Genomic DNA, 144,179 nt, shown 5'->3' with positions numbered 1-144,179 from the left:
GTCTGGCTTCCACAGCCACCTGTGACAAACTGTCCACCATCCATTTCCCTCCACAGAGTTCCTCTGGCAGCTTGTTAGTTGTTCCACCATAGTGCTATTGTTCAGCATAGGTATTGGGAGTAAGAAACACCCAGAGATCAGAATTTAGTTATATCTCTGATTGAAGGACCAGGAAAGATCGCAGGATATTATAAATCAACCAATTAGCAGTTCACAACATTATAGATGAGTTAAACTTAGGTACAGATTACTGATATTGGAGTTATGGATGTGAATCTGTGCTGACTTAATTTCAATATTGGTGTAAAGGGTCAACACACGGTAAAGGGTGGTAACGGTCACTGTCAAGAGAGCTCGCATAACATGCCGTGGGGCCCAACATTAACAGCCTAGCGGTTGCCATGACCATCCTGGCAGGCTGCCAAGAACAAAGATGGATTGTGGGTTGCCTGGTTCGCCACTGCGGAGAAGGACGCGGTGGGCCACTGCCTATAGAGGAAATCAGCAGGCCACCATGCTCATCCCCGAAGACCAGTGAGTCAAGATGGAGGGAGCTGCTGGCGACGACGGATGCAAGCAGTGGGCCGGTAAGAGAGGGACCAGGTTATTGCCTCCAGTGCCTTCAAAGTCAGCTCCAGAGGTGTCCCCTGGGACACAGAGGTAGTCGGGCAAGGAGAGAGAAATTGGTTGGTGGGCCGAGCTGGTCAAGGGCGATGGACGAGGTCCTGCAGCAGCTTTGAGCTTACCTGGATCGGGGATGAAAGAGGTGGCCAAACCACTGTGTTTTTTCAAGTTCATCTCGAGGGCTAAAGGAATATCATAGCTGTAAGAAAAATTTAAAAATGGATGCACTCAGGCAATATTTGTGTATAGACACAGTTACTGTTTAAAGACATTGACCTTTTGTCTGATCAGATTATCAATACTACCCATCATCACACTTAGCTTGAGAATGCTTTAAGGTAGAAAAGGGAGTTAGTGTACACCATTTGAACAATGCTGAATAATTCTCAATAATTAGGAAGGAATTAGATAACTGGAAGTTGTGCATGTAGTTCGACAGCATAGCAACAACAATAGTTACTAGGCTGGCAATGAAGATATAAATTGGGTGTTGTCAGCATATGCATATGTTGTCAGCATCCAGAAGTACAATTATGGGCTGTTAAACCACTGTGAACAGGTTAGGTGGGTTGGGAAATTAAGCAGCGACACATTCTTCTGCTTCTAACCATTTGACACAACCTCTGGGTATTTTATGCCTGTTGGGTGTATAATGCATTTGAGAAAATTACAGGATTTTGTTATGCAAAGCTTTAGGTTCGGCATATTTGTAAGGTAAATTAGGCTAGGGAATGTATGATCAAATATACCAGTGTGGTTTTTGTTTTCATTTCTCAGGATAGGTCCTAGTCTTTATCATCTTCACATGAAGATTGGAGTCTTGAAGTATATGATCCATCCTCATGCACACTCAAGATGTTGTTCTGTCCATTCTGGGCCATTTTGCTCAAAGTTGTTTTAACCTATGATCATCACTCGACATCTTGAAGGCAAAAGTGCTCCTGCAGCTGACTCTAGTTCCACACAAATCACTATCACAGAACAAACCCTGGAGACAGTTAGGCATTGTTACCTCTCCCAGTATGCTATGACCGTGACATTTGACATTCAGTGTTTAAGTGCTTCCTCTGAGAAAATGCTTTTTCTTCACCTTCCATCACAGTGAGGAATGTGGAGGAGTCACTGTTTATGTTAAAATGTATTTTGTGTGTTTTGTTGCTTTTTATTGGTATGACTGTATGGCAAATCAAAATCCTCGTATGTTGCCAAACATACTTGGCTAATAAAGTATGATTATGATTATGATTATGAAAAGAATGGGGAGCAGACAAGAGAGTTTGGTGATGGGGTGGACTGGAGTGTCCTGAAGAAAATAGTTGGTATATGAAATGCAGAGAAGGCACAATCACCACTGGCAAAGGTAGGGGTAAACAATGGCTAGAGTTATGGAATGGATGGGATGGAAGAAAGTGTTTGGAGGATTGAAAGAGGCTTAAAGGTATGAAGGGTTGCAACCATGAGGAGACAAACATTAAACTGAAATGATAACATTAAAATGATAGCATGTGATATTTAGATCAATATTTTCCCTCAAATAGTATTCCTAAAGCATTTTATTAATTCTTCTCATAGCTGTCAGTTAGATCTTATGGTGGATAAAATAGTGCTGTTTTGCTCATGAGACGTGATACAATACTAAATACTTGATTGATTTTATTTCGGTCTTCTCTTAGCTAGGAAAGAGAATGTTATTGAAGATCTCATCTCTGAATTTCTAATTCTAGTTGCTGGGAAGTGTGTTTGATTGATTTAAGACAAGAGCATTCTTAACAATGAAATATCCTCTAACTGTTAATACCTTGGTGCACATGAATGGTGAAATAATGAATGATCCATATATCAATTGAACTGATCCTAGAAAGATTCAATATACACGTTGATTTGCCCTACATATAGTCAGTAATCCAGATCTGCAATGAATCAATTATTTAGATTTCTTCAAATCACATTAATTGTAGTTGGCCTTGATACAATTACACTTTGTTCTTTTTTCACCCAATACAGAAATAAAATTATGAATTAGACATATTGTATCTTATTTCCCAAGGTTTTGGAAATGTAACTGCGACTGAAAATCACAGAGCACAAGATTCTACAGTTTCAATGTATAATCTGCAGTAAAGGCTAGGGTTCTCATCTGCAATAGTAACTGCACTTAGAACCCATACTGGTTATTGGTGATGAAAATTTGAAATATTAGAGTGTCCTATTCTGATCAATATTTTCCATTAAGCAATATGCCACAAATATTCTATTCTTTCTTGTAATTGCTATTTGTAGCATAGAATTTAGAATACGCCAAAGTAATTTATTGAAAAGTATTTAGAGTCATTTTCAAGAGGTGTGATACAATGTAAAATGCACAAATGATTTTTTGGGGAGGTTTTCTTTCCTAGAGAGGAGAATATCAATGAAGGTCACATCTCTGGATCATTAGTTAATCCTGGTTGAAGTAAAGTTTGAGCCAGAGATCAATAGACAACGATGAAAATTATTTATCTCCACTTGTCTCTTTTGGCAATTCACACTTTGAAAAAAATCTTTCTTCACTTTGGTCGGGTAAACAATATGATTACATCTCCAATCCATAGTCTCTGGTGGCTGATAGGGCTTGCACTGAACATCTACAGTGCCCTCCATAATGTTTGGGACAAAGGCCCATCATTTATTTATTTGCCTCTGTACTCCACCATTTGAGATTTATAATAGAAAAAAATCACATGCGGTTACAAATCTCAAATTGTGGAGAACAGAGGCAAATAAATAAATGTTTGTCCCAAACATTGTGGTGGGTTGTAGCATTGTAGATGTGCTAGTGTGCCAGTCAGCTTCTGATTGACCAAGGAAAAGTGTGTTCAAAGAGCCATACCGCAGGCCCAGCACAAAAGTAATGGCCTATTGAGCTGAAGTGATTTCCCGTGACCTGCATGGATTTTCTCCGAAGAGGGAGTTAGTTAGTTAGTTAGTTAGTTAGTTAGTTAGTTAGTTAGTTAGTTAGTTAGTTAGTTAGTTAGTTGGTTGGTTAGTTGGTTGGTTGGTTGGTTGGTTGGTTGGTTGGTTGGTTGGTTGGTTGGTTGGTTGGTTAGTTAGTTGGTTAGTTAGTTAGTTAGTTAGTTAGTTAGTTAGTTAGTTAGTTAGTTAGTTAGTTAGTTAGTTAGTTAGTTAGTTAGTTAGTTAGTTAGTTAGTTAGTTAGTTAGTTGGTTAGTTAGTTGGTTAGTTAGTTAGCTGTGCACATCTCAAAAACTTTAGTAGATCAGTCCATCACACAGACCAGTCTCCCCACCATCGACTATCTACACTTCACACTGCCTCGGGAAAGCAGCCAACATAATCAGGGACTTAATCCTAGTCATTCCCTCTTTACCCTTCTCCTAATCGACAGAAGATACAAAAGTTTGAAAGCACATACACACTAGATTTAGGAAACATAGAAACATAGAATATAGGTGCAGTACAGTGACGTGTGGTGAGGTACATGGCTGGGGAGGCACTGGCTAGTATCAGTGGCCCGGCCCTCCCTGCATTGATCACCACATCTCCCCGAGGAGAGAGAAGGGTGGAGCCGTGGCTGGGAGGGAGGGATAGAGAAGAGAAGGGAGGGAGAGAGAGAGAAGGGAGAGAGAGAGAGAGAGAGAGAAGGGAGGGGGAAAGAGAGAGAGAGGAGAGTGAGAGAGGAGGGAAAGAGAGAGAAGGGAAGGAGAGAGAGAGAAGGGAGGGAGAGAGAGGAAAGGAGAGGGAGAATGGGGAGAGAGGAGAGAGAGAGAAAATTAGAGAGAGAGAGAATGGGGGGAGAGAGAAGGGAGAGAAATAGAAGGGAGAGAGAGAGAAATGAGAGAGAGGGGGGGAGAGAGGGAGAGAAGGAGAGAGAGAGAGTGGGAGGGAGAGAGAGCGGGGAGAGAGAGAGAGAGAGAGAGAGAGAGAGAATGGGGAGAGAGAGAGAATGGGGAGAGACAGCGAAGGGAGAGAGGAACAATGGCACATTATAACCCGTAGCCGTCCCATTCTGACTTCCGCCGAACCCCCCCACCGCACCATTGCACCCTTCTTCACTGCGGCCCAGTGATGTCTCGGCTCTGACAATTCGAGGGATCTAACAACACTAAGAGCAGCCCCGGGCCGCCGCGCTCCCCGACTTGAATCTGAGCTTGAAAAATCAGGTGGTGGGCCTGATGTGTCCCGCGGGCCATATTTTGGAGATTCCTGCCTTACATGAACAAAAACAAAAATGTACAGAAGTACAAAAATTGATGACCTTATTATTGTGATAAGTATAGATCTATTTTTAAAAAATCTAATAACTTTCGAATGTACTGACAAAGTCTATCTTCCCAAGTGGCGTATCTTGCTCCGCTCCATGATCTTTGGTCTGCGCCGCCGCTGCTAAAGCTAGCTAACGTGGAGGGAGAGTGAGGTAGCGTCAATTATGTGAGCTGAGCCGACGTAATTGATGCACGATCTTCCTCCACTGGGCTCAAGACACGCCCCCTTGTGAGGCAGACGTGATCGCTGCCTCCCCTGGAGCTTTTTCAATGCAGTTTTATGTGAGACCAACGAGCACAAATTCAATATCTTTATATGTGAAATAATTTACCTGGACTATGGAAGGTAAGGACATGTAATGAAGGGGTTTACACACATTACTTTGGTGACATACATAGAGATGGTAACAGGCACACGCTTATTGCCCGCGCTCCATGCAGTTTCTAAGGGGTTGCATAATCAGAGGGGAGGCTCAGCTCGCCGCTGTCTCGCCTCTCATCTTTCCATGTATTTGCAGCGGTTGCGAAAATGTTGCAATTTTTGCTATAAAAAATTATTAGATTCATATAGAAATGACATTTATAACACAGATCAGTGGAAAATCTTTATATTTATTTTATTTTACTTTACTTTTCTTAACAGCAATTTTAATTGGGAGTATGACAGGTGAGGCTCTGCCTCCCCTGACCGCACGTCCCTGGTGTAGTAGTAGGGCATTCATCCTTAAAGCCAGCACCACCATTCAATATGATCACAGCTGAGCATCCAAAATCAGCACCATATTCCTGCTTTTTCCCCATATCCCTTGATTCCGTTAGTCCTATGAGCGAAATATCCCTTGATTCTGTTAGCCCTAACAGCTTCTTCCCCACTGAAATCAGACCACTGAATAGTCTTCCCATAAGCTAAAGTGTAGTCCCAATCTTCCAACCTACCTCATTCCAGACTTTGGACTTTTACTCTGTAACTGTAACATTTTCAAAATTCACTTTTTTAAATTAAACAAGCACTACCTGTTGGACATGTACAAGGCATGACTGTACTTAAGTGCAGAATGATTTGATTTGATTGGATAGTACATAAACAAATACCTTTCACGTTATCTCAGTACACATGACAATAATAAACCAGCACCGATACCAAACCAATACAGCCTTCACAATATCCACCAAATTGATTGGCAAGCATAGGCAAACCAATGACAGTGGCTCATTGACTCAACCACCACTGATGGTGGGTCATATAGTTTGCATGCCTGAGACCAGACTCCAAAAATTAAGCCCTCTACTTCAAGCTTCACCCCAGAAGAGATTTCCATGAGAATGGAGAAAATGCTCCAAGGATATTCTCAAAGCTTCCTTGAAAAATGTAACATTCCCAACAACTCAGATTAGTTCCTAGACTATGACTGCTCAAAATGGGCAAAGAGTAGATGGGAAGGTTCTGAGTTCATCCAGTTTCTATGACTGAAGCTCGCAATGGAAGAAGAACCTAAGGGGATGAATATTCTGCAGCGTGACTTTAGAGAGCTCGGAAAAATGCTGAAAAGCAGGACCTCCAGAGTTGTTATCTCCGGTTTGCTTCCAGTTCCTCGTGCTGGCGAGAGCAGGAACAGGGAGATACGGGACCTGAACGTGTGGCTGAGGAACTGGTGCACGGGGCAGGGATTTAGATTCTTAGATCACTGGGATCTGTTTTGGGGTAAGGGGGAACTGTACAAAAGGGACGGATTGCATCTTAACAGGTGTGGGACCAGCATTCTGGCAGGCAGTTTGCCACTGCTACACGGGTGGTTTTAAACTGAATAAGGGGGGTGGGGTATCGAATGGGATAGTGGAGGATGGAGTTAAAGAGAAAGGGTTTCTTAAATGTGTGAGCGTAGAGACAGAGGGGTGTAAAATGAGGGTAGAAGCAATAGGTAGCAAGGTGAAAAGTAAAAGTGGCAGGCAGACAAAACCAGGGCAAAAATCAAAAAGGGCCACTTTTCAACATAATTGTATAAAGGGTAAGAGTGTTGTAAAAACAAGCCAGAAGGCTTTGTGTCTCAATGCAAGGAGCATTCGTAATAAGGTGGATGAGTTGAATGTGCAGATAGCTATTAATGACTATGATATAGTTGGGATCACGGAGACATGGCTCCAGGGTGACCAAGGCTGGGGGCTGAACATCCAGGGATATTCAATATTCAGGAGGGATAGAGAGAAAGGAAAAGGAGGTGGGGCAGCGTTGCTGATTAGAGAGGAGATTAATGCAATGGAAAGGAAGGACATTAGTTTGGAGGATGTGGAATCGGTATGGGTAGAGCTGCGAAATACTAAGGGGCAGAAAACGCTGGTGGGTGTTGTGTACAGGCCACCTAACAGTAGTAGTGAAGTTGGAGATGGTATCAAACAGGAAATTAGAAATGCGTGCGACAAAGGCAAAACCGTTATAATGGGTGACTTCAATCTACATATAGATTGGGTGAATCAAATTGGCAGGGGTGCTGAGGAAGAGGATTTCTGGGAATGTATGCGGGATAGTTATCTAAATCAACATGTAGAGGAACCAACGAGAGAGCAGGCTATTTTAGACTGGGTATTGAGTAATGAGGAAGGGTTAGTTAGCAGTCTTGTTGTACGTGCCCCCTTGGGCAAGAGTGACCATAATATGGTTGAGTTCTTCATTAGGATGGAGAGTGACATTGTTAATTCAGAAACAATGGTTATGAACTTAAAGAAAGGTAACTTTGAGGGTATGAGACGTGAATTGGCCAAGATTGACTGGCAATTAATTCTAAAAGGGTTGACGGTGGATATGCAATGGAAGACATTTAAAGACTGCATGGATGAACTACAAAAATTGTTCATCCCAGTTTGGCAAAAGAATAAATCAGGGAAGGTAGTACATCCGTGGATAACAAGGGAAATCAGGGATAGTATCAAAGCGAAGGATGATGCGTACAAATTAGCCAGAAAAAGCAGCATACTGGGAGAAATTCAGAACCAGCAGAGGAGGACAAAGGGCTTAATTATGAAAGGAAAAATAGATTATGAAAGAAAACTGGCAGGGAACATAAAAACTGACTGCAAAAGTTTTTATAGATATGTGAAAAGAAAGAGATTAGTTAAAACAAATGTAGGTCCCTTGCAGTCAGAAACAGGTGAGTTGATCATGGGGAACAAGGATATGGCGGACCAATTGAATAACTACTTTGGTTCCGTCTTCACTAAGGAAGACATAAATAATCTGCCGGAAATAGCAGGGGACCGCGGGTCAAAGGAGTTGGAGGAATTGAGTGAAATCCAGGTTAGCCGGGAAGTGGTGTTGGGTAAATTGAATGGATTAAAGGCCGATAAATCCCCAGGGCAAGATAGGCTGCATCCCAGAGTACTTAAGGAAGTAGCTCCAGAAATAGTGGATGCATTAGTAATAATCTTTCAAAACTCTTTAGATTCTGGAGTAGATCCTGAGGATTGGCGGGTAGCAAACGTAACCCCACTTTTTAAGAAGGGAGGGAGAGAGAAAACGGGGAATTACAGACCAGTTAGTCTAACATCGGTAGTGGGGAAACTACTAGAGTCAGTTATTAAAGATGGGATAGCAGCACATTTGGAAAGTGGTGAAATCATTGGACAAAGTCAGCATGGATTTACAAAATGTAAATCATGTCTGACGAATCTTATAGAATTTTTCGAGGATGTAACTAGTAGCGTGGATAGGGGAGAACCAGTGGATGTGGTGTATCTGGACTTCCAGAAGGCTTTCGACAAGGTCCCACATAAGAGATTAGTATACAAACTTAAAGCACACGGCATTGGGGGTTCAGTATTGATGTGGATAGAGAACTGGCTGGCAAACAGGAAGCAAAGAGTAGGAGTAAACGGGTCCTTTTCACAATGGCAGGCAGTGACTAGTGGGGTACCGCAAGGCTCAGTGCTGGGACCCCAGCTATTTACAATATATATTAATGATCTGGATGAGGGAATTGAAGGCAATATCTCCAAGTTTGCGGATGACACTAAGCTGGGGGGCAGTGTTAGCTGTGAGGAGGATGCTAGGAGACTGCAAGGTGACTTGGATAGGCTGGGTGAGTGGGCAAATGTTTGGCAGATGCAGTATAATGTGGATAAATGTGAGGTTATCCATTTTGGCGGCAAAAACAGGAAAGCAGACTATTATCTAAATGGTGGCCGACTAGGAAAAGGGGAGATGCAGCGAGACCTGGGTGTCATGGTACACCAGTCATTGAAAGTAGGCATGCAGGTGCAGCAGGCAGTGAAGAAAGCGAATGGGATGTTAGCTTTCATAGCAAAAGGATTTGAGTATAGGAGTAGGGAGGTTCTACTGCAGTTGTACAGGGTCTTGGTGAGACCACACCTGGAGTATTGCGTACAGTTTTGGTCTCCAAATCTGAGGAAGGACATTATTGCCCTAGAGGGAGTGCAGAGAAGGTTCACCAGACTGATTCCTGGGATGTCAGGACTGTCTTATGAAGAAAGACTGGATAGACTTGGTTTATATTCTCTAGAATTTAGGAGATTGAGAGGGGATCTTATAGAAACTTATAAAATTCTTAAGGGGTTGGACAGGCTAGATGCAGGAAGATTGCTCCCGATGTTGGGGAAGTCCAGGACAAGGGGTCACTGCTTAAGGATAAGGGGGAAATCCTTTAAAACCGAGATGAGAAGAACTTTTTTCACACAGAGAGTGGTGAATCTCTGGAACTCTCTGCCACAGGGGGTAGTCGAGGCCAGTTCATTGGCTATATTTAAGAGGGAGTTAGATGTGGCCCTTGTGGCTAAGGGGATCAGAGGGTATGGAGAGAAGGCAGGTACGGGATACTGAGTTGGATGATCAGCCATGATCATATTGAATGGCGGTGCAGGCTCGAAGGGCCGAATGGCCTACTCCTGCACCTAATTTCTATGTTTCTATGTTTCTAATGCCACATCATCAGTTGTGATTACTCACAATATTATTGGCCTTTGGTTTGGTTTGGTTTGGTTTGGTGGTCCTTTCTGAGGGTGTTAAGATGACTGAAGAGGCCGATCCTGGATCCACAGACATTATTGCAGGTAGTGTGTCTCTCCAGGTTGATACTTATATATGACATATTTTAACATGGGGAGACTGGTGCATGGACTGCCACCACACAGTCATTGACAGAGACAGGCCCAGATCCAATGGCATGGACTCAATGAAGGTTGGGAGTCTCTCCCTGCTGCAGCCTTCTTTCATCATCTCAGCTGTTGTTGGAGTCCACCGGCTGGCCAGCCACCATCCTCCACCTGTTTCACCGCTGAAAAGTACCACTGCGACAATTTAATCAGTTTCCCTCTACTTACACTCCCTTCTGCCTGGTGGAATTGATCCTCACTCTCAACAACTTCTCTTTCAATTCCTCTTACTTTCTTCAAGTTAAAGCTGTAGCCATGGGTACTTTCCTGGAGCTCAGCTATACCTCTAATTTTCTTGGTTATATCGAATAATCCTTGTTCCAAATGTAAATTGGTACCATCCCCCAACTCTTTTACAATCATTCATTAATGATTGTATTGGGGGTGCCTCCTGTACCCATGCACAATCTGTTGATTTCATTAACTTTACCATTAACTTCCACCCTGCCCTCATATGCATTTAGACTATCTATGACACCTCTCTCCCCTTTCTTGATGTCTGTGTCTCTCTGTACCCATCACAGGGGCAGACTAACGACTAACATCTACTGCAAACCCACTGACTCCCACACTTATCCGGACTACACCTCCTCCCATCCTGCCTCTTGCAAAGATACTATCCCTTACTCTCTATTTCTCTGTCTCTGACACTTTGGCCTCAAAGATGAGGCTTTTGAGACATTTGAGATGTCCTCTTTCTTTAGTAAACATGATATTCCCCCTGCAGTCACAGATGAATCCCTCATAGGTGTCTTCTCTGTGTCCCATAGTTCTGCTCTCGGTCCCCCTTCCCCCAAATATAACAAGGATTGAGCTCCCCTGATCATGTTCATTCATCCCTTCCCACCCAAACCACTCCCTCCCCAATATTTTCCTTTGCAACTGCAGGAGTCATAGCACCTGTTCCTATACCTCATCCCTCACATCCATCCAGATGAGACAGAGGCTCATGTACATCATCTAACCTCATCTACTGCATTCAGTGTTCCCGATACAGCCTGATACATCGGTGAGATCCAGCGTAGACTCGGCAACTGTTCCACGCTACACTTGCGCTCTGTCTATCGAGGCATACTGGATCTCTTGGTCGCTATTTTAACTCCTTCCCATTCCCACACTGACCATTCTGTCTTCGGCCTCCTCTAGTGCCAGAGTGAGGCCACATGCAAACTGGAGGAATAGCACATCATGTTCTGTATCTCCCCCTTCCCCCACCCATTCTACATATTTCTTCCTCTTGATTGATTAGTAGGGTGTCAGAGATGAGAAGGCAGGAGAATGGGGTTAGGAAGGAGCGATAGATCAGCCATGATTGAATGGCGTAGACTTGATAGGCCAAATTGCCTAATTCTGCTCCTACCACATAATCTTATAATCTCTGACTTCACAATTCACTCCTCTTCTATCTTTATCTCACACCTTTCGGTTTTTCATCTCTGCCGTTAGTGCAACCATCTGCCTATTTAAAACCACCCTTGACTGTATCCACCTATCACTCTTTCCCCACCCCCTATCAGTCTGAAGAAGGGTTTCGGCCCGAAACGTCGCCTATTTCCTTCGCTCCATAGATGCTGCTGCACCCGCTGAGTTTCCCCAGCAATTTGGTGTACCTTCCACCTATCACTCATCAGCTTTGTCCCATCCCTCCTCTCTTCCAGTTTTCCTGCCCTCACCCTCCAACACAATCAGTCTGAACAAGAGTCCCGACTTATAATGTCACCTATCCATGTTCCCCAGAGAAGCTGCATGACCTGCTGAGTTACTGTTACTACAGCACTTTGTGTCTTTTTTGGAATACTAGCATCTGCAGTGCATTGTCCCAACCTGTAAATCACCATCTTCCACCTTTGGATGAGTCTACAGGTTTGTCAGCCTCACCAAACACCTGAGAACCCACACAGCAGGAATGGAAACAGGAAGGATCCCGAGGTCTTGACCCAAAACGTCACCCATTCCTTATCTCCAGAGATACTACCTGTCCCGCTGAGTTACTCCAGTTTTTTGTGTGTCTATCTTCGGTATAAACCAGCATCCGCAGTTCCTTCTTACACATCACCTATCCATGTTCTCCAGCGATGCTGCCGGACCTGCTGAGTTACTCCAGCGCTTGGTGTGTGTTTTTTTGTGTGGAAACAAATCATCCTGGATCCTGCGACTGTATCTCAGGTGTAGCAATTGAGAGCTGAGAGAAGGTGGCGCTACATTATGGGCAAACCTCCTCTGCATGAGTGGCGGCGGCAGCGGCAGCGGCTCTGGTCTCCACCCACGGGTGATTGACAGTTGCGGCTGCACTGGGGGAAACTAGAAGAAGTTTGTTCGGCTTCTAAGCGACAAGAAACTTAACGTTTTAAACCGCTTGGCTCTATTTCCACCTGGCAGCAGGAACACGTTTAATAACCGTAAATGTGACAGGCGGAGTAACAGACTTCTCTTACTCGGTGGGTGTACTTATGTTTCTCTACTTGCACATAAGTTTATTAATTGTTAATGCAAGCAGTTTTTTTTATTGGTGTTTATTTTCTTGTTGCAGCAGGTGCTGCGGTTGATTAATTTGCGGGCTTTAAGCAAGTCCGCTGGGGTAATGAGTCGTTTCTCGATTACGTACTCTTGAAAAGTTGGGAGGGTATTCTTAAGTTAGCATAAGTGGCAGAATATCTCGTGAATTTGGGCTGGAAGTACCGAGTCAGGCAGCCCCTCTTCCCGAGACATCAGCTGCCCTCAATAACCCGGCATTGCTGTTTATCATTTTCTGTGGCTGAACTTTTGGATTTCCTTGGGTGTGTTGAGAGAAATATCTCAGAAAACGTTTTTATCGCAGTATATTTCTTTCTGAATTAACAGTGTATTTTGTGCATATTTATTATATTTAATTTTAACTAAATACCCCCTCGAACATCATTTTCTCAGGTCAAGTAATGCTTCACTGGTAGTAAGGTAGCAGTTGTGAAACAAGCACTTATGTTGCAATTATATGAAGTGATGGGGAAATAACCACATTTGATTTTGTTGCGAATAATGGGGTCTAACATTCTGCGGTCGTTCCATCTGTCCCAGTAACTTTATGCCCTTTTTCAAAGTTTCAGTGACTTTTTCTCGGTTACGATGGACCTGGGAGAGGTCTACCACTCTGAAGTAGCTGGATCTTCTGGCTTTGCCAACTTAAGGATCTAGTAGATGGGCATATGCAATGTTATTATTCCATTAACTCGGCATGCCAGTTAAATATGTTTATGAACAGCTTGTTCTCTATACCATATATGAACTTGATGTGATAGCCTCGATATCTGTGATACTGGCTCAAATAATCATTTGTAATGAACCAAAACAACATTAATTTATTTATGAAAGAATAAGTAGGAGTAAAAAACACGAATTATGAAGTTATTATAGAAATTAGCTTCCCGTATAATCAATAATACCCATCAACCAAAAATTATTTAAAATATATTAAACTTTCCCTAGCTGGGTTATGCATTCCTTCAAATAAGTGTTGTCACATAAGGACACAATTTATAAGAAAATTATTACATTTGCTTTGCAAAAACAGTTTACTTAAAATGTGTCCAAATGATCAGTTCTGTCTAAGCGGCCTTGAACATGAGTTTGTTACAACAGCTGCAAGTGAAAGATTCACAGAAGTGATTGCAAATGCCAACATTCCATAGTCTGCAGTATGGACAACATTCTGAGTGTGGTTCAGTGAAAAAACTATGCTGAATTGCCCGTGTAGCCTGCTGCCAGAGATTCATGTTTCCCTTCCACACAATATCAATATCAAAATTGATTTGGGGTAAACAGTCAGAAAAGACTATTACAGGAGCATAGCAGCTAGATTGTCTGCTAAAAGTCCTAGTGCTTCCCACGGTGTTGTGCTTCACAATTAAAATATACTAAGAACAAATACTCTAGTTTTAGCAAAGATGAAAACTTCTCAATATTTCTTCATGGTGACTTCCCTGAAAATAAATGTTGATTGTATTAAAAAGTTCATTTGCAAAGTGCAAGTAACAAAGAATCTTAAACAATCTGCATCCAAAAGGGGAATATTAATACTTCCTGTATATTTTTGAATATATTATGAGTTTTCAGAAACAATTTTTCATAAATGTAGCTTTTTTTAAAACACTGCTGTTTATTTATGGAACTTCCAGCAGCAATTAAAACCACTACAAAATGTTAAGGATGCTCTCTTTGAAGGGATTTCTAAATTTTCAATGGACTTCAATCATACACCAGTTAAGGATAGGTATTGGCCACAGTAAAATGCGATACATTGAAATATCTTGCTAGGTGGAGTCAGAGGTAGACCATTTGGCCCTTCAAGGCACATCCATCATTCTATGGGACCATGATAGATCAGTGACCTAACTCCAGTCATACCTTACCCAATACTTCAAAAAAAAGACGTGAATCACAGATTTAGAATTATTATTTTCTGCTCATAGAGTTGCCATATGTTGAATAATGAACTATTTCCCAGCTATGCATCAGAAAAAATCTGAAATTTAAGACAACCACCTACTCTGTGACTTTCCAACCTTATTTTTGGTCTATGTGTCCTGCTGGTTCCCCTTATTACTGAAGTGTTGTTCAATTTTTTAAATGCCAAAAATACAGCCTGACTTTGTGCAAAGTCTTATAACTTAAAGCTTGGTCAAGTGCAGATGTATCATTTCATTCATTGTCACTGGGGTCAAGGAAAGAGCGTTCACGTCGCGGCCCTGTTTCCACCAATCTTTCCACCACCACGCACAAGAAGCACAAGAAGCGACAAGACAGACACCATTGTATGCAGATGCCGAGAGGTGTGTTCAGCTCTGGCTGAACAACTTCTAATCCTGTGTGTGGACTCGATAAGAAGAAGAAGATTCATTGTCACTGAAACTGCAGTGGTTAAATAAAGGTTTCAGTGTTCAGGATAGGACCAGTATTCACAACACTGCAGTTCTGTATAGGAAGGGACTGCAGATGCAGGTTTAAACTGAGGATAGACACAAAAAAGCTGGAGTAACTCAGCAGGACCCTTAGAAGAGTCTTGACCCAAAACGTCACCCATTCCTTCTCCCCAGAGATGCTGCCTGTCCTAGAGTTACTCCAGCCTTTTGTGTCTAGTGTAGTTCTGTAGCTGAGTTTGCTGCATACTGCTGCATATGTAACTTTACACTTCACATGGACCCAGCCTATGCTTTGCAGTTACCTTCCCAAGCATGTAAACCACTGCATCTGCACATCTCCAAAGGACTGAGGTCTCGCATCACAGGTGACTTAAACTCGGATTGTGCTTATGCACCACCCTGATATTCACTGTTTGTGACCAGAGACATTTAAAAACAGTTCAAAAATATTTAAATAATTAAACCATATTCATTTACTTAGCTAATTAACTGACATTGACTGGGTGGGATTGTAGATAGTGAAGATGTTGTCAAAAATTGCAGCAGGATCTTAATCAGTTGGGCAAGTGGGCCGAGGAATGGTTAATGTAATTTAATACAGAGAAATGTGAGGTGTTGCATTTTGGAAGCACGGACATGGGCAGAACCTACATAGTGAATGGTAGGGCTCTGGTGGGTGTTGTAGAGCAGAGAGGTCTAGCGGTACAGGTACATCGTTTGTTGAAAGTGGCATCACTGGTAGATAGGTCACCTGCAGCCTAAAAGGCTTTTGGCACATCAGCTTCATCAGTTGGAACATTGTGTATAGAAGTTGGGAGGTTATGTTGCAGTTATATAAGACATTATTGAGACCGCATTTAGAGTATGGTGTTCAGTTATGGGCACCAAGTTATAGTAAATATGTTACTAAGCTGGAAAGAGTGCAGAGAAGATTTACAAGGATGTTGCCAGGGCTTTCGTGCCAGAGCTGTGGGGAGAGGTTGAACTGGCTAGGACTCTATTCCCTGGAGCGCAGGAGGATGAGGGGTGATCTTATAGAGGTGTAGAAGATCATGAGAGGAATAGATTGGATAGGTGCACAGAGCCTCTTGCCCCGAGTAGGGGAATCAAGAACCAGAGGACATAAGTTTAAAGTGAGGGGGGGGGGAAGATTTAATAGGAAACTGAGGGGCTAACCTTGTCACACAAAGGGTGGTTGGTGCATGGAACAAGCTGCCAGAGGAGGTAGTTGAGGCAGGTACTATCACAATGTTTAAGAAACATTTAGACAGGTAAAGAGGGATATGGGCCATTGCTGATAGGTGGGACTAGTTTAATTGGGACATGTTGGACGGTTTGGGCAAGTTGGGCTGAAGGACCTGTTTCTATGCTATCCGACTCTATGACTCAATTAGTTAAACATTAATATTAATAAAGATAGCCTATTTTTGATGCTGGCTGCAGTGTGTCTGATCCGTCAGGTCATTATAGCTCATCTCTGGATCCTGGTGAGTTTACCAACCGATCTGCAGATAACTCGTGATTCTGAATGGAACCACCAGCAAGTTGTTGACACAATCCTGGTCTTTTAGGATAGTGCCTAATGCTGCCATATGTTCCATCAATTACATTTTTTGATGGGAACAAACTTTTGGCATTGGTTTATTGTTATCATGAGTACCAAGACACCGTGAAAAATTGTGTTATTAACCCATTTAATCATTTGGAACTACTTGGATATGAGAATCCTTTCTGAGCATTACATCCTTCCTTGGGTATGGGAGTGAACACTTCTCACAATACTCCAAATGCAGTCTGTCCAGTGCCTTATCAAGCCTCAGCAATACATTTGTGTTTTTATTATCTAGTCCTCAAAATAAATGCAAAATAAACAAAAAATTGCATTTGCCTTCCTGACTACCAATTTGACTTGCAAATTGACTTTTTGGGAATCCTGCACCAGGACTGCCAAATCCATTTGCACTTCCAATTTCTGACTGCGCTCCCCATTTAGAAAATAGTCTACGCCTTTATTCCTACAACCAAAATACATGATTCCACATTTTGCTACACTATACTCCATCTGCCCACTGCCAAACTGTCCAAGTCCTTCTGCAGAGTCACAACTTCCTCTACACTACCTGCCCTTCAACTATCTTTGTATCACCCACAAACTTGGCCACAAAGCATTCATTTCCCTCATCTAAATCATTGATATACAACAACATGTAGCGGCCCCAGCACCAATTCCTGTGGAACATCGCTAGTCACTGACAGCCAACCAGATAAAGCACCCTTTAGTGCCATGCTTTGCCTTCTGCCATCCAGCCAATCTGCTATCCAGGCTAGTATTATCCCTCTGAAACCATGGGCTTTCAACTTCTTTAGCAGCCTCAACTGTGGCACCTTATCAAAGGCCTTCGGAAAATCCAGGTAAACAATATCCATTGACTCTCTGTTCAAAAGGGAACTGCAGATGCTGGAATATCGAAGGTACACAAAATTGCTGGGGAAACTCAGCGGGTGCAGCAGCATCTATGGAGCGAAGGAAATAGGCGACGTTTCGGGCCGAAACCCTTCTTCAGCCCACCCCCTGTCAGTCTGAGGAAGGGTTTCGGCCCGAAACGTCGCATATTTCCTTCGCTCCATAGATGCTGCTGCACCCGCTGAGTTTCCCCAGCAATTTTGTGTACCTTCCATTGACTCTCTGTTGGCTATCCTGCTCTTTACTGCCTCAAATAATTCCAACAGGTTCACGAGGCAAGATCTCCCCTTCACAAAACCATGATTTTATCATGTGCTTCTAAGTACTCAGAAACCTCATCCTTTATAATGGACTCTAAAAGCTAACTAATCACTGGTCAGGCTAAACAGTTTCCACTCTTTTTGAACAGCGGAGTAATATTTGCAATTTTCAAATTGTCTGGAACCATCTCTGACTAATGATTCATGAAAGATCATGCCTCCACAATCTTTTGATCTGCACCCCTGCCTCCATTTTTACCTATCACACACTTACCTGAGACTTCTAGTGAACCTTGGTGATCAGAATGAAACCTTTCAGGTTTTACAACTGAAAAATTAGCAAGCGGGAAGGTGGGTTGACTAATGGTCCATATTTCCATTCTCTTTGTGTTAAGGTCTGTCGCTGAACCCCCTTCAAATCTGATCTAGCCTGTACATCATTTGGAGCCGAGTCGGGTCTCCGCTGCCGCTGCTGCTGCTGCCGCCGCCACAGCTCCAGGGCCGAGTCGGATCTCCGCTGCCGCTGCCGAGTCGGATCTCCGCTGCCGCTGCTGCTGCCACAGCACCGAGGCCGCCAGCTCCACCATTAGGCCTCGGCGCAGACGGGGACAGGGAATACGACAGAAAAAAAGTCGCATCCCCCGAAGGAAGAGACCAAAACATGTTTCTCCCACCCCACCCACACACATACACAACTTAATAAAACAAAATTAACTAAAACATGACAAAGGAACAAAAAGAAAGAAAAAAAACAGACGGACTGCAGGTGGGCTGCAGCTGTTAAGCCAGTGTAATCTTTCACTATACCATTCCTAGTTGTATACACTGTATTTTACGGATTGCCACTAATTTTTGGTTAATAAAACAACAGATGTTGCAATATTATATTGACATGACATGAATTAAGCAATTTTGAAAGTAGAACTTTTTCAAATGCCAGAACTAATTGCACTGTTAAAATCTAGAATATCACTCTGGTTTGGATCACTCAAGATAGATATCAAATTGACTATGACTGTTTAAAAATAATTCCTAATGATGACAAGATATTTAAGTTGGATAAATTACAAGACTGTTGTACAAATGCCCTAGGGCACTTCTGCGATTAAAATGCCTTTTATATTTCTGGTAAGTCATATATTGCGAGGTGGCATCGAAGGTCACTGACATCAATCCTAAAATCTGTTGGCAAACTTAAATAAACAAACAACTAAAGGGCCTGTCCCACTTGGGCGTCATTTGCGTGCGCTCAAATGGCGCGCCGACGGCATATGGGCGGCGCATGGTTACAGACGTTGACGCACGGTGATGCATAATAAATTAACATAGGCAATGTCCGTGCGTCACTGTGCATAACCATGCATCACCACACGCTAAACGTACGCCGTCAGTACAACAGCGTGCGCAAGGGATACGTCACTCAAGTGGCACGCGAGGTGGCATTCCAAAATCCTGGGGTGTCACGCGTCACTGCATATGCCACCACGCCTCACCATGCGCCAATCAATTTTTAGGATGTCGCGTAAACTGCCCGCAAATGTCGCCCAAGTGGGACAGGCCCTTAAGCCAAAAGAGTTAATCCTAACGAACAGTGAATTACAATTCAAAGATCCAATTTGGAGATTTTTTTTATTGTTTAATAGGCAAAGTACACTACATTTGTTCTACTATGGCATATGCAGGGTTTGCATTACAGTCCAAACGCACATTGTGCACTAATATTTAATGGCAAAAGTCAGTTTATAAAAGTGTATCAGAATCCTAGGTTTTTGAAATGTCACACAATACAAAAAAAGCTGTAGACTTCAATTTGGACATACAGAGCGGAAACAAGCTCTTAGGTCCACCATGTCCACGCCGACCTACGATCACCCCATACATTAGCACTATGCTACACTCTAGGGAATATTTACAATTTTATTTAAGCCAATTAACCTACAAACCTGTACATCTTTGGAATGTGGGAGGAAATGGAGCACCCGGAGACAACCCACGCAGTCACAAGGAGAATGCATAAACTCCGTACAGACAACACCGCGTTGTAAAGCAACAACTCTATCGCTGCACCACTGTGCCGCCCTTTTAATGTTAAAAGTAAGATGAATTATTGAGGTCACATTAAAAAAAATTGCATTAACTTTAGGATGGATTATTTTAAAGATAATACCAAAGCCAAGGACAGTATTGGTGCTTCCATTAATGGTGGGAAAATGTGTGCTAAATATTCTCTGGGACAAAATCACTTTGAGGCAGAGATTAATCGAGGATAGTCAGCATGTCTTTGTTTAGGGGAGGTTCTTCTGACTGGTTTGATTGACATTTTCAAGGAAGAACTAAATATATTAATAAAGTTCATATAGTAGACATGAACGTCAGTAAGGACTTGTGCAAGGGCCCACATTGAAAACTGGTCCGAAGATTTGCGGTGAATACAATGAAAGAGAATTTGGCAAATTTCATCCAACATTAATTTGATGATGGGCAGAAGATGATGCTTGCGGCTTGCTTTTACAATTGGAAGTTTGTGATCAGTGGAGCACTGCAAGAATCATTGCTGGGATACTAAATCAAGCTGGTTGTGAATATAGGATTTACAATTATTGGGTTTGGACATGAGACGAGAACTGGTGGTATCAATACTAAGATTCTTGAATGCATATTGATTTTCATGAATTCATAAGATAAACTAAGAAATGGCAGATCCTGAAAAATATGAGATATATAGGATATATAAAAAGGTGGCATGGGACAACTATATAAAACATTTATTGGAGTACTGAGTGTAGCTCTGATCATCAGGTTATTGGAAGGATGTGATTGCATTTGAGGGATTGCAGAGTGAATAAAAGGGCCAGGATATTGTCAGGGATAAAATGTTTCACCTATGAGGAGAGACTTGGGAGACACAGGGCTTGAGGAAGATATTTTTTTAAACCACCCTGATGCTGCATGAAGACTGGAATGCACGGCCTGAGAAAGTGGTAGGGACAGGTCCTCTCTCAACACTTTATAATAGAGGTGAGCACTTGAAATACTATATAATAGAATATACTATATAATAGAATTGTAAAATTGGATTAGTATGAATAAACGCTTAATGGCTGGCCCAGATAGCCATTAAATGTGTCGAAGATCTACTGATCAAACAGTCCACCAAGGGGAGGGGAGGGGGGTGGTCATTCATACTAATCCAAAATGAGCAAATTAATAATATTAATATATTAATAAGGGGGGTAGTTAGCATGTGTGCGGGGGGGGGGGGGGGGGGGTAGATAGTGTGTGTGTGGGGGTGGTTAATGTGTGTGATGCTGCATGCCGCCCCAGCCCCCCCCCCCCCTCACCACACGTTGGGGGTAACAGACCCAACGGATCTGCACTTGGTCGAGTGTACATTAAAATTAGTACATTGTATCTAAATTAGGAATGACCTGTCTAAAATTGAAGGTAGACAAAAATGCTGGAGAAACTCAGCGGGTGAGGGAGCATCTATGGAGAGAAGGAATAGGCGACATTTTTGGTCATGACCTTTCTTCAGACTGATGTCGGGGAAGGGGGGCGGGAAACAGAAAAGGAAGACACAGAGACAATAGGCTTGTGGGACAGCTGGGAATGGGGAGAGGAAGAAGGGAGAAAGCAAGGACTATCTGAAATTTGAGAAGTCAGTGTTCATACTGCTGAGGTGTAACTACCAATGCAAAATATGAGATTCCTCCAATTTCCACAGGGCCTCATTCTGGCAATGGTGGAGGCCCAGGACAGAAAGGTCGGATTCGAAATGGGAGGGGGTGTTGACGTGCTGAGCCACCGGGAGATCAGGTTGGTTAGTGCGAACTGAGCGGAGGTGTTGGGCGAAGTGATCGCCAAGCCTGCCCTTGGTCTCGCCGATGTAGAGAAGTTGTTCAGAGTTGCCCAACCCAGTCTAAATTTGAAGATAGGCACAAAATGCTGGAATAACCTAGTGGGACAGGCAGTATCTCTGGAGAGAAGTAATGGCTGACGTTTCGGATCGAGACATTTCTTTGGGTCTGAAGTAGGGCTTCGACTTGAAACATCAGCCATTTCTTCTCTCTTGCGATGCTTCCTGTCCTGCTGAGTTACTCCAGCATTTTGTTTCTATCTTCGGTGTAAACCAGCATCTGCAGTTCCTTCCTATACAGTTTTACACATTTTAAAAGCTATAGAACTGAATTCTGTATTTTTGTAAAAGATTGCGAATCATAACAAACAGCTAATAATACATCTCACATATGATGAAAAGCTCAGTTGTGTTTTCATACGTGTGTTACACATAACCAAAACCCGTTATGGTATAACCAAAAAGGTGCAATCAGACATTATGGAAAGCACATTCGGTTCCTTTCCTTCCAGATTTGCACATAATTGTGGCATACACTATTGGTTGGTTCTGAATGGCTTAAAGAGTGTTTAAAGGATCGTTGTTCACTTGGATGTTTGTCGAGGAGTTAGTAGGAGGTAAGATTGGATTTGGGTGCACTGACTTGTTGCGAATGTATGCTTTCCGATGGTTTACGGATGCGGAATGCACACATGATGCTTCGGGGGTCCACCAGCAGCTTCTGGCAATCAACAAAGGTTATTGTTCCCAAACATTTAAGCCTGGATTTTGTGCATGAATTCTTGCAGTGGATCCTGGAGGCATTATCCCCTGCCTTGTGATCTGGGATACTGAATGATAGCGGAGTTTATGAATATCAATTCAATCCGAGCAAATTAAAATTGTAATTAAAAATATTGAAATATACTACGCTCTTAACTGTTGAGGAGAAAAGTTGCAAGTATTGCTGAAATCCACTTCCATAGATTAATTATTCCGATGTTCTTCTGGCAAGCCACATTACTATCACTGTCTTAAACTTGAAGTTTTACAAAACTTTCTAGCCCTTGATATTCCATTCAGATTTTGCTTGCTGTTCTGCATTGACTACTTGTTCAGTATCATCCTAATTTTAAATAATTCTCTTTGTTTATAAATTCCTTCAGAGCTTTGCTCCAGACATGCCCGTATCTTCCTCTAGCCTAGCAATGCTTCATATTCCATGTGCTACTCTAATTCTGGCCTCTTGCACATCCACGATACTTTAAAATTTAAGTTACCATTGGTGGCTACATCCAAACCTGTGAAGCGCCATACTTGAAATATTCCACCTCTGTCTGTTCCTCTTATTAAGATTGTCTATTTAACCAGACTTTTTTGTCCTAACGTTGCTTTCAATTGCTTGATGGCAGGTTTATGAGTTTGTTTTGAAAGGTCTGTGCCAATGGCGGGTATGCTTTGAGTTACATCTTATTTATTATTAACAGGAAATCTTGAGTGACTTGAGATGTTAGCTATAAGGAGAGATTGGACAACCTTGGATTGTTTTTTCTGGAGCATTAGAGGCTGAAAGGAAACATGATATGTTTTTTTTAAATTACGAGAGACATAGATAGGGTAGACCGTTAGAGCTTTTATCTCCAGGGTGAAAAGTCAAAGACTAGAGGGTACATCATTAAGGTCAGAGGGTTATAGGAGATCTGTGGGGCAAGTGGTCCCCCCCCCCCCCTCCATCCCCCACAGAGAGTGATATGTCCCTGGAACACACTGCCAGGGGTGATAGTGGAAACAGATATGACAGTGGTGTTTAAGAGGCTTGCAAATATGTTGTAGATATGCAAGGATTGGACATTTGTGGATCAAGTGGGCAGAAGGGATTCGAGTAATTGGACGGTATATTAAACAGACATTGTGGCTGAAGAAGGGTTTCGGCCCGAAACGTTGCCTATTTCCTTTGCTCCATAGATGCTGCTGCACCCGCTGAGTTTCTCCAGCATTTTTGTGTACCTTGTGGCTGAAGGGCCTGTTCACTGCTGTACTATTCTATGCAATATCTCTTGCTGATAGGTGTGAAATATCTTGGGGCGATTTAAGCATAATATGTCAGTACAATGCTCTACATGTTCTAGATATTTGTTGGATCAATGTAAGCACCTCTTACCATTCTACTGCTTTCAATAGATGGGTTGTCATTTGATGGAGAGAATTGTCTGACTGGTGTATGGCCCATTGGCCATTCATTCTTTAATTCCCAAGTGATGATCACCGGACAGTAGCAAACAAGCCAGTGTTGGATATTTCCTGTGCATGAAACCTAATTTACCATAATATACTTGGCCCCTTATTATTTAAATTGTGTAATGATAGTAACTGCAAAATTAGAACCACTAATACCTTGTCAACATTCCATTGTTCTCACTGATTCCTTTTAATTTGGATTGGCATTGGGCAACCTCTTCCAGTGGAAGGCTCACCACCCCCTCGCTGCTGCTCTCTCTCCTGCTCTTCGCATGTCTATGCTCCGACCTGTTTTCTACGTACGATCCCTGATGCATCTGCAGTCCCTTGTTTCTTCCAATAGAAATCTCAGATGAGCATTTGAAATTCCCTCCCCTGAAGGGCATCGGTGAACCAAATGCTTTTACAACAACCTGGTAGTTTTTGTTTTCACCATAACTAAGTCTAATCATTAACTGAATTTAAATTCCACAGTTGCCATAGCTTGTTAGTCCAGCAACTTGGCCTCTGTTCTTTAGCGTTTAGGTAGGCAGATATACAAAACAATAGGTGCTTTCTTCCTCCAATTTTGATATTTTGGTCATGGCTGTTCGGAAATGGACTGCCTATCAAAAAATATATGCTTGGCAAAAAAAGTGGATGGTGGCAACTCCATTTGAAAGCTTTCCAGAGAGACAACAGCAGTATCTGTAGCATGCAATTATTATTTTTTCAACTAGTTTTTTGTGTTATGAGAATATAAAGCAGCAATTTAAGAATTAAGGTAATGCATCACTTAAATCAACAGTCATCTATTGGTGGAAATATTCAAATATCACTGTGTCACAGCAGCTGTTTATCAGCTGTGCCAACTGCAGTTGGTGTTTGTGTAAAATGACACACGGAACAGCAGGCCATTTCACACTTCCAGCCAAACAAGTTCTTTACCCTCTCAATTCCTCAGGAAATTATTTTCACTGACTTTCCCCCTCCATTTTCTCACAACTGCTATGGATTGCAATAACGACGCATTAAGCAACATTCACCATGCAAAGCCTCCATCTGCACTTTTGATTGGAGGGAGTCCTAAAGTTTTGAGTTGCAAAATGACTACATACCAAGTCTATGTGTCATCTGAACACATTAGAGTACTTGTACAAATGATTTTGCATATGCCTTAATGGTTTAATCACTTAAGTGAATATATTTACGTGGTTACACAAAAATGCTGGAGAAACTCAGCGGGTGCAGCAGCATCTATGGAGCGAAGGAAATAGGTGACGTTTCGGGCCGAAACCCTTCTTCAGTGATGGGGGGTGGGGGGGAGAAGGAAGGAAAAAGGGAGGAGGAGAAGCCTGAGGGCGGGGAGATGGGAGGAGACAGCTCAAGGGTTAAGGAAGGGGAGGAGACAGCAAGGGCTAGCAAAATTGGGAGAATTCAATGTTCATGCAAGCTACCCAGGCGGAATATGAGGTGCTGTTCCTCCAATTTCCGGTGTTGCTCACTCTGGCAATGGAGGCGACCCAGGACAGAGAGGTCGGATTGGGAATGGGAGGGGGAGTTGAAGTGCTGAGCCACCGGGAGTTCAGGTAGGTTATTACGGACTGAGCGGAGGTGTTCGGCGAAATGATCGCCCAACCACCGCTTAGTGAGACTAGTGAGACTGGTGAGACTAAGCGGAGGTTGGGCGATCGTTTCGCCGAACACCTCCGCTCAGTCCACAATAACCTACCTGAACTCCCGGTGGCTCAGCACTTCAACTCCCCCTCCCATTCCCAATCCGACCTCTCTGCCCTGGGTCTCCTCCATTGCCAGAGTGAGCAACACCGGAAATTGGAGGAACAGCACCTCATATTCCGCCTGGGTAGCTGGCGTCCGGATGGCATGAGCATTGAATTCTCCCAATTTTGCTAGCCCTTGCTGTCTCCTCCCCTTCCTTAACCCTCGTGCTGTCTCCTCCCATCCCCCCGCCCTCGGGCTCCTCCTCCTCCCTTTTTCCTTCCTTCTTCCCCCCCACCCCCCATCACTGAAGAAGGGTTTCGGCCCGAAACGTCACCTATTTCTTTCGCTCCATAGATGCTGCTGCACCCGCTGAGTTTCTCCAGCATTTTTGTGTACCTTCGATCTTCCAACATCTGCAGTTCATTCTTGAACATATTTACGTGGTTCTTCATGTCTCATTTCAAAGATCCAGCAGATTACCAATTAGTAGAAGAAATTGTGAAGAAGGAATGGAGGAAAGATGGTAATTGCCAGCCTCACCCCATGTGCTAGCACATCCCCTCTACGTGACTCTCTCTGCTGGTAATTGACAGACATAACAGATGAGAGGCAGCAAAGGGTGGAGGAAAAATGCTGAGCAATTATTTTTTAGGGTGTTGGAAGCAACTCTGGAGAAAAGTTGGGGAAAATGCATAAATTAGTGGCTTTGAGTCTGTAGTGACTTTTAGCTGAAAAGTAGGGCAAACAAAGCAATTCATATTTTTTACTGCTGCTGCATCTACAACTACCAGGAGATACAAGAGCTATGCCAGCTGATATTTGGACAGGGCCATAAATGCTGAATTTCATTTAAAATCCTTTTGTTGTGTGTTGCCATTAACCCACTTATTTTAAATGAGTGTAGACAAAATGCTGGAGCAACTCAGGCAGCATCTCAGGAGAGAAGGAATGGGAGATATTTCGGGTCGAGACCCTTCTTCAGACTGATGTCAGGGGGTGGGCGGGACAGAGATAGAATTTAGTTGGAGACAGTAAGAATGGTGGGAGAACTGGGAAGGGGAGGGGATGGAGAGAGAGGGAAAGCAAGGAAAGTCAATGTTCATACCGCTGGGGTGTAAACTACCCAAGCAAATTATGAGGTGCTGTTCCTCCAATTTGCACTGGGCCTCACTCTGACAATGGAGGAGGCCCAGGCCAGAAAGGTCAGATTGGGAACGGGAGGGGGAGTTAAAGTGCTGAGCAACCGGGAGATCAGGTAGGTTAAGGCGGACTAAGCGGAGGTGTTCAGCGAAACATTCGCCGAGGCTGCGCTTGGTTTCACCGATATGCAGGAGTTGACACCTGGAACAGTGGATACAGTAGATAAGGTTGGAGGAGGTGCAAGTGAACCTCTGCCTTGCCTGAAAAGACTGTTGGGGTCCTTGGATGGAGTTGAGGTGGGAGGTAAAGCAACAGGTGTTGCATCTCCTGCGGTTGCAGGTGAAAGTACCTGGGGAGGGGTGGTTTGGGGTGGGAAGGGACGAGTTGACCGGGGAGTTGTGGAGGGAATGGTCTCTACGGAAAGCAGAAAGGGGTGGAGATGGGAAGATGTGGCCAGTAGTGGGATCCCGTTGGAGGTGGCAAAACTGTTGGAGGATTATATGCTGTATGCGACGGCTGATGGGGTGGGAGGTGAGGACAAGGGCGAATGGGTGTAGGGGGAGCAAGAGTGGAGCTGTGGGGTATCGAGGAGACTCTAGTGAGAACCTCATCTATAATGGAAGAGGGGAACCCTGTTCCCTAACAAATGAGCACATCTCCGATGACCTGGTATCGAAAACCTCATCTTGGGCGCAGTTGCGGCATGGACGGAGGAATTGGGAGTAGGGGATAGAGTCTTTACACAAAGCAGTGTGGGAAGAAGTGTAATCTAGATAGCTATGGGAGTCAGTAGATTTGTAATAGATGTCAGTCATTAGTCTGTCTCCTGTGATGGAGATGGTGAGATCTAGAAACGATCGGGAGATGTCGGAGATGGTCCAAGTGAATTTGAGTGCAGGATGGAAATTAGTCGTAAAGTTAATGAAGTCAGTGAGTTCTGCGTGGGTGCAGGAGGTAGCACCGATTCAGTCGCAAATGTAGTGGAGGTAGAGTTTGTGGATAGGGCAAGTGTACTCCTGGAACAGTGATTGTTCAACCTACCCTACAAAGAGGCAGGCATAGCTGGGGCCCATGCGAGTGCCCATAGCTACGACTTGGATTTGGAGGAAGTGGGAGGAGTCGAAGAAGAAGTTGTTAAGGGTAAGGACCAGCTCTGCTACGCGGAGGAGAGTATTAGTAGACGGACTAACCAGTAATGCTCCTATTAAAGTGACAGAAAAATTATCACTAAGTTTTAACATGTTAGGCTGGTGTAATGACAAATAAAAGGCAATTAAATGTTTGTGCTTTCAGAAGGAAGCCTCATTCTACCTTGCATTCTAATGGTCAGATAATCATGAACTTGGGCTTCCAGAGAAGGAACAGGGTTCATGGGCAGGATTTGCATTGAATCATCATCACTGTCATTAATATTTTGGTTTTAAGATGAGTTCTAATATGTCTAATTGCAGAACTTGTGTCAACAATATAACTTCTGGTGATTTTTAAATCATTGTCAATTGAAGGAAACAGAGGCGGGGGTTAACATTAATCAATGTTGCAGCTATTTGACCTACAGTACAGTCTGTCTGAAAAGAATGGATGCATTTAAAATAATAAATCCTTGGTGTGTAAAAGTAGAACATGAATACATTGCAGTAAAACATGATTCCCATCATAAAATAACACTGAAGGGGCTGGAGAAATATGAATAATTTTCAGATGCCGTAAGGAAGGCTAGTAAATCGGTATTCCTTGTATTGTACTAACAATTTGTATTCAAGATGCTTTGGGAGCTTAGTTCCAGGCTAAGTATGAATAATATGTAAGGTAGTAGTAAAACAAAATTGAAACTGGATTGAGACCTACAGGATCAGACAATAAACTAAACAGCCGTAAAGTAAAGGCTCCATTTCTTTTCAGGCAAAGGTATGCCGGTACCACCTCCGCCGCCACCTCCTCCTCCTCCACCTGGCACTCCTCCACTGCCGTCTTCCTTTGCTGTAAGTCAGAAATATCTTAGTTGCAATATGACAATTAACTTTTAAAGGTTTGAATTTTGATTGTTATTTAGATGTGTCATCAGCAAGAATATAAAACGGTATACTGTATGTAAAGTTATGCCGTTAATTGTGGTTCACACTTCATTTTCCAAACAAGTAATTTTTATTGGTTATAACCAAGCTAAGATGATGGTTATTGACAGTGCCTGCGTGTCAGCACATTCTTTCCCAAAGTTTCACATTAGCTGCAATTTTTTTTACCCATTATTAAATATTCATTATATTTTACTAATTGTGATGTTGGCACAGAAAATCTTGGATTCACCCTGCTACTATAATAAAAGTAGAAAGGGTCCTCTACTGATTGGATTGTTCTCAGTCAGAAATATCATGGATGTTTTTAATAAATCAAATGAGAGTTCAATGCATGTACCTGTTATAGGGTTAGAAGAGCAGTCTTGGGAATGGATGAACCGTGATCTGATGGAGTTCTAAGTGAAACTGCTTAAAACTTCCAAAATTACTTAAGACCTTTTCAGTCACTGTTTAAAAAAACAGCCTTTGAATTTGTATAGTTTTGATCAAACAAGTGAGTATTTTGAACAACTGATAATTAATATCATCTTGAACAAAGAATCAATTCTTAATTAAGCCTGGAAATTGTTGAATTAGGCACTCATTCAAGTAATTAACTTCACTGTATAAAGCTCTTTCCATTTATTTTCAAAGTATTGATTCAGTAATTCTAGTTGGTGAATTCATTAATGATTTATGGTATTCCCAGTAATTTGAGTTTAAATTTGCAGAATGCAGATATTCCTTAAATTGTAACATTTTTCTTGTTTTAATCTGTTTGCCCCTATGATATTACGTATAAATGATTATTTCAGTATTTAGATTAAAATATGCCTACAAAGGAAAAAAGAGCAATTGGTGACGAACACTATGTATACTGTAATCTGTGGCAAATACGGACTGCTGGAAGAATCCAGCGGGCCAGACATTATCATTGAGGCAGTGGGACAGTCAGACATTGCATCAGGACTGAAAGTGTAAAGAGGAAATAGCCTGTATTGGGGGTGTGATACAGGCCCTGGCAGGCGATAGATGGAACCAGATGAGGTTCTCTGATGGAACTCTGAGACTAAATGAGGGGGGGGGGGGGGGGGGGGGGGGGGGGGGATAGATTTCAGAGATGACATCTGATTACTTGGTTTTGAGTCCAGCATCTGCAGCCTATTTTGTTGTCTTTTATCATTCATCGGCCACTCTCTCTTCCACCTTCCTATTGCCCCACTTGGCTCCATCTGATCTTTCTTTCTTCATCTGCCTCTACCAATCATCCACCAGCTGCTGGCCCTGTGTTATACAGCCACCTTTTCTGCACTTTATTTAGTATGCATGCCCTGAAACACCACGTGGAGGTTTAGGTTTATTATGAAAAGCTTTTGTTTGAATACAATCAAACATCGGTACAACAGACAGAGCAAAGAGAAAAACACCAGTGTACAGAATAAGGTTCTCATCTTTGTAGCGTAATAGCTCCAGGAGAAAAGTCCAATGACCACAGTGTAGGAATGTTACAAAACGTACCTTCAGCGGCGCTGCAGTTCTGCCACTGCCCGTGTGTGCGACTTTGGCGCCTTTGAGAGGGGGGCGGGTTTAAAATGCGATTTTTCTGCAGCCTATTCAAATCGATCTCTGTCAGGCTGTTTAGTTGCTAAGGGAAAATCGCTTTGACTGCCGTTTTATTAAGTTTATTAAAATTAGCGCTGGATAATTTAATTGTTGGAGTAAAATTAAAATCATCTTCAAATGCCGTCAATGCCGACTACGGGACGGATCTCACATAGGGGACAAGGCAAGGTATGCCGTTTATTTTTTCATATAAACTTGCTTCTTAGGATGCCTTTAATCAAAATTTCACGTTGTGAAAATGTCATTATGTAAATATACGAACCGGCAGTATTTTTCCTGCCGATATGGGGTTTAAATTCACTGCAACCGCAACGTTCCAAACCAGCGCGTTCCACAAAATCCCACTTGCAAGATGATTTAAATGCCCATTAATTTACAGGAATTAAACACTAAATTCCTTCCATTTGGCCTATAAATTCATGACAATGAGATTTTAAAATCATGTTATATTGTGAATTCTTGTGTAAATGTTATTTGGACACTTAGGCTTTTAAAAAATGTTAACCTTTTCTTAAGAAATGGATAGATGTTTAGATCTAGTAATTAAATTTTGTAATTAGCTACAATTGGGCAACTAACTAATTATATGCTTTAATTTCAGGTCATCCAAGTAAGATTGTTTCATATTTGTTTCAGAATGCTTCAATCTATAATAACTGAAAATTTCATTCAGTTCTCTTAAATTTTAAGAATGTTATGGGCTTTTGACTGTCCTTGATCACAGCTTTTGTGTTAAGTCAATGGAAAAGCAATAGGGAACAAGATGCTAATTTCTAATTGGCCATAACTTTTTTAATACTGAAGATATGAAAGTGAATTAGGTGTCAAATTAAACTTATTTTTATGCTTTATCTGATGGGATAAATTGCAGACTTGATTTTTAAAATCTCAAAATTTTGTAACATTGCTACACAGTGAGGTAGATCGAAAATGTCTGCAGTCTTGGGCAGAGCTGTTCCCTAACCAAGCTATGATGCTTTCTATGGTGTATCTGGAGAGGTTAATAAGTCTTGTTGGAGACATGTTCAATTTTCTCAGCCTCCTGAGGAAGTAAATGCATTGGTGTGTTTGTTCTGGCTGAAGCTTCAATGTAGTTAGTCCAGAAATATTATTAGTAATATTTACATGAAGAAACTTGAGGCTCTCAACTAATTCCTCATCCAGATTGATGCATACTGAGGCTTGTACTCGTCCATGTGTCCTGAATTTGATAACTAACTTCTTTGTCTTGCTGTCATTGAGGAAGAGGTTGTTGTCCATCTTATAGAAACATAGAAATTAGGTATAGGAGTAGGCCATTCGGCCCTTCGAGCCTGCACCGCCATTCAATATGATCATGGCTGATCATCCAACTCAGTATCCCGTACCTGCCTTCTCTCCATACCCTCTGATCCCCTTAGCCACAAGGGCCACATCTAACTCCCTCTTAAATATAGCCAATGAACTGGCCTCGACTACCCTCTGTGGCAGGGAGTTCCAGAGATTCACCACTCTCTGTGTGAAAAAAGTTCTTCTCATCTCGGTTTTAAAGGATTTCCCCCTTATCCTTAAGCTTGAGGTCTGGCCCACCAAAGTAGCATCCTCTGCAAACTGGTAGATGAAATTAGAGCAGATTTTGGCCAAACAGATGTGAGTTTATAAGGCTGTTTATAGAGTTTATAGATGCATTGAGCTAAGAACTCACTCTAAAGGGGCACTGATGTTCAGAATTATTGTGGAGGAAGGGTTGTCTCATATCCTCACTGATTATAGTCTATGGACCAAGAGGTTGAGGATCCAATGGCAAAGACAGGTGCTGACTCCTAGATCCAAGAGTTTAGAAACTAGTTTGGATGAGATTATGATGTCATAGGCAGGTAGTCAATAAATAGGAGTCTGAAGTAGTTGTTCTTGTTATCTAGGTTTACCAGAGATGGGTTTAGGGCCAGTGAGATGGCTTCTACTGTGGACTTGTTGTGATGTTAAGCAAATTCCAAAGGTTCAAAGCACTGGGCGGCTGGAGACAGTTAATGTGCGCAATCAGCAGTCTCTCGAAGCACTTCATGATAGTGGATGTTAGAGCCATGTTACCGTGCTTTTCTTTGTCAATGAGTTGTCTTTATGCAGATGGGGACCTCAGAATTAAGCAGTGAGTGGTTAAAGATGTCCGTGAATAACTCTGCCAGCTAGTCTTAGGACACAGATGGGGTTTTTATGCAGGCCAGTTGCTTTCCACAGATTCACTCCAAGGATGACCGATCTTACATCTGCCCCAGTTACCGATGGTACAGGCGCACCCCAGGCTGATGGGGTGGGTGATGTCTTTTTACCAAGCTTTTGTTCATAGCAAGTGTGAAATGCATTGAGCTCATCAGGGAGGAACATGTTGCCAACAATATTTCACTTAGTATCCCATTATAGCATGCAAGTGTTGCCACAATTGGTAGCTGTCCATGTTGTTGCCTCAGGACACTAGCTTGACACAGAATTCCCTCATTGCATCTTTGATAGCTTTGCAAAGGTTATAGATAATTTTTTTGTACTACAAGTACTATCTTTGTAGATATATATCCTAATCTAGTCTGTGTTTACATCAGATTATTATCAATGATTGTGCTTGTGAAACTGTGTTGGAGTGATGCTGTTTTCTATCACAAGTTCTCCACAAGGACTCCAATGCTGAAGTGCTGGCATCCAAAGATAGCAACTGGCGAGTGGAAGTTCAGGACTTTTGCCTTTGTTCCAGTCCTGAGCCCCTGTGCAGTTCTGTAAATAAAGTTTGAATTCTTCACTCATGGATGTTGGATGACATATAAATAGGTCAATATTTCAAAGTTTGAGGAATTGAACGTTTTGGGGAATTGGCAGAGAAGAGCAGTGGAGGTTCTTATTAGATCACCATGATTGTTGAATGGTGGTATAGGCTCGAGGACCTGATGGCCTGCTCCTATGTTCTTGTGTTCTGAACACCAGCAGTTCAACTGGACCTGCAGCTTTTAATTGGAAGATCTGTGTCATTGCAATTTATCACAAATTGTACTGTTTTTCCCATAACAAATGCAAATAAGACTGCAAATAAAAACATAATTTCTGCAAAGTGTTTTATATAATGTTATTGCGTACCTTTTGCATTTAGAAATTCAACAAATTCAGACCGTCAAGTTTTAACTTGAGTAAGTGTGTAGGCCGCAGATAGGTGTCTGTTTTATCATGCCGGCATTGCATCTGAGTGAATAATTATTCAGTAAAGATAAGAATTAAAGCATGAAACAGAGGATCTTGTACTACTCAGCTGTTCACCGTATAATCTTACCGAATCATTATGATAGCTGTCTGCTCCTATTTCATCCATATTAGATGCATTACACTTACCGTTGCTGGGGGGGGGGGGGGGGGGGGGGGGGGGGGGAGGGGGGGGGGGGGGAGGGAGGAGAAGAAGAAACAGCTGTCTTAGTGGAAGGCATTAAGGGCAGGTTGAAGGAAATAGAGAATCAGACAAGACATGGTATTCTCAGTCTCATAGGATTAAAAGTCTTGAGTGTCAGAGTACTTCAGGGTGGAAGTCAGTCCCATCGACCCAACATATCTATGCCGAACAAGATACCCCATATATGCTAGATACCCCATTTGTCCATGCCTGGCCCATATCCCTCTAAATCTTTCCCAGTCAATTACCTGTCCAAAAGTATGTTACATTTTGTATTGTACCTGCCTCAACTACCTCTACCAAGCAGCTCATTCCATTTACTCACCACCATCCGTGTGAAAAGAAAATTGCCCTACAGGTTCCTATTATATCTTTTCCTTCTCGCCTTAAAACTATGCCCTCTATTTCTTGATTCCCCTACCCTGGGAAAAAGGCTGTGCATTCACCTTATCTATCCACCCTCAAAATCACCCCTCAGCCTCCTGTACCCCAATGAATAATGTCCTAGCCTGCCCAAAGTATCAGGGCCTCAAGTCTTACAATAGCCTTCTTAATATTTTCTGCACTCTTTACAGCTTATTGACATCTTTCCTATAGCACGGTGAACAAAACTGAACACAATACTCCAAATGTGGCTGTAAAGGAGTGATAGCTGACACACTGTAACCTTTACTGGTAGTTTATTAAAGCACATGGCACACACGTCCCAGCACTGACTGCATCCAGCCTTCAGGCGTACTGGGACCTAGTGGGAGGAACAAAGGGAGGATACTACAGTTATACTAATATGATGGGGCGTGGTTAGTGGTGATAAGGTAACTACATTATAGGTTGCATGCATAACCCATCTACATCCTTCCCCTTACAATTTAAACAAGTTACAACAGTGGCAGGTTTATTATACAGAACCTGCAAAGCTAAGCATACTCTCCGTAGCGAGCCGGAGGTTTTACAATCCGACCCGAGCGAGTGCGCACAGCACCTTCACCCTCCCCACCTGAAAGAATAGGAGGAGGGACAGGAACAGAAACAGGAGGGGGAGAGAAGGTGGGTGGAGAACCCAGCTTGGAGGGGGAACGGAGAGGCACAGGTGAGCCAGGTGAAACAGTAGGGGTAGAACGAGTGGAAGTGGGGGAGAGAGAAGACCTTGCAGGGGACAACAGAGCCTGGGGAGCAAACCCGGGAGGAGCAGGGGGGGGTACCCGAGGCAAAAGGATCGACCATGGCATGCAGGGAGCAGAGGGTACGATAGTGGAGGAAGGCTCGACACGCGATGGAGGGGTATACGGAATCGCAGGAGGTGGTTTGGGCTCGTTAACCGGCAACAGGTGCTGGCGGCTGCGTCGGTATACAGTTCCTTCGAAATCCACGAGGTAGGACCGTGGCGCGCTGTCAAACCCGACAACGGTGGCAAGTCGGGAATAGCCGGTGGACGTCTGCAAATGGACGACCTGTCCAGGCATCAGTGGCGAAAGAGGGCGGCAGGATTTGTCATGCGAGCGGCGCTGGATCTCGTGCTTCTGGGCAATACGTTGTTTGACATCAGCAGGCTGCCGGACTTTGGGCATCAGGGACTGCTGGGCAATAGGCATCGGAGGGCGGACAACACGGGACATGAGTCGCTGGGCAGGGGATCCCATGGTACTGTCTCTGGAAATGTTCCGAAGATTCAGAAGACCCTGATAGAAATCCCCGTTCGAGAGGCGGGTCTGTTCAAGCAGGTGCTTTGCGCTGCGGACCGCCCGTTCAGCTAGACCGTTGCTCTGAGGGTACTCCGGGCTGCTGGTGAAATGATTAAAGTTCCGCTTTGCAGCAAACGCTCGAAACTCGGCGCTGGTGAACTAGCGTCCGTTGTCTGTCTGCAGCCGGACAGGGGAACCAAACGTGGCAAAGTGACGGCGAAGCTTGCTGATCACCATCTCAGAGGTGATGGCAGGGAGGAGATCCACCTCGAACCAATTCGAGTAAGAGTCTACTAGCACAAGGTATTGCCTCCCGCGCCAGTCGAAAATATCGGCAGCCAGAGAGGACCAGGGCATGTCAGGGGCAGGCTGCTGCAAAAGCGGCTGTCTTTGCTGATGCGGGGCAAGAGAGTTACAGTCCGGACAGGAATCCACCCTGGCCTGGATGTACTTAGCCATGGCCGGCCAGTAGTACTGTTCCTGGGCATGTGAGATAGTGGCATCTGCCCCGGGATGCCCCATGTGGGCGGCTTCAAAATACAAGCCATGCAGCGAAGCAGGGACTACAACTTTGTGTCCTTTGATAATAATGCCGTCCCGGAGGACCAACTCATCGCGGACTAAAAAATAGGGGTGGACGCTGGCAGGCAACGAATTCTGTTTGGTGGGCCACCCGCGCTTGATGACAGCAGCTGCTGCAGGTCGGGGTCGTTAGCGGTATGTGCAACCAAGCACTGTAGTTGCTGTGAAGGGACGAAGTTAACGTTCAGTACCTGTAAGTCCGACTGCTCGAAGGGGTGCCGGTCGCAGGATGTCCGGGGGGCCCGGGACAGTGCATCAGCCACATGCATCTCGGTGCCCCTCTTATATATGATTTTAAAGTCAAAACGCTGTAGCTGCAGCATCATTCGCTGTAGCCTGGCAGGGGCGCAGTGTATAGGTTTGTTCAGTATCGTTACCAGTGGCTGGTGATCCGTCTCAACGGTGAACCTGGTGCCAAATAGGAAGTCCTTAAACTTCGAACACGCGAAAACCACCGCCAGCAGCTCCTTCTCTATCTGAGCATAGCGCTGCTCTGTGTCCGTCATGGTCCTAGAGGCATAGGAGATGGGCAGCAGCGAGTCATCAGCGTGGGGTTGCAGGCAGGCAGCACCCAGTCCAAATCGAGAGGCGTCGCAAGTGACCACGATCGGGCGCAGTAGATCAAAGAACTTCAGGGTAGGTGTGCTGACCAGCCCCGTCTTTAGCAGGTCGAACGCCTGCTGGTGGTGTGGAAATCATGCCCAGGCAATGTCCTTTTTAGTGAGCTGTCTCAGGGGTGCGCTCAATTCACTGAGGTCGGGGATAAACTTCCCCAGGTAATTCACCATACCCAGGAAACGCTGCAGACTGACAACGTCTGTCGGGGCGGGCAGCTCTGAGATGGCGCTGGTCTTTTGCGGGTCTGGCTTCAACCCTTGGGCCGTGAAAATGTGGCCAACGTATGTGACCTCAGGCACCCGGAACTTGCACTTTGACCGATTAAGCTTCAAATTTATCTGCCGAGCACGGTCCAAAATCCGTCGGAGGTTGCGGTCATGTTCGGCCACATCCCTCCCATAGACCAGTATGTCGTCCACAATGATCGCGCAGGGCAGACCTGCAAACAATTGTTCCATAGAACGCTGAAATACCTCGCTGGCGGAGTTGATGCCGAACGGCATCCGTAAAAACTTAAACCTGCCGAAGGGCGTGCTGAACGTGGTCAGGTCCGTGGAGCGTTTGTCCAGGGGTATCTGCCAGAACGAACTTCTGGCATCGAGGACGGAGAACACTGTGGCTTGTCCCACCTGGGCGGCAACATCTTCGACAGTCCTCATGGGGTAGTGGGGCCGTTTAATCGCCATATTCAAGTCCTTGGGGTTGATGCATACCCGTATCTCATTTTTTCCTTTCTTCAACGTGGCGACCATGGTGGAGACCCATTCGGTTGGATCGCTGACAGCCTCCAGCACTCCCATGTTGACCATGTCTTTCAGCATACTCTCCACCTTGCCCTTCATGGCGAACGACACTCTATGGGGTGGACGGATCACAGGCACCACAGATGGGTCAGTCACGATCTTGTACACCAACGGCAGCTTCCCCAACTTGTTGTCAAACAAGTCTGGGTACTCGGATAGTGGATCCATCACAGCTTGCACCTCGTGGACCGTACGGTCAAACGACACCAGACCAAGATCCTGGCATGCCTGGTTGCTCAGCAATGTCACACAGTCACTGTTCAGAATAAAGAAAGACAGGTCCTGGGAAGATTTCTGCAGCACGCAGTGGAAGGTCGCCCTCCCCACAGGTGTTAGTTCCTCTCCCCCATAGGCACGCAAAACAGAGCGATCTGCAATCAGCAGCTCAGTCTTCCTTATCTGGTGGAACAGCTTTGTTGACATTACGTTCACTTTCGCTCCCGTGTCCAGCTTAGCAGAGAAGGACTTGTTGTTTACAGTTATATTCACAGAAGGATCAGGGAGGCGAGATCGGCTGTGGAGGAGAGTGTAAATACTTACATCTCCCGTGGAATAGCTGAGCTCAGAGTCGGGGGCAGCGTCAACAGAGGACTGAGAATCCATCTCGCTATCAACTTGCAGAAGGTTGTTTAGGAGTTGTCTGGGAGCTGAGGGCACTTTCCCACGGGACCGGCAGGCAGCTGCAAAATGGTTCCGTCTCCCACAGAAATTGCAGGTCTTCCCAAGGGCTGGGCACTGTGATTCTGTGGAGTGCACGTAATTGCAGTTTGGACACTTTTTAGATCTCGGGTCCCGGGATGTACGAACGGGCCGCGGTGGAGGGCGAAAGTTGTCCCTCATACGACGTTGTCCAGCAACACCAGTTAGATTTATGGCTCGGCTGTCAGACCCCCTCTGTCCATGCGGAGGGGTGACCACTTCGGCAATGCGGCACGCATGCATTGCCTGAGTCAGGGTTAGGTCAGGCCGTTGCAGCAGGTCGGCACGTAGCTTCTGATCAATCATGCCAGTGACGAGAATGTCTCTGATGAGCTGGTCGCGCATTATTTCAAATCGGCACCGTTGGGCAAGGTGCCGCAGGTCGGCGATGAAGCACTCAACAGGTTCATCCGGCTGTTGCTTGCGTGAGAAGAACCTGGCCCGCTCCAGTACACGGTTGGAGGGCAGGTCACATATCTCCGCGAACTTGCGCAAAAGACATACCGGGTCGTCGGCCGATTCAGCTGGCTCGACCGGCTGCTCGTTGTCATCCAGGACTGCTGGTTCGTAGACAAAGGCTTGAGCTCTCTTCATTGCGTCGGGACCGGCCAGGTTGAGCAGGAGTGAGGCTTTGACCGTGGCTGGGTCGTTCCGGTGCGCAATATTGACGTAGTGAGTGTAGTCCATCACAAAAGTCGACCATCGCTCCGCAATGTCAGCGTCGAAGACAAGGGGAGATGGCTTTCGGCATGAGGATGCCATGTCAAGGGAAACCCAACACTGGGCACTAACGGGGACAAAATAAATGAAAACCGGTAAACGGGAAACGCGAGTTTTAAACTTCTGACGCCATGTAAAGGAGTGATAGCTGACACACTGTAACCTTTACTGGTAGTTTATTACAGCACATGGCACACACGTCCCAGCACTGACTGCATCCAGCCTTCAGGCGTACTGGGACCTAGTGGGAGGAACAAAGGGAGGATACTACAGTTATACTAATATGATGGGGTGTGGTTAGTGGTGATGAGGTAACTACATTATAGGTTGCATGCATAACCCATCTACAGTGGCTTCACCAGAATCTTGTACAACTGTAACATAATGTTGCGACTTCTATTTAATTCCCTGACTGACTGATGTGCCAAAAAAAACCTTCACCACCCTTTCAACCTGTGACACCACTTTCAGGGATCAGTGTACTTGTACTCTCAGATCCCTCTGCTCTACAACACTCCCCAGAGTCCTACTATTCACTGTAAAGGTACCACCCTAGTTTTACTTCCCAAAACATAACACCTCGCTCTTCTGATGTTCTGTCCTTAATCAATATCCTATGCACAGGGATGCAGAGTTAGAAATGGGGGCAGTGAGGCGATGCATGTATTATAATTTGAGTAGATAGTTCATTGTCGGAGGATGTAGGAACACTTTGTGACGTGTCGCTGTTTTGGTTGAACTTGAATGTATTGTCGAGTTTATTGTCATATGCACAAATACTAAAGGTACATGTGGAGGAGGGGGGGGGGGGGGGGGGGGGGGGGGGGGTGTCCTTTATTATGGGTTGTCCGCAATAACAGAATAAGGTAGTATCGTTATATAAGTAGTCGAAACAAAGAACTGCAGTTTCTGGTTAAAACAAAAAAGGACATATAGTGCTGGAGTAACTCAGCAGGTCAGACAACATTTATGGAGAACATGGATGGGTGACGTTTTGGATCGGAACCCTTCATCAGACTCTTGGTCCAGAACTGGGCCTGGAATCCAGGTAAGTTGAAGGCTCTGGCCTACTGGTGGCTGGGGAAGAGGTGAAGATTGGCGGTCAAGGGTTGTGGACTGCCGGAGTGCAGGCAAGGGTTGGTGTAAAGATGGCGGCAGGCAAGGCCGGCACTATGAGCGGTGGGAGAGGTGCAGACAGGCGGTCCTGCAAGCAGCAGGGGCTGCGGTGCACGCCGGGGGCGGCCAGAGCTCCCAGCTTCCGTGTTGGTGGCACCATCCAGGTGTGGTGCACGCTGACAGCAGGTCAGTCTGCTTTAACCAAAATCCAAAAAGTGTTGTTAAAACGAAAGTATGCTCCAAGGGGAGTAAGGGGTGACCATGGCTGACAAAGGACGTCAGGGACAGCATAAAAATAAAAGAGTAGTTGGACCATTGAAGACCGAAAAAGGTGAATTTATTATGGGGAACAAGGAAATGGCAGATGAGTTGAACAGGTACTTTGGATCCGTCTTCACTAAGGAGGACACAAACAATCTTCCTGATATAGTAGTGGATCTGGGGTGACAGAGGAACTGAAGGAAATCCACATTAGGGGGGGGGGGGGGGGGGTGCTGGATAGACTGATGGGACTGAAGGCTGATAAATCCCCAGGGCCTGATGGTCTGCATCCCATGGCTCTTAAGGAAGTGGCTCTAGAAATCGTGGATGCATTGGTGATAATTTTCCAATGTTCCATAGACTCAGGATCAGTTCCTGTGGATTGGAGGGTAGCTAATGTTATCCCACTTTTTAAGAAAGGCAGGAGAGAGAAAAAAGGGAATTATAGACCAGTTAGCCTGACATCGGTGGTGGGGAAGATGCTGGAGTCAATTATAAAAGATGAAATAACCACACATTTGCCATGGCCGTCCGAAGGGGGGGTGCGGAGGATGCGAACGAACCCCCTTTTTTCCCCCTAGAGTAATAAAAAAATTGTGCCGCCACCCCCCCACCGCCATTCAGCCCCGCCCGCACCCCCCCTCATGCCACACCCCTTTTTGAAAAGCTTCGTACGGGCCTGTTTGCATAGCAGTAACAGGATCAGCATGGATTTACGAAGGGGAAATCATGCTTGACTAATCTTCTGGAATTATTTGAGGATGTAACTAGGAAAAAGGACAAGGGAGAGCCAGTGGATGTAGACTACCTGGACTTTCAGAAAGCATTTGATAAGGTCCCACGTAGGAGATTAGTGGGCAAAATTAGGGCACAGGTTATTGGGGGTAGAGTGCTGACATGGATAGAAAATTGGTTGGCAGAGAGGAAACAAAGAGTAGGGATTAACGGGCCCTTTCAGAATGACAGGCAGTGACTAGTGGGGTACCGCAAGGCTCAGTGCTGGGATGCAGCTATTTACAATATACATCAATGATTTGGATGAAGGGATTCAAAGTAATATTAGCAAATTTGCAGATGACACAAAGCTGGGTGTCAGTGTGAACTGTGAGGAGGATGCTATGAGAATGCAGGGTGACTTGGACAGGTTGGGGGACTGGGCAGATGCATGGCAGATGAAGTTTAATGTGGTTAAATGTGAGGTTATCCACTTTGGTATCAAAAACAGGAAGGCAGATTACTATCTAAATGGCGTCAAGTTGGGAAAAGGGGAAGTACAACGGGATCTGGGGGTCCTTGTTCATCAGTCTATGAAAGTAAGCATGCAGATACAGCAGGCAGTGAAGAAAGCGAATGGCATGTTGGCCTTTATAACAAGAGGAGTCAAGTATAGGAGCAAAGAGGTCCTTCTGCAGTTGTACAGGGCCCTAGTGAGACCACACCTGGAGTATTGTGTGCAGTTTTGGTCCCCTAATTTGAGGAAGGACATTCTTGCTATTGAGGGAGTGCAGCGTAGGTTTATAAGGTTAATTCCCAGGATGGCGGGACTGTCATATGCTGAGGGAATGGGGCGGCTAGGCTTGCACACTCTGGAGTTTAGAAGGATGAGAGGGGATCTTATTGAAACATATAAGATTGTTAAGGGTTTGGACATGCTAGAGGCAGGAAATATGTTGCCGATGTTGGGGGAGTCCAGAACCAGGGGCCACAGTTTAAGAATAAGGGGTAAGCCATTTCGAACGGAGACGAGGAAACACTTTTTCTCACAGAGAGTTGTGAGTCTGTGGAATTCTCTGCCTCAGAGGGCGGTTCTCTGGATACTTTCAAGAGAACTAGATATGGCTCTTAAAGATAGCGGAGTCAGGGGATATGGGTAGAAGGCAGGAACGGGGTACTGATTGGGGATGATCAGCCGTGATCACATTGAATGGCGGTGCTGGCTCGAAGGGCCGAATGGCCTACTCCTGCACCTTTTGTCAATTGTCTGTTATATTACGATGTTGCTCATTTTATGTTGAATATCTGCAAAACCCTTCCAGTTAAATCAAATGGTGGCAATAGACAGGGTGGAATACTAGCATGACCAGCTAGAATGACTGCATTTATAATACGTTACTCTACTTGGGGTTCAAGAGCTTCAGATTAGTAATATTATTTTATAAAATGGGTACAACTAATTGAAAAAAAAGTAGTACTAGTTCATTTTCACCATTTTCATGAACTAGTTGGTTTCTTTTGTATGCATACTAGATTTAAGTCTGGATCAAAATCTAAAATGCTTTTAAATTCTATTGAGGTGTGATTAGTGTTTTTGAAAATTAGCATTATAAAACTTTCTTAAAATGTGCCATAATGACCATTTTGATAGTCACACGCGCTCAATTGATGCAATCCACTGATGCAGCAAAATTAAGAATTCAGATCAAGCATGAGCATAAGTATAAATTTTTTAATTGCTATAATCAGTTATATTTCCTTTGAAATATTAGTGAGCACCAATTTAGACATCCATATTACTGAAGAATGGAGTATTGTAGACCTATTCCAAAAGTCACAGTCATAGAGTGAAACAGGCCTTTGGGCCCAACTTGCCCACACCGGCCAACATGTCCCAGCTACACTGGTCCCACCTTGCCCCATATCCCTCCAAACCTGTCCTATCCATGTACCTGTCTACCAGTTTCTTAAACGTTGGGATATCCCTGCCTCAATTACCTCCTCTGGCAGCTTGATCCACACAAGTCGTGGAAGAATTACAGAAATAACAGGGCGAAAAGGAAATTTTGTAGGACTAATCTTTCCCACCATTTCCACCCTTGGCACCTGTAGCAGCAAGAATTGAGCAACTAGATTAACACTAAGTGTTGATAGCAGGAGCAAAAAAAAGTCAGTGATGAAGACATCTGGTAAGTCAAACCAATAATACCATTAGTTGTGCAACATATGTTCCTATTATTAGTTGACATTCAAGTAAGGCGGCTCTGCCAGCATACTCATCATATAACCTGAAAGCAGCAATGGAGGAGATTATGATCTAGCCACAGAACCTTTGTAAACAATACTTTAAAGGAATGAATGGTATAATTAAGGTGTCATAATGAAGTACTGATCTGCAGTGTGGGATGGAGTTAAACATTGGACGGTTGCAATTAAAATGGTTCTTCATGTACAAATGTTAAATAATTTGTTTTCATTTTATCACACATTATTTATCACTGGCTCATCCCCTTGGATTTGTCCCATATGCATAAATTCTTCTCCGTGACAGACAACTCTTGCAAATCAATCCGAACGCATTCAGCAATTGCACATATAAAGCTTTGTTGCTTTTCGATAGCTCTAACCTTCTCATAGAAAAATAAGTGCAGGAGGAGGCCATTCAGCCCTTCGAGCCAGCACCGCCATTCAATATGATCATGGCTGATCATCTAAAATCAGTACCCTGCTCCTGCTTTTTCCCCGTATCTGTTGATTCCTTTAGCCTTAAGAGCTAAATCTAACTCTCTCTTGAAAACATCCAGTGAATTGGACTCCATTGCCTTCTGTGGCAGAGAATTCCACAGATTCACAACTCTCTGGCTGAAGAAGTTTTTCCTCATCTCCGTCCTAAATGGCCTACCCCTTATTCTTAAACTGTGGCCCCTGGTTCTGGACTCCCGCAACATCGGGAACATTTTTCCTGCGTCTAGCATGTCCAATCCTTTAAGAATTGTATATGTTTCTATAAGACCCCTTATCCTAAATTCCAGTGAATACAAGCCCAGTCGACCCATTCTTTCATCATATGTCAGTCCCGCCATCCCGGGAATTAACCTGGTGAACCGACGCTGCACTCCCTCAATAGCAATAATGTACTTCCTCAAATTAAGAAACCAAAATTGCACACAATATTCCAGGTGCAGTCTCAACTGCAGGATCTCCTTGCTCCTAAACTCAAATCCTCTCACAATGAAAGCCAACATGCCATTATCTTTCTTCACTGCCTGCTTTACCTGCATGCTTACTTTCAGTGACTGATGTACAAACACACCCAGGTTCTGACACCATCTGACACCTTTCAGATAATCTGCCTGTTTTTGCCACCAAAGTGGATAACCTCACAGTCGCAGGCACTTTTAAGTGCACATTTTGATTACTTTCCATTCTACCATAGAGATATAAAGTCTATAATAGACTATTTGTATTTCTATGATTCTACAGACCTTGGTTGGGAACCTGGGGCTCACCAAAATTGTTCCCAATTGGGTTCTGCACCTCCTAAGAACTCCCCGGCGCTAGGACAATCCCTCCACAACCCCCATCCCCCCCCCCCCCCCCCCATCTCTCCCCCCCCCCCCCCCTCCGACTCATCATTATCCACATTAAGGATTAAATGAAAATAATAAATTCTTTAACTTTTTGAATATCTCATAATTACAGATTAATGAACTGAACTAGAACTGGGACTATGTAAGTAATGTGTGAACAGCAGAACAAGAAAGAAAGCTATTGAGTTGACAGAATTCTAGATTAATTCATTGCTAGAATAGTTAACAATCCATACACTACCCCCAATGCCATGTGCTCTAATTTTGCACACTAATCTCTTGTGTGGGAACTTGTCAAAGGCTTTTTGAAAGTCCAGATAAGTTGCAAGTTTAACATTTTACTATGACAACTGAGGAATTTAAATTACATTTGGAATTTGTAAGGGAAAATCTGTAATAATTTGTGATAAAACATATGATTATTGAACTGTTATAAAACCAATTGGGTTCACTAATATCCTCCAGGAAGGGAAATCTGCCATACCTGCCTGCTGTGAACGCATGCTTTCAGATTCCACCAGCTAATTGATGATTTGTGGCAGCACCCGGTGGTTGGGCCACTAGCTACACAAACCCTCAGCAGTCGGTCACGTGACTGGGCAATGGCAGGGAGGAGTTGTCAAAGGGTATAGGGGTGTGTCCTGGTGTATATAACGAACCCCGGGACAACCCTCTCTTCTCTCTCTCTTACTTCGAGCTGACCCCTTCTCTCCAGGGGTGAGTGTCCTTCCACCTCAGCAGGGGCTCAGCTCGAGTTCACGAGGCAACAGCCTTGCAGCAGCAACAACAACTTTATGTGAGAGGACCAACGTGCATGTATAACAAACTTTTTATTCCTGAATAAAGTAACCCATTTGTTCACCACGTTTGTTGCCTCTACAGATTCACTATTCTTAGAGTAGACTGGGGGAGGCGAAGAAAGAAGGGGAACTGGGTGGGGAAATTCCACTACCCATTTAAAAGTGTTCTTTAAGGCAATTTAACTACTGATCAGAGAATATGCAGAAACACAGTAGTTTTAATCAATTTCAGATTCAAGACACTAGGCTTGTTTTGTTTTTGCATTTTCAATGTAGTTAACTTTTATTGTGGGAACATTAAAAGTCATAATGGATTATGTAATTCCTTAGGTTTATGGGGAGTTTCCCAAACACCACAAGGATGAAGAACATGGGCGGCCTGCGTTGTTAGAAGATATCCACACTGGAGTGCGGTTGAAAAAGGTGACACAGATCAATGACAGAAGTGCTCCAATCATTGATAGTAAGTACTGCCAAGTTCGTTCGATGTTATCATACGCAACTCTGCTTTTGTACACTTAAAAGAAAAATCAAATTAAAACTCCCAGGCCTCGTGTAGTTATGTGTAAAATAAAAAGATGATCATGTTTTATACACATGGCTTGATTAATTTGGTATGAAACTTCATTGAGGTATATTTATCTAACGATAAATATTTGCTTTGATTTCAGTCAATGTAAATAATAGTTTTTTATGCTGACAATACCAAAAGAGATGGTAATGTGTTTGATCAGAAATTTCTAAACATAATCTTGTTTTTTAATTCAAATAATTGTTTGGAAATTGTGTAGAATTGTCTCCCTAGATAAATTATGCTCATACTTTGAGAAAATTATTTGTATTTTATCGGAATGTTTCTTTTATAAATGTGGGCTTTTGTTGCAACCATGAAGGCATTTCTGACAGGTGTCTACTATAAAATAATGTAACAAATGTTCTGCATTTATTTGTATTTTCCAATAGAACCAACGAGTAGCAATGGTACAGTGGGTGGAGCAGCAGCATCAACTGCTATGGGTGGCTTGTTTCAGGGAGGGTTTCCTGTGCTCAGACCTACTGGACAGAGAGATACTTCAGGTAGTCCTGTAGAATACTTTGTTTGGGCTAGATTTATGGAATGGTGTGGAAACTCACTTGCGTGGAGCTCATTGAGGTAATTTGTGTGCTTGCCAACATTATGTGTTCCTATGTTAAGCGCCTTGAGTATTAGAAAGGCGCTATATAAATCCCATCCATTATTATTATTATGTCTGCTGGATAGAGTTAAGAGAAATTAATTTTGTTTAAACCAAAGGAGAGACACCAGAGTGTATCCTTGTGTTCACAGGAGATGTATAACTTTTCCATCCATTGATCTCTTTGAAATATTACCTATACTGCCAAAATCAAGGCAGTTTAATGGAATGTCTAAAACAGCCCATATATATTTTATTTAGGAATTTTTAGGAACAATTAGCAAGAGTTATATTTCAACCAATCTGAATTCATCCCACGTTGAGGGGTGTTGTATTTAAAACACTGCAAAAAACACCCTATTCAGTTATTGATTAGGACATGAAACAGAATTGGAATAATCCTGGAATGCACATAATTATTATAATGTATTAAAGTTTTTGGATATAAAAACAGAGCATGCCAACCTTCTTTAAAATTGTCAATGGAGTGTGAATTTCAATTCAGTTTGTATTTTTCTTGGTTTGGAATCTGTTCTTCATTTCAATAGAAATACGAAGTCTTCACAATTGGGTGAAAATCTTTGATATTTTTCATTGTCTTCCATTGCAACATAAAAAGCAATTAATTTTACAGTTAATAAAAATAAAATGGTAATGATTTCAAAACACTCACATGTGATTGTTAATTTCAGAACGAGTTTCCAAGCCAGCTCATCTACATTTTGGACTAAAAACACAAGCGGCAAGATACCCAGTCCAGAATAACAGTGGCAGAAATGTTCGAAGTACATCTAATCAATCTAATTGTCCAGAATCTACTGATGTATCTAAAGTTCAAAAGGCACTTCCAGGGCGACCTGTTGTGTCCACGTTTGCACCTCCTCCCCTTCCTCTCATGCCTCCCTGTCAGGGTAAATCTCCACTGCACTGTACTTCTCCAACACTCTCACATTCTTTCAATAAACCTACAAAATCAACACTAACATCACAAGGTCCTCCACTTCCACCTCAAAGCAGTAAACCATCAAAATTTCAATACATACAGCCACCACCACCACCACCACCACCACCATCACCTCCGCTACCACCACCTCCACCTTCCCATAATTTTCAAGAACAAGCTTCAGATTTCTCATTTCCTGCCCCACCTCCACCTATATTTTGCACAGAAGACTGTACAGATTTCCTTCCCCTCCCTCCACCTCCATTACCTCCATCCCCTTGTAGTGTGTCTCATGGAAAAGCTGAAAGCCCTCTACCACCACCCCCTCCACCACCACTACCACCTTTATTCAGCAATCTAGAAATTCCTCCACCTTTGCCCCCAAAACTGCCAAACTTTTCCAACAGACCAAGTACAAATTCTATGTCTACTCTTCCTCCTCCACTGCCATCAGTGTTTCCTTATGGTCATCCAGGCTCAGCCTCATCATCTGGTCAAATGTCATATACAACCCAAGTATCTGCAAGGGAAGCCACATCTAGATCTGGAGGTAAGAGATGTTAAGGTATACAGCAACCATCCTCTAATGGTCCTGTATCTTATGTCATCATAACGCAATCTGTAATAGCTACAATTCAGTAAATATAATGATCTGATTTACTTCATAAATTAGGTATAGCAGTTAACATCACAAGAGTTTTATGCATGTGGGATAGTAATGTTAAACATGGTGTGGTTGGGAAAAGCAACATTCTGTAATAAAATCAACCTATTTTAAAGAATTCCACGTGAATATGAGAAAGTTTCACAGAACTATCAGTCTGATGTTGAGTCCCGAGCATTAAGCTAGCACTGAAGCAATCTTAAGTGTTCATTACAATAGACAATAGGTGCAGGAGTAGGCCCTTCGAGCCAGCACTGCCATTCAACGTGATCATGACTGATCATCCACAATCAGTACCCCGTTCCTGCCTTCTCACCATATCCCCACAATATCTTTCAGAGCTCTATCTAACTCTCTCTTGGAAGCATCCAGGGAATTGGCCTCCACTGCCTTCTGAGGCAGAGAATTTCACAGATTCACAACTCTCTGGGAAACCATTACTGAATGGTTTCAGCAGATCATCAGGTCCGTTGAGCAAAAAAACAGCCGGTGCAGGGTAGGGTTATATCGTTCTTATCTACCTACAGGATTAGGATAAAACAGCAGAAAAAAAAGGAAGAGCTAGTTAGATAAAATAGTTGCATTAATGGTTTTAAAAGATACTAGACCAAGTGCGGACCCATTGGGTCTGTTCCCCCAACGCGTGTTTGCGAGGGGGGGGGGGCATGGCGGCATGCGCCGTCACACACACTAACTACCCCCCTTGATATTATATTAATATTATTAATTTGCTCCTTTTACCCCATAACTGCCCTATCCACTGACGCATAGCCCCCAACATGCAGGCGCGTCTAGAAAGGGAGGGGGGGGGGGGTAGAGAGTGAGGGCAGAGAGAGAACGTGGAGAGACAGAGAGAGGCAGAGACAGAAGGGCAGGAGACAGAGGGAGAGGGGTGGTGGAGGGAAGGAGGAGAGGGAAGGTGGGTGAGGAGGGGAGGGAGAGGTGGAAGGAGAGGGGAAGAGAGAGAGAGGGGCTGAGAGGGGGGGAGGGGGGAGAGGGGGTGAGAAGGAAGGGGAAGAGGTGGGGGTAAGGGATGGGGGAGGTGAAGGGAAGGTGGTAGGGGATAGATGGAGGGGATGGGGGTTTAGGGGAGGGAGGGTGTGGGAGGGCAGGGGGTTTGGGGAGAGGAAGGGGGGAGAGAGGGAGGGGGTGAGAGGGAGGGGGAGAGAGAGAGAGAGAGAGAGTGAGAGAGAGAGAGGGGGTGAGAGAGAGAGAGAGAGAGAGAGAGGGGGAGAGAGAGGATGAAAGAAAGAGAGAGAGGAGAGGTGCAGGGCGGCAGCCCGAGCCCGAGGCACGGAGCGATCTGAGGACGGTGAAAATCAGCGGGGGGACCGGCCGATCATGGCTTCCGCCAGCGTGACAGAGCCAGGCCGGGGGGACGACAGACGATCGTGTATAGGATCTTTGGTAGAGAGGAGAGAGGGAGGAAGGAGGAGGAGATGAGAAGTGGGGGGGGGGGGGGGAGCCGGGCTGCCAAATGAAGAGAGAGAGAGAGAAGCGGCTTCTGACTCTGGAAACCCACAGCTGGAATGAGCGCGCAGGGCTTCACGAGCTGCGCCAACAATGATGAGAATGTTCAGCACGTGATCCTATAGCGGAACGGAGCTGTAGAATGTTTGTTCTGCAGAACCTATGGGGAGTAGATTCAGCGCGTGAGGAGTCGCTGGCCCGTGATCTGTAGAACAAAGAAGCTATAGCGGAATGGAGCTGTAGAATCTTTGTTCTGCAGAACTTTCTTGATCTTTCTGCGCCTTTAATCCACAGTGGCTGGGGGGTAGGGCCTGGAGGCATGTGGGCCTGGATTGGTGGGCATGTGGGCATTGTGACGTCAGCAGCTGGCAAGCGGCGTTTATATTTTTATATTTAAAAATTGAGTTTTGTGATCAATTTTATTCAAAATCTGGGGAAATAATTGACCAAGGAGTGGATTTCTGAACTCATAAGTTAAATCCCTACCGAAATTGTAAAAATCTCTGCGTTTTTGCGTCTGGTTTTCGAGGAGATACGATTCACATGCAAAATAACACACACACACATCCACACACACACACAGAGTTTTAAACGTATACTAGACCAAGTGCAGACGTGCGTTTGCGGGGGGGGGGGGGGGGGGCAGCATGTGGCGTCACACACACTAACTACCATCCCGCACACATGCTAACTACCCAGCTTGATATTATATTAATATTATTAATTTGTTCCTTTTACCCCATAACCGCCTTATCCACTGACGTATAGCCCCCAACTCGCAGGCGCGTCTAGAGAGAGGGGGGGGGGGGTAAAGAGTGAGGGCAGAGAGAGAATGGGGAGAGACAGAGAGAGAGGCAGAGACAGAAGATCAAGAGACAGAGGGAGATGGGGGTGAGGGGGGGAGGAAGGGAGAGGGAGATGGGGAGAGAGTGGGGAAGGGAGAGAGAGGGGGATTAGGATGGGGGGAGGAGGAGAGCTGGGGGCGGGTGTAGGTGGAGACAGGGGAAGGCGGTGGTAGAGGGGGGAGAGGAGAGGGGAAGAGGGTAATGTGAAAGGGGTGGGGGAGGAGAGGGGAGGGGAGAGGTGGAGAGATAGTGGGGGAGAGAGAGGAGATGCTGCGCGCGTCTCATGAACCAAAGCTGTTGGAGGAGAGGAGCGTGCTTCGTCACACACACTAAGCACCCACCCCCACAAACAGATGAGAGCATCTGCTTGAATGGAGAGAGCGTGCCGGCCCCACAAACAGTCACACACACACGGGCAGGCGGGATTTCGCCCCAGAAGCAGGTCGGTCGGGCACAGTTGCTAGAAGCTGAAAAACTGCGTCTGTGGTTCTGGCAACAGCCGGCGTTCTGCTCTGTCTGGGGGGAGAGGGCGAGTGGGGATGAAGGGGGAGAGGAAGGGGAGAATGGGGGAGAGAGGTGAAGTGGGGGGAGGGGAGGGGGGGGTTTGGAGCGGGCGGGCGGGAGTTGAGCTGTGGGAGGCGTGGCGTGAGCGTACCTGGCATGGTGCGGGCAGCGGGGGGGTGTGGGGGGTGGAGGAGAGCCAGGCTGCCAAATGAAGAGAGAGAGAGAGAGAGAGAGAAGCGGCTTCAGACTCTGTAAACCCACAGCTGGAATGAGCGCGCAAGGCGTCACGAGCTGCGCCAACAGTGATGATAAGGTTCAGCGCGTGAGGAGTCGCTGCCCCGAGATGTGTAGAACAGAGAAGCTACAGCAGAACGGAGCTGTAGAATGTTTGTTCTGCAGAGGTTTCTCGATCTCTCTGCGCCTTTAATCCACAGTGGTGGGGGGGCGGGGCCTGGAGGCAGGTGGGCCTGGATTGGTCGGCATGTGGCATTGTGACGTCAGCAGCTCGTGAGTCCCGTTTAGATTTTAAAATGAGTTAGTGGGGGGAGGAGGATTTTATTTAAAAATGTGTACATAAAAATGTCTAAATGTAATGAGGAGTGAATTAGTGAATGTAAAAGTGAAATCGCTAGCGAAATGGAAAAAATCTCGGAGTTTCAGCGTGTGGTTTTGGCGGACCAAGGAATCAAAGGGCAAAAATCTATTCTGAAAAAATATCTGAAAATCGAATCTGACACACCCACAAACACACACACAGAGTTTTAATATATAGATAGATAGATATATTAGAGTCATCTCTCAGGACCGAAAGTCTTCATTCAAAGTATCAAAATTGAGGAGACTGTTGATGCATGATTTTTCAAAATCCTCATGACTGAGGTGCTTGGAGCATATGTAGGTGGGAACTGCAGATGCTGGAGGAAATGTAGGAATGTGTAAGAAGGAACTGCAGATGCTGGTTTAAATCGCAGATAGACACAAAATGATGGAGTAACTCAGCGGTAAACGGAAAATAAATATCAACTGCTGGAGTAAACCAGCATCTGCAGTTCCTTCTTACACATTTCATCTGCTCCACTGTGAAATCTCCTCAAGGTATGTCTACTTTGAAGAAGTTCTCCTCCTCTCTCCAACGAGAGTTCTGCAACGTCCTCTCTCGCTGCTCCCCTTCTGTGATTCCTCCTGCTCTCCAACTATGTTTTAACCCAGACTCACTACCATAGATCTTTCATTCATTTGTTCTATATCTCTCGTTTCACTTTCCCGTGACTTTCAGTCTGAAGAAGGGTCTCGACCTGAAACGTCACCCATTCCTTCCCTCCAGAGATGCTGCTTGTCCTGCTGAGTTACTCCAGTATTTTGTGTCTATCTTAGATTGGAGGTGATATATTTGTATGGAACTGTAGTTACACCACATCTTAACCACCTCCAGAATTAAGTAAATGTTGCAGGGTTGTGGCAGATATTTAGCTAACATATTTAATTGAAAGCAGATTTCATACATCAGATTTAACCTCAACCTCAATCTAACCAAACAATCAAAGTTATCAATTCCGCAAGAGAAACTAATTGCTTAACTGGGATAGTCTGGATCAAGGATGCATAAAGTTAGAATTATAACTAAGCCATTCAGTGGGAAAGAAGAACACTTTTTTTGAAAACACTGAGACATCTCAAACGCCTGCGAAAAACAGTAGAAACAAGGCAAATTGTAAACTTTAATTTATTGACAGATTTTTGGTTAACTTGAGTTAAATTTAAAATACAGATCTGTCATGATGTGAGCGACCCTCACCTTTTTCTGGTAATTTGCTTTGTGTATTTTTTAATGAATAAAACTGATTCAATTTACCTGTATAAATGTGCTTTACAAATATACTCTTGAAAGCAAGACTAATTTTTCTCCATTTATATAGAGCCCTACTGAAAGCACATCTGGTATTTTGGATAGGGAGGCAGACTTGTGATAGAAAGTGCAGCAAAGGTTCACTAGATTGATTCCTGTGGTGGAATGTGTGTATCATGAAGAAACATAATAACCTCAATCAATGTAAAAATCTCAATGAAACACTAAATTTATACAGCTTGACAGAGTATGTGTGGGGATTTTATTTCTAGGGTGGCTAAAATCGAGAATCGTTCTCAAAATAATGAGTTAGCCGTTCAGAATACTCAAGGCAAGGGATCAATAGTAAGTCCGGGATTGATAGATGTTAAGTGAATGGGGCAGAGAAGGAAAGTAGCCTTAAGTTTAATAAAACTAAATCAGCCATGATTTTGTTGAAAGGTAGAGCAAGCATGAAAGTATGGAATATCTACTCCAGTTATTCCAAATGTTCATATTGCAGTGTATGTAGATTATAATATCTGTGATCAATTCTGCTGTTATATTGATTTGTAGTTGATTTGAAATGCAACAAATTCTGTTTTCTAGTGCACAATGGTAGTGGAAAACTATCATCACCTCCTCTTCCACCATTCAGGTCATCCAGTACAGAGGTTACAGGCAGAAACCAGCATTCACCCAGCTCAATTCGGACACCTACATACTCTGTGCTACCACCACCCCCTCCACCACCACCGCCTTTACCACTGAAAAATCGACCCGGACTTATTTGTGTACAGCCACAGGCATATGGTAAATATAAAAACTGTTTTGTCTTTCAGCAGTTGAGCGTTATGATTCAACTAAGTCTAAAACTAAAATGTACAATTTTTGCTCACATTGAAAGTGGTGGAGAAAGATATGTTGGATACAGAGGCAGGTGGGGATTTGGGAACTCTATCTTTGTTCCATCTGAAGGGAAGAGGAGCGAGAGCAGAACTACGGGACACAGAGGAGATGCGGGTGAGGTATTCATCTATGGCAGCAGGAAGGGAAACTACTTTCAGTGAGGAAAGAACATCTTGAATGTCCGTGAATGGAAAATCTCATCTTGGGAGAAGATGTGGAGATAGAGAAATTGAGAGTGGAGGATATTGTCTTTGCAAGAGGCAGCATGGGGGAGGTGCAGTCCAGGTAACTGGGACTGTGGGTTTATAGTGGATGCCAGTCGATAGTCTGTTCTCTGTGATGAAGCCAAAAAGATCAAGAGAGGGGAGAGAGGTATCAGAGATTTTCCTTTACTGCTGACTGCTGGTTCTGGGCCTAAATCTACTAGGCTGTGGGCCGAGCATCAAAAATGTGTCTAGAAATCAGTTTTCGTGACCCAAGTCACCAAATTACATGAAATTTTCCACAGATTTAGATGAAATATAATTGAGAAGGATATCATAACTCGTCATTTCCGAAAGTTGCACATTAATTATTTAAACTAATTAGAAAATGAGATCGGGAAAGTAAGCTCCATCTAGTGGCCAATGCCCATATTACACGATGGGCAGCCTGTTTCCGTGTTGCAGTCCTTTTAAACTATATATCATTATACCGCTATATATTCCAGGTAGTAATATAGGTATAATAATATAATATATTATTATACCTATATATATTCCAGATAGTAATATAAGTATAATAATATTATATTTATATAAATATATTATATTATATTATATTATATTATATTATTATAACTATATATATTCCAGATAGTAATATAGGTATAATAATATAATATTATTATACCTATATATATTCCAGATAGTAATATAGGTATAATAATAGGTATAATAACATATTTAGGTATAATAATATTCTATTATATATTATTATACCTATATATATTCCAGATATTTGTGTACAGCCACAGGCATATGGTAAATATTATTATAACTATGTCTATTTCAGATAGTAATATAGGTATAATAATATAATATTATACCTATATATATTTCAGGTAGTAATATAGGTATAATAAATATATTATTATACCTATATATATTCCAGATAGATATATTCCTCCGTTTCCTGGAAACCCCCCCCCTCCCCCGCGCCCACGGAGAAGATCCGCGGCTCCGCGTTCGCGAATCGGCAGCTTATTAAATTGAGACCGCGGCTTCTATGTTAAATACATAGGCCCCGCGATCGGAGCACCTTTTCCCGGTAAGTTATCGCAGGCAGCTCTGAGATTAGATGATTAAAACTTATTACTCTACAACAAGCTGGCATTAGTGAAAATGTTTAATTTACCTTGTTATTGATACATAGAGTTTAGGCCCTCAACCATGAATGAATAAGTGAATGAATGAATGAGTGAATGAATGAGTGAATGAATAAGTGAATGAATGAGTGAATGGATGAGAGAATAAGTGAGTGAGTGAGTGAATGAATGAATGAATGAATGAATGAATGAAGGAATGAAGGAATGAATGAGTGAGTGAATGAATGAGTGAATGTACAGCCTCCAAATCTCATTTTTTCACATTATAAAGGGTGCAATTAAATTAATTAAAGTCCATACAGATTAATTTCCATAAATTCAGACTTTAGATCTTACATTAGTTTGAGTTGATTCTCAGCTGGGACTTTGCTTTCAAGACTTTCTTCCACTTCTATCCACTTAGCTGCACATTTTTCAGACTTCTTAATGCTTTTCTCACTAAATTCAATTACCCTGCTGCAAGTTTCCACGACAAAAAACCTTCATCTGAATCTCCAGTAAAACAGGCATCAGTGAAGCCCTCTCAGCTAATGATGTGTGCTAGCCTGAAACAAAGCGTGTGATTGGCCAACTGGCAGACAACTCAATGTTAAACGTGATTTGATTGGACTAAAAATACCCGAAATTTTTCCAGTTTTTCTCTAATTTAATAAAAATGTGCAAGTCTTGTTCATGACGAGTTTCAGGGGTGATTTATATAATTTTTTTACACGATATGTGAAAATTTCATGTAGTTCTGTGACTTGGGTCACGAAATACTGGAATAAAGCTCCTCGGCCCGCAGCCTATACCCACCTGATTGAGAACAGTAGAAGCAGTGTATTTTTGGTTGCCTGGTGAAAACAACCACCAACTATCCAGGATTTCATCTGTACTAACACTGGGAAATTCAGCTTTGTGTCCAACTGGAATTTCTCACTGTTCATTTTATACCCAAAAAAGGTATTAAAACGTGGCAAATTAAATTAATATTTCTTCAGAATCTAAAGGAACTGTCAGCTCCACTTTGTATGAGCAGTTATCAGTATGTTACTCAACTGTCGCAATGCTTATTACAAGTAGAAAATTATAAATATGAAAATTGCACTCGCCACTGAAAATTTTAAAGACCGTATTTCAGAAAAAATTAATACAATGTTGCACAAATGATCTTAATATTTTATCAACATTTGAAGAATATGGAATGATCAGGCAACATTAACTAAAAATAAAAGGATCGATTCTATCCTCCCTCTCAAAAGATGGTGATTTAGGTTTTATCTGGCTACTTTCAAGTTTCTATAGTTTCAAGTCTCCACTGAAATTACTGGAATTAATTGGAAACCCTATGAAATTTAACTGAGCATCATGCATATTTCGCCTAATTTAATCTAACTTTTAACTGAAATGGCACCTGAAAAATATTTAAACTAAATGAATGAATTAGATCATTTCCTCTATCTAATGTTTAATTAATTGTTTATATTCAGCTGATGACTTTGAATCCAAGTATAATTTTCATTCAGTTGAAGACCTTCCACCTCCAGATGAATACAAATCATTTTCCAGGACATATCCCAGCAGGCAGCCCCGAGGTAAGCCCTTTGCTGTTAGTTCAGCTTTTCTCTGACTACTAATGTCAATAGGGGTAATGTTATTCCAACACGCTTGTTCAATAGGTAGTAAAACCGAGTGGTATGTATTGGGTTGTTTCTGTTGAGCTACAATTATGCTTTTCTGCAGTATTTTCAGAAATTTACTGTCACTAATTCAAAATATAGTTCTGATCCCAGGAAAGACAGATATTGTAAACTGAGAAATGGAAAGTAAGAATAAACCCTTAAGCATAATGGTGTAGAATGAAGATCAATGCTTCTGTTTAAGCATTTATGGGAAGGCATATTTTAAGCAATCCTGGTTGTGATCCGGCTTGAAAAAGAATGGAGCCGTAAATACAACTCCAACACATTTTTGCATTGATGGGTCCAAAATAGAGAAGTAATTTCTACTGCAAGCTCATTTCTTAATTCTGGTGAAGCTAGGCGTTTTCCAGATTTGAGGCTCACTTTTCCATAGGTCCAGGAGCGGAAAACACGGGGGGGGGGCAGAGGGGACACGACCCCCCCGTGGTTTTGAGAGGTGGGGGACATCCCCCCCAAGTTTTTGTAATCCGAATTTTAAAACCCGGTGAAATCTCCGCTTTCCGTGAGACAGTAGGGGTGGGACTGGTGATCGAGGGCGCCGATTGGACGAGAGATACGTCGGTCAGCAGGCAATGGGGGCGGGACATGTTGATTCAGCACGATGATTGGAGGAGGGAGGAGTGGGGGGGGGGGGGTGGGACTGAGGATGGAGTGCGGTGATTGGAGAAGGGAGACGTGGCACAGATCTGCGTCTCATCTGCAGCCAGGATCGATCCTGACCGGGTCTCCGGCGCTGTCCCGAGTGCCCCCCCCCCCCCATGGGTGGTCAGAGAGATCGGCAGCAAAGATCCTCCGCTATAGGATCTTTGGTTGGTAGTCAGATGGGCGCGGTGTCCCCAGGCCCACAGCCAGCGCAGAGAAGCAGCGCTAAACCCAGCTCATCTCTGCCTGTCCCGCCAGGTGAGCCTACAGCCCTTCCTGGACTTGCGGGAAATATGGTCAGCGCGGAGAAGCAGTGCTGGTGTCCAGTCAGGGCTGTAGTTAACCCGGTGAGACAGGCAGAGTTGAGCTGCATTTATCGCTGGATTGAGCCTCCGAAGCCTCGCGCGTGTGTGTGAGTGTGCGCATGCGCGCGTGGCCGCTAAAAAAATTGTGTCCCCCGGTCCCCTCCATGTTTTGATAGCGAGTTCCGCTCTTGCATAGGTCGGTCGTAAGTGTGAATTTGTAATTATGATCCTACAGCCTACCCCCCTAGTCTAGTTCAGTAAAATACTGAGTCAAGCACTGGAACAACTATTCTTTATTCAACCCAAATACAAACAAACTCCCTATACAATACCTAACCACCGCTGGTCCGATACTTGTCTCTACTCGTTCAAGTCCTTCAGCCTCATGCGAGCAGACACCTCCAGCAGGTCACATGACCCCAAGTGCACCTCCAGAAGACCGACTCCGATCCTCATGGGGTTCACTCTTTTATAGGCCATTGGACCCGTGGCATGAAACTATATGGTGGGGGGGGGGCAACCCCTACAAGCCAATCACACATATCAATCACATTATACAGTTATTGACAGTTCCCTAACCCAATTACAAAGTATCCCATTACAATGTTTCTACAGAAGCTTCTAGAAGGAAGTCTGTTAACTAAAGTAATGAAACATTTTCCCAGGTTGTATAAACAATTCAAACACGTTTCACACTTTAACCAATCATCAAACAGCAGCACAAACACTCTGCAACATTATTAACAATACCTTTTTACACCCCCTTCTATAACCAATCCCCACTATGCATTTTCAGACCTCCTTATCTCTTTCTGCAACCCTCATACATATTAACAAAGTAAGGACATCTGGACCTTTCCTTATCCTCAACAGCCATCCAGGGTCCTTGGAGCCGTGACTCCCATCTTGCAACTTTCACAGAAAGAGGCCAAGCATGCCTTGCAAATACAAAGATCCTCCATATTGTGACCTCTTTAATTTAGCCAGTATTAACAGATTCTTATCCATAGTGCCCTTGTTTCCTTTGGAGTCATGTGGGGTTGGTCACATTCTTTTGAGCAAGTTGTTGCCAAGGATGATTGGTGCTGTGAAATGTGGTAATTAAACATCTCACTCCCTGTCGCTACTCAATTTCAATAAATTGGAATTTAACTATTGCCACTTGAAGAATAAAGTAAAAGGAAGGAACCAGATTTCTAACTATTATCTTTTTTCCCCGTTCTTCAGCTAGCCAAAAAGGTCATCGGACTACAACTCCATTAAGATGAAATATTTGTTATACGTGATTCAGGGTCCACCTTTACTATTACCTGGAGGACAGCATGCAACTGGAATGGAGGGAGCTTCCACTTCTTGTTTAGAATAAAGCTTTCTCAGGTGGCTGAAAATATACATGCTTCTTAACAGTGGCAACATTGTTTTATTGTCCATCCACATGCTTTCATAATAGGCAATTAAAAAATATTATGCCTATATAAACGTGTCATTGCAATTCTTTCACACTCAACTGCTGTCTGGAAAGGTTAACTTTGTTAAATATGTTCACTTGCCTTTAAGTTGGTTCAGAAATCTAAGTGCTTGCCATTGAACTGAGAAAAAGATGCTGAAAATTTCAAACATTTCCACAGATAAAGCATTTGACTAAAGTTTCATGTTGTTTACTTTAGCGACTATGTAGTTTGATTTTGGCCATAAGGTTAAACAATTATCAATTTAAAGGGGCTTGGGCTCACCATAATAATTTGCCTGTATGTATTCCTTTTTTTTACAATGCCTGTAATTATGTCATGCATTAATCTAAATTTCTTTCATATGGTACATTTGAAATTATATGTGAATAGCAGTGTCACGTGTACTGTAACTGGACCATAACTGAATGCAGGTGAATAACTTCTCCAATCTCATGTTGTAATCAGGTAAAGGGAAGTTAAAAAATATATTTTTTCTTCAATCTTTGATGTTAAAATCATTAAATGTTGATCATGTGGTACCTGTTAAATATTACCAATTTTCTGGAGGCTAAGGACACTGCAAATCATCAGTGATAGTAAAGATATTGGCTGTTTCTCTGAACCATGGCATACTCATCATTCTCCTCCACCCCTTCTCCTCCAGTAACATACCATAGGGTTCTATTTTTCCTTTTGACAACATTATGGTCATTCTTACCCAGAGCAAAAACAATTTCTATCATCAAAAACTTGTAATAATGTCAGGCTGCTGCAAAGGCTAACCTCTAGCAACCATATCCATGTTACTAAGTTAGCTTCAGAAAGCATCCAGTTCCTTTCCTACACTCTCCAAAATCTATTGACTTCACATTTGACTCTGCCATCAGAGTGCCATCAACTGCTGCCTCAATGTCATTCTCACCTGATTTAATTTTTTTAAAGCAAGAAACAGAGCTATAATAATATCCAGAGCAAAGTGGACTACCCCAGATGGAAAAGACAGTAAATGGGAAATTTATTTTATATGAATCACATTTACAAGAGACCATTCAGTCCACTGCACTGAAAAAAGCACTCTCAATCTAAACACACTTTTTTTGACATGTTTTTCAGCTACATACCTAGGTAATGTGTTCAAAATCAGTATCAAAATCAGCGGTAGAGAGGAAGATGGAAGCGAAAAAGCCTGAAATCTTGTGGCCTAAATCCTGCCAGAGGAAAGAGTGGGAGACCATTAACACTGACCTCGTCCATCTTCTGGAAGGATTGAAGGGATGTGTGGAAAGAAAACTGGAGAAGATGGGAGACACCATATACAACTATGGGGCGGAGGGATTTGGGGTGAAGGTCATGAAACAGAGGACACAGAAGGAACCAGCACTCCAGTACAAGTCCAGGAGGCAGCAGGAGATCAAAAGACTGGTGAAAGAAAGGAGCTAAGAAAACAGTGGAGGAAGGCCACAGAGGCAGAAAGGAAAGGACTCGAGGCACTGCAGGCAGAAATAAAGCAGCGCCTGGCAATCCTGAGAAGAACAGAATGCCTAGGAAAGCAACACAAGAAGAAAGAACGGGCGAGGACAAGTTTCTACAGAGATCCGTATAAGTTTGTCAAAAGCCTCTTTGTCAAGGAGCAGAGCGGGATCCTGAGAGTACCTGTAAGGGAACTGGAGGAGCACCTGAGGAAGACATACTCTGACAACCTGCGGCATGAGCCAGTCACCATTCCAGATGACATGCCACCTATCCACCCACCTGGGACATAAGGCCTCCTACATGGAAGGAGGTGGAGAACACCGTCAAACGGGCAAGAACAGCATCAACCCCAGGGCCCAATGGCATTCCATACAGGCTCTTTAAGAACACCCCTGGTGCCCTGAAACACCTTTGGAAGTTAATGAAAGTGGCATGGGGGAAAGGAATCATACCTAAGGCATGGCGAAGGGCAGGAGGAATCTTAATTCTCAAAGAAAAGAACTCCTCAACCATTAGCCAATTCCGCCAGATCAGCCTTCTGAACGTGGAAGGAAAGATCTTCTTTGGTGTTGTGGCCCAAAGACTCTCAGCATTTTTGAGAGCAACAACTTCATTGACACGTCAGTGCAGAAATCAGGGGTACATGATTTCTCAGGATGTCTGGATCATGCAAACATCATCTGGCACCAGATACAAACTGCCAAGAAGGAAAAGAGAGATCTGCATGTGGTTTTCTTAGATCTTGCCAATGCCTTTGGTTCGGTGCCCCATGAGACTCTTTGGGCAGCATTTAACTTCTTTCAGGTCCCAGAGGTCATCACAAAGCTGGTAAAAGCTTACTTCCAGGACCTCCAGTTCTGCGTCACAACACAGGACAACACCACCGCCTGGCAGCGCCTTGAGGTAGGCATAATGGCAGGCTGTACCATTTCTCCTCTGGTTTTCACCATGGCAATGGAGCTCATCATTCGAGCATCACGATGGGTGGTCGGAGGGGAACGCTTGAAGAGTGGGCTGTGTCTTCCTCCAATCAGGGTGTACATGGATGACATGACCACAATAATAACAACAACAAAAGCATGCACCAAACGCCTGCTGGATAAACTCCAGGAAAACATCAAATGGGCACGAATGGAGAATAAACCCAGCAAATCCTGCAGTATTTCCATCGTCAAAGGCCGGCTCACTGACGAAAGGTTCCGCATCAATAATGAGACAATACTAACTGTCCTGGAAAAGCCTGTCAAATGCCTCGGGCGATGGTACACCACATACCTCAAGGATGCAGAGCAGGTGGAACAACTCAGGCAGGATACAATCAGTGGCCTCAAGCAAATCAACAACACTGCTCTCCCAGGGAAGCTAAAGCTTTGGTACCTTCAATTCAGTCTACTGCCCCGACTCATGTGGCCAATTACCATCTACGAGATCACTTTATCCCATGTCAACCAGCTGGAGAGACTGGTGAACTCACAAGTAAGGAAGTGGCTACCGAGATGCCTCAGCAGCATAGGGCTCTATGGGAATGGAACCCTCTCACTGCCAGTTTCAAGCCTGGTGGAGGAATACAAATGTGCCAAAGTGAGGCTGGACATGACACTAACAGAATCCCGGGACCCAATAATAAGAGGTGTCGCTCCAACCCTAGCAACAGGGAAGAAATGGACTCCAGCAGCAGTGGTACTGGACACAAAATCCGCCCTCCGACACCTGGACATAGTGGGCCATGTCCAACAAGGCCGAGGGGGCTTTGGCCTGGGAGCAATGAAACCTACCTGGCAAAAGGCTACTCCAGCTGAACATCGGCACCTGGTGGTGGAGGAGGTGCGCCACCAGGAAGAAGCAGCCAGGTGTGCCAAAGCCATATCCCAAGCCAAACAAGGTCGCTGGATGAGTTGGGATGGCGTTGAGAGGAGGAAGATCACATGGAGAGAGCTGTGGACCATGGAGTCAAATAAGTTGAGCTTCATTATCAGAGCCACATATGACGTCTTTCCCTCTCCCACAAACCTAAATCTTTGGCTGGGAGAGGATCCAGCCTGCCCCCTGTGTGCAGTTCCAGCAAAACTCAAGCACATCCTGGTCGGTTGTAAGACCAGCCTAACACAAGGCAGATACACCTGGCGACACAACCAGGTGCTGAGGTGTTTGGCAGCTGAACTCGAGTGCAAGAGAGTTACCACCAATGCCATGCCTATCAACGCCCAGATAACACTCCCGCAAATACCGTCCTTCATCCGGGAAGGAGAGAAACGGAGGACTAACTCCTTGCCTCTCAACTCATGCCCACTGAATGCAGCCAGGGACTGGGAAATGCCTGGCTGCATTAGGTCGGTGGGGGCGCTGCAAGCCGACAGCCCTGCCAGCAGCATGTCAGTTCTTTCTACTTTTTTTGTTTTTTTAGTATGTCCTAATGTGGGTTTTTAATGTTCTGTGTATCTTGTGTGGGGGGTGGAGTGGGGGTATAAGGGGGAAACCACTTCAGTCATCTCCTCCCCGGAGAGGCGACTTTTTTCATGTCGCCTCCCACGTTGCCTAACAGCAAGAATCGGCGCGGACTTTCCCGGAGACGTGCCCGGGGCTTCAGCGGCGGGCGCAGCGCGGACGCTCGGCGTGGAGCGAGCGAGCCCTCGCCGGGGCTCGCCGGAGGGGAGTGCTCCATTCGCTGGCCCGCGGCAGCCTGAAGCCGCGGTCTGCAGAGCTCCAGCTGGCGCGGCGTCCGCAGCTTGGGATCCCTCGTGGGGGACCCGGGAGAAGAAGAAGCTCCAACTACCGGCCCGCGGCCAACTTCTACCGCAGGTGCGAACTGGACATCAGGAGCGGAGTCCCTCGCCGGGGACCCCTGGAGGGGAGCTTCGACTGCCGGCCCTGCGGTCTGCGGTGCTTCTGGCTGCAGCGCGGCGGGAACTTTGAATCTCCGACCGTCGGCCTGCGGCCTACACCAACCTGAAGCCGCGGTCTCTGGTGGGGAGGCACCGTTTCAGGACTTACCTGGACTTTTTAATTTGTCTGCACATCTGGACACCCACAGCGGAAAATGGAGGAGGACTGGCCAAATCCTCCTGAAAATATTTTTAAAAACTTAACTGGTTGGTTATTTAAAAATAGGTATGAACTCTGAAGAACCTTCCTAATTTTCTGTACAAAATACAGCCAAAGTGATTACTATTGTCATGAGAGCCAACATTTAACAACATAAATAGAAGGGAATATGTCAATTGTACAGGGAAAAAAACATTCTAACTGCAGCTAACAGAAATGATCTTTAAATTGCTTAATTAAGATGCAAGTGAATAATATTTCTATTTTGCCCACAAAAATGGATGGCTGCAATATAGGTTTGGCATTATCCATTTATTTAAAATACATTGAAAAACATTGCTAAATCTTGTAGTATAATGGCAAAACAATATTGGAAATCAGATTCATTTTATCTTATCTACATACACATAAAGAGTTTTGATTTTATAAAGGAAAAAGGTAATTGTGAATAAACGAGTTATCAGAAAATGAATCTATTGACCCAGTGCTCACCAAGATTACCAAATGTATCTTAATTCTACGATGTTGCAACATGATTCAATATGAAGACCACAGATGGCTGGAACTGAGATTTGAAGACCAAACACAAACTTTATTTAGAGAGTGTTAAAAACATGGCCTCATTAAATAACCTATAAACTAATGTAGGTAAGATGATTTTGGAAGACTTTATAATCCCAAATTATACGTCAACTCTGGCGCAGGAACAAAAATTATATCCTGCCATTAATATTTTTTTAAATCCTATGCTATTACAGCTTACATCACTTTTTTAACTTATTTTTTCTGCATACCTAAATTTAATTTCCTTTTAGTTGTCATTAGAGGGTGCACAACTGCAGCCTTGGGTCGTTTCCAAATGTTTCCGACTATTGTAGTGGAGCTGTTTTTGTCCACTTGGTGTCTCACTATGTGGCGAGTTCACTATACCTGCATGATAAATATCAAGCTACCAACATGGTGCCCCAATAGGACCTTTAAACCATAGGCTGCCATGCTGATGATCATGCCATACACTTTTAATTCAACCGTTTTAATGATTCTCAGAGATGATGAATGCCTTGTGAGTGAGAACAGGAATGGTGACCTGTGGGGCATGGCCGACTTTGTTTCTGAGCAATGAAATGAAATAATAGAAAGGAACATACAAATGTTTAAAATTATTTTTATACAAGATTATATGTTCATGGAAATTTGATGCAAAATATGTAACATTATATGCCTTATTTCTGTAGTAGTCCAGCAATATTTGGCCCTAAATGCTCGCTTATGTACCCCAAATATGAAGTCCCAACTTTTGTAGCTTCTTTTGGATTATAGTGGTTCAGAAGCACAACAAAAGCAACTTCATCATATGGCAGTGTCCTACTATCCAATGTCTCAGATGACAATTTATACACATTTTAAGCAAAACACAGATTTTGATTAGTTTATTATAACATTATTCCCTGTACATCATTTCTGCTAAAGGAAAAACAGGTCAAATCCATTTCATAGTTGCAAAAACATAGAACAGAACTAATTTAGATGAAGGGATTCAAAGTAACATTAGCAAATTTGCAGATGACACAAAGCTGGGTGGCAGTGTGAACTGTGAGGAGGATGCTACGAGAATGCAGGGTGACTAGGACAGGTTGGGTGAGTGGGCAGATGCATGGGAGATGCAGTTTAATGTGGAGAAATGTGAGGTTATCCACTTTGGTAGCAAAAACAGGAAGGTAGATTACTATCTAAATGGCGTCAAGTTAGGGAAAGGGGAAGTACAACGGGGTCTAGGGGTCCTTGTTCATCAGTCAATTAATGTAAGCATGCAGGTGCAGCAGGCAGTGAACAAAGCAAATGGGATGGTGGCCTTCATAACAAGAGGAGTTGAGTATAGGAGCAAAGAGGTCCTTCTGCAGTTGTACAGGGCCCTAGTGATTCCACACCTGGAGTATTGTGTGCAGTTTTGGTCCCCTAATTTGAGGAAGGACATTCTTGCTATTGAGGGAGTAGATTCACAAGGTTAATTCCCGGGACTGTCATATGCTGAGAGAATGGAGCGGCTGGGCTTGTATACTGTGGAATTTAGAAGGATGAGAGGGGATGATATTGAAACATATAAGAATATTAAGGTACACAAAAATGCCGGAGAAACTCAGCGGGTGCAGCAGCATCTATGGAGCGAAGGAGATAGGCAACTTTTCGGGCCGAAACCCTTCTTCAGAATACTCCTGCACCTATTGTCCATTGTCTAATGAGAACACTCATTACCTTTAGTGAGATCCTGAAATTTCTACCTGAATTATAGATTCTAATAGTTAATAAATGAGTTGTCAGAGCTAATATGATCAAGAAAAACAAATAAATCTATCATTTCAATGTCCAAAAGGAACCTGTTACACAGTGCTCATTCTTTAGTTTGTTGAATACATGAAGCACAGGACGGGTCTAGAGATAAGGAACACTTTCTCAACATGCAACATGATACTAAATCAGGCGGTTATTAAGAAAGGACAGTCGTCCATTATAATTCAGGTTAAATGGTCAGCATCATCAGTCCAAAACTGTTTTGACCATTTAAGAGAACCATACGGCAACATGTACATTTGTTCACTGCATGATGGTCTTCACTGATGATTAAGTCAGCAATAATTTGCATGATTATTATGATCGTGAACTTTAACTGGATTCAAATCATAAAATGCTCAACTGAAATTGAACTTTGGAAAATAAAAATTCAAAAGATGCAGAGAACTTTTATTATGACTTAACATCAAATTTGCTGTATTTACTGACACGTAATTATGGTAAAATTACCTAATTCTATGAGACTAATTGACCATCATGCACTAAAAGGTAAATTCTGCCCAAATCGTTTTTCCCTTCCCAAGAGGCAATAGTTTCAAAAGTGCTTAATGGTCACATGAAATGGAACAATTAACTTCTTCCTTGCTCTAGCTTTACAGGCAAATAAGATGCGACAACTATAATAAATATATAATAAATTATCAGTTATCATAAGTAAACTGGACCATGATAGTGCAAAAACCAAAATGTAAATAAGAGTTTTAACCAAGGCAAAGGAAAGTTGTGTTGATAATGTGCTGAACTAGAAAAGAAGTACATTTTCTTGAAATTGGAAATTTTAAACATGTCATTATACATCAGATATTTATCAAACAGCCAACACAAAAGATTAATGTGCAAATAACTAGGACTAATAAGTAATTAATGACGAAAATACAGTGAATGCCTTTTTCTAAGATCGCCTTTATTTTATGGAGAACATATTCCAAGTCGGGGAAACACAGCAAACAATGTACCAAAGTGCAGCAAAGGAAAAGGAATACTTGAAATTGAAATTACAATAGAAAATGCTGGAGTTTACTCAGGTCAGAAAGAATCTGTGGAGAGAGAAATAGAACTTATGTTTCATGTTGATAACCTTTTATAGAATCACTTGCAGACTGTTCTGCTTTTATTTTGCCAGCATCTGGAATTATTGTGCTTTCTGATCTCTTGAAAGTGATTTTCAAAAAAGTTAAATGCATCAATGATATAAATAAAAGAAGCAATGCTGAAACAATTTAGAAAAGCAAACTTCATACCTCTGGGCTGCCTTTAACTAGTTCTCTTCTCCACTGTCCATGATGAAAAGATTTGTTACACTACAATCTTCCTTCCACCAAGATTCTGGAAATGTTGTTCATTTTAAAGAAACATTTGAGCCTAAATGCTGTAGCAGCATGCATTTATGGAGGGGCATCCAATTCAACAACAATGTCTTCATTCATTGTCAATAATATATTCCACAGCATATATTGCAGTATGGAAGGTGACCAAGGGCAGTGATCATGTACATGGTTCTGTGCATGATATGCCATGATTCTATTTAGCCTGTCATCCAGTTATTATTTACGCAATGCATCTTTTGAAGCATGTAATTGCTACCATTGCAAACAAAGCATTTAAAACATCCTGGTTTTTAATCAATCTGTATTCATACACTTAATAATCAACCACTAGCTGTTTTCCTACCACTAGACATAAAAAATAGACAAAACACAAATGAATGTATGAAGCTGGAACCTCGGTAAGTAGTTAAAGCGCTTGGAAACAGAGACCAATAAGAAAGAGTAAGTTTCATTATTTTGTTGTTGGAGTTGAAGAGCCAATTTGTTGAGGTTTCTTGGTGAACGAACTCTCATTTTCTTTCTGGGGATGCGCATCCAAATCCTTGGACATCTGCTACCAGCTGCAAAATAATGAAAATGATTTAATGACATATTGGAAACACGAATGTTTATTGTCTCATTGAACATCATCTCTCTTAATGCAATAACTCCAATAATAACAATTGTTTGAACAATAACCATATTTTATTCCAGCATCTTATCCGGGACGACAATGAACTGGCTTGCAGGGAGGAGGTGAAACAACTGGTGGACTGGTGCAACACGAACAATCTGATCCTGAATGTTGACAAAACAAAGGAGGTCATCGTTGACTTCAGGAAAAACCGGCATAGTCACACACCACTTCACATAAATGACATCGATGTGGAGTTGGTCAGTAGCACTAAGTTCCTGGGGGTGCAGATCACGAACAGTCTGACCTGGTCACAAAACATCACGTCACTAGTTAAGAGAGCGCAGCAGCGGTTGCACTTTCTGCGCCGGATGAGAAGAGTTCACCTCCCCCATCCTGTCCACACCACTTACTACAGGGGCACCATAGAGAGCATTTTGACCAGCTGCATCTCTGTCTGGTTTGGGGACTGTAAAGCCTCCTACTGGAAGTCCGTGCAGAGAGTGGTGAGGACAGCTGAAAAAATCACCGGGACTTCTCTTCCTTCAATCGGGGACATTGCGTGCAAACGTTGCTTGTCTAAGGCCAACAGTATTATAAAGGACCCCACACATCTCCATCATGGACCGTTCACTCTGCTGCCCTCGGGCAAAAGGTATCGCAGTATAAGGAGCAGAACGGACAGGTTTTGCAACAGCTTCTTCCCCTGAGCCATCAGACTCTTGAATTCCATGTAATGTGCTGCCACTATTATCTATTTTATCTTTTTATCCATTTTATCTTTTTATCTATTTTATCCTTTTGTTATTTTATGTTGCACGGGGAGCCAGATGCAATGAAATTTCGTTCAGACTTGCATTTACTTGTATTTCTGAATGACAATAAAGTCTTTGATTGATTGATTGATCTTCATCATTATATTAATCCTCATACTTGGCATAAATTTACTTTTCACTGATTTCCAATTTTTCTGATCATATGTAAATTCATATTAAATTTTGCTCTTTAGGATCAAACATATTTTCAAATTCAAAAATTAGAGCATGGAATAGTTAAATATGGAAGTTTCCACATCACCATGATGAGATGACTGCAACTACTGGGAGAGGCAATTCCACACACCTATTCTCTTTGTCCCTCTGGTTGACACAGGTCCCAGCACTAAGAGGTGCAGTCAAACAACAAATGACAATGACAAAGACAAAACTACCAAGATAGACACAAACAGTTGGAGTAACTCAGCGGGTCAGGCAGCATCTCTGGAGAGAAGGAATGGGTGATGTTTCGGGTCGAGACCCTTCTTCCAACAGAACTACTATTCTCCAGAAAGACAGAACTACTTCAGTTTTCATGAGTGAACAGTTTGATGTGGAGCAGATTTAGCTTTCCCACATCACATCATCATCGGCGGTCACTCGAAATGAGTATGAATGTCCTCTCATGGAGGACGCCTGTGCATGACTTTGTTTAACGTGGGGAGACTGGTGCACAGAAAGCCACCACACGGTCCTTGACAGATCTGGGTCAGGATCCAGTGGCATGGAATCCAAGACGACCGGTGACCCTTTTCTGCTGCAGCCTTCATCAGCCGTTGTGACGCTCCACTAAAGTCAGCCATCATCCTCCGCCTGTTCCACCATTGAGGTCTTGGTTGGATTGCTCTTTGTCAGAGACCTCCCCCTCGACCTTACTGCCATGGGTGACCCTACCAGGAGCATAGCTCCAGATGGCATCACTCTCAGGATTTCTGGACCACACAAGCTTCTCCACCACGACAAGTTGACAATCCACAGAGAAGGCCCCACATCACAGATGGACAAATGTACAAGGCTTTCTAAGAAATTAAGGATTCTGTAAATACTGATACACAGCAACATGTTGGGCATTTTATTTGGAAATAACTATTTGTACTATCTGGAAGAAAAAACAAAGTAGCTTTTTCATTGTTTTCTGATTAACAAAATGTTCAGAAAGACACAAAATATATTAATTTTTTTTATATTGGAAAATTAAATTGGGAAGAAACAATGCTCAAAAACTGTCCTCACTTAATATTCCACGAAATTAAGAATATGTAGTTGTTTTATAAACTTCAAAGTCCCTTAGGACACATTAGAGATTAAACTATCTGATAAACACTGATAAAATATTTTAATAATTCAATACCTTTTACAAACGGAACTTCTCTACAATTCTTATTTCATATCTGATCAATTGCTTACTTTGTACTTGATATCCTTGTACTTACTTTGTACTTGATATGCTAAGCTCACTCTCAAAAGTCACTCTTGAAGCAATATATTTGAGGTTGTTTTTCATAACTAAATGCTGTTTTATGGAATAAAAGCAGCTTGGACCTACATTATTTGTAGAATTTTATTTCGGTGTCCACACAATCATAGAAGAGGTCTGCTATTTCCAAAGGGTTGATAGGCACATCATTTTTCAAGATATCTTGCATGGCCTTGAGACCTTGTATTTCCAGACCCAATATGGCTTGCCAAAGCTTTTGTCCTGACCCCTATTAAAAAATAGCAACTATAAAATGTTGTATATATTAGAATCCATTATGAGTAGTATCAACTGGTGTCAATAGACTGAACTGAAGTTGATCATACTTTCAATGTTTGAAAAAGGTCTATTTCACAATCCAAATGAATAAAATTGCAGTTGCAAGCAGTAAGTAACAAATGAACTGGAATAACAAAATCACAGGATAAAATAATATGTTTTTCTTATTTTAGACTACAGTTATCCACTTGCAGTAACTGGTCTAAGTGGTTAAAAAATCCTTGTTTCTGTTAGCAATATAAAATGCTCAAGTACGGAAATTAGCTATCAAGTGTGCACCAATGAATTCTCCAACAGTTACTCTGTCTGATCCCACACTGCTTGCTTTCCACTGAATCTCATTTATTGGCGGGTTGTGGCCATGACTGGGAAGGCCATCTGTAACCTCTAGCTCTAAACACTCTTGTGAAAGCAGCAGTGAACCATCTTCAATCCATGTGAAGATATTGACACTTGTGCTGTTGAGTAAAAAATGTTAGTACTTTGAGCAAGGACCAACAATGTTTCCTGCCACAGCTTGTGTGCAATTTAGACAATACCATGCATTTGCCTTCCTTACTTTTCCAGATGATGCAAGTCACAGCTTTGGGAGATGTTGTCAAAGGCACAATGGGGAAGTTACTACACTGGATAACATGGTTGGACACAATGTAGTCATGGTGGACAGTGAGGAAGGGAGTGATGTTTAGGACAGGGGATATGGTCCCAATCTGGCGATTTACTATGTTCATCCCTTTGTCAGCGGCTTGACCTGCTGAATTGTTTCAGGGTTTTATTTTTTCTTTAGATTCCAGCATTTGCAATCTTCTGTGCCTCTAAGCAGATTGCTGTATTCTGGATAACATTGTGCTTTATGAGCCTTATTACAGATGTACTGATCCAAGGAAATAAAGAGTTTTCCTTCGCACTTGTGAGCCTATGTGAGTCTCATCACAAAATGTCCTGCATCTGACCTGTTGCAGTCATGGAATCTGCAGCTGGTCCAGTTAAAAAAAGAAAATCATTCATGGGATGGAGGCATACCTGGTGATGTTGCTTTCCAACTGTACAATAGAGACCAGGGGGTTGAAGGTGCTGTTAAGAGTCAGAGTTAATTATGTCTATAGGCTAATAAAAGGTAACAACAACAGAATTCTTCTAATGAAGGACTTTAGTGAACTTAATTGTTTTAATAGCAATCAAGTGCTTTCGTCGTTATGGCTGTTAAGGCCAGCCTTTTACAAATTCTAGATTAATTTCCTGAATTTAAATTCCCCAGCTTCTATGGTGAGATTTCACTTCCTCTGCCGGAAATATTGGTCTGGAACTCTGGTTGCTAATTCATTCCTAACCACTATGCTATCATATTGGCATTTTGTAGTCAGTAATAACACTATCTTGGGAACCCAGAGATGAGCAGTGGCCTATCCATGCAAGCCTCAGGCTCCATCAGGCATCTACCACTGCTTTCCTTGGACATGGATCGACCTGCAAACCGACAAATGTTTCTCGCCCATCCACCTTTGTGCCCTGGGGGCGCCTCCCACCGCCAACATGGAAGGCATGTTAGGCCAGAATCTGGCCCCTCTCCAACCAGCCTTGCTCCTCGCCTATCGTCATCGCCGGCTCCATCCTCCCGGTCTCAGGTCCTCAGAGAAGAGCCTGACTTGCTTGGTGACTGGGAGGCTCGGACGAAGCAAACAGCTCCACTTATGGCAAGATGGACAAAACTTACTGAGAAGCAGCTGAAGTCGCTAGTTTCGGATTTGGATTCAGATTAGTTTACTGCCAAACACATCAGGATGCAGTGACATTTCTTGTTTGCATTAACTCACAGTAAATACGTGGTGATCATAGATTCAACAATAAATACAATGGCAATAGTAAAACAGCAGATTGGGTGCAATTATGGTGAATAAGAATAGGGAAGTGCAGCAACAGAATAACTAAAAGGGGTGGAGTCAAGTGTAAAAGTTAATGGCAGCACCTCTGGGAAGTGAGTGTGAAAGAGGATATTTGATCAGCAGTGGAGAAGAAACTGTTAAGTTCTGGATGCCCTGGCTTTCAAGCTCCTGTATCTTAAGTCAGAAGGTAGAAGAGAGAAAAGACAATGGCCAGGTTGACAAGACATCCTTGACGAAACTTCCAGACTTCAGGATGCAATGCACAATGAAGATAGATTGGAAATAAAGCAGTGATGAGCCGGTGATAGACTTGGCTGTGTTCACCACTTCCTGTAGGTTCAGGTGGTCAAGAGATAAAAGATTTCTGGGCAAAATCGCTGTTGTTCCAGCTGCACCTGCAACCCCTCTCCTCCACCCTGACTACCATGCTTCAATGGTTTGTTTGCACTCACAGCTGTGCCGGGAGCATCGAGTCAAGAAGACCTCACCTCCTCCACTGTATTGGAGAAGACCACACTCCACTCTACAGGTGAAGACTACACTCCTCCACTGGACTGGAACTCAAAATGTCTCTCGGCAGAACTCTCCTTGAAATATTGTCCACTGACTTGCTTATGTTCTCTTAGCCCTGCCAACACAATTTTCTTCTACTCTTCCAATTCACTTTCCAGTTAGCTAGGCACTCATATATTTTCCTTGAGAAGGTTTACACAACAATTTGTATCAAGCAAGACAAAGTCCCAAAGACAATGACTCAGACACTGACATGTTAAATTGCCTGGTCACAGTAATGAATGCTATAATCATACATCTTAAAACAGACTTATCAAACATTATAATGAGCATCCTAGAAATTTACTGATTCTTTGAGATTTCAGTCAAAGGGCTTGACTTGCGCCCGGTTCTCTTGGTGACAGAACCACATTCGTAAGCTTCTGAACACATCACTGTTCTAGGTTAGAGCACCGAAAGACTATTCACATACAAAGGTGGTTTTGTTGGCCCTAAAGATTTACTGTTGGTTCAAAGACACTTTTTCTCCTTGTGGAAAATAAATTTAACACCAATTACAAGTTGGATTATGTAACATACAATATTTGCCTATGTGTTTGGTGTCTACATCATATAACGATGTGGCATTATAAAACAAAGCATTTTCTGTTATTCATAGAGATGACTGGAATCGCTGAAGTCCAAAGAAAGCATCTGCCTAGTGGTTTTCTATTTTTAGAAGTGCAAGTTAGTACAGACAATTATTCTCCTCCGCCAACATTAATAAAACCAATTATTTTGTCATTGTAATGTTGTTTGTGGGCACTTGCTGTGCACAGAATGCCTAATGTGTTTCCTTTTTTCAAATAACGACTACGCTTCAAAAATGAGCAATGAAACTACATACATGGCAAATGTTTTTTTCATTTTTTCTCTCCAGGTATGCATCATATTTGCATCTCAATTTGTTGACTATTTTGCATGCAGTTCTCAAAGCGAGTACTGTGCATCAATTATAGCATTTATTCCATCACTAATCTCAAAGCCTCACTAGCATCCACAGACATGCACCCACAGCTAATATCCCTCGACAGCATGGGTGGGCAGACTCTGGTTAATTTTCTTTCATTAGTCTGAAATGGAACACACTTCTAAAACTGCAACACAGAATTCTTACCACCATCTGAATGGACATCAACTAACAGCACAAACAAGGCATCAAACACAAGAAACCTCCCCACTCAAAGTTCACTCAATCTTTACATAAACCTTGCAAGATGGTGATCAGGAGAAGCAATAGCACAAATGTGGCTTTATATGATTTAAATAAAACATTAATGAGGTAGACTTTGCAAAAATAAAGCAAGGTGAAGGGATTAAATTAAATACAATTCACAATTAAATACAATTCATACACAACTGCAAAAAGAGAGCTGGATCCATTTTAAGAACCTGTAAGTTAACTTCAAATCAAAAGTCTTTGATCTTTATTTTTAATCAAAAATATAATTTTGGTACCGAGTTAGAAGCTACATTTTATCTGTTTTTTGAAGCAACATCTATAGCTGCATAATTAATAATGTTTCGTATAAATAATGCATGGCATTTGCTGTCCTTTTAACAGTGACACAAGAATCACTGTGAAATCTAATTAACGACTCGCCAATATAAAATGCAGGTAAATGTGAGATTCAGAAACTTGTGAAAGTCTCCTACCTCTTCATTTTCCATGACTGATCTAGCACACTCGTGTGCCTGATACAGCTCGTGCCTACCATCCAGTCTGCTCTGGAAACATGGCTGCTGCTTTGCTGGATCTTCATCGCCAAAATTCGGACACTGTGTCTTAAGGACTGGCTTGACGTTGTCTACAAAGATGAAGGGTTTAAAGATGGACCTAAAACAAACAAATTGAAGTTTACAAAAAAATTATAATAGCAAAAAATTATTTTAAACAACCACACTATTCTAGAAAATACTTTCCTTGAAAGTGATGGTCAAGAAGGCTTTCAGCACATTGGCCTTCATCATTCAAAGTGCCGAGTATAGAAGTTGGGAGTTCATGTTACCGTTGTAATGGACATTGGTAATTCAATGTAGCAATGATGCAAGTTCTCAAATTTCCTAGAACTCACTGGCAAATGCAAAGTTTGAATAACTAGTATACAGTATTCTAGGGATGTTTCTTCAGAGACTGCTGAAAGAGCAAATCAGCTTTTGGCTTTCCATGCTGGCCTACTGTATTCCAAATTATATATGTGACCATTAGTTATGGAAGCATTCCTGGATGCCACCAACTTTACTAAGTTGTGATGTGGTTACATTTCAAACAATATTCAACCAGTAATAATTCATAGACTGAACTACAATATTTAAAATCTAGTGTGGGTGACCGTGTAATTAGGTCACCCAAGCCATGGATACATTTGGTTTGCTGTTAATCGCTTTGTACGTGTCAATGCCAGACACAAGACTTTACAGTCATAACCAAGCTGAGGGTCCAGTATGGCAAAATAAAATTGTGCTTTACATTCAGGACCATTTGCATACTAACATTCATGTCCTTGACCACGTTCGGTATCCAGTAAGGAGAGAAATAATTAAGTGTGGCCAGACAGTCTGAAATGTTTGCCATAACTATATTTGTGTATGTTTGTCCTAAATAGAACACATTGGTGTTTGTTTGTTCAAACATCTGAAAAATTAAACAAATTCTGATTGCCTCTATGAAATGCATAATATTCTGTCGGATTTAGCCTATACATTTAGTCTAATTGTTATGAACCATTCTTTCCTAACATCTGCATGAGAAAAGAGCCTTTGAAGGGAAAAATATATACGGCAATTGCAAAAGTCCTGTTGTTTTGTTACAAGACTTTGTTTATCTGCCAAATTCTTTTTTTTATTTTCGTGGGCTGTGCATGTGAGATTTCTTACCAGATATCTTACCAGAATCTGGATGGAATCAAGTTGAAGAACAAAAGAAAAGTAGTATTTGAATAGCGTTATTCAATTTAAGTTCAAATTTTAGAAAAACTATTGTGCTTTTTAAAATGTCTGATCACCACTAGCAATCCAAAGGTGAAATGGTACATTTGGCACCAGTCTGAAACCAGACGAACATACAAAATTAAAAAGGGGCAATATTGGGAGACGTAGCTAAAATATTCCTGATATTGCACTCTGAAACATCCATTGTCATATGTGACCACATCAACAACCATTAAAGCCTCAGTCACAGTTATTTTTTTATATTGAAGTGATAATTCATCTGTAAAACTTATGCCCCTGTCCCACTTAGGAAACCTGAACGGAAACCTCTGGAGACTTTGTGCCCCACCCAAGGTTTCCGAGCGGTTCCCGGAGGTTGCAGGTAGTGAAAGCAGGTAGGGAGACTGACAAAAACCTCCGGGAACCGCATGGAAACCTTGGGTGGGGTGCAAAGTCTCCAGGTTTCAGGTTTCCTAAGTGGGACAGGGGCATTAGGTTAAAATAATTCAGTCATTTGAACAGCCCTCAGCTGAAGCGACTGATCAATATGTATCTTTAGCTGCAGTGATCTCTAGGACACATTTTATGTTTGAATTCAGTAACAGGTGGTCCAAATCATCCTTTAAAGCCTCTAAGAAATTGTAGAAAGAACTTCATAAAAATTGTAGCTGTGTAGCAGATAAAAGAAACACAATTGTGGAAAATAGATTTACTTTCTATCATTGAATGATTTTGTAAGTCATGGAGGGGGGAGTGGGGTGGCTCAGGAGGAGATTGGTGGCCCCATGTTATAAACTTATTTACCCATTGTCCTTTATTTGATTGGGTAACGGGGGACAAACCTTGCAGGGTCAGGAGTGGCAGTGAAGAAATGAATACAAGGTTTGTTGCTGCTTTGAGGAATGACAGACACCATGCTTCCTGTGATGAGGAAGGAATCCTGATCCATGCTGTCCTTGGCACGTAGCACATCAATCATTGTTTGTAAGGTGATGTTTCCTGGGCGATAATTAAAACAGATAGTAAATTTTACCACAACAATTCAAGAAACGTGTAAGACTACAAATACTACATTAGATAGATAGATAGATAGATAGATAGATAAAGATAGATAAATACTTTATTAATCCCCTTATTCAGGGGAAATTCTGATGTCCTTGCAGCACACTAATAAAAATACAACACAGTATTCATAAAGAAATTCAACACCAAAACATCCCCCCACAGTGATTCCCACTGTGGGGGAAGGCACAAAGTCCAGTCCCCATCCTCTTGTCCACCCATAGTCGGGCCTATTGAGGCCTCCACAGTCGCCGCCACGGCGCCCGATGTTCTCGCCGGGTGATGGTGCTCCGGTGTCGGGAGAACCCCCAGCAGCTTGGGGTGCCAGGAACGGCCGCCTTCCCACCGGAGCCTGCGGCTTCCAAGCCAACAGACCACGCCAGACGGAGCTCCGCACACTGGTGATCTCGGCGAGATGTAAGTTCAAACGTCGCAGCTGGCCGCTCCGCAGAACCGCGGCTCCACGATGTTTTCCTCGGCGGTACCAAGCATACTGGAGTCCCAGCGCGGCGACCCAGGAAAGGCATCGCCCGCTCCGCAATAGCGCTCCAGCGCTGCACTGCCGCCAAAGCCGATGTTCTGCGCCGCCGCTGCCATCGCCGACGTTCTGCGCCGCCGCCAAAGCCGATGTTCTGGCCAGGTCCCCTCAGGGAAACGTCGCTCCAGGACCCGCTGGTAGGCCGCGAGGACAGGTCGAAGACGCTGCTCGGAGGAAGGCAACCCCTCCGACCAGGTAGGGACTTAGAAAAGCAGTTTCCCCCTTCTCCCCCACCACCCCCCACACATAAAAGATTTAGACCCCCTGACTGTACACTTAACGAACTAAAAATAATAAAAAAGAAGGGGAAAAAACGGACAGCTGCAGGACAGCACATTGATTTGTTCTAAAACTCCCAGCCTCAGCTGAGCTGCTGCCAAAGCATTCATTCAATAACTTGCTTTCTTCAAAATGTCTGGCTGGTGTCCCACATTCTACCTAAGCAAGGAAATCATAAATTATGTCCCACTTGCCTCAATTTATTCTAAAGTGCATTCACCTATCACTTTTGCCTAATGCCAATTTCAAACTGCACCTTTTTTTCCCCCAAATTCTCCAGAGTGTTGCTCTTATTTCCACAAACTCCTTGAGCTTTACAGCTATTAGAGAATTTTGTGCTCCTCCAATTCTGATCTTGAGTATCTCTGATCTTGAGTATCTCTGCTTTAAAAATAAATTATCCCACTGTTGCTATCTGATTGTTTATATGCTGGAACACTAAGGTTAGGAATGAGGCATTGGCCCAAACGTTAATCCAAACTACTGGCATGTCACCTTATAACTGGCACCATGCTTGAAATCCCCACGCAATAATGGAAGTCTCAAAATTGATGGTTGCTCTTTGCCGGTGATTTCGTAACAACCCTTGAGTGCCAGACTGCTTGTGGAGTGGAGCAGTCATTCAATTGGAGAGGAAAAGAATGACTGCGAGGGAGGAAGATATTAGGTAAAGTGCTACTTATTAAAAGTTTAGTTATTTTATGAGCCTTTTAAAGATGTTGATAAGTGTTTAAATCTTTGCCTGACATGCTTAACAACTTGAACTATTTATATCCCTTTGATATCTTAATGTTGTTATTGATATGACTGGCTAAACCAATTGATAAGACAGAATACTAATGGTGTCAATAGCCATCCTGAAGTTACAGCACTCAACATACCATGAAGATAATAATATAGGTTGAAGAATGACGGTTGTTCTCAAAGTCTTTGTTATTCCACAAATATAAACTCTGCCAAATTAAAGAAACAATCCCTAATCCAGAAGACCTGAAACAAGCACTCACTCACCTGATTGTTCACACAGAATGTCTTTCCCATGACAATGATGATTCAAAGTTTCATCTGGTGGTGAAAACACTGCACTAAAGTTGAATTTGTCCTCTCCGTTCCACCAGCCTTTACTTTGGGCATAACTTCTAAGCTCCGGATGCTCTGCATCAATGTTGGTTGTTATAGATAATTGGTTACAAATGCTCCTCATGCCCTCTATGAACAAAACAATTTATTGATAAAGTTAAAAAAAATATTCTAACTGGATCTTATAAGAACATGAATTTTAAAACACTAATTAATCAGATTTATATTTTAGTCTTCATTCAAGCCTGCTAGAAATACATTATATATGTCAACTTAAAATTTAAACTACTATTAACAACTATGGCACAATCTCAACCTATAGTTATCCCTTCTTCTCCAGGGTGCTGTAATATAAAGCAGGTTATTCAATTTATTTTATCTATGTCTACTGCTTTAAAAAAGGAACAATTCAATTAACCCCACCACTACTTTTTTTTTGCTTAACTAATCAAAGATTTTCCTTTCACATTATGTCTACCCCATTTTTCAGAATGACAATCAAATGTTGACACAATCATCTTTTCAGGCAATGCATTCCAGATATCAAAACATGTCAGTGCATTTTATTGTTGCTAATCAACTTCACCATCTGCACCATCTTGGAATTTGCAAATTTTCCCTGCGACAGTGCATTTCCCCCGGTCAGATTAAAATGAGATGAGTGTATGACTGGTGTAAATGAGTCTTTGATAGTCAGTGAATTCTTGCTGATCTGAAGGACTTCAGATGTACAATGAGTACACCCTCATTATAACAGATATTATAATAATAAAGAACTGCGGATGCTGGCTTATACACAAAAGGACACAAAATGTTGGAGTAACTCAGCCGGTCAGGAAGCATCTCTGGAGATCATGGATAGCTGATGTTTCAGGTCAAGACCATTCTTCAGGCTCTCGTTCTGAAACTGTGCCTGGAATGCAGGCAAGTTGACTGCCCCGGTCTGTTGGCAGTTGCAGGATGGCAAGAATTGGCGGAGTTAACGGTTGTGACCACGGACAACCGGAAAGCATTGGCAGTGGCAAGCATGGCCTGGAAGCTATGTGGGCCGGCAGTGGTGGCAGTAGGCCTGGCCTGGAAGCAGCCGGGGAGGAGATGCAAGCCAGGGGTGGCGATGGCAGCCCATCCTGGCGGTGACAAGGTCCGTCCGCTAAAACCAAAATTCGTTATAAAGAGGCCCCTTAATATCGAGGGTTTATTGTATTTTCATGATGTATCAACATAAAAATTGTCTTCAGTCAACTTCATGCATGCATGATATTAAAGAGAATTAGCAGGCAGAAACCCTGCCTTAGGTTTCAGTTGGAAATTAAATTAAATAATTTTCAATTTCAAAAACAAAATCTATAGCATCTGGTGTGAACGATTATCTTGAATGGATCCAATTTAATGTCAAGCATACCACAACATTACAGAGTGGTCTGTAAAACATTGCCAGTGGAATAAGTAAAAGTAGATAGCAACATTTAAGAGGCATGGATTGGATGGATAACGACCATATGCAACACATGGGATTTGTTTAGATTAGCATGATGGTCGGCGCAGGCTTAACGAGGCTGTTTCTGTGCTGTACTTTACTATTCATTTCTGGTCACCTAGTTCTAGGAAGCATGTCAATAATCATGAAAAATTGAAGAGAAGATTCATGCGGATATTATAGGGACTGGAAGCTTTAGTTATAAGGAAAGACAGGATAGGTTGTGGCTACTTTCACTGAAGCATAGGAGATTGAGGGTGACCTTATTGGGGCTTATAAAATCATGAGAAACATTGAAGAGGTGGGTGATTTTAAGATACAAGATTCAGCAAAATGGGGGAACCTGTAGTTACAATTATGATACTCAGAACATAAGTGATTTAAGGAAGAGAGAGAAATTAAATCACAGCATTAATATCATTCTTGTTGAGGTTTATGAACATTGTACTAAGATGTTGAACATTTTTTTCATCAACTGAATAATGTAACATTTTTTTCCATAGTCACGACCCAATATGATATTTGTTTTATTCTGCTCAGTATTCAGCAACCAAAGTGTGTGGACAATGAGCATCTTGAAATCACAATGGTTTTTACATTATTTTGGGAATTAACCCAAATACAATTTACCCACCTGTGATTTTCTCAGCAGCCCAATATTTGCCAACCGTTTCCAAGACCCAGACTTCTGTTCTGTCCACAATCAGAAAAGTACTGTGGAATAGATGAACCATCTCTCCATCTTTAAAATAGTTTCCACCTTGTCCATACTCTCCTAGAAGGGACACTATGACATCTACGGTCTCTTTTGCCGTGGTCCCTCTCTCTAAGCCAAGTCTGAGGAAAACAATCCAGATATAACAGAGAAAGAACTGTCAGATGTGGGATGCTCTAACTAATATTTGCAACTGTTGCAATAACTGTTTCATTGTACCTTAAAGAGCATTTTTTTTAGTCACTGTCACATTGCTGTATGTAACCAAACGCTTTCTGCCTATTTTGTTTGCAGAGGAAACAGGAGTGGCATTTAGGCATTGTAAAAATAAGGTGCGGATTTGATGGCACAGTGAATATATAGAGAGACATATAACTGGTTGCATTCTAGTTCATGTGTATACATTTTTAGGAAGTATATTTTGAAATTAAAAAGAGGAAGTACAGTGATAGTTGGTAAGCAGTAGCAGTTACAACAATACATTATCTGTAGCATTACTTTATAGACTACTTGCAGGATGGTATTTTCTATTATACATTAATCTTCAGACTATAAAGACTGGTTAGGGATGGCAATATTGCCAATATTGTACAAAGTAATTTGGGCCATCAATCCAGTTGTATTCATTTAATATGGGCTTTTAACCTTTGAGAGAAGGATAATCTTTGCTGCTCAATCATCCATTTAAGCCTTAAATATGATTAATTAAACCCGATACAACATATGGTATTTGTTTCATACAAATACAGTAAAGATATTGAGTTACACAGAAATGCAAACACTATTTAAGAGCCATCGGCCAAAACAAGCAAACAGCGAGTACAATTTTGAAGAGATAATTGAAAGTTAGAAAGAATTCTTGCACACCTTTGAAAATATTTTTCCTCATTTATGCCACACAAATTAAGTCAAGAAACAGGTTTACAAAACTGAAAATAAACAAATAGTGTGCTCTGCCAGTCCTATAATCAACTAGGCTATATTTATTAAGACTCACATATTACTTTATTAAGACTCTATACACCTATTTAATAATGGTTGGATATAGTGTTATATTCTCCTAAAGGTAACAGATTGGTTATTTTTGACCAAAGAGCAAGGTGCAGCAACATAAGGGGCCAAAACATACTTACCTTTTGGCAACTGTTATATTGAGCATTTGAGGCAAAGCTTCCCTGGTGGGTTAGCTCCACTCCAACTTCAGTTCAATTGTCATTGCACTATGGAGAGCAGATGCCGCAGTAATAACCTGACCCACAAAATAATCAGCGCCATGTGTGAAGCACAATAATAATCCCTTCAATGGGTTCACAGTTTAGGTTAGTTTTGAAATACTGCGTGGAAACAGGCCCATTGGCCCACCGAGTCTGCATCGACCAGCGATCCCCGCACATTAACACTATCCTAGACACTAGGAACAATTTAAACCCATACCAAGCCAATTTACCTACATACCTGTACATCTTTGGAGTGTGGGAGGAAACCGAGGATTTCGGAGAAAACCCATGTGGTCACGGGGAGAAAGTACAAACTCTGTACTGACAGCACCCGTAGTCAGGATCGAACCCGGGTCTCCGGCGCTGCAAGGCAACAAATCTACCACTGCGTCACCGTGTTGCCCTATAGTTGAAAAGCTAAATGAAGGAAATGGTTTGTTCGTTCTCCTCTACCGTTATTTTTTTAATTATTTCCTACTACTTTAAGATGCACAAGTAAATTATTTGTAATAATTTTTGTTATTGATAGTTTGTAAACTCTTGAAAACTTTAAAAAAAATTATTTCTGATGATCAAAGAGATTTCAGACAGAATGATGGTCAAATGGCCATCAGGGCATTTCAGAGATGCAGTCTCATGATAGGAGTTGTTGTCTCCCTGCTCCACTTCATGCAATGCCAACTATAGCCAGTTGTCGAGCTGAAACACTCCTTCAGGACGACAATAAGTGGGACCAGGGAAAAACAACCAGGATGGATGACTGATTTGACACACTATCCTGTGCAGGGACACATCCATCACAAAACACCGCAGAAAATACCAGAGTGCAATTGCAGTCCAGCATCAGAATTTAGATGTACTTGTTCTGCAAAGCAGACCTGACCCCACGTAGAGGGTGGTGTAAATTACAAATATATGCTTCTATGTCATGGCACAATTTTAATGCCTTCTCCAGTTTTTGAGTTCAGATATCTGCTCTATGTATAATTTTATAGTAAGCGCTTTATATGTAGGCAGTAAGCCCTACTGCAAGTATACAAATAAGAGTATCATGCTGAAGCCCATGAAGGCACTAAATCATCAGCTATGGCAGATAGACCCAGACAGGGGCCTGTGTTTGCGTACAAGAAGCTCACTAATGCAAGATATAAGTATGCTGTTCGCTTCATCTGTAAAAATGAGCAAGCTATGAGGGCTGATTCCATGGCTAATAAGCTGCTAAGTAACAATGCTACTGATTTTTGGAAAGAAGTGAGAGCTCTTAACAGTTGCAGAACATCACTACCATGCACTGTAGTTGGAATCTCCGGAACAGCTAATACTGCAGAGTTATGTCGACAACATTATAGTACTTTATTCATCTGTGTCCAAGGTGATTTGTATAGGGTGGACAATATTGAGGGTAATGAATCAATGGTGATTATGAGGTGTATCATGCCATGAACAAGCTGTCCAACAACAAAGCAAGTGGCTTGGATCATATTTCTGCTGAACATCTTAAGTATGCGAGTATGAGGATAGCTCCTCTCCTTGCTATTTGTTTTACTGGCTTTATGATTCATGGCTTGTTACCAGCCTCAATGTCGTCTGTTCTGCTAGTGCCGGTCATTAAGGACAAAGCTGGTAAAGTAGGCAGCCTAAATAATTAGAGGCCCATAGCTTTAGCCAGAATATTCTCAAAAGTCATAGAAAGAGTTCTTCTGGATAGAGTAAATAGGGTTGTTAACTCCACATATAACCAGTTTGGTTTTAAAGCTAAACATGGCACTGACGTGCATATATGCCCTAAAGGAGATTGTAAACAAATATAGAGGCAAAAACTCTTTGATCCTTATGATTATTGATGCTTCCAAAGCCTTTGATCGTGTTAATCACAGCTGTTTATTAAAATGTGTCAAAGACGGGTGCCTATATACATTGTGAGAATTCTGGCTTACTGGTATGCCCACAAGACTATGCAAATAAAATGGGGCAATAGGGCCTCAGCCCCATTTGGGGTTAGCAATGGTGTTAGACGGGGGAATTTTGTCCCCAGTACTTTTTAATCTTTATATTGATGATCTGTCCAAACAATTGAAAGCCTGTAATACTGGGTGCATGATTGGTAATATTTTAGTGAACCATATTATGTATGCAGATGATATTGTGGTTTTTAGTCCATTTAGCGCTGGTCTCCAGCAGCTCCTTTATATATGTTCCGTGTATGGTGTGGAACATGATATTAAATATAATGCTTGTAAGAGTGCTGTTTTGAGCTGTGGAATCAAAGAGGATAAATGTCTCACATTTCCTGATTTTAAATTGTCTGACAATAATCTTAGTGTCTGTAATAAGGTAAAATATCTTGGGCATTTTATTACAGAACAAATGACAAATGATGAGGATATTTATAGGCAACGATGTATGCTGTATGTACAGGCGAATATTCTCTTGCGTAATTCTCTTTGGATGATCAGCCATGATCATATTGAATGGCGGTGCAGGCTCGAAGGGCCGAATGGCCTACTCCTGCACCTATTTTCTATGTAAGTTTGATGCGTGTACAGATGTGGTGAAGATGTCGCTGTTTAGAGCATATTGCACACCACTCTATACTGCGCACCTGTTGTCGAACTATGGGAAGACAAGTTTGCAAAGACTAAAGGTGGCCTATAATGATGCCATGAGAACACTGCTAAGGAAACCTAGATGGTGTAGTGCTAGTAACATGTTTTTGGCTGCAGGAGTCAGTACTTAAGAAGCTATCCTAATGAATCACATGTATAAATTAATTTGTAGGATAAATGACTATAAATGTAATTATCGTGGCCTTGTCAAACACGCTATACGCTACGAATCCCAGTTTGGGAGACACTGGTATCGCTGTCTCGTTGTTGGACACTGATTTTTCTTTTTATTCTGGATTTCAAATCATGTATTGTGGTTTTTTTTAAATATCTAATTTATGATGCTTTTATAAGTGATATACTAAGATGCTATATGTATTTTATGATGTTTTTATATGCAATGTATTTTTATGTAATGTTGTCTCTTGTCTGGACCTTGAGTCCGAAATAAAGTTTATTATAAAAGTTTATTTTACATGCTTGTATGAATTCTTCAATATAATTATGTATTATACAAAAATATGCAGATTTACACCTCCATGTATTAGTTGTCAAAATGTAATTTGGTTAAAAATGGAGAGGGAAGATTGTTTGCCTTTTAATATAGGCTCGATTCTCCTATCTCCAATACATTTGAATGTCATTGTATGAGCAAAATCCGATAATACACAGCACTCTACGTATGTGGAAACAGTTGAAATTAAGTCTTAAGCTGAGAAACTTGTCTCTCTTTCTGCCTATTGCAAACAATCCCTCGTTTAAACCGTCTACTTTAGATACGGTGTTTGTTCAATGGAAAAACCTTAATATTGTGGGAGACCTCTATAAGAAGGGAACTCTCGCTTCTTTTCAAGAACTACAGGAGAAATACTACTTGAACGCAAACAATCTTTTTAGATACTTTCAAATCCGAGATTATGTGAAAACATACACACAAGATTGTCCTTTTATGGGTCCAGATATATTAGACGGTTGTTTGAATAGACATGCCGATACAAGTAAGTTGATATCTTACATTTATAATACTCTCTTAAATATTGATACCCCCACCTTCTGAGATTTATAAGCGAGCATGGGAAGACGATTTGTTCCCGCAGTGAAGATGTGGATCACAGAAATGACCGAGACACTACATTTCGAAAAAAGAAGGCTTGTTGTGGCTGATAAATCAGACCAATTCTCCAAAACATGGTCTCCTTTCACTTAATTTCTTCAACAATAGAATGGTCGAACACAAATTAAAAACCAATGCTTGAGATGGGTGAGCGGGGAGGGGGGGGGGGGGGGGGTGAGGGAAGGATAGTGGGGCATATCTCTGTCTTTTTTTTTGTCTCTCACTTCTTCAGCAGTTCAGGGGACTTTTCTTCTCTCTTTTTTGTATTTTTCTTCTTTCTCTTCATTCTTACCTTTTTACTTTTTTTTCCCCCGATTCACTTATCAGTTTATAAAATGTTACAAAAAAATAAAATAAAAAGTAAAATTTGAGAGAAACATCCTTCAGTATTATAGCAAATATGTTGCATTCTATTCATGCAATTGTATTTCATAATTTATCACAATTTGATAGATTTATTAAGAGTTATGATAAGTGTGGTTCAGGAAGAATGATTTCCCTTGTGGGGAAAAAGCATAATTGGGGATCACCAAAATTAGATAGTCACCAAAACATTCAATAGGGAATTCGAAATCAACTTCCTTATCCAAAGAATGTCAAAAGATTGGTGCATATGGTACAGCTGCTGCCTCGGGGCTCCTCTGACCCGGGTTCAATCTTGATCTCTGGTGCTGTGGGAGTTGCAGTCTTCCTGCGATAATGTGGGATTCCTTCAGATGCTCTGGTTTCCTTCAACCACGTAAAGATGTGGAGTTGGTAGGTTATAAAGCCCCTGTAAATTGCCCCTAGAATAGACGAGTGGAATAATCTGATGGCAGTTGATGCGAAAATGAGGAGAAAAAAGTAGGATTAGTATAAATGGGTGTTTGGTGGTTGGTGCGTTCACAGTAATTCCATGAGCGAAGAATGTGGGGGCTCTCTACTACATCGAATAGATGAGGTGGGTAATATTGATGCATTTAATGGGAGGCTAGACAAGCACAAGAAAGGAATAGAGGGTTACACTGAGAGGAGTTAGATATGAAAAACTGAAAAGAGATTCCAATGGAACATAAACACCAATGTGGACTGGTTGAATCTAATTTTCTGTCATATATCCTATGTAATATTAGCTACAACAAAGACCCCCAGTGTATTACACCAATTTATACAGACCACAAAACAGGAGTGAACACCTAATGTGATATTATTATTTTTTAAATGTAATGCACACATTTTTCTCCCATTGAATACTATCTTCATATAAATATTATAACTAAAAATGTTTCTAAACATCATAATTTGTGAACAATACTTCAGAAAAGAAAAAAAGCGTTACATGTAATTGTTACTAATTACCTGACAAGATCCATCCCAAGTAGGGCCTCCACCTCTGCTGCTGGCTCTCTGGTCACCACGGTTCCATTACCAATGCAGACTCCATGCTCATTCGCTCCCATTTCTGCCCCCCACATCCATGATGATTTGCTCAGTATTACTGCATGTGTCCTCTCTTCTTGATCAATAGTAATGTAGGTGCACTGCCAAATCAAACAATAAAATTAAACAAAGACTGCTGAGCACAGCATCCTCACATTTTTCTAACTTTAAACCATCAACGAGCAATGATTATTCTTGTCCCCGTTTGGGTGCTGAGGGAGAGAGTACGTTCAACCCATGGAGAATTTAGCCATAATCTTACCATCATTCCGAGGCAGTGATATCATACGGCTGAAAGACTGTAAATGTTAGGTCCCAATTAAAAAAGTGGATCGGGAGATAAAATCAAAAACAGCCCAGACAGCATCAAATTGGAGGTGAGAAACCCTTGAGACACCAATTCAAGGCAAAGTTAAACAACATTAGGAAAGTATTAGATTAATGAATATCGGTGTGAATTTGTCAAAGACAAGTCAGTTGTACCAAGATGAGCTTTCTGATGAAGTAATAGACACTGTTGAAGCATAGTACAGAGTTTCAAAAGTGATTCGACAAGTTAACATATGATTGTGGAAGGTGGAAGCAGGCACTTTCACAACATTTAAGAGTACTTGAATCACCGGGGCATAGAAGACTATGAAGTGCTGATAAATGGGGTCAGTGTAGATAGGTATTGAAAATTAACATGGGCATGTTAAAGGACCTGTTTCTCTGCTGTAGGGCACTGACTCTCAAGTAAGCTGCTGAGTAAAATTAAAGTCATTGTATTAAAGAAAGCATGACAATGTGGGTTCATTATTGGCAAGGAAGATTCAGACTGGTAAAATGGCCAGACAAATAACAGAAGTGTTAAGTCATGCATTTTTGTATAATGATGAGATAAAACAAACAGTATGATACAACTTTAAAGTGCATACAAAAATAAAGAGACTGGAAGTGCACACATGCACATAAATGCTCAAAGGGTGCAGGGTAGAATGAGCAGGCAGTTTACAAAAAAGACAAAATCTGCAGATATATTATTTGTCAAAGAGTTCAATACCAATTGAGTTATACTAAACATTTTAAAAAAGCATTAATTGGGCCTCGGCCAACTTAATCCTGAGCAAAACAATTTAAAAAGCAAGTCAAAATTTAGCAGAATGTAACAGAGTTGAAAATCTTCACCTATCTGTAAAAAATTAGATAAATAATAAAGAATTATTAAAGCAGAAAAGGGAGAATGTGATAGTTAAAAATGAAAGTAAATGATAACAACAGGGTATTGGCCAAAATAAAGTTAATGGACAAGCAAAAATAAATTACTGGCAAGATGAATTAATGTTATCTAGAATGTGGTAGAAGCAAATTCGCAAGTAAGTTAATTGGATTGGATAAGTAATTTAAGGGAAAAGAAAGGTTGAAGATTGCGGGGAAGATAAGGGGATTAGGACTTGAATAATTCTACCAAAAAAGCTGGCACATGCTAAATCAGCCTCTTTTCATGCTGTATAACTTTATGGTTCAATAAACACACAAGCAGTCAGCATTTCTGCAAATTTAAAACATGTCATTTATTTTTGGTTTTAAATACTCACAATGTACTACTGTTGCAACAACTTCCTAAATTAAAATCAAAGGAATATCTCAAATCTATTGCACAATACAAAAATATTTGCTAAATATTATTCAGCAAATGAAGCAAATCAATGTGATGATTTTGAATGTATCCTTAGAATTTAAATTACTTATTACTGAAAGGAACATTATACCTCATACATATTGAAATATATTTAAAGTGTTTCAAAACTATAAACATTTCAAAGGTAACATTGATTTTGCTTTAAAAGTAACCACCTAATTGTCTGAACAATAAAAACTCTCTCAGTGGCCACTTCGTTCCAAAGCTTCAGAATTTTAACAATCAACTCAGGAATTTCAAATTAACCATCCAGCTTTTTTCACAAAAAAACAAGCTGTAACTCAGAGGGTTAGGCAGTGTCTATGGAAATGAATAAGCAACATTTCCCATTGAAGCAATCCACCACTGGTCACATCTTCCCATTTCCCACCCCTTTCTGCTGATTCCTTGGACTGCTCTGAAACTCAGTCCCAGTGCTGGCCGCTTGACCTTCTTCAATTTTCTGAGCAATTCCAAATTAAACATTGCACAGACATGAACAAACAATCAGACATGAACAAGCAATCAGACAATTGCATTTCTGATCTTATGACAGAAGCGAGTTTAGGGTGAAATAACTGAAGAAAATGTTTAGGTACCACATTAAATATTACCACATTTCCCCTCCAAGGTTTATCGTTCAGCGATGTCCCACGATTGGAACCACAGACCTCCAAGGATCAGGTATGCTTAGCAAAGACATGATGGAATTTTCTCCTTGATGCCCAATGATATAAATGTCACCAGGATTTTTGATGCCACATCCCGTCAAGTGCAATCATGATGTCAGAGGCGATATCCTTTACACCTAATCATGTAGCAATACTTGAAAACTATGTTGAATGAATAGCCCAAGTATAGTTTACAATTCTGAATTCAATTTGTTTTTAGATTTTGTTGTCACGCCATATATCTCCCTTCACAATGATAACATTGTTTTATCCTAAATATTATTTTAATAATTATTGCTGAATATACAGTTACCCTACTTGGTTAGTACTACCTGACAGCACATGAGACTCAAATGGTCAGTGACCACCATCGAGAATGTTATCTGTTTAACTACAAATTCAAATTAAGAGCCCAGCCTGGGTCTGAGCTCTGCTGTCATTCCACAAAATGATATCTTATTCCAAATAATTTTCTAATTTTACTTCGGAGTCACGTGAAGACCCCGCCAGCACGCATGCACGACATATTGTCTCACACATTGCACAGCGACGGGCGGGGGAAGAGCTCTCCCGCGGCAACGTTTAAAAACGGGACCTACAGGTAAGTCTCTTACTCTGAGGTCGTTTTTTCTTGCCCTTGTTGTCATTTGTGTTACAGCAACAATGGACAAGGGGAAGAAGACAAAGAGGGTAGCGTCCCGTGTGACTGCGGTGAACCGTGAAAGTTCCGGCAGTGGGGGGGCGACCAGCGGCACCTGGACCGCATTCACAGTCACCGACATCAATCCTGCTCAGCCGAGTCCAGCGCCGCGAGCTGCACAGCCCAAACCAGCGCAGCGAGTTGGAGGCAAGGCAAAGCAGAAGTCGGTCCGGCCGATAGACTCGGACGAGTCCGGCCAGGAGGACGCGCTGCCCGAGAGCAGTGGAGGTGACCGTCTATCCGCATGGAGCGGTTGATGGAGCAAATGCTCCAACATGACTTGCTCAGGGAGATGGAGCAAGCTCACTATGGGAGTCCTCGCACTCCCACAACAGCACCATATACGGCGCTGTCCAATGCATCTCCCTCGACAGAGGGGAGTATTGGGTGCCAGGGCTGGGCTGGCCTGGAAGAGGGGAACATGGCTGAAGATACCGGCAGTGTGCTGGGGGTGGAGGTCAAACTTCAGAAGATCCTAAAACTTCTGACTTTGGGCATAACATCATACGCTCGTTCCGTTGATGGTACTGAAATGACGGACAATCAGCAGGACACACTGGCATTACTTTGTAATACCCAGTACAAAATAAATTGCTTAAGGAAGAACGCAATCAAACCTGCTCTGAACCCTAAATTTGCAGGGTTGTGCAAAACATCTACAGCACAACCGCAGATACTGCTGTTTGGGGGAGACTTGTCTAAACAAGTAAAATAACTCGATGACGAGTCAAAAGCCGTTGGGCTCATGAGGGCGTCCGCAGGAACGAGCAAGACCACATACCCCAGACGGCAGCACCCCTATGCAACCACCAACAGGCATCGACACCAGGATGCTGGTGAAAGCATGAGGGCCACGCAGCAACCACAAAGGTCTTTTTTAGGCCAAGGCCCAGGCCGACCCTCATGGAAGATGCGCCAACCCCACACTCCGGCACCTCGACCGCAGAAGAGGCAGAAGCCGAAGAAATGAACGTACCACCGGTAACCATGGAGGTAGGTGGGTCTGGTTCCTTCCAGAACATATAAGGTGTAGGTCCTGTACCAACAGGGGGAAGGTTACACTTGTTTTTGGAAGCATGGAGGACTATTACAACTGATAAATATATACTACAAAGTATTCAGGGATACAAAATTGAGTTAATCCAAAAAGGTATGCCACCAGTTCAACATGTACCATAACTGGGAGTTTGTACTCTCACAACAGGAAAAGTTGGAAGGACATGCAGAACTGGTGAGGTTACATGCTAAAGGTGTAATAGAGAGGACGGCACATGACTCTCTGGAATTTGTATCCAACATTTTTACGAAAACCAAGAAAGATGGTGGATGTCGCATCATCATTGACTTAACTAGACTGAATACTTTTGTAAAATATATTCTTTTCAAAATGGAAACATTTGTTACTGAGGGATACTTCATGGCATGCATCGATCTGAAAGATGCATACTATTCAGTACCCATACATAAGGATCATCGTCGATACCTAAAATTTAATTGGATGGGGCAACGATGGCAGTATAAAGCATTGCCTAATGTATTAACATCAGCCCCAAGACTATTTACCAAGATATTGAAACCAGCCTTGGCAATACTAAGGAAACAAAAACATATTGTTATGGCATATCTTGATGATATTTTGATTGTGGGGAAAACCCTGGAATTAGCTAAATCAGCGGTTTTAGCTACCAAACATCTTTGAAACACTGGAGTTTATCATCCATCCAGATAAATCTAAGTTGACACCATCCACAACTATGAACTATTTGGGATTCACAATTAACTCTATCCACATGTCTGTAACATTGCCAAAGAACAAAGCAGCAGACTTGATGGAAGCCTGCAACAAATTGATTGTTACTAATCAACCATCCATTCGACAGGTGGCAAGAGTAATTGGGAAATTAGTAGCAGCATTTCCAGCTACTCAGTTTGGACCTTTGCACTACCAGAATTTACAAAGGGCAAACGTGCAAGCGCTAAAACAACATGCAGGTCATTTTGATCGACCTATGCAATTACCAGCCAAAGCAATTTTGGAGTTACAATGGTGGAAGGAAAATATTTGGCATTGTTCCAGCCCCATCGTTATCTGTAAGCCATCATTCACAATACAAACGAATGCCAGCGCTCATGGCTGGGGAGCAACTAACACTATGTCCAGTACTGGTGGTAGATGGAACATACAAGAATCATCACTATTACAAACACTAGATATAAATTATTTAGAAATGATGGGTGCATTTTATGGGCTAAAAGCTTACTGTTCAACTATGCACCATCTGCATGTCCTCCTACAAATTGATAATACCATGGTGGTGGCATATATTAATCATATGGGTGGAATAAAATCGATATCGTGTGATAATCTGGCCAATACAATCTGGCAATGGTGTGTCGACAGACATATTTGGCTATCAGCAACTTACCTGCCAGGTAAGCTCAATACAGTGGCAGACACCAGGTCACGAAAATTTAATGACAACACCGAATGGATGTTGAACCACAAAGTATTTGCTGATATTACTATGCGATATGGTACACCTGATATCGATCTATTTGCCTCTAGACTCAATCACCAGTTGCCAACATATGTCGCTTGGGAACCAGACCCTGGGGCAGCAGCGATGGACGCTTTTTCGCTGAATTGGGGAAAATTGTTTTTACATACTTTCCCCCCTTCTGCCTCATCAGTCGGGTCCTACGCAAAATACAAATGGACTCAGCTTCAGATATTTTGGTAGTACCCGATTGGCCTACACAGCCATGGTTCCCTGTGGTCCTCGACATGGTCTCTGAGCCATATATGACCATCACTAAAAGACCAGATCTTTTGGCCCATCCTGTTTCGGGCGAGAGTCATCCATGCCATGACAGAATCAATCTGTTGGCTTGCAGAATCTGAAAAGACCTTTGCTGGATCTGGGACTCACAGACAGGACCATGAACATGATCACAGTGGCCTATCGAGAGTCAACTAAGAAGCAGTACCTCTCCAGCATTAGGAAATGGGAATTGTACTGCTCAAGGACTGGTGTAGCATACAATACAGCTACAGTCACCAATGTCCTGGAATTCCTATCCAGCCTTCATTTTGATGAAGGACTGAGCTACAGCGCTATTAATAGTGCTAGGAGTGCTCTGTCAGCATACTTGTGGCAGGCACAAGGACAGCATTCCATGGGATCCCATCCTCTAGTTGCCAAACTCATGACGGGTATTTACATCACCAACCCTCCCAGACCGAGGTACTACCAGATCTGAGACGTTAGTGTTGTACTCACATTGCTAAGGGGTTGGTCACCAGCAATGTCCCTGTCCCTGGAACAGCTCACATTAAAAACAGTAATGCTGATGGCATTGGTCTCAGCTCAAAGGGTTCAGTCCCTACACAAACTAAGACAGGAATATATGAAGGTCTAAACAGACAAGATAACCTTCCGGATCTTGGAGTTGGTCAAACAAAGTAGACCAGGAACATCAGGACTGAATTTGGAATTCCGGGCATACCCATCTGACACCCGTCTGTGTGTTATGACACACCTACTGCTATACCTTAAGACTACAAAAACCTTAAGAGGAAACAAATTGGCGCTATGGGTCAGCTTTAAACAGCCTCATGGCCGGGTGTCAGCACAGACCATCTCTAGATGGCTCAGACAGGTTCTGGGAGCTGCTGCGGTGGATACTGACATTTTAAAATCTCATTCCCCAGGGCAGCAGCAACATCAGCGGCTAGAAACATGGAGGTGCCAATGGACCATATCCTGGCGACAGCAGGATGGTCTAGGGAGAAGACCTTCCAACTCTTTTATAATAAGCCGATCGCCAAACCTGCGGTGTTTGCAGAAAGTATTTTAAGTTCTGCAATATAATTTAGCCCGAGGGAGCATTATTTTCTTTGTTAAAGTAAATCGTTATTGTTTCAAATTTTGATTCATGTCTCAATACGATAACATACTTCCACCCTTGGATGACTTCGGCAGTGAGTGAAGCATGGATTTGTTCCACGGCATGAAATCACAGATCATTAAAATCTTCACGTAGTCACTCACTTGACCGAAGTAAAATAGTAAGATTAAATGAGAACTTACCAGTTTGAAGTTAGATCTTTATTTTATGAGGAGTTACATCGAGGGATTACGTGCCCTCCACGCCCACCCTCTATCATAAAGGTCAACTGGTATCCTAGTTCTTCTTATCTTACTATGTTTATTTCACTTACTATTACTGTGATTTCACACCGCTGCTTTGAAGAATGTCGCACATGCATGCTGGCGGGGTCTTCACGTAATCCCTCGACGTAACTCCTCATAAAATAAAGATCAAACTTCAAACTGGTAAGTTCTCGTTTAATCTTACTATTAAATTGCATCCCACGTTTCAGCCCTTGCAATTACTCCCCACTTTCACATTTCAACCACAAATTTTTGACCTACATTCTGCATTTCTGCATTTACACATTTGCACACTGAACTATGATGTAAAAACACTCTGCTTTTCAAATGACCAACAAGAACATCAGGGTTCCGGCCTCTTGCTCTCTCTGAATAGTGGCATTTCGCATGATGAGACGGAGCACTGGATGGCTGCATGGTGCTGCTTGCAGTAGAGAAAAATAGATGCAGAGCTATTTACTTGCACTTTCAGTAATCCACTCAAATCACTGATGTGCAAGATTCCACAAGTACCATAACTGAGGAAATAGTCATGTATTAAGAATTTTTAGAAAAAACAAATCATAATATCTTGCAGAGACTCTGGGACTGAATATTAACCATTCTGCAATCACTGCAAAATAATGGAAGACTTGCAAATAAGCATGCCTTGTACAGTTAATGTACTATGAAACTAACCAAGGACTGCCAAGAAATGGTCAACTCCAATTAAGAGGCATGGCGTTCATTCACCTGCAATTGGCCATCAATACCAACATTTGACTGAGCAAACTTCTGTCTCCATTAATTCAGTTCCAACTAGGATTCAGTTTTCCGGCAATTGAAAGATCATAATTCCTCAGTCATGTGAGAGGCAGGTGGAAGCTCTTCACTATTAATCACTTCCCTATGGCTTGCAAACAGCTCAGGTTGCACAAGGGACTCTAAATTATGAACAAAGCTTTTACCATCTGCAACCTTTGATCTGTTTATGCACCAAATTCCAGCATGTGCATTCTCTTTTGTCTCCTATTCTTCATTTTAAGTCTCTTCTTACCTCAGGCTGTATTTTGCAACTTATTGACAGAATATGGTTTACGTTTTACATCAATCCCCATTGTTTTTACCAGCAATATAGTGGGCTAAATCATGCCGATTGAGGCCAGAAGTTCTGAAGGGAACCACAAGAATTCAGACATTCACAATGAAGTTTTGCCTGGAGCTTTAGTTTAGAGATACAGCTTTCAAAAAGGCCCTTCAGCCCACCGAGCCCACACCGACCAGCGATCCATGCACATTAACACTATCCTATACTAGTGGCAATTTTTTTTGAACATTTTTATACCGTCAATTAACCTACAAATCTGTACGTCTTTGGATTATGGAAATCAAAGTTCTCGGAGAAAACCCACACATGTCACAGGGAGAACATACAAACTCCGTTCAGACAAACACCCTGAACCAGGATCAAACCCGGGTCTCTGTAAGCGCTGTAAGGCATCAGCTCTACCACTGTGCCACCTACAACACGCTGCATGTCAAATTACATCACATCTGTCACCAATGTTTGTCACTGGAGTTGACATGCAGCACAAAGCCTCGTCCTAGTGGGACCACCCCCAAAATTACATTGGTAGGGGGCTGGGAGAAGAGGGAAGGAGTGTCAAAAAGCCTATCTCCATTTATGTCTTTAATCAGATCAAATGTGACAGGCAATTGGAGATCCCATAGTTTTGAATATTCAAGAAAAGCAGAAATGTCATTTTAAGAAAAATCATAATCAATTTCTAAAACTAAAATCATTACTTTTATGTAAAGTTGTTGTCAAATTTAAGAGATATTTAAAAGTAAATAGATTTGAAGAAGGATCTCGACACAAAACATCTGTCCATATTCTCCAGAGATTCTGCCTGACCCATTGAGTCTGAAGAAGGGTCTCGACCCGAAACGTCACCCATTCCTTCACTCCATAGATGCTGCCTCACCCGCTGAGTTTCTCCAGCATTTTGTCTTTATTTTTTAAAAGTAGATTTCTTCACAGCTTTGACAAAAGGTAAACCTCTATTCTCAGCTTTGCCTTCTGCCAAAGCCTGAGCAAAGCCTCAGCAATGTGTTTCTCTATATATCTCGTGAAATCTACGTATCGTAGGTCCAGTGAGACTCCACCCATACATCTGCATCAGATAAGTGCAGAGAAGGGTGAAGGATGTTCCTATTTGGATCAGGCTTTCTCCTATTGCCAGGAGCAGCAAGCCTGATTCAATGTTTCATTCAAAAATCCCCTCAGACCTGGAGCATTTGAAATAAAATGGACAAACCTTTAATTCCCTTGGCATGTTAAGAGTCGGATTATGTCTGTCAAATTAATAAATATTCGATCTTCTTGAATCTTTAAATTATAGGATCTCACTTTCATGTTAAACTTTGATCAAATAATCTTTGGGGAATAATTACCCCAAATGTGGATACATGTGCCAAGAAAAAAAGTATTTCCTTTAAAATACCAGTGTAATTAACGAACTCAGGTATTTACAGCATATGTTACAAATTCCATCACGAGGTCGAATTACCGATACTTGGCCATAAATATTACTATTCAATATTCTTCAGATTAAGTAATTGGAATGTAACATGATTTCTGCTGCAATCTACGGCTCCACCAATTGTGGAAAAGTGAAGCAATTGCAAACATTAGTGTATTAGTAGTAATACAAGGGACTTAAAAAGGGAAATGTGTAAATTGCAAAAATGTTAAATAAATATTTTGTCTTTGGAGTAGAAAAGACTAAAAGCACATCAAAAATATAAAATAATCAAAAGGGAGGGAGGGACGTAATTAAAAATAATCTGTTAAAAAGTGCTCATTGGATAAATTGGGCCCCCCCATAAAAGCTATAAGCATTGATTACTCCATTAAGAATAGAGTACAGATAAGACAAGATCTCAGACTTGTTAGCTCCTGTACACGTGACGTAGAGCACATAGCTGCTTTCATCTTTTTGATTTATTTATTTGCAAACCAAATCAGGCTATTTTGTGTAATTTCAATAAACACTGAAGGAAAATTCTTTGGGATTGCCATACAAACAGGAGAAGGATTATGGGAAATTAGGCTAATAACGAAGGCACGTTAGAAAGACCCGTTAGACAAGGCAGTGCTGTTTTAGATTAACAACGTTTTTCGGGCGGCACGGTAGCGCACTGGTAGAGCTGCTGCATTACAGCACTTGCAGCACCTGAGACCCGGGTTCGATCCTGACTGCAGCTGCTGTCTGTACAGAGTTTGTACATTCTCCCTTGACCTGCGTGGGTTTTCTCTGTGATCTTAGGTTTCCTCCCACACTCCAAAGATGTACAGGGATGTAGGTAAATTGACAGTATAAGTGTAAATTGTCCCTAGTGTGTGTAGGATCGTGTTAATGTGCATGGATCGCTGGTCAATGCGGACTCAGTGGGCCGAAACTGATATTCCAATATCCCACTCCCGGGTGATATCCCACGTTGTGGGTCGAAACTGATATTCCAATAGTCTTTTTTGTTCCTTTCACACCAATCAACACCAAATTTCTATCACCAGTGCCAAGTCACTATCCATTCTTCTGTGCCTCAAACTCTTACCTCATTCTGTTACTTTCCCAAAATCTTGTACTCCGTTCCTATTTTTTTTGCCAACGTTCCCCTCACATTCATCTATCTTCAAAATTGATATTTTCTGTTAAGTTCGTCTTCACCTATCTTGTTGTACTCCCACCAGCGTTGTTAACATCTCCCATTTGTTGTATGTATTTTCTTTCTCCTTCATTTTTTAAAATATTCTATCACCGCATCCTTTCAAGATTTGAGAGTTTTCTTCAAACATGAATCTAAATTGTTCCTCCATTCACACTAAATACCAGAATAAACTCATATCTCTTCACAAACTATACCAAATGGTGATGCTTGGTTATTCATTTACGGCGCACTGGATACATCTGATGTACTTAAGAGAATGTTAAGAATATAAAGTTACACATGATAATTTAATTTAAAAACTTGACATAGTAATTGGCACAGCTTCTCTGCCTGCCAATATAAACCCTTAAAAAGCAGTGTTTGGGTTTACTTTTCTGGTATTATACAGTGATCTACTTCCATGAGCTCCATCTACTTTTCAACCCCATTAAGATATCCGTTTTTCAATTAATGTGATCTTATTTTTCTTTTACATTTTCAAAGCTAAAACTAAAAACAAATAGTGAGCCTCAGTGGCCAAAGCACTGATCCTTGTGGGACCTCCCATTCCAGTATTATGAACAATACTTTCTCAATACACTCTTTCTGGATTGCAGCCAAATCTCTATCTATTCTATTATTTGTCTCATGTATCAATCTACCTAGTCTATAGTCTTGCTAGGATTATATTACATTATCCTTGTCATGCTCTCTTAACCTCAAATAATTCAATGATTTTCCTTATACAAGAATTTTCCTCTTGGAATTGAGAAATTAGCTATTGATTATTATATTTTTCTGTTTCACGATGTCTCCAAGTTTTTTTTTCTAGCTGCTGTGGGAAGGGGGTGGGCATTGAATACAGCACATGGAAGGAGATTGAAATCCTTTTTCTCATGACTGATATCTAGATGTATTCCATTTTCCTTTAAAAATATAACCATTGCATTACCAGTCCCCACTGACTGCATATCTTTATCCAACAAGTTATCCATTGTAAAAGTATCTGCCAGCTGCTCTCTGCATTCATTTAATGTGTAGATGGATTTTAAATGTTGATGATCTGGACAGCATATAACTTTGGATTGTTTTATACATTTTCTTCTTTCAAATATTGTTTTATCGCATCCCAATTTCGTCTTATTCTCTTGCCCAAATGCATCCTGTATATATTTTTTCCTCACTTTCAATATTTCCTTCTAATTTTGGCAATGCATTATGTCTCATTGGTGTTTAGATTGATCTTCCTTAGAGCAAAATATTTTTTCTTGGATCTGTTCAACACCATTTTATATTTCACATTTATATTTTTTACAATGTTTGCCAATATTGGCCTGGATTTATGGTTGGATTATGGTGAAGTTCAGATGTTTTTCATCGGGGCACACTACTATTGCAGCATTTGGGACTTCTCTGCTGAGTAGGTTAAAAAGGGAGCCCAAAATTGCTGCCAGTGGTTCAGAATTCCGAATTCAGAATTCCTCCATTGAACCACTCCCACAGATCTTGTAAATACTTACAAAGTCAAAATACAATAACAAAAATGTAATGTATTTCCAAGTTGTTGCAAGCTGTAGCTTTTTAAATGATATACAAAGCCATGATCACTACTGAGCAAATTTTCTGACCTTCAAGACTAAATGCTTGCATAAAATATACTTTCCTCAAACATTTCAAAATTATGGATATCATAACTTGCATAAAAAAAATTGCAGCTCAATCTTGCATGCTCCTAACTCATTTCACACGCAGTATAAAAGTTTAAATATATTAATTAAAATGTTGCTATCTTAAAAGCTTCTTATCAGAATTGTTTAACAGTGGGCGCAGCAGTAGAATTGTTGCCTTAAGGGCCTGTCCCACTAGGGCGTCATTTGCGCGTAATTTACGTGACATAATTTACGCGTCACGACGCATTACGCGTGCATGGTGCGCATGGAGCGTGGTGACGTAGGCAGTGACGTGCGGTCGCGTGTGGCGCCCCAGGATTTTGGGATGATACAAGTGTAAATTGCCCCTATGGCGTGTAGGATAGTGGTAATGTGCTGGGATCGCTGGTCGGTGCGGACTCAGTGGGCCGAAGGGCCTGTTTCCATGCTGTATCTCTAAACTAAACAAAACATGACTGGCTGTTCAAAAGGGAACTGCAGATGCTGGAATATCGAAGGTACACAAAATTGCTGGAGGAACTCAGCGGGTGCAGCAGCATCTATGGAGCGAAGGAAATAGGCGACGTTTCGGGCCGAAACCCTTCTTCAGACTGTCAGCTGCATGATGTCACAGATGCAAGATGTTGTGGATCCAGTCAAACTGGAGCCCATAGCCATTGATAATATACAAATGCACATTCCTTTGCACCACACCCCTGGTTAATTTTAGATAGAACATTATTAATTTTAAATTGAAAATTCACAATTGAACTTATTATTTTCAGACCAGTTACAAGCCTCTGTAATCCACTTGGCAGACATACTCACTAATCACACTCTTAAAAAAGTTCTGATCATTTTGTTTTGGCCTGGCCAAGAATTTCAAACAAATATAAATATTTGAATATTTTAATAATTATGATCAAAGTACTTCAAATCTAATTCTCAGACTATATAATTTAAATATTCTCCTTATTACTTTACCATTTGACTCCACATGTAATTCTATTTCTACTGTTCTGCACTCCTGCATTCTTCAGCCTAACATTTATTAAGTGAGCCATGCTGCATGTCATAATAAAAAAATCTAATTACTGATTAATTATCTAATTAAGTTTTTTAATTATTTAAGTTTCAATTACATTTCAGCCTTGCACCAAGTAAATTCTTATTTACTGTAAGCAGAAATGAACTGTTTTTAATTTAAAATTGAATTCATAGAAACATAGAAAATAGGTGCAGGAGTAGGCCATTCGGCCCTTCGAGCCTGCACCGCCATTCAACATGATCATAGCTGATCATCCAATTCAGTATCCTTATCTGCCTTCTCTCCATACCCCTTTGTTTTAATCTTTTGTTTTGATACTATCCCTGATTTCCCTTGTTATCCATGGATGCACTACCTTCCCTGATTTATTCTTTTGCCAAACTGGGATGAACAATTGTTGTAGTTCATCCATGCAGTCTTTAAATGCCTTCCATTGCATATCCACCGTCAACCCTTTAAGAATCAATTGCCAGTCTATCTTGGCCAATTCACGTCTCATACCCTCAAAGTTATCTTTCTTTAAGTTCAGAACCCTTGTTTCTGATTTAACTAATTAAGAACTCAACCATATTATGGTCACTCTTGCTCAAGGGGCCACGCACAACAAGACTGCTAACTAACCATTCCTCATTATTCAATACCCAGTCTAGAATAGCCTGCTCTCTCGTTGGTTCCTCTACATGTTGGTTTAGAAAACTATCCCGCATACATTCCAAGAAATCCTCTTCATCAGCACCCCTGCCAATTTGATTCACCCAATCTATATGTAGATTGAAGTCACTATAACTGTTTTACCTTTGTTGTACGCATTTCTAATTTCCGGGATGTCTGGGATGTCAAGCTTTCAAGTGCACATCAACGTCATACTTTATTTCCTTATTATCTCTAGAGCTCCACTGCAATCCAGACTTGTGTAAAACTCACCAGGACAAAATAAATGCAAATTCCCTCTGGTTACATTTTGGCAAGATGTAGTTAACCTACTTAACTCATATAACTCACTCTAATTTTCTGTCCACATTCTTGGTGTCTTACTTGCCAAAGATTAGCTTCAGACCATTGTTAAGATGATCCATCTCCATAAAGTAATCTGTCTTCATCTCTGCCCCTCCTCTGCAGAAATCCTCACTCCTAGGCCTGTGCTACCCCTGCCTTCTGACTGACTGCCTGCATTTTCTTTTCCTCTTTCACTCCATTTCCAATAGTATGGAGATGATGTTTTCAAACCTCTCCCTAATCAGGAGTATATCAGCAAAGCTGACAAACAAGCTCCTCATAATTATTCTAAGCAGATATTAAATGCATGGATGGATATTCCTAGAATAAGGAACCTTCCTTAGCAAGAAAGCTCTGCAGCACTCAAAACTAAATTATTCTCAAAGGAAAACGATAAGAAAATAAACATTGGAAAACAAATCTTGTCAGATAGCACTCAGGGTTCTAAGTGTTTGCTGAAGTACAGGAGATAATTAACCAAATGTCAATGAACACAGATGCTGACAATTCCTTTGTGTCTTCAGCCACAACTGTTATCTTTGTTTAGAAATGTAGTAACCATCAAAAAGGTTTATCAGCTGTTCAAAGAGCTAATTGGATTATGAAAGCCTCCTGCTGTCCCACATGACCAGTTTCTCTGGGGGAGCCTATTCCCACCATTTCGTAAATAATGAGGTTTGCTGGGGGTTTTTAAAAACAGTCGAGAACAAAAATAAATTGTATTTTAAGGGTTACTTTGAAGAACAGGACGAGTAATTTTTTTATTTGTTCTTCAGTATTCCCCAATATATTAATAAAGACATTTGTCTTAATTTTACTAGATTTTAAATCTGTCCATTCTTCATATTTAAATAATTGCAGCACAATGCCATTTACATCAACGTATGACAGATGATCATCAATTACAGTACTTAGTATTGAGTTAAGCATTAACATTTTACAGCAAGAGGATGTTCACCTTTCTTTTGATAATGTTATTACTCTTATCCATAGATGAGACATGTCCTCTGGGAGTGTTTTTTGTGGACATAATTCCATTAGCATTCTGCTCAGTGCTCAAGATCCAGCACTCCATGAACTATACACTTTGAACTCTGACAGCTGTTTAGGCAGAAAGCTACCAACTATTCTACATCAGATGTTGGAGGATTTAATAAATGCAACTAATTGCCAGTTCAATTTGATCAACTGACCTGGAGTGCAATAGGCTTAAGCGAACTATTCTTTAGGTCACTGCTATTAATTTAGAAGCTGATCCTTACGATTATCTTAAACTAGTCCCAAAATATATGGTAATTTATTCAACACATAAAATTTGATTTAGGTATACAGCACATGAAATCTCACATTAGAAGAAAAGTGAATTAAAAAATATTCAACTGTAAAGGAAAAAAATGGTTTCTTACCTGAACCTTAGATCCTGGTTCATGGGAATTAGGTGGAATATAAATAACTTCTTGAACTTCATTGCCAGGCCTTGCTGAATTTTTTCCAAATATTGTATGTGCATCCTCAGTGGCAGATGGAAGAGCTACAAAGCAAGAGCTGGTAGGAGCCACAGACATCCTAAAGTTTAGAGGAAAATGAACAGGATTAATGTTAAATATGCTGTAGCAAAATGTGCAGCAGCATTTGTCACAAGCTTGACGTCCTTGCCACCTCTACAATAGCATTTTGAGTGGCACCTTATTCAAATTGCAAGCTGATGCTGTTAAAAGCTAGGCTAATAAGATGCCTGGAACGACTCAAGGTAAGCAATACTATTTCCAATATGATCACACCAAATTATTGGAAGTTTAGCAGTACAGAGGAATTGAGAAATAATTGGGTGTATTCAAGGTCAGTCAGGGATAAAGTTAAAGAAAATATTGGAAGGATAACAATAAACAATATGACTCAAAACATTATTAATTTCAAAAATCTCTTGCATTAGTTGAATTTCCATAAATTGCAGTCACCATTGATACAGCAATTTCAATGTAGCAAAAGTTATACCACAAGACATTTACAAGATTGATAATTTAAAAAACACACTTGACCCACAAGATACAAGGGAAGTTAATGAGTTTAACAAAAAGATTAATTTTAAGGAATTCCTCAATGGATGGAGGGGAGATAAGGAAATCACACTGTTTAGGTTAAATGCAGTTAAATGTAAATACTATTGGTGGAATGAACAAATTGCAGAATAATCAAAAGGCCAAAATGAGAAGGTTTACAATATTCTAGAGAGTTGTCGTGTGGGTAGAATTTACTAAGACAACAGCATGGAGGAAGATAAGTCCAATAGCAAATCTTAAGGCATTATTTAATTTTGAACTGGTGTAGGTCAGCAAATATTGGTGTGGTAGATGAGCACAACATGGTGAGAATAAAGCCATTGGCAGCATTTTACCAAATGAATTTAAATAAACTATAATAAGGGGCACTAGTGAGAAGACAACTGCAATAGTCAAATCCAGAGGTAACTTGTGAATGGATGTACTTCAGCAGGTGTACGTACTGAAACCGAAAATAATCAGACAATGCCACCAGGGATAATGAGCAAGTTAATAATGGTACAGAGGAGGTACAAATCATAACGTGTGTGCCTGAGTTGTAGACAGACTGTATCATTTTCTAGAGAATAGAACTTGTGTTGGAAAACAGTGATTAAAGGCATGCGCTTCCCAATGTTAAGACATTTTCAACTCACCAAGAACACTCTATTGAATAAACAAGATGCTTGCCTGAGAATGGGTCAAGAGCCATGATGGTGAGGTAAATATGGTTGTTATGCTGGTGCCAAAACACTCCACTGCGGCAAGCCTCAACGACTTCCGCCCAGTTGCACTTACTCCCATCATCACCAAATGCTTCGAGAGGCTGGCCCTGGCACACCTCAAATGCTGCCTACCCCCCCACATTGGATCCCTATCAGTTTGCCTTCCGCAAGAACAGGAGTACAGAGGATGCAATCTCAACGGCACTTCACTCCGCCCTCTCCCACCTCGACAACAGAGACACTTACGTAAGAATGCTGTTCATCGACTACAGCTCAGCATTCAACACCATTATACCCTCTAAACTGATCACCAAACTCGGTAACCTGGGCATCGACCCCTCCCTCTGCAACTGGATACTGGACTTTCTAACCAACAGACCCCAGTCTGTTAGGTTAGACAAGCACACCTCTTCAACCCTCACCCTGAACACCGGCGTTCCACAGGGCTGTGTGCTGAGCCCCCTCCTCTATTCCATCTTCACCTACGACTGCACACCTGTACATGGTACTAACACCATCATCAAGTATGCAGATGATACAATGGTGATTGGCCTCATCAGCAACAACGATGAGTCGGCCTATAAGGAGGAGGTCCAGCTCCTAGCAGCATGGTGCACTGACAACAACCTGGCCCTTAACTCCAAGAAGATCAAGGAACTCATTGTAGACTTCATGAAGTCTAGGGGCGGCACGCACACCCCCATCCACATTAACGGGATGGAGGTGGAACGTGTTTCCAGCTTCAGGTTCCTGGGGGTCAACATCTCCGATGACCTCTCTTGGACCCGCAATACCTCAACTCTGGTCAAGAAGGCTCACCAGCGTCTTTTCTTCCTGAGGAGACTGAAGAAGGTCCATCTGTCTCCCCAGATTCTGGTGAACTTCTACCGCTGCACCATCGAGAGCATCCTTACCAACTGTATCACAGTATGGTATGGCAACTGCTCTGTCTCCAACCAGAAAGCACTGTAGAGGGTGGTGAAATTTGCCCAACGCATCACCGGTTCCTCACTCCCCTCCATTGAGTCTGTCCAAAGCAAGCGTTGTCTGCGAAGGGCGCTCAGCATCGTCCAGGACTGCTCTCACCCCAACCATAGACTGTTTACCCTCCTTCCATCCGGGAGGCGCTACAGGTCTCTCCGTTGCCGGACCAGCAGGTCCAGGAACAGCTTCTTCCCTGCGGCTGTCACACTACTCAACACTGTACCTCGGTAATTGCCAATCACCCCCCCCCCCCCCCGGACACTCCTCCCACCAGGAAAACACTATGACTGTATGCATGTAAATAGATTTATTTATTGTCATATTCTATGTCGCTCTCATGTTCTATGTCGCTCTTCCAGGGAGATGCTAACTGCATTTCATTGTCTCTGTACTGTACACTGCACAATGACAATTAAAGTTGAATCTGAATCAGAATCTGAATCTGTTCGTTGCAATGACATTGAAACTGACATTGATTTTGGATGAAATTGCTACAGAGTTACATGTAAATGAGAAATAGGTCTAAAATCCTTTGGACACACCTATCATAAAAGTATGCGATGAGAAGAGAACCATTCTGGTGGAATTCCTGGGTCCAATTGACTACTCGGTAGTTGAGGCATAGAGACATACAACAGGGAAACAGGCCCTTTAGCCCAACAAACAAAAAGATACAAAGTGCTGGAGTAATTCAGTGGGTCAGGCAGAATCTTTGGAAAACATGGATAGGTGATGTTAGGGATCAGGACCTTCCTCAGCCCAACACATCCACGCTGATCAAGATGTCCAAACAAAGCTACTCCCATTTGCACATACCCAGCCAAGCCAAAGCACCTGCCACCATTTGCAGCAAGTAGTGCCTTTCAAGTTCAAGCCAAAGCACCCAAGCCACCATGTGCAGTAAGTAGCTCCCAATGTTCGAGCGTCAATTCTTCTTAATCTAGCAGGCACGGAAGCTGTCCAACATGCCAGAAGATTTAATTATGAACCGGCTAGGTTTTACCCGGCTGGTGTTTAGATCGCTCCCGCTGAGTCTATCCGTGGCCCTGATTGCTTACTAAGCAAATTCCAACAGTTATATGAGTTGCGTACTCACTTGGTCATGGAGAGGCATTTGTTCTTTTCCAGAAGTCAGAGACATGGTGAACCTGTGGAGATGTATGTCAGTGCTTTGAAGCCAGTTGATGTGATTTCTGGGATATATGTGATAGCCTAGTCCGTGACCGTTTGGTCTATGTTGTCCGCAATGATAAATTATGCGACGAGTTACTGCAGGATGCTGAGCTTACTCTAGAGACTGCTGAAAACCGCTGTTGCATTGCTGAAATGGCTGACGCATGCAAAAGTTTTAGGACATTCTGCTGGTCTGAAATTAATGTTGCCGGCATGTCTTATCAAATCTCTCGTCATTCTCCTCAATTGCCCGACAACTGTATCGTGAGACTAATAGACAATTGTTTTAACTGTGGGGGTTCGCATGCTGCTGCTCGTGACCGTTGCCCTGCGTATGGAAAATTATGTCAATTTTGTAACAAAAGGAATCATTTCTTCAAATGCTGCCGCTCGCGTAGCAACAGATTTCAAACAAGGCAATCTGTTAATTCACGGCCATGAGAACTTGCTCTCGGAATGCTTTCAACCAGCTCCCACGGATTTGCAGGCTGCTAACGAAGGTTTTGACTTCCCTGTTGCATTCCCTATCTGATTCAATACACAAACAAATAGACCCCAATGTCGCTTTCCTCGTTAATAGCAAGAACTTTTATCTGAAAATTGACACAGGGGCCAGATGTAATGTGATCTGTCTAGCTGTGTTGAAAAAGTTACGAAAAACAGAGACTGGCACTCCTACAGCTGCCTCCCTTCTCCCATTTGCAGGAGGTCCAGTGCACCCTATCAGTCAAGTCAAGTCTTAACTCATGTGTCCACAACCTGAGTTTCTATGTTGTTCGTGAGGAAGTGCCATCTCTGCTGGGTGCCAACGCTTGTCATGACCTGGGACTTGTCTCTTTCAGCCCTTCTGTTTGTTATCTGACTACAATCTGTGACGTATTCTGGAAGGTTTGACATTGATTTTCTTAGCAGCCCCACTTCTCGCGGGGTAGTTTCGAAGCTTGTTCGCCATATTGCAGACCATGGAGCTCCGTGCATACTGTTATCTGATAACGGCAGTCAATTTACCAGCCAACACTTCAAAGAGTTTGTTGCACGTTGGGGTTTTCACCACATTACCAGCAGCCCTGAATATCCACAGTCAAATGAATTAGCTGAGCGGGTTGTCAAGAGTGCCAAACAGCTCATGGAACGATCGTACCGAGCTAATTCCGACGTGTACCTGGATCTGCTCAACCTACGCAACATCTCCCGCGACCCTGTTTTGGGTTCACCCACTCAACGTTTATTGACAATGCAGACCCGAGCCACGGTGCCTGTGGCGGATCAGGCATTGATCCCACAGAGGTGGTCACCATTGCAATACTGAATAAAGCCAGAGACCAACTAAATCAAACCTCCCTGTATATGTTGTACTGCTCCCTCATACTCCCATACATGATCTATTGTGTGGAGGTATGGGGGGAACACATACAAAACAAATACACATCCAATCTTCATCCTCCAAAAAAAGAGCAATACGAATTATACATAAAACCACCTACAGACAATCAACAAAACCATTATTTATCAGACTAAAAACATTAAAATTTCAAGATCTGACAGATTATAAAACTATCCAAATTATGTTCAAAGCAGCTAATCAGCAATTGCCTTGTAATATCCAGGGGTTGTTCCAACGGAGAGAAAGCAAACACAACCTGAGAGGGACCTACATATTCGAAAAACCGGCAATAAGAACTAATGCAAAACTCCATTCTGTTACAGCAAAGGGTGTTAGTCTCTGGAATAACTGCCATGATGAGCTGAAAAAATGTAAGACTCTATTCAAACTAAAAACACTCTTCAGAAACAAAAGATTGAATGGTTATGAGCTGGACCAGTGATTTTCTTTTCTATTTGGTTATTTCTTGTTTGTGGACTGTTCAACAGATTTTGGGTCCATTTGTTCACATTATTTTGTTTTTCCATGAAAATGTATAGAAAATAAGAGGGGGTAGGACCAGAAAAGTTTTCGAACTTCTTCTTACCCCTTTTGAACATGAACAATATTATTTGTATTATTTGAGTTACTTATTTGTTTGTTTTCCTTTGTGTTTTATTTTCTTTTTTTATTGCTTACAAGTTTATTTGTGTTTGTATTTTTTAACATGTTCAATAAATTAATAAGGTAAGTAGTAAAAAAAAAATGGCGGTGCTGGCTCGAAGGGCTGAATGGTCCACTCCTGCACCTATTGTCTATTGTCTAAAAGCTGTATATGTTTAGTCAATTAATTGTCTGCATGAAGAAGATAGAACCAAAACAATTGCATTCTTACCATGACTTCTGAGGGATTCTAGGTACCCAATGTCTATTGTAGTTAAAACCTCTGTTTGACAGCATTTAAAAAAATGATAAATGATTCCATCCCTATCAGAAGAAATTCAATCTTTCAAACCAGTGAACTAGCATTAACTATTATCTGTTATATATTCTGTAAGTATTCAAAGATTAAAAGGGCGATGTTTTCAAGCTTAAGCGTTCCTCCAGTCACTTAAATTAGAGTAGAACAAAAACATGGACAACTCAATACCAACAGATGGTTTGGCATAAAGTCAGAAGTTAGTGTAAATGTCCACAAAGCTAACTGGTCCTGAAACGCTTTTGGAATCATTCCAAGTCAGTGCCCTGATTCCATTGTACTACCATACCCAAAATTTTTGTTGTTATCCTCTTCAAATCCATCACCAGATCTGGATATAGGTCTGTACCTGCTGTAAACTGGTTCACATTATCCATCTGAAAGTTTCTCATAGATTTGTATAAAATGTTCTGCGGTCTTTGTCTTTAGTCAGATGATTTCCTTCCTCATCTCTGCTACATCTCACTCTCAAATATGTTCACTTTCATTTTGCCCCCCCGCTATACCTTTGGTACATATTGACCTATTATTCCAAGACTTTATTCTAAATTTGGTCAAATGATGCATTGATGTTTATAAAAGTCACTCTGTGTGCCTCTGAAATTTGGATATTTTGTTTGTGTCCAGACCAAGGCTGTAATGAGATATGAAATGGAATTGTCATGGCAGAACACAATTTGAACATCAACAAGCATGTTGAAGATGATGGAGTTACGGACATTTTCAACCTCTCACTTCTGAGGTCTGTGGTCCCCACCTGCTTTAAAAGGGCATCAATTATACCGGTGCCCAAGAAGAGTAAGGTGACGTGCCTCAATGACTATCGACCAGTGGCACTAACGCCAGTGGTGATGAAGTGCTTTGAGAGGTTGATCATGGAGCAAATCAACTCCTACCTCGACAAAAACCTGGACCCACTGCAGTTCGCGTACCGCCACAACAGATCAACGGTGGATGCGATCTCGCTGGCCCTCCACTCCGCACTGGACCACTTGGACAACAAAAACTCATATGTCAGGCTGTTATTCATTGATTGCAGCTCGGCATTTAACACAATCATCCCCTCCAAACTGGTTACCAAACTCGCAGAACTGGGTCTCTGCGCATCCCTCTGCAACTGGATCCTCGACTTCCTCATCCACAGACCACAGTCTGTTCGTATTGGTGGAAATGTGTCAGCCTCGATAACAATCAGCACGGGAGCACCTCAAGGCTGCGTGCTCAGCCCCCTGCTGTACTCACTCTATACCCATGACTGCGTAGCGAACCACAGTGCAAACTCCATCATCAAGTTCGCTGACGACACCACTATTGTGGGGCGAATCACTGATGGGGATGAGTCAGAATATAGAAGAGAGATCGAGCAACTGTCCATATGGTGCCAGCGCAATAACCTGGCCCTCAACACCAGCAAAACCAAGGAACTGATTGTGGACTTTGGAAGGAGTAGGAGGGGGACCCACAGCCCCATTTATATCAACGGGTCGATGGTTGAAAGGGTCAAGAACTTCAAATTCCGGGGCGTGCACATCTCTGAAGGTCTTTCCTGGTCCGAGAACACTAACGCAATGATCAAAAAAGCTCATCAGCGCCTCTACTTCCTGAGAAGATTACAGAGAGTCGGATTGTCAAGGAAGACTCTCTCTAACTTCGGGCTGCGGGTCTGCGAAGCGGAGAGGCGGCGTGAGGAGAGGCGGCAGTGCGGAGAGGCGGCAGTGCGGAGAGGCGGCGCCGACTTTTTCATCGGGAGCCTGGGAGCTCCAAACCGGCGCGGCCTTGTCGGCTTCGGCAGCTGCGGGATCCAACCAGGAAGCGGCCGTTCCAGGTGGCCCAGCCGCCGAAAGGACTCTTCCGACGTCGGGGCAAGACCACCCGGTGAGAACGGCCAGGGACATCGGGCCTCCGTAGAGGCAATTGCGGTGGCCTCAATAGGCCTGACTTTGGGGTGAACATGGGGTGGGGACTGGACATTGTGCCTTCCTCCACAGTGCTATCCACTGTGGGGGGATGATTTTTTTTGTCTAATTGTAGTCCTGTAGGTCTGTGTCCAAGATGGCTGCCGTGAAGAGAGAGTGGACGCTGGCGCGCTTTGGCTGCCGCTGCTCCCTCTTCACACTGTGTTTTTGATTTTCTGTTTTTGGATTGAATTCTGTTTTTAATTTGTGTCTCTGTGATGTCTTTATTACTTGTTATATTCCGATTATATGTTATTCCGATTACTATGTAAGGTGTCCTTGAGATGTCTGAAAGGCACCCATTAAATAAAATTTATTATTATTATTATTAACTTCTACAGGTGCACAGTCGAGAGCATACTGACCGGTTGCATCGTGGCTTGGTTCGGCAATTTGAGCGCCCTGGAGAGGAAAAGACTACAAAAAGTGGTAAACACTGCCCAGTCCATCATCGGCTCTGACCTTCCTTCCATCGAGGGGATTTATCTCTCGCTGCCTCAAAAAGGCTGGCAGTATCATCAAAGACCCACACCATCCTGGCCACACACTCATCTCCCTGCTACCTTCAGGTAGAAGGTACAGAAGCCTGAAGACTGCAACAACCATCACCGGTCGAGTACCATCACCCGGTGAGAACATCGGGCACCGTGGCGGCGACTGTGGAGGCCTCAATAGGCCCGACTATGGGTGGACAAGAGGATGGGGACTGGACTTTGTGCCTTCCCCCACAGTGGGAATCACTGTGGGGGGATGTTTTGGTGTTGAATTTCTTTATGAATACTGTGTTGTATTTTTATTAGTGGGCTGCAAGGATATCAGAATTTCCCCTGAATAAGGGGATTAATAAAGTATCTATCTATCTATCTATCTGTCTGTCTGTCTGTCTGTCTGTCTGTCTGTCTGTCTGTCTGTCTGTCTGTCTGTCTGTCTGTCTGTCTGTCTGTCTGTCTGTCTGTCTGTCTGTCTGTCTGTCTGTCTGTCTGTCTGTCTGTCTGTCTGTCTGGCTACTTCCCCACAGCCATCAGGCTATTAAACCTGGCTCAGACAAAACTCTGATTATCAATAACCACTTTCTGTTATTTGCACTTTACCAGTTTATTTATTCATGTGTGTATATATTTATATCATGGTATATGGACACATTTATCTGTTTTGTAGTAAATGCCTACTATTTTCTGTGTGCTTAAGCAAAGCAAGAATTTCATTGTCCTATACAGGGACACATGACAATAAACTCACTTGAACTTGAACTTGAACATACCCTAGATACAAATTTACAATATTTTCACACCGAATCTTGTAAAGAAGTTAAGTCTGACACACTGTAACTTTACTGAGTATTTAATAAAGGCACATGTGAAGCACATCCCAGTACTGACTGCATCTAGTCTTCAGGCGTACTGGAACCAAGGGAGGAGCAAGGGGAAGATATCACAGTTATACTGAGATGACTAATACCGTGGTTAGTGGTATTGAGGTAGCTACATTATAGGTTGCATGCATAAACCATCTACATCCTTTCCCTTAAAAATCTAAAATTGAAGTTATAACAGTGGCAGTGTGATTATACAGCACATGCAAATTTAAGCGAAATCACCGTAGCGGACAGGAGGTTTTACAACCCGACCCGAGCGTGTGCGTATAGCACCATCACCCTCCCCACCAGATAGAAGAGGAGGCGGAGCAGCAGCAGCCGGGAAGGAGGAAGCAGGCGGGGACCCAACCGGGAATGCGGGAGGTGACCCAGCCGGCACGGGTGATCCAGGAGGAGGAGACGGAGGAGAAGGAGAACGAGCAGGGGAGGAAATCATCTGCCCGAAACCAGGAAGCACAGAAGGAGGAGAACGCGGCAAGCGAACTAACCGGGACATGCAGGGAGCTGTGGGGTAATTAGTAATGACAGGCTTGAAGCGCAACGGAGGAGCGTAAGGATCCGCAGGAGGAGGTTGCGGCTCGTTAACGGCCAACAGGTGCTGGCGGCTCCGGCGGTAGACAGTTCCATCAAAGTCCACCAGGTAAGATCTCGGGGAGTCGTCCACACCAACAACGGTTGTGAGTCGGGAGAATCCGGTGGCTGTCTGCATGCAGACGACCTGGCCAGGCAGTAGTGGTGCGAGCGGGCGGCAGGACTTGTCGTGAGAGCGGCGCTGTACCTCATGCTTGTGATCGATCCGTTGCTGGACGGCGGCAGGCTGGAGGACCTTGGGCACCAGGGACTGTTGGGCGATCGGCATCGGTGGGCGAAGCACGCGGGACATCAGACGCTGGGCAGGGGATCGCATAGTAGGGTCCCATGAGATGTTGCGAAGGTTGAGTAGACCCAGGTAGAAGTCACCATTGGAGAGACGAGACTGCTCGAGCAAATTCTTGGCACTGCGGCCAGCTCGCTCGGCCAGGCCGTTGCTCTGCGGGTATTCGGGGCTGCTGGTATAGTGAGTGAAGTTCCACTTCACAGCGAAAGCCTGGAATTCTGCACTGGTGAACTGACGGCCGTTGTCGGTCTGTAAGCGGACCGGGGACCCAAAGGTAGCAAAGTGTCTGCGCAGCTTATTGATAACCATTTCAGAGGTGATAGCAGGGAGAAGGTCCACCTCGAACCAGTTGGAGTATGAATCAACGAACACCAGGTAGTGCTTGCCTCGCCGATCGAATATGTCAGCAGCCAGCGAGGTCCAGGGCATAGCAGGCGCAGGCTGCTGCAGAAGTGGCTGGCGCTGCTGATGTGGGGCCAGGGTGTTGCAATCAGGACAGGAGGCTACTCGGGCTTTAATGTACTTGGCCATGCCGGGCCAATAGTATTGTTCTTGGGCATATGAGACTGTGGCATCGGCTCCGGGATGCCCCATGTGGGCAGCGTTGTAGTACAAGTCATATAGGGAGGCAGGGACGACCACCTTGTGACCCTTGATGATGATACCGTCCCGGAGCACAAGCTTGTCGCGGACCAGAAAGGGTGGGCACCCGCAGGCAGTGAGGTTCGTCTGCTGGGCCACCCCCGCTGGATGACAGCTGCGAGCTGTTGCAGGTCGGGGTCGTTGGCGGTGTGCTCAACCAGGCACTGCAGCTGCTTAGAGGGAACAAAGTTGACATTGAGTACCTGCAGATCCTCCTGCTCGTAGGGGTGCCTGTGGAGGAGGAGGAGCGGGGGGGCCTGGGACAGCGCGTCGGCCACATGCATCTCGGTGCCCCTCTTGTACACGATCAGAAAGTCGAACCGCTGGAGCTGTAGCATCATGCGCTGGAATCTGGCTGGAGCGATGTGGATGGGCTTATTGAGGATGGTCACCAAGGGTTGATGATCCGTCTCGACGGTGAACCTGGTACCGAAAAGGAAGTCCTTGAACTTGGAACAGGCGAATACAACCGCAAGAAGCTCCTTCTCGATTTGTGCATAGCGCTGCTCAGTGTCTGTCATGGTACGCGAGGCATAAGAAATGGGCTGCAGCGAGCCGTCATCATGGAGTTGCAGGCAGGCAGCACCGAGTCCGAAGCGGGAAGCATCACATGTAACTACAATCGGACGTTGCAGATCGAAAAACTTGAGAGTCGGTGTGCTGATCAGCTTGTTTTGAGAAGGTCGAAAGCCTGCTGGTGTTGGGGAAACCAGGACCAGGCAATGTCTTTTTTCGTCAGTTGCCTCAGGGGTGCGCTCAACTCGCTGAGGTCGGGGATGAACTTTCCCAAGTAGTTGACCATGCCCAGGAATCGCTGCAGGCTGGTCACGTCGGTCGGGGCAGGCAGCTCGGAGATAGCGTTGGTCTTCTGTGGATCAGGTTTCAGCCCGTGGGCTGTGAAGATGTGGCCAACATAGGATACTTCAGCTACACGGAACTTGCACTTTGACAGGTTGAGTTTTAAGTTGATCTGGCGAGCGCGGTCTAGAATTCGTCGGAGGTTGTGGTCGTGCTCAGCAGCATCTTTCCCGTAAACCAGGATGTCATCCACGATAATGGCACATTGCAGGCCAGCAAACAGTTGCTCCATGGAGCGTTGAAACACTTCGCTAGCAGAGCTGATGCCGAACGGCATCCGCAAAAATTTGAATCTTCCGAAGGGGGTGCCAAAAGGGGTTAAGTCTGAGGATTGTTTGTCTAAAGGTATTTGCCAGAATGAGCTCCTGGCATCAAGGACAGAGAACACCGTGGCCTGACCGACCAGGGCAGCAACGTCTTCTACAGTCCTCATGGGATAATGAGGACGTCTTATTGCTAGATTTAAGTCTTTGGGGTTTATGCACACCCGTATCTTGTTCTTACCCTTCTTCATGGTGGCGACCATGGTGGAGACCCAGTCGGTGGGTTCGCTGACAGCTTCAAGCACTCCCATGGCAACCATGTTCTTCAGCATTGCTTCGACCTTGCCCTTCATGGCAAACGACACCCTGTGTGGAGCACGGACCACTGGTACAACCGACGGGTCAGTTGCGATCTTGTACACAAGGGGCAGCTTACCCAGTTCATCATCGAATAGGTCAGGGTATTCAGAGAGTGGATTCAGCATCACCCGCACTTCGTGGACAGTACGGTCAAAGGACACCAGCCCGAGATCCTGACACGCCTGATTGCTCAACAGAGTCACACAGTCGCAGTCAAGAATGAAGAACGACAGGCCTCGCGAAGATTTCTTCAGCACACAGTGGAAGGTGGCCCTCCCCACAGGTTTCAGCTCCTCTCCCCCATAAGCACGCAATGTGGAGCGATCAGCAGTTAACAGCTCATTATTTCTAATCTTCCTGAACAGTGATGTTGACATAACATTCACCTTCGCCCCCGTGTCTAGCTTAGCAGTGAAGGATTTGTTGTTGACAGTGACTAGTACAGAAGGATCGGGAATGCGAGATTGATTATGAAGGAGAGAATAAACACTGGCATCTCCCATGGAAGTACTGGGCTCAGAGTCGAGGGCAGTGTCGACAGAAGACTGGGAACCGAATTCGTTATCAACTTGTTGTAGGTTGTTTAAAACTTGTCTGGGAGCTGGAGGAACGTTCCCACAGGAGCGACAGGAAGCTGAGAAATGGTTCATCTTCTTACAGAAATTATAAGCTTTACCAAATGCTGGACACTGCGACTGCATAGAGTGGACATAATTACAGTTGGGGCACTTCTTGACAAGCGGGACCCGAGCGGCATAAGTCAGCCGTGGTGCAGGGCGAACGTTGTCTTGCTTGCGACGGGGCATAGCAACACTAGTCAGATTAATAGCCCGATTGTCAGATCCCCTCTGCCCATGTAGCGGGGCAACCACCTCAGCTAGTCTGCATGCATGCATAGCTTCAGTCAGGGTGAGATCCGGTTTTCGCAGCAGCTCTGCTCGTAGCTTCTGATCTAGCATGCCGGTGACTAAAATATCTCTAGTGAGCTGATCACACATGTTCTCGAAACGGCACCGCTGTGCAAGGTAGCGCAGGTCAGCGATAAAACATTCAACAGGCTCATCAGGCTGCTGTTTCCTTGTAAAGAATCTAGCCCGCTCCAATATACGGTTGGAGGGCAAGTCACAAATCTCCGCAAACTTGCGTAAGAGACATACTGGGTCATTGGCAGACTCCGCCGGCTCGACGACCTGGTCGTTGTCATCCAGGACCGCTGGATTGTAGGTGAAAGTCTGAGCTCGCTTCATAGCATCGGGACCGGCAAGGTTCAGCAGGAGTGAGGCTTTGACCGCATCAGGGTCATTTCGGTGCACGATGTTGATGAAGTGGTTGTAGTCCATCACGAAAGTAGCCCATCGCTCCGCAATGTCAGCGTCAAAGACAAGGGGAGAGGGCTTACGGCACGAGAATGCCATGGCAAAGAGGGAATTAAACACTAGTAAAACTAGGAGCAAATAAAACCCGATAAACAGGAGGCGCGCATTTAACTTGCTGACACCATGTAAAGAAGTTAAGTCTGACACACTGTAACTTTACTGAGTATTTAATAAAGGCACATGTGAAGCACGTCCCAGTACTAACTGCATCTAGTCTTCAGGCGTATTGGAACCAAGGGAGGAGCAAGGGGAAGATATCACAGTTATACTGAGATGACTAAGGCGTGGTTAGTGGTATTGAGGTAGCTACATTATAGGTTGCATGCATAAACCATCTACACTGAAACAATTACATTCAATTGACAAACACGGCTGATTTCATACAAATAGGGCATAAAGTGCTGCACATTTGCTAACAAACTAAAAATTGATAATTATATCGGTAAAGCAACTTTTGCAAAGTCTGCAGTTTGTTCTCAATGTCTAGCAAATCTTTGATTCTGCATGCAAAGAAAGAAATGCAAACCATTTGTGCACATAAAGCTCCACCATTACAATCATTGCTTCCCCCCCCCCCCCAAAAAATAAAATCATCCAACGAGTCAGGTAATTCCTGAGAATATTATCCTCCAATGGATTGATTATTGTTAAGTTTATCATGCTCACGTAGCTTCCCAAACATAGATCTTCAGATCATCTAAGTAAGTCGCAAATTTACAAATATATTGTACATTCCCAAAAGGTTTCTGTAAGTGCACCACCAATACTCTGTGTGACAGTCCTTCGATGTTTGGCCAATAAATCAATAGACAATAGATAATAGGTCAGGGCTCGAAATTAACGGTTGCCCGGGTGCCATTGACCACCCAAAGTGCCGCCAGGCAACCTAAACGGCGAGTCATTTTGCCCGGCATGGCACTGTAGATACTGGTTTATACCGATAGACACAAAAAACTGAAGTAACTCAGCAGGTCAGGCAGCATCTCTGGAGAAAAGAAATGTGACATTTCGTGTCAGTGACGGCTGTATTGCGGGGCAAAGATACTAGGTGCATGGTGACGAAGGGTCAGAGCAAATGACGTGCCCCGTACAGCGGCAGCAGCCCCCCCCCCCCCATCTATTCATCACCCTACCCACCTCGCATTGATTCTCCTGCATTGATTTGCCGTTCGATTGTCACTGCTACCGTTGACACGTTATTACAGAATTCATTTTAATGGCAAATCAATGCTCTTAATATGGAGTATCAGTACTGTAGTTATTTAATGAGCAACATTCACACCTATACGTTGGATTTATCCCAGTTTTACTTCTACAGTCGGTCATATACATCACAAATTTGGTCAGGAGATATTTCAGTTGAAATTTTCACGTTAATTCTGAAGTGGGAATGATGGAAACAGCGTTTATCAATAATTGTTTTTAAATCTGGTGCGTACAAACTGGGCATCTTCATTGCTGTTCACAACACGTATATCTAATCTGAATGTCCGGTAATGTGGCGTTTAGACACCTTTAAACATATTACCAAAGAACATTTGCTGCAGTTATGTCCTTCGGCCATCTCTTGTCAGTTAGTGTAATGTTTAACCTGTTAGATGGGTATAATCGGTTTTAACAGCTATTATCATAAAATTTATTTAGAAATTTCCTTGCAACCTGTATGTGGGAAACCACATGTGCCAATTGCAATAATGACCCATGCTATGGCCATGTCATGGTAATTTTTCGGTCCTTCACAGAAAACATGCTTGCGTCAATCTGTAGTGTGCATGGTTAAGAATATATGTTACCATGGTCCGGGATTTATTGACACATACGCTGAATAATCCGATGACATTTTTGTTTGGAAGTGGAAAGAACTAATAGAAATTGCATTAATTGCAATGTGTAAAAAAAGTTGAGATATTATATTATAATTTTGCTGCATGTCATTGTGGTATATATCATGTCTTGATTGGTGAATATGTTTAGTTTGTGAGTTATTTGAAGCAGAAATGATATGTGAATGTAGTCAAAAGTGCTGGAGAAACTCAGCAGAAGCGGCAGCATCTATGGAGTGAGGAAATAGGCAACATTTCAGGCCGAAACCCTTCTTCAGACTGATGGGTTTTAGCCTGAAACATTGCCTATTTCCTTGGCTCCGTAGATGCTGCCGCACCTGCTGAGTTTCTCCAGCACTTTTGGCTTCCTTCAATTTTCCAGCATCTGCAGTTCCTTCTTGAACATAATATGTGAATGCTTCATTGAGCATAATTCCGACTGGTAACTACGCACTTCGTCCGAGTACATTATCGCACGCGTCATGCAAACCGCCTTAAATGACCACCTAAACTGCCATTTGGCAACCTAAAAAGCTGTCAAGGTTGCCCGGCTGGCAACAGGGGGGAAAAGCTAAGTGAGAGCCCTGTAGGTGCAGTAGGCCATTTGGCCCTTCGAGGCAGCACCGCCATTCAATGTGTTCATGGCTGATCATCCCCAATCAGTACCCCGTTCCTGCCTTCTCCCCATATCAGGGCACAAAATTAACAGTTGCCTGGTTGCTAATGGCCACCTAAAGTCCCGCCGGGCAACCTAAAAGTCGTATCATTTTGCCTGGCTTGATAAGACACAAAAAACTGGTGTAACTCAGCGGGTCAGGCAGCATCTCTGGAGAAAAGTAACAAGTGAAGTTTCGGGTCGGCGACGGCTGTAGTGCGGGGTGACAGAGGGTCGGAGTGAATGATGGGCCCCGCACAGCAGCGGCGACGGCTCCACCTCTTCCCGCTCCCCCTCCACAGCGGCCGCTGCGTGCCACTCCGCCAATGGCTATAACTGTTTTTAAAACAAACCTCCCGCACGCCAAGGCCGGGAGGAGGGAGCAAGGGGGAGGCCCCCTTCCACTGTCTGAAGCATCTGCACCGCTCGGCACCGCATCTTCCTGTTGGCTGGCGGAGGAGGGGAGGCGGTGGCGAGGAGATCCCAACTGCCTCCCCCTTTGGCGGTGGCACATGGCGTTGAACAGGGACGGCCAAGGCAGCGGGGAGATTGATGCCAGTGTTGTCCGAGGAGCGCTGACCTTCCTTCCTCCCCACCTCCTCTGCCCCTTCCCCTCTCTCTCTCTTTTGTACGCCCCCTCCACCCACCTTATCCTGGGACCCCTCCTCTCCAGCTCGCACTGATCCCCATTCCCGCCTCTATTCAGTCCTCACTGACATCCCCTGTGCTCCCCTCCCCATCTACTCCCCTCCCCCCATTTATTCATCCTGCACTGATCTCCCTATCCACCTCACATTGATTCTCCTGCCACCCCCCCATCCATCCTACACTGGTCCCCCAATTAATCCTGCACTGACCCCCCTTTCCATCCACCCTGCACTGCAACTCCCATTCATCCTGCACTGATCTTCCCATTCATCCTGCACTGATCCCCCATCCATCCTGTACTGATCCCCCCATTCATCCTGTAGTGAGTCCCCCATTCATCATGCACAGACCCCCGATCCACAATGTACTGACCCACCCCCCCATCCATCCTGTACTGATCCCCCCCCCATCCATCCCCCGCGCCCGCATGAGGCATTTTGACACCTTTAAATATATTGCTAAAAGAACATTTGCTGCAGTTATGTCCTTTGCCCATCTTAGTTAGTGTAATGTTTAACCTGTCAGATGGATATAGTCGGTTTTAACAGCTACTATCATAAAATGCCTTTAGAAATTTCCTTGCAACCTGGATATTTTGTTGTGGATACATTATGTGGGAAGCAAGAGTGTTTATGTACCAATAGCAATAATGACCCATGTTATGGCCATGTCATGGTAATTTTCGGTCCTACACAGAAAACATGCTTGCATCATTCTGTAGTGTGCATGGTTAAGCATATATGTTACCATGGTCCAGGATTTATTGACACAGGTTGATCATACGCTGAATAATCCAATGATATTTTTGTTTGGAAGTAGAAAGAAATAATAGAAATTGCATTCATTGCAACGTGTAAAAAGAGTTGAGATACTGTATTACAATTTTGCTGCATGACATTGTGGTATATATCATGTCTTGATTGGTGAATATGTTTAGTTTGTGTATTTGAAGCAGAAATAATATGTGAATGCTTCATTGAGCATAATTCCGACTGGTTACTACGCACTTCGTCCGAGCACATTATGACACGCGTCATGCAAACCGTTAAATGACCACCTAAACTGTCATTAGGCAACCTAAAAAGCTGCCTAGGTTGCCCGACTGGCAACAGAGGAAAAAAGTTAAGTGAGAGCCCTGCATATCCCCTGACTCCACTATCTTTAAGAGCCCTATCTAGCTTTCTCTTGAAAGTATCCAGAGAACCGGTCTCCACCGCCCTCTGAGGCAGAGAATTCTAGACTCATAACTCTCTGTGAGAAAAAGTGTTTCCTCGTCTCCGTTCCAAATGGCTTACCCCTTATTCTTAAACTGTAGCCCCTGATTCTGGACTCCCCCAACATCGGGAACATGTTTCCTGCCTCTAACGTGTCCAAACCCTTAATAATCTTATATGTTTCAATAAGATTCCCTCTCATCCTTATAAACTCCAGAGTATACGAGCCCAGCTGCTCCATTCTCTCAGCATATGACAGTCCCGCCAGCCCTGGACCTTGTAAACCTACGCTGCACTCCCTCAATAGCAATAATGTCCTTCCTCAAATTAGGGGACCAAAACTGCACACGATACTCCAGGTGTGGTCTTACTAGGGCCCTATACAACTGCAAAAGGACCTCTTTGCTCCTTTCCTCACCTACTCTTGCTATAAAGGCCAACATGCCATTCGCTTTCTTCACTGCCTGCTGTCCCTTCACTGCCTGCATGTTTACCTTGACCGATGAACAAGGACCCCCAGATCCGTTTGTACTTCCCCTTTTCCCAACTTGACATCATTTAGACAGTAATCTGCATTCTTGTTTTTGCTACCAAAGTGGATAACCTCACAATTATCCACATCTGCGCACTCGCCCAACCTGTCCAAGCCACCCTGCGTTCTCATATCAACCTCCTCACAGTTCACACTTCCGCCCAGCTTTGTGTCATCTGCAAATTTGCTAATCTCCAGAAATCTGTTATTGGGAATGGCAAATTCCAAGAAGTTTGAAAACAATTGACATAAAATTGATTCAAAAGAAAAATCACGTTCCCCTGCTCCATTTTCAATGTTTCAGCATAGGAAAATGCAGAGCTTCGTTTCTTGCTTGTGTCCTAGAATTAAAGGCTTTTTGGCAACGTGTCAAATGATATTAAATGTTTGTTAATCATGCATCGTGGCAGGTGGAGGTGTAATACAACATGCTGAATGCAATACATTTCATAAATAATACATAGCGCCTCCATTGCCAACACCTTCACTGCTGGGGTGTGATGCAGTTGACTCTGAATTCTGTTTTTAGCTGGTCTCATCACCGGAGTAGCAGTTCACAGCAGACAATGAAAGGGACTGGGACAATGAAAGTGGCAGGAACTGAGGGGGTGGACGATGGTGAAGAGCTTAGAGCGATAGACAATGTTTTAAAACTGGGGAAGGGTAAAGCGTGGAATTATCAACGAGAAGTGAACAACTGCCATGTTGGTCAATCAATTACCCCAAGATTCAGCACAGAAGGGTGGGGCACCTGTGGGATGGACGGCAGCTTCCAAACACAACACAGCCGGCACCGAGGCAAATCGTGCTGGAAGCAGGGTCGGTACACTCAGCACATAGAAAATGCAATATTTTAACATCCCGTATTCTCTACATTGCCCACACTCCGCAATGCATTTGTTTTAAATCGTTTTACGACCAATAATAAAAATTAATAAACCGTACCCCGAACATTCCCCACCCATCTTCACTTTCCGCTTTATAACGGACACAGTCACCAGGGCCAAATGAAATGAAATCAAAGCAAAGCGAGCAGTTCTTCCCGCTACAGCTGGTAGCCTGGGGCCATCTAACTCTATCCTGGGAAGCAGGCGGCAGCAGCAGCCTCCGCCACCCGCGCCTCTGCCACAACCACCGCCCATGGAGAGGGTGGCGGCTACTTGCTGAGAGTGGACTTTATTGCGCTGCTGCTGCTACTGTTGTTGCTGCTACTGCTACTGCTGCTACTTACCTGCAACGGGCTCCGCGTCTCCTCAGCGCAGAGCAGCAGCCGGCTGGCGGTCACGTGAGCCGAGCCCGGGTGGCGGGGAGACGGCGCGGCGAGCGGGGCGGGGCGGGGCGGGGAGGGTCAGACTATGGTTCTTTACCCATTTACTAACGTTCACCTTCACTACACCAACGTTTTCTCATTCACAAATACATTTAATAAGTAAAAGCAAATGATCTTTTGGGAATTCTGGTTTTGCGATAGGCGAGCCGGGGGTTTGCAGGAGGCAGCAACCAAAGTGTCGTTCTGCAACTGCAAGCCGGCAGCGCCGTTTGCTGCAACAGGGATGACAAGATCAGGCGGAGCATGAACGTGAACGCTCACAGTATTTTACCCAGGGTAGAGGATTCTAGAGCTAGAGGGCATAGGTTTAAGGTGAGAGTTTCAAGAGGAATCTCAAGGGCAACTTCCGCAGGTAGTTAGTACTTGGATGTACTAGAGGAGGTACAGTTTTGGCCCACTGAGCCACGCAGACCAGTGATCACTAGTACTCTAGTTCTGTCCTCCACAAGAGACAATTTACAGGGTCCTCCCAGTCATCACCTTTCACCCCACCAGCCATGCATACAGCACATAATCCTCCGACATTTTCGTCACCTCCAACGGGATCCCACCACGAGCCACATCTTCCCATCTCCACCCCTTTCCGCGACTCCCTGGTTAACTCACCCCTTCCCACCCAAACCATCCCCTCCCCAGATACTTTCCCCCTCCCCAGATACTTTCCCCCTCCCCAGATACTTTCCCCCTCCCCAGATACTTTCCCCTGCAACCTCAGGAGAGGCAACACCCAGAGCTGCCAACATTGGGTGAGAGTTGAGAATGAGAAATTGCATACCTCCAGAGATGCTGCCTGTCCCGCTGAGTTATTCCAGTTTTTTGTGTCTATCTTCAGTTTAAACCAGCACCTGCAGTTCCTTCCTACACTCTTTGTTAAGCGAAACGTCCTATTCTCATAATATTATTCACCTCAACTAAATCTTTTCTTCACCTCTGTTGCTGCAGAGAATACAACTCCAGTTATCAAATCTTCAAAGTAAAAAAAATAATATTCCAGCCCTGCCAACATCTTCATAAATCGCCCCTGGGTCCTCTTCAGAGCAATTGCACCCTTTCTACAATGTGTCATAGTCTTACAATATGGAAACAGGCACTTCATCCCAACTTTTTCTGCTGTCAAGATGCCCCAACTAAACTAGCCCCATTTATCCGCATTTGGCCCATATCCCCTTAAACCTTTCCTGTCCACGTACCTGTCCAAATGTCTTTTAAACACTGTCATTTTACCTGCCTACTTCACTTGGCAGCACTTTCCATATACCCACCATCCTCTGTGGAAATGTTGTCCCTCAGGTTCCTATTAAATCATTCCTCTCTCACTTTAAACCATAGCAATGTTACAAAATTTTGAGATGAAAAAAATCAAGTCTGCAATTTATCCCATTAGATAAAGCATAAAACAAAGTTTAATTTTACACCTAATTCATTTTCATATCTTCAGTATTAAAAAAGTTATGGTCATTTTCATACTCAGAAATTAGCATCTTGTTCCCTATTGCTTTTCCATTGACAACTCAAAAGCTGTGATCAAGGACAGTCAAAAGCCCATAACTTTCTTAAACTTGTCCTGATATATGGGAGTGAGGGAATTCCCAAGTTTGGTTAGTTGGGATTTATTGGTCGTCTGAACTAATTTCAGAGCCCCGACATTCCCTCTCCTTCTATCCCTCAGTTTAAACCAGCCTCTGCAGTTACTTCCGATATATATATATATATATTACACACACACTGAACATTTTTTTCTTGTTTATTATATTATGGACAGTGCTGTGTTTACTCAGTACTACTGCAAGTAGGAATTTCAGGATAGTGTTAGTGTGCGGGGATTGCTCACTTCAGGTAGCCCCGGCATTCCCCTCTCTCTCTCTCTCTCTCACCAGCTTGTTCTCACCCAACAATGGCCTGTTTCCTTTATCATTGTTACTTTTTTTGCATCTTTTATTCACTGTTCTTTACATCATCACCCATATCTCTCCCGTGACTTTCAGTCGGAAGGGTCTCGACCCGAACCTCTACTAATCCGATTATTATTATTATCAGAACAATAAAATAATATTATCTAATTTATATTTTGTGATCATCTTTTAAATGGTGAATTGTAAATGTAAAATGTGATCTTGGGAGTACATAATATTTTCTGTGGTATTCATAGCACAATAATGATAAAAAAATTTTGATTGCACCTATAAATATGCATACAATATTATATTACAGTTAATATGTACCGAGAGCAAATTTTTGTTCCAATGCTTCAAATTTTTGTTCCACTTATCCCATGCCCCTGGATATTCCAGATTAATAAATTAAAATTTTGTCAACTAATTACAAATCAGGCTAATTACAAATCAATAACATTAGCCAACTGAAACACGAAGCGCCGAGCATTGGGATCCAGACATCACGGACAACTGGCCTCAGTTCCCTGCTCATATCTGGCAGTGCTCTCCGTCTGAACCAGAGGCGTTTTTGAAAGTGGGGAGGGCTGAGCGATCACTGATCACTGACGTTGGGGGTAACTGGCGAGGGTGGAGCGAGTGAGCGGGGGAAGGGTGTGGGAGGGGGTACCCCCTCCTATGGTTGGGATATTTTGAAATTTAATATATTAAATATAATTTCAATGTATTTTGTTTGAAGTAGTTTTAAGAGGTAACTTTTTAAGGGGTAACTTTTTCCACACAAAGGGTGGTGGGTGTATGGAACAAGCTGCCAGAGGAGGTAGTTGAGGCAGGGACTATCCCAGCATTTAAGAAACAGTTAGACTGATACATGGATAGGACAGGTTTGGAGGGATATGGACCAAAAGCAGGAAGTGTATCTGGGGCATGTTGGCGGGTGTGGGCAAGTTGGGCCGAAGGGCCTGTTTTCACACTGTATCACTCTATGACTACATTATACCTCCATGTTGCATGAATGCTTCAAAATCAAGTGGTGGAGTTTTATTGCCATATACTCAAGCATAGAAACATAGAAAATAAGTGCAGGAATAGGTCATTCGGCCCTTCGAGCCAGCACTGCCATTCAATATGATCATGGCTGTTCATCTAAAATCAGTACTTCTATCCTGTTTTTTCCCCATATCCCTTGATTTCGCTAGCCCCAAGAGCTAAATGTAACTCTCTTGAAAACATCCAGTGAATTGGCCTCCACTGCCTTCTGGGGCAGAGAATTCTACAGATTCACAACTCTCTGGGTGAAGAAAGTTTGTCCTCATCTCAGTCCTAAATGGCCAACCCCTTATACTTCAACTGTGTGACCTCTGGTTCTGAACTCCCCCAACATAGGGAACATTTTTCCTGCAGTTACAGTATGTGAAAATCTAGCAGGCAAGCAGGATGCTTTCTGCAACCATCCCCATTTAAAGGCCACTATCTTCCACCGCTTCTACCCAGTGCTTGGTACCTACTTCCAGCAGCCACTGTGTTCAAAAGGCTGAAGAAGGGTTTCGGCCCGAAACGTCGCCTATTTCCTTCGCTCCATAGATGCTGCTGCACCCGCTGAGTTTCCCCAGCAATTTTGTGTACCTTCCAGCAGCCACTGGTTGTCCTCCAGGATGCACCGAGCCGCAGTCTGATCCATGCCAGTCACCAGGGCGAATTCGGCGCAGATACTTTCATGGCAGCGGCGCAACGCTTCCAACGCCTCCAACGGCCCGGGACTCTTGCACTGAGGCTGCTCCATGGCCGGCGCTGCAGTGAACGACTCACCAGCCCGGCAAACAATCGTCAGCCCCGACTCCCCGTCCACATCTGCCGCCGCCTCTGCTTCTGCTTCCATCCCTCCCTCCCTCCGACAGGGTGTGAGAAATTTGTGATCAGCGTGAGAGTGTGAGAATCGGGCCAAATGCATGATTCTCACTCTCAATGCATGAGAGTTGGCAGCTCTGCTATAACTAGAGTGAATACTGTCAAGTCATACAGCACAGAAACAGGCTCTGGTCCACAGAAACCATGATGCCCATCACACCCATGTACACTAATTCTGCATTAATTCCATTTAATTTTTGCCACATTCTCATCAATGCTTCTCATATGCTTCTCCTCCTCAGACCGGAGGAGGAGCCATCTTGGTGAATGGCTGCTAGCCAGCAGCCGTCCGTTTTAAATCCGTTTTTTTATCGTTTTTAGTGAGTCCTGTTTTTTGTTTGTAGGGGATATGGTCTTTTTAATGTGGGGGGTAGGTGTAAACTTTATTTCTAGGTCCCTACCTGGTCGGTGTGGCAGCCTTTTCTCCGGGCTGCCCGTCGACCCGTCCTCGTGGCCTACCTGCGGGCTTGGAGCACCGTTTCCTGGCGGGGACCGCCCAGCACCTCGGCCTCGGCAGCGGCACAGCATTGGAGCGCTGGAGCGGAGCGGGCGACGCCTTGCCTGGGTCGCCGCGCTGGAGCGACGCGCTGGAGCTCTGGCGAGCTGGACCGCCGAGAGCAACATCTCCGGGCTGCGGGTCTGCGGAGCGGAGAGGCGGCGTGCGGCGAGGCGGCGTGCGGAGAGGCGGCGGAGCGGAGCGGGCGGCGCCGACTTTTTCATCGGGAGCCTGGGAGCTCCAAACCGGCGCGGCCTTGTCGGCTTCGGCAGCCGCGGGCTCCAACCAGGAAGCGGCCGTTCCAGGTGGCCCAGCCGCCGAAAGGACACTCCCGACGCCGGGGCAAGACCACCCGGTGAGAACGGCCAGGGACATCGGGCCTCCGTAGAGGCAATTGCGGTGGCCTCATAAGGCCTGACTTTGGGGTGAACATGGGGTGGGGACTGGACATTGTGCCTTCCCCCACAGTGCTACCCACTGTGGGGGGATGATTTTTTTGTCTAATTGTAGTCCTGTAGGTCTGTGTCCAAGATGGCTGCCGTGAAGAGAGAGTGGACGCTGGCGCGCTTTGGCTGCCGCTGCTCCCTCTTCACACTGTGTTTTTGATTTTCTGTTTTTGGATTGAATTCTGTTTTTAATTTGTGTCTCTGTGATGTCTTTATTACTTGTTATATTCCGATTATATGTTCCGATTACTATGTAAGGTGTCCTTGAGATGTCTGAAAGGCGCCCATTAAATAAAATTTATTATTATTATTATTATATGTTACTGCTCAACTACACACCAAGGATAATGAACCTGTTAGCCCACAAAAGAGGAAACCGGAGCCCCCAGAGGAAACTCACAGTCACAGGGAGACTCGGCATAGACAGCATCAGAGGTCAGGATTGAGCCTAGCATACTGGAGGTGTGAGGCAGCAGCTCCACTAGTTGCATCACTCTGTCTAGGTATGTTGCAAAGCCTACCTGAAGTGTGGTTGAAAATCTGCCGCTGCGGGTGTGCGCGATTTTGGCGCCGTTTAGAGGGGGCGGGTTTAAAACGCGATTTTCTCTAGGCTGTTCAAATCGAAAATGTTCAGCCTAGTTAATTATTAACGAAAAATCGCTGGAAGACCCCGTCGCAAAAGCTATTATTAGGTTTAAAGGCCTTGAATAATAGTTATAGTAGTTTAAAAATCAATCTCTAAACCCGCGACCGCCAGCAACCGCAGGGTCTCATAAAGCAAATATCTGAAGGTATGCTGTATATTTTTACATTAAAAAGGGCTTCTAAAGATCCCTTTATACAAAGTTTAATATTGCGAGTAGCTCAATTTGGGCCCATTATATCCCGCAGTATTTTTCTGGGCATTTGGGGGCACAAATCTACCGCAATGTGAACGTTCTAAACCAGCGCGTTCCACAGGGACCCACTAGAAAGCTGATTTAAATGGGCATTTATTTACAGCAATTAAACACTAAATTCCTTCCATTTGGCCTATAAATTAATGTAAATGAGATTTTAAAATCATGTTTTATTGTGAATTATTTGTGAATATTATTTGGACATTTAGGCTATTTAAAAATGTTAATCATTTATTAAGAAATGGATAGATGTTTAGAACTAGTAATTGAAGTCTGAAATTAGCTACAATTAGGTAACTAACTAATTATATGCTTTAATTTCAGGTCATCCAAGTAAGATTATTTTATATTTGTTTCAGAATGCTTCAATCTATGATAACTGAAAATTTCATTCAGTTCTCTTAATTTTTAAGAAAGTTATGGGCTTTTGACTGTTCACGATCACAGCTTTTTTGTTATGTCCATAGAAAATCAATAGGGAACAAGATGCTAATTTCCCAGTATGAAAATGGCCATAACTTTTTAAATACTTGAGATATGAAAGTGAATTAGGTGTCAAATTAAACTTATTTTTATGCTTTATCTGATGGGATAAATTACAGACTTGATTTTTTAAATCTCAAAATTTTGTAACATTGCTACTCTGTCACCCCAGATACTTGGATCACTTCTGATTTGGATGCTGCAATAGGGGAAATAGTGGGAGCTGTCAAAATTGTTGAACTTAATTTAACTGAAGCTACCTCTTCATCTGTAGCATCTTCCCAATTGAGACTGCAGCAGAATTTCATTTTAATTTGTTTAATTACCTCAGGCTAACTGGAACAATTCTTCATTTGAATGTTAATTTAGCGTTTGTTTTTAGTACATTGATATACTACAGCATTGTCTTTGCTTTTGAAACCCCCAATATTATTGCAACTTGCTTTATCACACTGTGGTGCACATATGTTACAGTTTTATGCTCGTGACTTTATGATTAGACATGGTTCTCCTATCCATGGAAAAATCTACTGAATGTGGCAAAATTAATTTGATCTCATCAGTGCACTACTATGCATTAATTACATTGGAGAAAAAATGTGATTTGGAATGGTGAGATAATTTCACGAAGGATCGTTCAACTGCACAGCTGAACCAAAGATTTACAAGAAAAATAGAGAACAATTTAGTTCATCCAATTAGCTGGAATTGCTTAGATTCCTTGTTCAGTTCCTTGAAACTTTGATTTTAATGGCCATTTCTCTCTCCCTCTCCACACACTCTCCCCTCTCTCTCTGTCTCTCACACCTCTCTCTCTCATCTCTCTCTCCTCCTCTCTCCTCTCTCTCCTCCTCTCTCCCCCATTTCTCCCTCCCACCTCACTCTCCCCCTTGCTCTCTCTCCCCTCTCTCTTTCTCCTCTGTCTCTGTCTATTTGCCCCTCATCTCTCTCTCTTTCCCCCATTTCTCTCTTTCCCCCTCTCTCCCTTCCCCCTCTCTCTTTTACCTTCCCTCTCTCTCTCCCATTCTCTCCTACCCTCTCCTCCCTCTCCACCCCCTTTCTCTTCCCTCTTTCTTCCCTCTCACCCTCTCTCTTTTCCCCCTCCTCACCCACCTCACTCTCCCCTCTCTCTCTCCCCTACCTCTCTCCCCCCATCTCCCTCTTCTCTCTCTCCATTCACTCCCCTCTGTTTCTCCCCTCTGTCTCCTCTCACCCCCTCTCTCTCCACTGTCCTTCGGCACAGAGACTCGCGGCAGTGGCAGCGGCGCAACGCTTCCGACGCCTCCGACGGCCCAGGACTCTTGCACTGCTCCATGGCTGGAACTGCAGCTAGTGACTCGCCAGTCCCGCAAACACTCACCAGCCCCGACTCCCCGCATCTGTATCCGCCCGCTGCTTCCATCCCTCCCTCAGCCCCGGCTCTCCAACACCCGCGGACCATGCAGTTTATCTGAGTTTTGACATTTTCGTTGATCACAGAATTTCTCACCACAGAACGTGTGAAATTTCTGATCAGCGTGAGGGTGTGAGAGTTTATTCAAATGCGTGATTCTCACGCTCAAAGCGTGAGAGTTGGCAGCCCTGAACACCTGTCCTCATACCTCTTCCCTCGACTCTGTCCAAGGACCCCAACAGTCTTTTCAAGTGAGCAGAGGTTCATTTGTACTTCCTCCAACCTCATCTACTGTATCTGCTGTTCCAGGTGTGGACTCCAATATATCAGAGAAAACAAGTGCAGGCTCGGCGAACATTTCGCTGAACACCTCCGCTCAGTTCGCCTAAACCTACATGATCTCCCGTTTGCTAAACATTTTAACTCCTTCTCCTATTCCCAGACTGACCTTACTGTCCTGGGCCTCCTCCACTGTCACTGTCCAGCACAAATTGGAGGAACAGCACCTCATATTTTGCTTTGGCCGCTTACACCCCAGCGGTATAAATATTGACTTCTCTAACTTTAAGTAACCCTTGCTTTCCCTCGCTCTCCATCCCCCCTTCCCAGTTCTCCGAGTAGTCTGACTGTCCTCTGATTACACTGCATCTCTGTTTGCTTTGTTGTCACCTTCTCCTAGCCAACAGTGGTCTATTTTACATTTTTCTTCAGCTTCATCTCTTTTGATCTCCTACACTTCCATATCTCTGAAACTCCTTCTCCTCTGATGCTCAGTCTGAAGAAGGGTCTCGACCCAAAACAACACCTATTCCTTCTATCCTGAGATGCTGCCTATCCTGCTGAGTTAAAGAATTAAAGATGAAAATGAGAGCCAGGGGGCCTTGGTTGGGATGCCAGAAAAAAGGGTACTCTGTAAAAAGTAGATGTTGTAAAAATCATCATGTGCATTTTTGTTCATTTATTTTCACTCCTCACTGAACATATAGACAGCTGGTTGAGAAGTAACTTACTCCTCAATGAACCAATGTTATTGTTGAAAAATAGAAGAACCAAACTTAGGATGTTAATTTCTAAATATAGCTGCATTTGAACCACTGTGACATTACCAGCACACTGCCAACATCACAGTTTGGTTTAAGTTTAGGTATATTATTGTCACGTACCAAGGTACAGTGAAAAGCTTTGATTTGCATGCTATCCAAACAGATCAGGCATACCCATACAACTTAAGTAGAACAGATGGAGTAAAGGTGGAGATAGAGAGTGCAGTGTATAGTTCTCAGCATTGTAGTGCATTGTAACGCATCAGTTCATTTGACAAAGTCCAATATCTTCCATGGAATAGAGGTATAACAAACGGTATCCTAGCTTATGGAAGGACTGTTTAGAAAACTGTTATTGGAGAGGAAGAAGCTGTTCAATAATCTGGCAGTGAGCGTTTTCAAGCTCCTGTACATTGTGTATTGGTTCCTTTAATTCCATATCCTTGCAACTCTCTTCTCGTCTATAGAGCTGATTGTAATTATGCAATTTTACCCTTGCTCTGCTTAGTATACAAATGATGCACAGGTCTGAGTGCTTCGGTAGGAATTGTGTGCACAAGGTAACTTTGGAATGGTTTAAACACATGAGGCACAGCCGAGTGTGTTTTAGACCATTCCAAAGTTACCGCGTGCACACAATTCCACTGAAGCACGAAATAGACCTGTGTATCATCTGTTTTATAGAATGGGGGAAAAAAAGTAAAATAAAAATTTGGTATTTTCCAAATCATGCGTCTGGTAATTACACATGATATCGGTTTTCTGGCCAGTAAAAATAATTACACGGTACAGCAGCGGCTTTTAGCGAATCAGATCGCAGAGATTCTTAGACCCATTCTATAATAAATTATGTCCGTCAAATTGGCAAAAAGGTATAAACTCAACCTGCCATTTTATAAATTTTAAGCTGTTCATTTAATCTCATCAATAAAAATAGCAATTCCTCCTGGCCAGTGCTGCATATTATAGATCTTAATTAAAATAAACATTTTTCATGCACTGTATCTATATTACTAAAACTCTGATCGTGGCCGCTTTTGGCCCACTGTGCTGCGATGTCCGACAGAACGCCGCCACCTACGACCGTCATTTTTGGCCACCTCGCTCAGAGCCCCCCTCCGCCTTATGGGTGCGGAGGATTTTTCCCATCGATGACAAATCAGAGAGATATAAATGTATTTAAAAAAATCACCATTCTCTCTGCTGCCCCTGTTGGAGGTAGGGGGAGGGACTATAAAACAAGGAAGTGGTGTGCCTCACCCAGTCTCTGGAAGATGGATAAAGCCAAGGGTCACGTCTCTCTGAGCTCTGAATAACACTGAACACATGTCTACACAACTGTGAGTCCCCTAAATGTGGTTTGAAAATGAAAATAAGGTTTGTTTGAAGTAAAAAGGCACTGCCTGAAATGGTTGTTTGGGTGCTTTGGCTTGAAGTTGAAAGGCACTACTTATGGCAAATGGTGGCTTGGGTGCTTTGACTTGAAGTTGAAAGGCACTACTTATTGCAAATGGTGGCTTGGGAGCTTTGGTTTAAAGTTGAAAGGCACTATTTACTGCAAATGGTGGCTTGGGAGCTTTGGCTTCAAGTTGAAAGGCACTACTTACTGCAAATGGTGGCGTGGGTGTTTTGGCTTGAAGTTGAAAGGCACGACTTACTGCAAATGGTGGCTTGGGAGCTTTGGCTTGAAGTTGAAAGGCACTACTTACTGCAAATGGTGGCTTGGGTGTTTTGCTTGGTTGAAAGGCACAACTTACTGTACATGGTGGCTTGGGTGCTTTGGCTTGAAGTTGAAAGGCACTAGTTACTGCAAATGATGGCTTGGATGCTTTGGCTTGAAGTTGAAAGGCATTACTTACTGCAAAAGGTGGCTTGGGTGCTTTGGCTTGAAGGTGAAAGGCACTACTTACTGCAAATGGTGGCTTGGGAGCTTTGGCTTGAGGTTGAAAGGCACTACTTACTGCAAATGGTGGCTTGGGTGCTTTGCTTGAAATTGAAAGGCACTACTTACTGCGAATGGTGGCTTGGTGCTTTGGCTTGAACTTGAAAGGCACTAGTTACTGCAAATGGTGGCTTGGGTGTTTTGGCTTGAAGTTGAGAGGCACTACTTAATGCAAATGGTGGCTTGGGAGCTTTGGCTTGAAGTTGAAAGGAACTACTTACTGCAAATGGTGGCTTGAGTGTTTTGCTTGAAGTTGAAAGGCACTACTTACTGCACATGGTATCTTGGGTGCTTTGGCTTGAAGTTAAAAGGCACTACTTACTGCAAATGGCGGCTTGGATGCTTTGGCTTGAAGTTGAAAGGCACTACTTACTGCAAATGGTGGCTTGGGTGCTTTGGCTTGAAGTTGAAAGGCACTACTTACTGCAAATGGTGGCTTGGGAGCTTTGGCTTGAGGTTGAAAGGCACTACTTACTGCAAATGGTAGGTTGGGTGCTTTGCTTGAAATTGAAAGGCACTACTTACTGCAAATGGTGGCTTGGGTGCTTTGGCTTGAAATTGAAAGGCACTACTTACTGCAAATGGTGGCATGAAGTTGAAAGGCACTACTTACTGCAAATGGTGGCATGAAGTTGATAGGCACTACTTACTGCAAATGGTGGCGGGTGATTTGGCTTGAAGTTGATAGGCACTTCTTACTGCAAATGGTGGCTTGGGTGCTTTGGCTTGAAGTTGAAAGGCACTACACTGCAAATGATGGCATGAAGTTGAAAGGCACTACTTACTGCAAATGGTGGCTTGGGTGCTTTGGCTTGAAGTTGATAGGCACTACTTACTGCAAATGGTGGCTTGGGTGCTTTGGCTTGAAGTTGAAAGGCACTACTTACGGTAAATGGTGGCTAGGGTGCTTTGGCTTGAAGTTGTAAGGCACTACTTACTGCAAATGGTGGCTTGGGTGCTTTGGCTTGAAGTTGAAAGGCACTACTTACTGCAAATGGTGGCTTGGGTGCTTTGGCTTGAAGTTGAAAGGCATTACTTACTGCAAATGGCGGCTTGGGTGCTTTGGCTTGAAGTTAAAAGGCACTACTGCAAATGTACTTACTCCCTGTTTGCACTGTATATTGATTTTAGATAAAACGCTACCACTTACGGCTGTGATTTTTGGCCATCTTACTCAGTCCCCCCCCTCCGCTGAGCAGCTGCAGAGAATTCTTCCCATCAATGAAAAATGAAAGTGTTATTAGTGTTTAAAAAATGTTGAGAATCTCTCTCCTGTCAATCATACCCTGTAAGCCACACCTTTTCCGGTGGGAGGGGGAGGGGTTATAAAACCCGGAAGTGTGGGTGTGGCTCAGTCTCTGCATGATGGGGGAGGGAGAGGTCATGACTCTGTCTGAGCTGTGAATCAACTGAACACACTGAATGTCTACTGAACTGTGAGTTTGGTGTTTTGTGTGGTTTTATGGTGGTTTTACCCTGCATGAAATGGTATGAAGCTGCATTTGAATTTGGTGGCCTTGCATCCTGCTTGAAGTGGTATGAAACTGCACTGAATTTGGTGGCCTTGCATCCTGCTGAAAATGGTATGAAACTGCACTTAAATTTGGTGGCTTTGCACCCTGCTTGAAGTGGTTGGAAAATGCACTTGAATTCGGTGGCCTTGCACCCTGCTTGAAGTGGTTGGAAACTGCACTTGAATTCGGTGGCCTTGCACCCTGCTCATAGTGGTAAGAAACTGCACTTGAATTTGGTGGACTTGCACCCTGCTTGAAATGGTAGGAACATGGATTTGAATTTGGTAGCCTTGCACCCTGCTTGAAATGGAATTTCAAGGAATAGCATGAGTCAACTGCCACCCCAAGAACCCATACCAGCGCTCCAGAAAGCCCCCCCACTGGCCACCAATATTGGAATTGGTGGAGAGGTGGAATATTGCGTCGGGGGACGAGCCCTCCCGTGTGAACATGGGACCCAACGGGTCCCACTTAGTCTAGTAATTAATATTTTGTAAGGTTGAATTCTATCCTACATTAAATAATTCAGTTTACCAATTCTAACATCTGCTCTATCAGAATTGTTATTCACACTTAACAGTCCAAATGTATTTTTAGCATGGATATTTGTAGTGTAGACAAATCCTGTGAAATTTGCCATATGCATTCACTGTAACATTATTATTGATGGCCCAATAGAATGATATATGTGGGTACACAAAATTGCTGGGGAAACTCAGCGGGTGCAGCAGCATCTATGGAGCGAAGGAAGTAGGCGACGTTTCGGGCCGAAACCGTTTCGGCCCGAAACGTCGCCTACTTCCTTCGCTCCATAGATGCTGCTGCACCCGCTGAGTTTCCCCAGCAATTTTGTGTACCTTCGATATTCCAGCATCTGCAGTTCCTTTTTGAACAGAATGATATATGTGTTTCGTTCAATGATTGTTATAGAAAAATCAAATGATAAAAGTAAACACCACCTTAGGCAGGATTGTGGAGTCAAGAATGTTTAATTGTCATATGTACTGGTGACAGAATAATGAAATTCATACTTGTTGCAGCTTAACAGGCCAACTAATGCAGTAACATAACTAAATATACAATATTCAAAAATACAATAAAATTAATAATCAGTAATACCAGATAACCAGACCATAGCAGTGCAAAGTCCATAGTGCAACCAAAACAAAGTCCATAGAAGATCATAGTTGCTGAGGTACTGGTAAGTGTTGTACAGTGTTCAAAAGCCTGATGGTTGCTGGGAAGAAGGTGTTCTTGAACATGGAGGTCACGATGTTTAGGCTCCTGAGCATTCTTTCTGATGGTAGTATCGAGATGGGACCATGGCCAGGGTGATATAGGTCATTGATGATATTAGCTGTTTTTTTTGAGGCAGCACTTCCTGTGCATCCCTTTGATGGTGAGAAGGTCAGTACCTGAGGTGGCCCAGGAAATGTCAATCTGCAGTCTGCAGGATGCTTAGTTTTTGGGCATTGACTTTCTGAACCAGGTTGGTTCTGTTTTAATTTCACATTTCAACATCTGTAGGATTTCGCTTGTTTTATCGAGAAGTTGTGAATATAATGGATATCAGTTCCCAGTGTAGAGGCAGAGCAGCAGTGAGAACATTTAAAAGAGAGCCTTTTGGACAGCTGATATTTGTCCGTTTTTGGCCCAGGCAGATTAAAGCAGAGTAACAGAGGGACAGTTTGAAAAAAAGAGCCCTAGGAACAGCTGAGATGGCTTCCAGCCCAAAGGCCTGTGGAGCAGAAGCACGTATATTTAAAAGAATGCCATTTGATTGACTCATTGAGAGGCACAGCAACTAATCAGAAGAAAGGATGGTATAGGGTAGTGGTGGTCTATTTGGAACAGCTGTGTTGGGAGAGGCTGTGTGTTAAGGTGAGGTGCTGTGTGTGAGGATAAGTGTTGATTGCAATATTGTTAGCGGTACAGTGGGTCGAGGATACTAGGCCTTTAAGGACAGTTATTTGTTCAGATTCAGGTTTAGCAATAAAGAGTTTACAGCACAGCCATTCAGACAGTAGACCAGACATTTTGATTGAAATACAACAAACACTATTCAGAATTCAAATGATGGGGCTTACAGTCATATTTTTATGGGTACCAGCACACATTGGCATTAGAGGAAACAAAATGGCAGATAAGGTAGCAAAAGAGGTAGCAAAAAGAAGTAAAATTGATTTAAGTATTAACATAGGTAAAACTGAAATCAAAGACATTATTAAGCAAAGACTGAAGGAAAGATGGCAAAAGCAATGGGATGAAGAGCGGAAAGGACGGTGGTTCTACAGAGTCCAGAGGAAAGTGGGAGAAATGAGATGTGCAGGAAAAAACAGAAAAGAGGAGACAGTAATCTCAAGAATTAGATTTGGACACACTGGTCTGAACAGTACACTTTTTATAATAGGCAAGCATAATACAGGTAGATGTGAATACTGTGGGAAAGAAGAGACAATAGAGCATGTCATTGTACATTGTGAGAGGTATGAGGAGGAGAGAGAATGGATGAGTGAGCAGTTCAGAAAAGAAAGAATACAATTTGATTTGGTAGATATTTTGCAAGGAAGTTCATATAAGTGCTATCAAATCCTGTTGCATTTTCTTAGGGTAACCAATTTGTTCGGAAGGATATAGGTTATTAGTATATGTAATGGTGTTGTTTGATCCACACTCCATGCCAGTTGGTGGCGGTAATGCACCAAAAAAGTTGTTTGCCAACCGCCAAAAAAACACCACATAGAAGAAGAAGAAGAAGAAGAAGTGGATAAGTGTTGAGGCATCTGCTTGGGAAGTTGAGGGTAAGATAAGGTATTTTCTCTTTACAAGTTCTTCCAGTGGTAATGCAGTGAAATTGGTCATTAGAGCAGTGGTATGCTCCTCCCACAGTAAGTGGGAACCCAGAGAAATGTATGGAAGTTTATGGAAAATATGCAGAACAGATATTGTGAATGTAAATCTTGAATCAGCACTGTAAAATGGTTATGTGAAGGGAAAATGGAGGTCAGGTGAACTGGGTTGAAACTTAACATGTCTGCTCACCAAAGTTGCTGACTATGTGGCTGCAGGCCTCAAGAAGTTGTGATCCTGAGAAATACACATTATCCTGCTGATGCTGCATATTCGCAACTTTGATATTCCCCGCACTCGTCTGATTGAGGTGGCTGAGTTTCAGAAGGCTGAAGAATATGCAAACCGCTGGCTCCCGAATGTCTGAGAAATGTCCCTGTCTTAGCTCTAGTATTGTTCCACTAATTAACATCTCCCATTGTGTACGTGCCTGTTATCATGACCATTGTGTACAGGTCTGTCGATTGTTTGGGTAATGTGGGAGGGGGCTAAACGGTGGCATTAACGTATATAAAGCATTGCAATTAAGGGCAGTCAGCTGGACTCTTTGCTAGGTTGTTAAACCTGTGTGGAGACTACCAAGCTCAATAAACGTACGTTTAAAGCAACCCTGGTGCCTGGTCGATTATTGTCGAAACAACCGATGTGAGAGAAAAACGTGAATCAACAATATAATACATGTGTGTGTGTGTGTGTCTGTGTGTGGGGTTGGGTTGGGGTGGGGGGAAGAATGTATTAGGTGTATCCAAGAAGGTTTCCTGAAACAAAGTGTGGATAGTCCAACTTGAATATGGACCATACTGGACCTTTTATTGGGAAACAAGCCTGGCCAGGCACTGGTGTTTCAGTGGAAAAGCATTTTGTGAATAATGATCACAACTCCATAAATTTTAAGATAGTTACGAATAAAGGCTAGTCTGAACTTTCATCGAATGAAACAGGAAAGTATACAGTTAATGGCAAAACCATTCACTGCATTGATATACAGAGGGATCCAAGTCTATGGCTTGCTGAAAGTGGCAACATAAGTAGATAAAATGGTTACAAAAAAAGGCATATGGTATGCTTGCCTTCATAGTTTGGGACAGAGTGTAAGAATCAGGAAGTCATGTTGCAGCTTTATAGGATTTTTGTTCGGCTGCATTTAGTGTATTATGTGCAGATCTGGTTGCCCCATTGCAGGGGGGATATGGAGGCTTTGGAGAGGGTACAGAAGAGGTTTAACAGAATGCTAGGATTAGAGTGTATTAACTATTAGAAAATAGAAGTTGGACAAACTTGGATTATTTTCTCTGGGGCCTCAATGGTTAAGGAGAGAAGTATATACAATTATGAGACGCATAGATAGGTTAGACAGTCAGACCTTTTCCCCAGGGTGAAAATTCAAAGATAAGAGGGCATACGTAGGTTTAAGATGAGGAAAAAGTTTAAAGGAAATGTGTTGGGGCATTTTCTTTTTACACAGAATGTGGTGGTTGGCTGGAATGCACTGCCATGGGTGGTAGTGGAGACAGATACAATAGGGATATTTAAAAGACAGGATAGGCAAATAGTATGCAGGGAATGGAGAGATATGGATCACATGCCGAGATTAGTGTGACAACATCATGTTCGGCATGGATATTGTGGGCCAAAGGGCCTGTTCCTGTGATGTACTGTACTATTTTATAACAATGCTGACAAATGCTGATGTAGGCCAATGGTACAGAGGGCAGCACATTGAAGCAACATTCCGTGTGACTGCTTCAGATCTTCAGTGACCTATGGTTGATTTTGATCTCTGGTGGTCAGTGTGGAGTTAGCATGTTGTCCCTGTGACTGCATGTATTTTCACTGTGTGTTCTGTTTTCCTCTTGCATACCAAAGACAAGCTAGTTGGTACATCTATTGACAGCTGTAAATCATTTCCAAAGTAGGTGGAGAGCAGAAGAATCAGTGAGGAGTTAGTAGGCAGACTAGTTTACAGGGAAATAGAGTGAGATTGAGAGTGATGCAAAAGTTCCAAATGATACTCAATGGGCTGAATGGCTTCCAATGTTATATTGAAATATTAAGAGGGATGCATTTAAAAAGATGTTTGACCAATTCCTGGAGAAGTACTTCTCTTTAAAAAAAAAGAAAACAAATTAAACTCCAAAGGGACAATACATCTAATACATGGATGAATAAAAACATCTGTATGAGACCAAACACACTAAGCGCATGAACAACAGTGGCGAGTAACAAGTTGCATCAGGAATGAGAAAATGTCCAATGGATGTCAATTATTTAGGACATAATACAAAATTGTTAAATATATTACAGGCATAAAAATAAAAAGCTGAAATGTGACCGAACAGAAAGCAGCCTTTAAAATTATGTTGACATTGAATAACTATTATATTTGTGGAGAGGAGGAAAATTGGTGTCCAACACAAACACAGAGAAATTAAATCTTAGATTCAGAAGAGACTTCATGACAAACCAGGATATAGAGTAGGTCGATCATTCTTACACCAAACAGAGGTGGTTTGAGGCCAGAGCTGGCAATTTTGGAATTCAATCTAGCTTGGGCCTCTGTGCCCAGCATATGGAACTGAACACATGGAAGATAGGTAGATGCAATTTTAGAGAAATTATTCAATTTCTTACATGTTTTTGGCTGATATCCTTTTCTCACCTTTGCCATGATTGTACAAGGATTAGTATGTTCTAAAATTGTTTTAAGTTACAGAAATGACAAGGAAAGTGTGCCCGGTGCTGAAGAACACATTTCTGCTTCAGGTCTGCTACACTAACTAGATACCGACAGTTAAAGGTGCATTATATTGCCTTTAGAATCTAATATGGCTGTAAGAATTAGCAGGGCAATCACAGATCAATAACAATCCAAACATAAATAAAAACCTTCCAGTCAAGTGAAGGCTCTTCCAATCAGTCTCTTAATTGGGCATTGTGGATGGTGGAGAGGCTTTGAGATCACAAAGCAAACCATTCACCATAAATACCCTTCCGCTGACCTGATCTTACAAGTTAGGCTATTGATGCAGTGGTCAGATATGGCTTTTGAAATAATCACCGATTTGGAACATTTGTCTGAGTATTAGTTCAAGTGAGTTTATTGTCATGTGTCCCAGTTTTGGACAATGTCTTGCTTTGCTTAAGCACACAGAAAATAGTAGGCATTTACTACAAAACAGATAAATGTGTCCATATACCATGATATAAATATATACACACATGAATAAATAAACTGGTAAAGTGAAAATAACAGAAAGTGGTTATTAATAATCAGTTTTGTCCGAGCCAGGTTTAATAGCCTGATGGCTGTGGGGAAGTAGCTATTCCTGAACCTGGTTGTTGCAGTCTTCAGACTCCTGTACCTTCTACCTGAAGGTAGCAGGGAGATGAGTGTGTGGCCAGGATGGTGTGGGTCTTTGATGATACTGCCAGCCTTTTTGAGGCAGCGACTGCGATAAATCCCCTCGATGGAAGGAAGGTCAGAGCCGATGATGGACTGGGCAGTGTTTACTACTTTTTGTAGTCTTTTCCTCTCCAGGGCGCTCAAATTGCCGAACCAAGCCACGATGCAACCGGTCAGTATGCTCTCGACTGTGCACCTGTAGAAGTTAGAGAGAGTCTTCCTTGACAATCCGACTCTCTGTAATCTTCTCAGGAAGTAGAGGCGCTGATGAGCTTTTTTGATAATTGCGTTAGTGTTCTCGGACCAGGAAAGATCTTCAGAGATGTGCACGCCCAGGAATTTGAAGTTCTTGACCCTTTCAACCATCGACCTGTTGATATAAATGGGGCTGTGGGTCCCCCTCCTACTCCTTCCAAAGTCCACAATCAGTTCCTTGGTTTTGCTGGTGTTGAGGGCCAGGTTATTGCGCTGGCACCATATGGACAGTTGCTCGATCTCTCTTCTATATTCTGACTCATCCCCATCAGTGATTCGCCCCACAATAGTGGTGTCGTCAGCGAACTTGATGATAGAGTTCGCACTGTGGTTCGCTACGCAGTCATGGGTATAGAGTGAGTACAGCAGGGGGCTGAGCACGCAGCCTTGAGGTGATCCCGTGCTGATTGTCATCGAGACTGACACATTTCCACCAATACGAACAGACTGTGGTCTGTGGATGAGGAATTCGAGGATCCAGTTGCAGAGGGATGCGCAGAGACCCAGTTCTGCGAGTTTGGTAACCAGTTTGGAGGGGATGATTGTGTTAAATGCCGAGCTGCAATCAATGAATAACAGCCGGACATATGAGTTTTTGTTGTTGTAAAAGTGGTCCAGTGCGGAGTGGAGGGCCAGCGAGATCGCATCCACCGTTGATCTGTTGTGGCGGTACGCGAACTGCAGTGGGTCCAGGTTTTTGTCGAGGTAGGAGTTGATTTGCTCCATGATCAACCTCTCAAAGCACTTCATCACCACCGGCGTTAGTGCCACTGGTCGATAGTCATTGAGGCACGTCACCTTACTCTTCTTGGGCACCGGTATAATTGATGCCCTTTTAAAGCAGGTGGGGACCTCAGACCTCAGAAGTGAGAGGTTGAAAATGTCCGTAACTCCATCATCTTCAACATGCTTGTTGACGTTCAAATTGTGTTCTGCCATGACAATTCCATTTCATATCTCATTACAGCCTTGGTCTGGACACAAACAAAATATCTAAATTTCATAGGCACAGAGTGACTTTTATAAACATCAATGCATCATTTGACCAAATTTAAAATAAAGTCTTGGAATAATAGGTCAATATGTACCAAAGGTATGGGGGGGGGGGGGGGGGGGGCAAAATGAAAGTGAACATATTTGAGAGTGAGATGTAGCAGAGATGAGGAAGGAAATCATCTGACTAAAGACAGAGACCGCAGAACATTTTATACAAATCTATGAGAAACTTTCAGATGGATAATGTGAACCAGCTTACAGCAGGTACAGACCTATATCCAGATCTGGTGATGGATTTGAAGAGGATAACAACAAAAATTTTGGGTATGGTAGTACAATGGAATCAGGGCGCTGACTTGGAATGATTCCAAAAGCGTTTCAGGACCAGTTAGCTTTGTGGACATTTACACTAACTTCTGACTTTATGCCAAACCATCTGTTGGTATTGAGTTGTCCATGTTTTTGTTCTACTCTAATTTAAGTGACTGGAGGAACGCTTAAGCTTGAAAACATCGCCCTTTTAATCTTTGAATACTTACAGAATATATAACAGATAATAGTTAATGCTAGTTCACTGGTTTGAAAGATTGAATTTCTTCTGATAGGGATGGAATCATTTATCATTTTTTTAAATGCTGTCAAACAGAGGTTTTAACTACAATAGACATAGGGTACCTAGAATCCCTCAGAAATCATGGTAAGAATGCAATTGTTTTGGTTCTATCTTCTTCATGCAGACAATTAATTGACTAAACATATACAGCTTTTAGACAATAGACAATAGGTGCAGGAGTAGACCATTCAGCCCTTCGAGCCAGCACCGCCATTTTTTTTTACTACTTACTTTATTAATTTATTGAACATGTTAAAAAATACAAGCACAAATAAACTTGTAAGGAATAAAAAAAGAAAATAAAACACAAAGGAAAACAAACAAATAAGTAACTCAAATAATATCGTTCATGTTCAAAAGGGGTAAGAAGAAGTTCGAAAACTTTTCTGGTCCTACCCCATCTTATTTTCTATTCATTTTCATGGAAAAAACAAAATAATGGGAACAAATGGACCCAAAATCTGTTGAACAGTCCACAAACAAGAAATAACCAAATAGAAAAGAAAATCACTGGTCCAGCTCATAACCATTCAATCTTTTGTTTCTGAAGAGTGTTTTTAGTTTGAATAGAGTCTTACATTTTTTCAGCTCATCATGGCAGTTATTCCAGAGACTAACACCCTTTGCTGTAACACAATGGAGTTTTGCATTAGTTCTTATTGCCGGTTTTTTGAATATATAGGTTCCTCTCAGGTTGTGTTTGCTTTCTCTCCGTTGGAACAACATATTACAAGGCAATTGATGATTAGCTGCTTTGAACATAATTTGGATAGTTTTATAATCTGTCAGATCTTGAAATTTTAATGTTTTTAGTCTGATAAATAATGGTTTTGTTGATTGCAGGTGGTTTTATGTATAATTCGTATTGCTCTTTTTTGGAGGATGAAGATTGTATGTGTATTTGTTTTGTATGTGTTCCCCCATACCTCCACACAATAGATCATGTATGGGAGTATGAGGGAGCAGTACAACATATACAAGGAGGCTTGATTTAGTAGGTCTCTGGCT

The 144,179-nt window shown here is 42.9% G+C and overlaps 2 protein-coding genes across 5 annotated transcripts; one reads left to right on the top strand and one right to left on the bottom strand.

The window, feature by feature from the left end:
- The first annotated feature begins 12,307 nt into the window (after positions 1 to 12,307).
- wipf3 (WAS/WASL interacting protein family member 3) lies at positions 12,308 to 59,057 on the top strand. 4 transcript variants are annotated; one of them, XM_033047352.1, is made up of 8 exons: positions 12,311 to 12,482; positions 28,480 to 28,559; positions 45,579 to 45,711; positions 46,212 to 46,325; positions 47,116 to 47,916; positions 53,284 to 53,487; positions 56,419 to 56,523; positions 58,806 to 59,057. In XM_033047352.1, exons 2-8 carry the CDS (start codon positions 28,488 to 28,490, stop codon positions 58,844 to 58,846), a joined length of 1,470 nt encoding a protein of 489 aa, XP_032903243.1. In that variant the 5' UTR covers positions 12,311 to 12,482; positions 28,480 to 28,487; the 3' UTR covers positions 58,847 to 59,057. The 4 variants fall into 4 exon arrangements, with proteins under 4 accessions (XP_032903250.1, XP_032903244.1, XP_032903243.1 ...); XM_033047359.1 differs by lacking the exon at positions 28,480 to 28,559 and having other exon boundaries at positions 12,308 to 12,482; XM_033047353.1 differs by lacking the exon at positions 46,212 to 46,325 and having other exon boundaries at positions 12,310 to 12,482.
- Positions 59,058 to 66,262: 7,205 nt separating this feature from the next.
- On the bottom strand, positions 66,263 to 123,009 carry scrn1 (secernin 1). The gene is made up of 9 exons (XM_033047348.1): positions 122,940 to 123,009; positions 103,274 to 103,433; positions 87,198 to 87,379; positions 80,842 to 81,044; positions 78,662 to 78,859; positions 76,614 to 76,770; positions 74,497 to 74,677; positions 70,196 to 70,355; positions 66,263 to 67,781 (listed from the first exon to the last, which is right to left on the bottom strand). The coding sequence occupies exons 2-8, from the start codon at positions 103,430 to 103,432 to the stop codon at positions 70,197 to 70,199; spliced, it is 1,239 nt and encodes a 412-aa protein (XP_032903239.1). The 5' UTR covers position 103,433; positions 122,940 to 123,009; the 3' UTR covers positions 66,263 to 67,781; position 70,196.
- Positions 123,010 to 144,179: the final 21,170 nt, after the last annotated feature.

Source organism: Amblyraja radiata, chromosome 2 (assembly GCF_010909765.2).
Source record: "Amblyraja radiata isolate CabotCenter1 chromosome 2, sAmbRad1.1.pri, whole genome shotgun sequence".
Classification (NCBI taxonomy): domain Eukaryota; kingdom Metazoa; phylum Chordata; class Chondrichthyes; order Rajiformes; family Rajidae; genus Amblyraja; species Amblyraja radiata.
The sequence above is the reverse complement of the archived record's forward strand: the minus strand, read 5'-3'. Positions and strand labels throughout refer to the sequence as shown.

Coding starts and splice junctions, on each gene's coding strand:
- wipf3 (XM_033047352.1), top strand. CDS start 28,488: ATGCCGGTACCACCTCCGCCGCCACCTCCTCCTCCTCCACCTGGCACT. Junction 28,560..45,578: donor CACTGCCGTCTTCCTTTGCT/GTAAGTCAGAAA, acceptor GTAATTCCTTAG/GTTTATGGGGAGTTTCCCAA. Junction 47,917..53,283: donor AGCCACATCTAGATCTGGAG/GTAAGAGATGTT, acceptor TCTGTTTTCTAG/TGCACAATGGTAGTGGAAAA.
- scrn1 (XM_033047348.1), bottom strand. CDS start 103,432: ATGTCTGTGGCTCCTACCAGCTCTTGCTTTGTAGCTCTTCCATCTGCC. Junction 87,380..103,273: donor AACCAGGATCTAAGGTTCAG/GTAAGAAACCAT, acceptor TTGATTTGGCAG/TGCACCTACATTACTATTGA. Junction 76,771..78,661: donor CATTCTGTGTGAACAATCAG/GTGAGTGAGTGC, acceptor ATTATCGCCCAG/GAAACATCACCTTACAAACA.